Source organism: Sapajus apella, unplaced genomic scaffold (assembly GCF_009761245.1).
Source record: "Sapajus apella isolate SASKATOON/1434 unplaced genomic scaffold, GSC_monkey_1.0 scaffold44, whole genome shotgun sequence".
Classification (NCBI taxonomy): Eukaryota; Metazoa; Chordata; class Mammalia; order Primates; family Cebidae; genus Sapajus; species Sapajus apella.
In genome coordinates, this window is record NW_022436984.1 from 4,971,390 (window position 1) to 5,115,568 (window position 144,179).

Sequence of the window (144,179 nt, forward strand, 5' to 3'; positions counted from 1 at the left end):
ATTTCTGAAGCACTGAGCTCTCTGTGTTTAGAAGTCCTAGTTATCTCAAGGGGAAGTCCTTCCAGAGATCACAGAGAGTCCCATTGAATTCTAAGCTGCAGCTGCCATCAGGGCACTTGGGGTTTTTTGTGCTGAGGAGCCAGAAATCAAGAAGTGACTCACTGTTCTGGCATAGGTAAGTGACCCTGATCAGCAAAGAGGAGGTAGGGCTGCTGTCAGTCAGGGGCAGGGAGGACTACCTCTGGCACCGGGTAAATCACTTGGGTGTCCAATGGTACCCATTTAATGAATTTTGACAGCAAATAGAAAATGAAGCAGTCATGGAGAGGAGCTGATTCCAGAACCCATAAAAAGTGGATTTGAGAGGCACAAAAAGATGGGCCATTATAGATTCTGTGATGAGCTGCCCAGATCCCCTTCAGGACTGAAGGACTTATTCCCACAGCAATTGCAAGTGCTGCCAGAGGACAGCCCTCTTGTTTTTTTAAAAAAATTTGATTTACATAGGTTTTGGGGGACACGTGGTATTTGGTTACATGAGTAAGTTCTTTTATTTATTTATTTATTTATTTAGAGACGGAGTCTCACTCTGTTGCCAGGCCTGGAGTGCAGTGGCACAATCTCGGCTCACTGCAACCTCCGCCTCCCATGTTCAAGAGATTACCCTGCCTCAGCCTCCTGAGTAGCTGGGATTACAGGTGCGGGCCACACACCCGGCTAATTTGTTTTTTTTTTTTTTTTTGCATTTTAATAGAGACAGGGTTTCACCATGTTGGCCAGGATGGTCTTGATTTCCTGACCTCGTGATCCTCCTACCTCAAACTCCCAAAGCGGTGGGATTACAGTCGTGCACCACCATGCCCAGCGAGTAAATTCTTTAGTAGTAATTTGTCAGATTTTGGTGAACTCATCACCCAAGCAGTATATATTGATCCAAATTTGTAGCCTTTTATCCCTCACCCGCTTCCCACTTTTCCCCCTGAGTCCCCAAAGTCCGTTGCATCATTCTTCTGCCTTTGCATAGCAGCCTTGGATAATCTTTTGTATTTCTGTGGCATCAGTTGTAGTATCACCCCTCTTGAGTTTATTTGGATTTTCTCTCTTCTTTACTTAGTTCATCTTGCTAATGGTCTATCAATTTTATTTTGCGTTTCAAAGAATCAGCTATTTGTTTCATTTTTTGTGTGTAATTTTTTGTTTGTTTCAGTTTCATTTAGTTTTGCTCTGATCTTGGTTATTTCCTTTCTTCTGCTGGGTTTGGGTTTGGGTTTGGTTTGCTCTTGTTTCTCTAGTTCCTTGAGGTGTAATCTCAGATTGTCTATTTGTGCTCTTTCAGACTTTCTGAGTCTGAAACTTTTCTCTTAGCACTGCCTTTGCTGTATCCCAGAGGCTTCGATAGCTTGTGTCACTATTATTGTTCAGTTTGAAGAATTTTTAAATTTCCATCTTGATTTCATTGCTGACCCCATGATCATTCAGGAGGAGGTTATTTAATTTCCATGTATTTGCACAGTTTTGAATGTTCCTTTTGGAGTGGACTTACAGTTTTATTTCACTAAGAGAGTACTTGATATAATTTCAACTTTCTTAAATTTATTGAGACATGTTTTGTGGTTTATCATATAGTCTATCTTGAAGAAATTTCCCTGAGCTGGTGAATAGAATGTATAATCAGTGGGTGTTCACTAGAATATTCTGTAAATATTAAGTTCATTTATTCCATGGTATAGTTTAAATCCATTTTGTTGTTGTTGACTTTCTGTCTTGATGACCTGTCTAGTGCTGTCAGTGGAGTGTTGCAGTCCCCCACTATTATGTTGCTGTCTAGCTCATTTCTTAGGTCTAGTGGTAATTGTTTTATAAATTCCAGTGTTAAGTGCATGCATATTTAGGATTGTGATATCTTCCTGTTGAACAATATCACAATCCTAAATATATATCATTTGATAATTACATAATGTCCTTTTATCATTACATAATGTCCTTCTTCGGTTGTTGTTGTTGTTGTTGTTTTTTGACTGCTGTTCCTTTAAAGTTTGTTTTGTCTTATAAGAATAGCTACACCTGCTCACTTTTGGTGTCCATTTGCATGGAATGTCTTTTTCCATCCCTTTACCCTAGGTTTATGTGAGTCCTTGTGTGTTAGGTGAGTATTTTGAAGGCAGCAGATAGTTGATTGAGAATTCTTATCCATTCTGCAATTCTGTATCTTTTAAGTGGAGCATTTAGGCTATTTACATTCAGCATTAGAATTGAGATGTGAGGTACTAATCCATTCATCATGCTATATGTTGCCTGTATACCTTGTTTTTTTAATTGTTCTCTTTTTTTTTTTTTGTATTTTTGTTTTATAGGGCCTGTGTGATTTACTCTTTAAAGAAGTTCTGTTTTGATGTGTTTCTAGGATTTGTTTCAAGATTTAGAGCTCCTTTTAGTAGTTCTTGTAGTGCTGGCTTGGTAGTGGCGAATTCTCTTAGCATTTGTTTGTCTGAAAAAGGCTGTATCTCTCCTTCATTTATGAAGCTTAGTTTTTCTGGATACAAAATTCTTGGCTGATAATTGTTTTGTTTAAGGAGGCTGAAGACAGGGCTCCAATCCCTTCTAGCTTGTAGGCTTTCTGGTGAGAAATCTGCTATTAATCTGATAGATTTTCCTTTATAGTTTACCTTGTGCTTTTGCCTCACAGCTTTTAAGATTCTTTCCTTTGTCTTGACTTTAGATAACCTTTAGATGACAATGTTTCTAGGTGATAATCTTGTTGTAATAGATTTCCCAGGTATTATTTGATCTTCTTGTATTTGGATGTCTAGGTCTCTAGCAAGGCCAAATAAATTTTTCTGTTATTTCCCCAAAAATGTTTTCTAACCTTTTAGATTTCTCTTCTTCCTCAGGAACATCAGTTATTCTTAGGTTTGGTTATTTAACATAATCCCAAACATCTTGGAGGCTTTGTTCATTTTATCTTATTCTTTTTTCTTTGTCTGTGTTGGATTGGGTTAATTTGCAAACGTTGTCTTCAAGGCTCTGAAGTTCTTTCTTCTTGTTTGATTCCATTGCTGAGGCTTTCCAGAATATTTTGCGTTTCTCTAAGTGTGTCCTTTATTTCATGAAGTTGTGATTTTTTTTAAATTTATGCTATCTATTTCACTGAAGATTTTTCTTGTATCATTTTTTAAAATTTCCTTAAATCAGACTTCACCTTTCTCTGGTGCCTTTTTGATTAGCTTAATGACTGATCTTCTAAATTGTCTTTCAGGTAAATCAGGGATTTCTTCTTGGTTTGGATCCATTGCTGGTGAGTTAGTGTGATTTTGTGGGGGCGGTGGGGGGCATGTTAAAGAATTTTGTTTTGTCATATTACCTGAATTGCTTTTCTGGTTCCTTCTCATTTGGGTATGCTATGTCAGAGGGAAGATCCAGGGCTCAAGGCTGCTCTTCAGATTATTTTGTCCCACAGGGTGTTTACTTGATTTAGTACTCTCCCTCTTTTCCTAGGGATGTGGCTTTCTGGGAGCCAAACTGTAGAGATTGTTATCTCTCTTCTGGATCTAGCCACCCAGCAAGTCTACCAGGCTTCAGGCTGGTACTGCAGGTTGTCTGCAGAGTCCTGTGATGTGAATTGTCTTTGGGTCTCTCAGCTGCGGATACCAGCACATGCTCCAGTGGAGGTGGCAGGGACGTGAATTAAACCCTCTGTGAGGGCTATGAGGGCCCATAGTTTTGGTTGTTTAATGCGCTGTTTTTGTGCTGGTTGGCCTTCTGCCAGGAGGTGGTACTTTCAAGAGAGCATCAGCTGTGGTAGTATAGGAAGGATCAGGTGGTGGGTAGGTGGGGCCCTAGAACACCCAAGAGTGCATGCCCTTCATCTTCAGCTACCAGGTTGAATAAGGAAGGACCATCAGGTGGGGGCAGGGTTAGGTATGCCTGAGCTCAGACTCTTCTTGAGTGGGTCATGCTGTGGCTGCTGTGGGGGTTGGGGGTATGGTTCCCAGGTCAATGGAGTTCTGTTCCCAGGAGGATTATAGCTGCCTCTGGTGAGTCATGCAGGTTTTCAGGGAAGTGGGGGAAATCTAGAAGTCACAGGCCTCACCCAGCTCCGACACAACCCAAAAGGCAGGTCTCACTCCCATTGTGCCCCACTCAGCTCCATCAATAGCACCGAGTCTGTTTCCAGGCAGTGGGTGAGCAGGGCTGAGAACTTATCCAGGCTATAAGCCTCCCAGCTGCTAAAGCAAGTGGGGCTTTCATGCATGGATTCTGCACATCAGATTCATGCTCTCCCCTGAGTTCTGGCCAGGAAACTTTGTATTTGGTTAGAAATTTTACAAGGTTCAGCTGGAGATTTCCTTTTCCTTGTGGTCTTTTCCCAGTTCCACACCTCCCCAAGGAGTCCTGTGAGACAAGTCTGAAATAGCTTTTCAGGGGACCCAGAGAGCGCACAGGCTTTCCCCGCTATATTTTGTTCAGCTCTCTATATTGACTCAGCTCCAGGTAAGGTCAGAATGTTCTCCCATAATCTAGACTTTCAGGTTTTCCAGTGAGGTTGTGTGTTTGGGGGCAGATGATCCCCCTTTCCCACTTCCACAGTTTGGGCACTCACAGAATTTGGGCTGACTCCAAGGTTCTGCAGGAGCAATCCACTTCCTTCAGAGAGTCTGTAGGTTATCTCGGCTTTCCTGGTTTATTCCTGAAGTAGTTCTGGAGTGGTTGGTTAACACTGGGGTATAAAACCCTACACCCTTGCCAAAACTCAAGGAAAACATGGGCAGCTCCCTCCATCACCTCCTTTCCTAAGAGAGAATAAGGAAGGGCATGTGGCCCAGAAGAAAAGGGAAGAAAGAGGACCAGGAGGAGAGATGAGACGAGCATGTGCTCAGGATTAAAATCAGGCAAATTCCCCACTCACAAGGGAAAGAATGACATTGTCAAATTGCCTCTAGAAAAAGGACAGAGAGCGAAGGGAAGTTTTTGTTGTTGTTGTTTTGTGTGTGTGTGTGTGTGTGTGTGTGTGTGTGTGTGTGTGTGTGTGTTTCTGAGAAACAGTCTCACTCTGTTGCCAGGCTGGAGTGCAGTGGCATGATCTCAGCTCACTGTAACCTCCGCCTCATGGGATCAAGTGATTCTCCTGCCTCAGCCTCCCAAGTAGCTGGGATTACAGGAGTGCACCACCATGCCCAGCTAAGTTTTGTGTTTTCAGTAGAGACGGGATTTCACCATGTTGGCCAGGATGGTCTCGATCTCTTGGCCTTATGATCTACCTGCCTTGGTATCCCAAAGTGCTGGGATTACAGGCATGAGCCACCACACTCAGCTGAGAGAAGGGAGTTTTAAGTGTTCTTCAGTGTTTCCAAAGGGCCTTCTCCATGACCACTGCTGCTATAACCTTTCCCCTATAACCAGGAGGTCTGGCTACCATGGGCCCCAAATCCCAAGTCCCAGTGGGTAGAAAAGCTGAGACTTCTCTGGTGAGAAGTGAGGTGCTGGGCTTGCATCTCAGTTTCTCAGCACCCTGACCCAGTTACTTCCCTCTTTCCTTCTCCCTCCACTTGTCACACACCCCTGTGTTCTAGGTGTGAACCATTGACAAAGCATTTTTCATGCACCTTGCTTTGGTGGCGATGTGGCCCACATCTACACATAGGCTCCATCTACTGCCAGCACCTAGTGGGATGACTTAAGGTCTAGCGGAAGTCATATGAATAGACTATATGGTTGAGTCATATCATTATCCCTGGCAGGTACAGCAATCAGCCCAGACAGCACTCTGTGTGTTCTTAGTCAGATGAGTGTCTGGATGATATGTGTTATTTGAGAAGAGCACAGAGATTTGAGTAGTTTCGCCTAGATTCAAGCTCTGATTCAGCTACTCACTCACCCAATACATGACGTGAGTGAATTCGTTAATCTCTCTGAGCCTATTTCCTTATCTGGAAAATAGAATTATGCTGACATCTTGGGATCACTGTAAATTAAAGTGGTTAATTAAAAACAAAAGCCTTCGTGAGGTATGAAAGCCTGCAGTCATATGGGATACCATAAAGGCAAAGAAGGTAGTATCTGAAGTTGAAGAGCCCTGCACTTAGGTCCCAGCTACACTGATCACTAGTGTGGGGACCTTGAACAGATGCTGACACTTTTATTTTTAATATAGACTTTTTATTTTTGAGACAGGTTCTCATTCTGTCACCCAGACTGGAGTGCAGTGACGTGAACATGGCTCACTGCAGCTTTGACCTCTTGGGATCAAGCAGTTCTCCTACCTTACCCTCCTGCGAAGCTGGGACCACAGGCATGTGCCACTACACCTGGTTAACCTTTCAATTTTGTAGAGACAGGATCTTGCTGTGTTGCCCAGGCCAGTCTTAAACTCCTGGGCTCAAGCAATCCTCCAGCCTCAGCTCCACAAAGTGCTGGGATTACAGGCCTGAGTCACTGTGCCCAGCTAGACTTTAATTTTTAGAGCAGTATTAGGTTCACAAAAAAATTGGGTTAGAAGTACAGAGGTTTCCCATACACTACCCCCAGCCCCAGCTTCCTCCACTGTCAACATCCCACACTGAAGTGGTGCATTAATTACAATTGATGAACCTACACTGACCCGTCATTATCATCCAAAGTTCATACTTTGCATTAGAGTTCACTCCTGGTGTACATTCTACAGGTTTAGACAAATGTGTAAGGATATGCACCCACCATTATAGTATAATGCTGAGTAGCTCCAGTGCCCTAAAAATCCTCTGCTCTTCACCTGTTCATCCTTTGCTGCCCCCAGACCTCTGACAACCACTGATTCTTCTACTGTCTCCATAGTTTTGCCTTTTTCATAATGCCATGTAGTCGGAATCATACAGTATGTAGCCTTTTCAGATTGGCTCTTTCACTTAGCAACATGCATTTCAGCTTCCTCCATGTTTTTTCATGGTTTGATAGCTCATTTTCTTTTTTTTTTTTTTTTTTTTCCATTTATTTATTTTATTGCATTTTACATTTTGGGGTACATGTGAAGAACATGCAAAATTGTTGCATAGGAACACACGTGGCAGTGTGATTTGCTGCCTTCCTCCCCATCACCTACATCTGGCATTTCTCCCCTTGCTATCTCTCCCCAGCTTCCCACCCCCCACCCTCCCTCCCCTATTTCCCCCCAACTGACCCCAGTGTGTAGTGCTCCCCTCCCTGTGTCCATGTGTTCTCATTGTTCAACACCCGCCTATGAGTGAGAACATGCGGTGTTTGATCTTCTGCTCTTCTGTCAGTTTGCTGAGAATGATGGTTTCCAGGTTCATCCATGTCCCTACAAAGGACCCAAACTCATCGTTTCTGATGGCTGCATAATATTCCATGGTGTATATGTGCCACATTTTCCCTATCCAGTCTATCGTCGATGGGCATTTGGGTTGGTTCCAGGTCTTTGCTATTGTAAACAGTGATAGCTCATTTTCTTTTAGTCATGAATAAAACTCCATTGTCTGGATGTACCAGTTTATCCATTCACCTACTGTGGGACGTCTTGGTTGCTTCCACGTTTTGGCAATTACAAATACAGCTGCTGTAAACAATCACGTGCAGGTTTTCGCATGGACATAAGTCCTCAACTCGGTTGGGCAAATACCAAAGAGCATGATCGCTGGATCATATTCACTTTTCTGAGCCTCATTTTCTTCATTGGTAAAGTGGAAATAACAATAATCCCATAGGGTTATTGTGAAGTTTAATTGAGATAATGCACATGAAACCCTTAGCAATGCACCCAGCACATAGGCAGTCCTCAATTAATGGTAGCCATCCTTGTTATCCTATTCAAGAGTAATGACAATACAAACGTGAGAGATGTAAATTCAAGTACTGACCAAGGGATATGACATATGGAAGCGTCATAGTCACGCATCATCTGTCCATACTCCAACAAGGCACAGGGCAACAAGAAATACTAGAAGACAGTTGGGGCACCATTGCTGTCATTGAGGTGAGATCTGGTCATCTCCTAGGGCCTATGACCCTGAGTCCTATAGTCCTGAGCAGCCTGAGCCAGGGTAGGGGAGGTGGAGATAAACCCATTGTCCCACAGTGAAGTTTGTCACAGGCTTAGCACTGTATCCTCCCACTGTGCATTCCTCTCCTCCCCAAGCCTGCTCCTCCGGCAGCTCCCAGCTCCCCTCCTCCTTTTGACTCATCTGAGCCAAGCCCTGCCCATAACTAGAAGCTCAGAGGTGAGGAAAACAAAGTTTTTCCTCTCTTCACTTACTTCCTGTGAACTTGCTTCATTGTTCCCAGAATTACTAGGTCACCAGGAGGCTTTAGTACCTTGTTTTTTTTTTCCTTCTTCTTCCTTATGCTTCTCTGGAGACCACAAGGGTCACCTGGGGTCCAGCCTTGTGTGGCAAAGGTATGCTGATGGGATTTCTCTGGAATCCATTTCTGTGGTGTTTCTTGAGTGAGGGGATGGACTGAATGGTCTGGGTGGTGTGTGGCTTTCAGAAAGCAATGCATTCTTTTCTGCAGAAGGAGCTAAAGACACATTCTCTGAGCTTCCAGTGACAGGCCATGTTCGCTGGAAATAATGATGGTGTTTCATTTGTTTCTGTCTTAGCCTTTCTTTTTCAGGTTGCTGTGGAATTGCTAAATGGTCTAAGAATCAGGCCTGAGCCTTCCAGAAGCCTTTCCTTAGACAGACACTGCTAGCAATGCTTTAGTTTAGCCTCTGACAAGTGTGCCTCATTACTCCATTTATGTGCCCTTGGCCTCTGCTCCCATCCTCCTCTCTTGGACAAAAGCTTGGGGAGGAGTGAGAGCTGCTTTGCCCTTTACCCTTGGAGCAGGGCCTTTCTCTCAGGATGCAAAGCTCCCGGGAAGCAGGCATTTCTGCCCATGACACTTCTGATGTGTTGGGTGGAAAGCTGCCGTCCGAGAGCCTGGTGTAGGCACCACTCCAGCAACATCAGCTGAGTGTCCCCCAGAATGTCACCTCTACAGTGAGGGTGTTGAACCTGATGACCTCTTGATCTCTTCTAGATCCATTTTTAAACATTTCTCCAAGTCACTTTAGCATTGTCCAGTAGAGGTTTCTATGATGATGGGAATGTTTAGTAAAAGTGATCCTGTCCAATCAATAATGGCAGCCACTGGCCACATGTCACCTTTGAGCACTTGAAATGTGGATGGTACAGTAGCAACATGTTTATTTCATTTAATTTTAATTCATTTAAATTTCAGGAGCCGCAAGGGGCTAAAGGCTACCATTTTAGACAACACAGGCCTAGGCTACTGGATTCTGCATGTTTAAAACTGTATGTTCTGCTGATATCTAAATTTATAGCACACATCCACCCATGTATCTTCATTTCCAGTTTCCACCCTAAGCTGAGCCACCACCATCTCTTTCCTAGGAAATGATAATATTTACCCCTTTGTTTCCTTTCTCTAACTTTAGCTCCCTCTGATCGTTTTACTATAGGGCAAAGTGATCTTAAAACAAAAATTGACCAAGTTACTCTTCTCAAAATCCTTCAACAACTTCCTCACTGCAGTAAAACTGAAAACCCCTCATGAGGCCTAAAAGGGCTTGCACACTCTGAGACTTGTTCCCTCAAGTATCTGCATAGTCTGAAGCCCCGTTCTCTCAAGTGACTGCACACTCTGAGCCCTGTTCCCTTCAGACCTCACCCTGTCTCAGTCTCCCTGCTGTACCCACCACGCAATAGGCATCTGGAAGCCACCAAAGCCTTTTTCAGTTCAGGTCCTTTGCCTAAACTTTTTATTTGTTCTAGAGCTGTGCTGTCCAATAGAGTGGCCACTAGCCACATGTGATTTTTAAGAAATATATATTTTTTATTAATTAAAATTAAGTAAAATTTAAGCTTTATGTGTCAGTCACACTAGACACATTTTAAATGCTTGCCAATCACATGTGGCTGACAGTTACTATATTGGACAGCACAACACAGAACATTTCCATTACCACCAAAAGTTCTTTTGGACAGCACAGTTCTGGGACATTTTTCCCCACACTTAAGCTCAGCTAATTCCTACCCATCCTTCAAGTCTCACATTCCATAGAGGGCTTTTCTGACCCTCCAGTTTAAATTAAGGGTCCCGCTTCATTTCTCACAGAACCTGCAATTTTCCCTTTCAGTTTTTACAACTATTTGCAAAGTTATAGGTACGTGCCTGACCGTTTAATATTCATATTTCCACTTAAGATCTAAGGCAGAGTCTCTTTTGTTCACCTGTCTATCCTCAGCCCCTGTCTCAGTGCCTGGCACTTAGCAGGAGCTCATTTATGTTGAGTGAATGAATGAAATAATGAATACATGTATAGATGGGTATATGACTGCATGTAGTTTACTTGCCTTAAGCAGCACAAAATAAGAGTGATCCCTTAGGGACCACATAGTCCTGAAATAAAATCCTGACTTCCATTCTCTTTCTAACCTTTGGGAGCTACTGTCTCCTCACATGTAAAAAGGGAATGTTATTGCCCTCTTAGAGTGCTGTGCTGAGGAGTGAATGGGCGAACACAGGCAAAGCCCTCGGGATATAGTAATAGGTGTCAGCTGCACGTGCCTTTCTTCCCCTTTATCCCCTCTGCCATGTCCTTCCATCCTTCTCCATGTTTCCCTCCCTTTCATGCTGCATCTCTGGCCTGGCCTCTGAGTCTCTCATGCCTCAGGCCCATCCCTCTCTAAGAGGTCTTTAGTTCCTGCCAAGCTGTCACAACCCAAAGATTAAACTAAAAATTTCTCCAACGTAGAGCACCCTCTATGTTTGGGCATTCTTCACTACCTTCCCTGTATGTGACTATAAACCAGCTTGACCTGCCTTCTCACCCAGAACTTACAAAGGCAGACTCCAGTCCTGGAAATGCTCTCAGAATAGCAGGTGCTCTTAACACCTGGCAGAGAGTGGCCCCATTCTCCTTGGGCATTTTCCATCAATTTGTATCTGTGGACCACATGCATCAGAATCCCCTCCAGGGCTTATTTAAAATGCAGATTTGTGGGTCTCACTCTAGACTTATTTAACCAGAATCTCTGCAAGGGGGGCCCTGAAGCTGCATTTTCAATAACCAGCTCAGGTGATTCAGAGCTCCTGTTAAGGCTTCTCAGGGTTTAACATTTAACGCTGTGGAACACTGGGAGGACGCTTCTGATAAGCCACTCACTGATCCTCCTTTAATGTGTATATAATTTCATTTTTACATCAAAAAAGCATTTACCAAACACCTACCTAGTGAATTATTGAGTTTATTACTATTATTTGGAACTCATAAACTCACATGATGAATTCTGTCAGCTTTAAAGGGGATGCCAGCCTACTCTTCTGCCCAGAGGTACCTGCAAAACCAAACCATCCTGCAGATTTCCATGGGGCTAGTGTCCACAAAAGTTGCTGGAAGTCCCCACTGGAAGTTGTTTAGAAAAACTCAGGGTAATCAGAGGACCATCACTGTTGTCTTGAATGGGTCATGATTTTAAAGTGCTGTTTTGTTCCTTAATGATAATTTATATTTGGTTCATCACTATCGATTTGTTTTCTATGGGTTATATGGCTCACCCTACAATATGTAGGCATACAGGTTGGCATCAATACAAACCGTGGCCTACATGTTCCCAATAACTAGAACTTAAGGCATGCAGCTTGCTGTTCAAATATAAATAACCTCAAAGCTAAAGCAGATGCGTGTATATGTAATCCCTCCAAAATCTGTGTGAGATTGATATTTCATCATAGGAAGCATGTTCTTTTCCGACATGAAGTTGTAAAGGCAGTGGGTAGGATAGTGGTGCCGGCAGAGACATTGAAGTAGCCCTGAGCCAGGCTCTGAGCAGAGCTATTGTCATTTCCCCTTTTTTTTTGCTTTTGGAAGAAAAGAATATCTTCCCTTGGTACGCTAGGCCCACCTCCTTCAGACAGAATTGCTCATTCCTCTGCCCCTGCCTCACCCCCTTCCAGAGTTCTCTCCACTTAACTCCACCCTCATCCACCCTGGGAGGGGACAGCCCAGCTGCACTGAGTTGAGGTTTTTCTGACCTTCAGAAATACGCAGTTAGCAGCATCCCCAGCGCCCAGCTTCTTTCTGCTCTCCCCTGGGGCCCCTTGACTCACCACCAACCCACGGGAGAAACTAAAGACCATAGCAGCCCAGTGCCAGCAGCACCTACCTGGAAAAGTTCCTGGAGGTTCAAAAATGGCTCCTGTATGTTGACTCCCTGTCTCATTTCAGGTGCCATGCTGGACTTTTATAACCCACACCACAGCGCAAGCCAGCAATGTGGGGCTTCATGCACGTGGGGGGCTGCAGGTTAGGGCAGTGTGGTGGCCACCCCCACCAAACTGAGCCTGCTCCCAGGAACTGCTCCCTTCACCGTCCCATGCCGGAGGGCAGTGCCCAGCCAGCTCCTCTCTGTGCCTCTTTTTTGTTTGTTTTGGTTTTTATTCCACCCAATCCCATTTATACTAACATGGACAAAAACAGCAAGAAGTTGCTGGTTTGCAACTAGGACATATTTAGTTTTAAAAACTATCGAGGATTATTTACACATAGTGAAATGCATAGCTCTTAAGTCAACCATTCAATGAGCTCTCGGGTGCAGCTGGGCCAGGTTAATGACAAAGCAGTACACAGGGGTTCAGCTAGGAGGCTGGGATGAAGACACGAGGAAAGGGGCCACTCACCCTCACAGCTGTACCACCCCAAGTTCCCCTTCGCTTTCCCGCTGAGGGACTGCTGACATCCTGTTTAACATGACTGTCAAAACAACTCTTGTTATGCTGTCTCAGCCATGTTTATGATAGTAAAACAACTTGGGAGCAAGCCAAAGTTTCATTAAATAAAGTACAGTGCCACTCATATAATAGAAAATGCCATTGAGAAAGAACATGAATAGACATGGAAAACTGTCTATTAAAGGCACCTTGCAAAACACCAGTATTAACAGTTGTTCTCAGTGTCTGAATTACGGGCGATTATTATATTCTTCCTCTGATTTGCAAGTACTTTGTGCAACAAATATGTAATGGTAAATAAACTGTATTTGTTGAAGGTGGTTGGCTCTACATTGTCATATCTGGAGGAACAGGGTGTACACAGGAAGTGCAGAAACGCTACAAGAGCAATCTCCCTGGCAGAACTGAGGTGAGCAGCAGGGAATTCCTACATGCCCTAGGGCAGGAATCTGTGGCTGCCTTTCTCTGGTTCAGAAGGTCTTACACTGTGCAAGAGCTTGCACACATATCTTACCATTTGGAGGAAACTGGCTGGTTGGCACCCCAGGGAAGGCTGGCTGTTCTCACTGCCCCTTCCATGTGGTTCACTGCCTTCATGGTTTTGTTCTTCCCACTCCCTCTTGCTGAAGATCCCTTTGGCATGGCTCCTTGGATGTAAAGTCTACTCATCCTTGGGAGGTAGGATAATGGCCCCTCCAAGTTGCCCTAATCCCTGCATCTTATAAATATATCACGTTGCATTGCAAAAGAGACTGTAGATGTTGGCAGATGTAATTAAGGTTACAGAATTTAAAATAGCCAGAGTACAGCCTGGCATGGTGGCTCATGCCTGTAATCCTGGCACTTTGGGAGGCCAGGCAGGCGGATCATTTGAGGTCAGGAGTTCAAGACCAGCCCGGACAACATGGTGAAATGCTGTCTCTACTGAAAATACAAAAATTAGCCAGGCGTGGTGGTGCACACCTGTAATCCCAGCTACTTGGGAGGCTGAGGCACGAGAATTGTTTGAATCCAGGAGATGAAGGTTACAGTGAGCTGAGATTGTGCCACTGCACTCCAGCCTGGGTGACAGAGCGACACTCTGTCTCAAAAAAAAAAAAAAAAAAAAAAAGCCAGTATAGCCCAGATCATTCAAGCACACCCAATCTAATCACATGAGCCCTTAAAAGCACGAACTTTCTCCAGCTGGAGTCAGAAGAGAAGTGGCAGAAATCAATAGAAAGATTGGAAGCATGAGAGGGGCTTGGTCCCCATTGCTGAAGGCTACATGGAAAGCATGAGGAGAAGGTGGGCAGCCGAGCTAACAGCCCGCAAGGAAGTGGGGATCTTAGACCTACAACTGTAAGGAACTGAATCCGGCCAACAACGTCGATGAGCTTAGAAGCAGATTCATCCCCAGAATCTCCCAAAAGGAACACAGCCCTGCCAAAACCTTAATTTTGACCTGGTGAATCTCTAAGCAGAGGACCGAGTAGAGCCACATGGACCCACACTTCTGACCTACAGAATTGTGGAATCATAAACACAGGTGTGATGTTAATCCATTAAATTTGTGGTAATTTGTTATGGCGGCAGTGGAAAACAATACATCATCCTTCAGAACCAATGCAAATGCCACTTCCATGAAACCTCCTCCAGTTCCTCCCTCCAAATACGTGAGCGTTCCTTTCTCTGAACTCTCCAACCACTCCACCCCAAGGCTTTTCAGCCCCACCAGGGTCCAGCTGGTCTTAGGGTTATTTGTGTACATGTTGTATTTCTCCTGCCAGATAGACTGTGAGCTACTTGGGGCAGTATCTTAGGCTGGTTCATCTTTATTTTTCCTTTAGGGCATAGCACGGCACTTCATATGTAACCAGAGCTAAATTTTTCTTGGAAGGATGTCTTTCTACCTGGATGTTTGTCTATCGTTTAATAAAATGAATCTCTGTGGCAATTAAAAACTAAAACAGGGACCCCAGATATAGAAAAGAATAACTGCTGATGGATACTGACAGCATAAGAAAAACTAGAATGTGCGAAAGTAGGACATCTAAATCTTTTTGATGCTTGGAATCTGACTGCTCTGACAGTTGGTCCTAAGATGTACATTAATACAAAAAATAAATAGGATTACAAGAAGGAGTCTAAAAAATAACTCCTTAAAAGATTCAACTTCTGGCAACTTGGAGGTTTCAGGAAATGAATGTTCCTCTTCTGCTTCAAATAGATAGAGATGTGGTAGAAACTGTAATATAATTTTTTAACACCCAGCTGAGCTCAAAAGAAAGAAAAGGAAACTCAGGTTCCAGAGAAGAGAAAACTCAAAATCATGCTGTCAAGAGCAACAGCTGAGCAGCCCAGTGGGCCTTGAACCAGGACATCAATCCTCATGGCTTGGCTTAGGGATTTAACACCCACAAGTAAAGAGGAGGTGTTATCAGGCTAATGGAGGTAGAAAGCTGAATTCCTATATAAAATAGTACCTATGGCATGATAAGAAACTTATATTCAGTCTTCATCCCTGGCTCCTGATAGAGAGTTCCTAAATCACTTAGAACTTCCTAGGTGATAGGAGTATCTTTTGTTCTTATGAGGTGACTCTTGGTGGGCTTCTAGACAGCTTCAGAATGGGGCTGGTTACCAAAAGGACCAAGCCTTGATGAGAAGCCTAGAACTTTCAGCATCAATCTATCCTCCAACACCATCCCATCCTCCCCAGGAAGGAAGAGGGGCTGGAGATTGAGTTAATAATAGAGCATGCCTATGTGATGCAACCTCCATAAAAAAAAAAAAAAAACCTCTAAACGATGGGGTTCAGGGAGGTTCCGGGTTGAACTCATTCATGTGCCAGGCAATGGAGGCACCTCAACTCCATGGAATAGAAGCTCCTGCACTTAGAACCTTTCAGGTCTTTCCCTATGTGCCTCTTCATCTGGTTGCTCATTTGCAACCTTTACATTAAGCTGGTAAATGTAAGTAAAGTGCGTTCCTGAGTTCTGTGAGCTGTTCTGGCAAATTACCAAACATGAAGAGAAATTCATGGGTACCCCTATTTATAGCCAGTTGACTGTAGTACAGGAGGCCTGGCACTGAAGCAGGGGCAGTCTTATGAGGCTGAGGCATTAGGCTGTGAGGTTTGTGCTAACTCCAGGTAGCTAGTGTCAGAATTGATCTGAATTGTTGGATGCTCTGGTGTCCAGGGAATCAGAGAACTGGTTGTAGTGTTGGAAAGTACCGTAGAATACTCAGGAAGAAGGGAGAGAAAAAAACTGTTCATTAGCCTATGGAAGCAGCCAGAAAGCATTGTATCTACTCAGAGTTCTTGGGAAAAAAAGAAGACAAAAAGTTTATATGAAAAATCAAAACTCCAGGTGTGGGGTCTGTACTTACCCAGCACACATGGTAGAAGCTCGCCTATAAACTGATAAAAAGGCAGTGAAAGCACAGAAGCCACATTTGCTCTATAGGGAATAGTTCCCTAACCCACGGAGCACAAGTTCCCTGCAGGAAACAGAACACCCATTGAGAATAAGTTTATAATGAAAAAAACATGAACTATGCAAAGAAATATTCCACATTGAAGGAAATAATTAGACTATGAGAACCTGTAAAATCTGAGAAAAATAAATTGTGCTTAAAATGTTGGAAAGCAATTTTGCAAAGTTCTTACTACATCGCAAGCATTGTTCTAGGCATTTCACTTGCATTAAAGAGATAGAAGGAGCAGAACATAATGATAAAATATAATAAATAGAAAAGGAAATAGTGTTGCTCATCGCATACTAAACACTACCACAATTCCCCATGCACTGGCACTTGGAAGAGACACATGACTTTATCTGGCCAGTGATCTTCGGCAGGTGGTGCTAGGTGTTAATTCCAAGCTTGGCCATAGGATAGCTAATGTGACATCTTCCAGATGTCCTTTTCCCTGTCACAGACCCCTAGTAAGCCTTATATTCCAGTTAGTTCAACTGCTAGATGATGGAACCCCTGTCGTCTTTGGTCTCTGAGTGACCATGTGAAACAGACCTCACCAAAATCCACTGGGTACAAAGGAGTGAGAAATAAACTATTGTTGTATTAGATCATGGAGATTTGAAGATCTGCCTTTACAAGAATAACAACAATGACTAATCAGAGTGTTAAAACAAGGTGAAATGAAAACACTGGATTATAACCACATGGAGAAAGAGAGGGGAAAATCATTTAATGCATTCTAAGCTTCTCAGCCTCTCACACCGTTTGGTAAGAACATAGAAATGTTAATTGAACACAGGCTTTGCTGAATCAAGTGTGCATGCTAAAAATATAGAGATTATCTCTGAAAGAACAGAAATAGGGTGTAGAACCATCAAACTATTATAAAGAATGGAGTGGGGAGAATGGTGGAGCAGGAGAAGAGCGGGGGGACAGGGATGTTTGATTAAGCCAATGGCAGACAATGAGAAAAAAAGAAAGACAGAACATAGTCAGTAGTGATACACCAAATGAGACAATAGAAATAAGTCAAAGTACATAATTAATCACAATTAATGTAAACACCATTGTTTTGCCAGTTAAAAGAGAAATATCCTTCGACTGCGTTTAAACACACACACCCATCATACATGCTATTCATAAGAGACCAAATCACACACAAACGGCGTGTACTATTTATAAGAGACTTGATAAAACATGACACAAACAGTTGAAAATAAAGAAATGGAGAAGGGATGCTCAGAAACCCAGGTGTGGACTATGTGCTTTGGAGGAAAACTCTCATGCACTGCAGAAAGAAGCATGTTCAAAAGTGTTGGCTACAACATTGTTCATCAAAAGGGAAGACGAGAAACAGCATAAACATCCAGTAGAAAGGGAATAAAAACTTAATGTTGGCATACACGTGTAATAAAGCACCACGTAACAGGTAAATGGCTACGTCAGACCAAATGGGCCACGATGAATAAATATTAGAAGCATAATATTGAACAGAAAAAAGCAGTTGCAGAGGGCTATCAAAATATGGTATTATGAATGTAGGTTCTTTCTAAAGGAAACTTTTTATTGAAGAATGATATACATACATACATAAAATGTACAAACATAATGTACAGTTTAATGAATTCTTAAAAAGTGACATGGCCTGGTAACCTGCACTTAGATAAATAGCACGTGACCAAGACCACCAGAGGCTCTCCCCCAGTGCTACTTCCCTCTAAAGGGATCAGACTTCTAATCCTAGAGGTTGGTTTTGCCTGTTTTTGAAATGTATGTATACGTGATCCTCCAGTGTGAACTCTTTGTGTCTGGGTTTTTGGTTTTGGTTTTGTTTTAAGATGGATCTCCCTCTGTCTGTCACCCAGGCCCAGGCTAGAGTGAAGTGACATGAGCATGGCTCACTACAGCTTCTACCTCCTGGGCTCAAGCAATCTTCCCACTTCAGCCTCCCAAGTAATTGTGACCACAAGTGTGAGACACCATGCCTGGCTAATTTAAAAAAATAAAAAAATGGTTTTTAGCCAGGTGTGGTGGCTCACACCTATAATCCCACTACTTTGAAAGGCCAAGGCCAGGGGTTCAACACCAGCCCCGCAACATGGCAAAACTCTGTCTCTACTAAAAATACAAAAATTAGCCAGTCTTGGTGGCACACACCTGTAATTCCAGCTACTGGGGAGGCTGAGGCATGAGAATCGCTTAAACCCAGGAGGCAGGGGTTGCAGTTAGCTGAGGTCTTGCCATTGCACTTCCACCTGGGCAACAGACTGAGACCTTGTCTCAAAATAATACTAATAATATATAAAAATAATCATATTTCTAGAAATGGGGTCGCTCTCTATTGGCCAGTCTGGTCTCAAACTCCTGGGGTTAAGCAATCCTCTCACATCAGCCTCCCAAAGTGCTATTGCTGCAGGTGTAAGCCCCTATGCCCAGCTATATCTGACTTCTTTAATTCCATATTATGTTTGTGAGATGCATCCTTAAGGAAGTATGAAGCTGTATTTTATTTATTTTCTTTGGTATGCTGATATTCTATTGTATGCTGCAATTAATTTATGAACTCCATGGGTGATCTACATTTGGGAATTTTGTTGTTTGGGGCTATTACAAGCAGTGTTTCTATGATCAGTTTGGACTTTTCTCCTGGTGCATGTGGGCAAGAATTTCTTTTGGGTATACACTCAGTGATTGCTGGGTTAGAAGGTATGCATACTTTCAGCTTTAGTAGAGACTCAGTCTTTCAAATTGGGCATACCATTTTACTACCTTAGCAGTGTGTAAGAGTTCCAGTTCCATCACATCTTATTCACACTTGATATTTTTAGTCTTTTTAATGTTAGTCATTGTGGTGGTTAATGGGTATGAATTTTAAAACACACACACTGTGCACTCCTTGGATATGTACACATGCATTAAAAATATAAGAACATGAATGGGGACGTTTTACCTCAAACTAAGGACAATGATTACTTCAAGGCAGAAGGAAAGATCTCAGATTGGGGGCATAAAATGGGAGGCTTCAACTGTACTTATAACATGAATCTTTTAACATGGGAAAAAAGGTAGGCAAACAAACATTTTTTAAGAACCAGGTAGGAAGTATACATGTGGATTTTATATTTCTCTATATTACTTACATTTGATCCATCCAGAAATCTTTGTTTTTATTTAAGAAAAAAGTTTTTAAAGACAAAAAATAGACTCTCCATAAGGAAGAAACAGATTCACAAGTGTCTCTTCGTTGTAAACACATTTGAAACATGACTAACAAACCAGATAGTCCACTCCTAGGTATAATTTTCCCAATACACAGAAAGATTTTAAGGAACTATAGTTCAAATAAAACACATAATTATGTGGTCTGATAAGGGATTAGAAGCAAATATCAAAGTTAAGTATCATCATTTATAATTCTTTTGCAGGGAGGTTAATTCACTATGCTGGAATGGATATCATATGAGTGTTCATTTAGAAATAAGAATTTCGTGGTGTATTCTTGCACTAGGAAATTTCTACTTTGTAGTGAGATTGCTATCACACACTTACTACAAAAGACTGATGTTATCGTAATGAAAAACAAGATCAGCAGAAAGGATAGCTCAGGATTCTCGGTTTTTAATTCAGCCACAGCCGCCTCCAGAATCCTCAGTTACCTCCTCCGCACCATCCAGGTGGTATCATGGTAACCTGCACTTAGATAAACAGAGCTTTCTCCACCTCAGTTCTACTGACATTTTGGGCTGAATAATTCATTTTTGCAGTGGGCTGCCCTGTGCAACCTAAGATGTTTCACAGCCTCCCTGCACTCTAGCTGCCTGATTCCAGGATCCACCACCCCTCCCTGGGTTGTGGCAACCAAAGAGGTTTCCAGATATTGAACGATCCCTAAAGGCAAAATCATCCCCAGTTGAGGACCGCTGGGCTATTCCCCCTTGGGATTGCCCCTTCCAGCTCTAAAATGTTATGCTTTAGTTGTATCATTTGAGCAATACACATAGTTTTCTCAGAGCTTTGAAGAGCCAACAATGGCCAGGCAGACAGCTCAGGTCACGTGTGTGGCTACTCAATTGCTATTTCAAGAAAAGAGAAGCATTCAATGGAGCAATAGAGGAAATTTACAATGCTTTGGCCAGGGGATTATTTTATCTGTTGTAAGAATGGGACAAGTGGCTATGGAAAATGATTGAGGCTCAGGAGAAACTGAAGGTGTTGTCAAGGTCAACCAAGCACACACACTTGACCTCACTACACTGGGTCTCAGCTCCCAATAGATTGGGAATTCCCGGCCACATATTACATTACAGCAGAGTGAGGATTCCCAGTTATACAACACCCAGAAATTAGGGAGGCAAGAATATGATGTGTTTGTAAATTATGCAAGTAGAAAATGCTATCTATCCTGTCATAGGGTGGTTCCCATGAAGCGAAGCCTTAAAAGGTGGCATAAACTCCCAGGTGAGGGGGCTTCTGTTTTAGTTGAAGGTGATTCTCAACATAATAAGCAGATGTGTAATGTCAGCAGCCAACATTTAGAGGAACTAGTCACTCCTAGCCAAAGAAAAGGATTTGCAATAGTGTCTACTACAAGTACACGGTATAAACATGTTTGGATGCTAAATTTACAAAATATTTATTGTACATAGGCTTAGAGAATCTTGGAACAGCAGGAGACTGACATTTATTGAGCACCTAACAACAGGTGTCAGATGCTGTGCTGAGTGTCTTCATTTTCTTTTCTTTTCTTTCTTCCTTTTGAGACAGTCTCTCTCTGTTACCCAAGCTGAAGTGAAGTGGTGCTGTTTGAGGTGCACTGCAGCCTCAAACACGTGGGCTCAAGAAGTCCTCCCGCCTAAGCCTCCCAAGTAGCTAGAACTACAGGTGCACACCACCAAATGTGGCTAATTAAAAAAAATTTTTTTAAAGATGAGGTGTTGCTCTGTTGCCCAGGCTGTGCGGGGTGTCTTTCACTATCTCATTTAACCTCACAACACTAACAATAGGTCTTACACTTCTCCACTTATAAATGAGGAAACTGAGGCTAAGAGATTGAGTAATGTTCCCAAGGGAAGAGAACTTTTTAAAATACTGAAGCTGAGTGGAGTGTTTGCTGGCAGCCCTTGCTGTTTCCACTTGAGCCCCTAGCTTAGCCCAGCATCTGGCCTTTTCTTTGAGATGGAGTTTTGCTTCTTGTCACCCAGGCTGGAGTGCAATGGCATGATCTTATCTCACTGCAACCTTCTTCTCCTGGGTTCAAGAGATTCTCCTGCCTCAACCTCCTGAGTAGCTGGGGTTATAGGCACCTGCCACCAGGCCCAACCAATTTTTGCATTTTTAGTAGAGACAGGTTTCATCATGTTAGCCAGGCTGGTCTCGAACTCCTGACCTCAGGTAATCCACCTGCATCTGTCTCCCAAAGTGCTGGGACTACAGGCATGAGCCACCACCTGGCCTCATCTGGCCTTTCTAAAGAAGCACATGGCAGATGTAGTTGAGGAAGGAGAAAACCTGATTTTGGGACTTAGGAACACGAATACCAAGTGCTTTGCAAGCCAATCTCCTCATTTGCTAAAGGCCACAAATTACCAACGGCCACATCTCCCAGTGTTGCCAGATTAAAGTAGTGCATAGGAGAGCCAAGAGCTCCACACTACTCCAGAATCACCACGGGACTATTGTCACCAATCCACAAGGTCCTATAAAGTACATAGGGTCCTGGCAGGAAGCCCTTGGCCCACCTCCAAGAGGACAAATAATACTTCCACTTGATTTTTCCTAAGACTGATGGCTCTCAGGAAGATGGAGAAAGGGTCCAAGACCCCATACATTCTGTACCCTGGAAAAGGCTTATCATTAAGGAACCATCAGGACTCTCCGGGGTGTGGAGGAAATGACCTTTGGGCCATTATCAACAATGCCTCCCAACCCCCTACCCTTCTGGAGTTGCCTCCCACTCTGAAGTGGCTGTTCTGGGTTTGGAAAGAGATGCAGGGGGTCTGATTCCTAAGGCAGGTACTTTCCTACTGACAGTGAGCCAGATATGTCCTTTCTCCTGGATTCTGAGACCGAGATGGAGGGATGGAAGAGAGTGAACAGGTAGAAAGATGGGTGTGACAGGTGTGTGTGTGTGTGTGTGTGTGTGTGTTTTCTCCAGAGCTAGAAGCCAACTGAAGTGTGTAATGCAAACAATTAAGAGCCAGCACCACCCCATTCAAAGAGCTGTAACTTTGGCATCTGGAGGCTTAGGTTTAAGTCACTGCTGTCAGAAAGAAAATCCAAATGGAGATGGTTATGTCAGAAGTATCAAGAGCCAGGAAAGTGTGAGGAGTTTGACCCCAGTCACGTACATGCCCAGATGGAATCTGACCTATTAAATTGGGCCAAATTGTAACACCAGCTGTATTTGATCTAAACTGTTTCTGTTGGACCTGATCATTAACCTCCTGGAGAAACAGCTATGCCAAACTGGATCGATCATCAGAGACATCCTAAGCTGTGAACAGCCATCAGCAATTAAAGACTCTGCTAAAATCTTTCAGATACATAAGCTTATAGTAACCTTTATAAGCCCCTGCCCAGCCTCACCTGGATGGTGCACAATTTAGCTGGTTGCTCACCACAATTCCGGAGACCCCAATTAAAACACCTTCTCTTTTGTTTGCTGCTGTTCAGTGTTGGTTTTCTTATTAGTTGACACTGCTCAGGCACTCACTCTATAAGAGAAGCTTCTTGCCAGGCACTGGGTTTTGTGCCTTACCTGCGTTTTCTTATGCCATCCTCTCCACAACCCTATGAAGGAACCACTAGTATCTCATCCACAGACAAGGAAGTAGAAGTATAAAGATTTAAACAATTTGCCCAAGATCACACAGTAGCTAAGTGGGAGACAAAGACTGAAACACATCAGTTGATTTCACAGCTAGTGCTCTGGTCTGCACCATCAACTTCTACCCTGAGCCTCAGTTTCCCTGTTTGTAAAGTGGATATGATTATAATACATACCTCGTAGGTTTACTGAAAGAATTGCAGAAAGCATTGCAAGGGGGAGCGCCTTTCAAATTGCTATACAAATGCTGGCTGTTGTCATTGTCAGAAAAACTAAACAGCATGAATAACAAAAGAGAGTGACTTCTCCTTCCGCACTTCTGATAAAGGCTTGTGAAGATAGCTGGGCAAGGATGTTTGGGTGCTCCTCATGGGCCACGCTGGAGCCAGCCAGCCTGAGGCTATTTTGACCCTGGGGCATCAGATAGTCCCTTACTTCGTTGGAGTTCCATCACACCCTCCAGGAAGTCCTCCTGGGTGATGGCTCCCTCCAGTGCGGCCATACTAGTAACCCTGGCCTGTGGCCCTCATCCCCTTCCTCTCACTGCCTTAATGCCTCAGTCTAATCCAACCACAGCTTTCCAAGCAGATGTCATTTACCATGAGACCTCCCCTTTTCTTGCACACGCGCACACACACACACACACACACACACACAACACACACACAAACACACACACACTCTCCTGTTTGGCAGGGAGAATACATGGCTTGCTAGCTCCAAAGAAAACTTCTCTTCCCAGTCTCTCAAACTCTGTACTTCAATCTTTTATACTCTTGAGGTAGATGATGAGTTAATGGTGGCAAAATCAGTTTCCAGCCATCTCTTTGCAAGGCTTGCATAGATTATTTAGATTCAGCATCTCTCTTTGAAATGAGGGGATGATTTGCACTCACTGTTTTGTTTCCCATCTGTGGGGCTGAGGAAGGAATCCCATTTTAGCACCCTGTCACAGGAGCACTGGCAGATAGGTATATATAGGCATACAGGCATATCTTGGGCTCAAGCTCGCTATGTCTTCTTCCCATGCGGTATAAATAGATTTTTATCATATACCTCAGCTCCCTGACCCACAGGTTTCCTAATAGAAGGCTCAGTTGACTAATGGATGTATGGTTTAGTTTTAAAAAGCCTGGACTGGGAAACAGGCAGGCTTGCTGTAAGTCTGACTGTGCCACTAAAGAGCCGCAGGACCCTGGATAAGTCAGTTTCTCTCTGTGAGCTTATGTTTCCGCTCTCTAAAATACAGAGCCTGATGGACTTTCCAGCTCTGGGATGCTGGTGAGGGGGTGGGGAGGGTTGTACACGCCAGAGCAGGGCAGTTCAAGGACAGAGATGACGCCAGAATCCCTTTGGGCAGTGCCTGACATTTCCACTTCCACCAATGGGTTGCTTTGTTTCAGGTGACAAGATTGTCACAGGATTTGTCTCCTGCCTTAGGAACATGTACTCCCCCACTTCAGGATAGAAACAAAACAAAAGGGCAGGCTCCTGGGCCTGGGGGGCACCAGGGTGACCTCATGCTTCACCAATTTAAGGAAGCTGCATGTCATGAATCGTCTTGTCCCACAATCCAAAACAGGCAGCAAATGGACAGGTTTCCAGGCTCCCCCTCCACAAAAGATAAAAATATCATGGGTTCAGGGATGTTCCCAGGCATAAATCAATCAGCTGAGACTATTTCTGTCCTTATCCCCTGCTCAGAGTTCCTTCTACAACCTCTGTCCTGCCTCCTGTCCCGGCCTCCAGGCCACCTAGCTCTGGAGTAGAGGGAGGCTCATCAGCTGTCCTGATGATAGCTCAGCAGCTTGGCTGTGCCAACAGGATAATCCTCACCGTGCCTATAAATGAAACGGTGGGCATTCTGGTGCCTCCATCCGTCTCCATGAGCCTGGCTAGCAAGTGTCCACTCTGACAGGCAGACGACTCCCAATACACACCAGGCTTCCTGGCCTACCAGGGAACTGCCCACTGGTTGTGGTGGGCACTTAGGAGTAAATGTCTCTGAGTAAGCCCTCAGCATGGCAGAGGTAGGACCACTCCTTCATGTGGTTATAGGGATTAAAGGACCTACCTTGTAAAACCACTGGGAGGAGAAAGATTAAATGAGATCCTGTAGGTAAAGCATTTACCTTCTCCCCTGGCAAGTTGCAGATATTCCAAAAATAAGAATTGCCTTCCTCCCTGCTAGCCATTCATCTGGAGCTCAGACTCCCTCCCACAGCTGACCCATGTCTTTGGAGAGCTCCTCTGAGACTTTTGTCAGTCTAAAACCCTAAGGCAGCTTTGAATTCAGCTCTTGGAGAAGCCTCGGAGGATGTCTGGTCTACGCAGAGATCCTAAATCAGTACCTAGTAGTTAACAGATGCAACCCTGCTGGGTCATCTGGAGAATATGCCTCTTGTTCGATCTTCTGCTGCCCTCTGCAGGTTTCCGGCCATACTGCAGGCAGTGTTGACTGCGTTCCTTGTGCAACACCAAAAAGACCTAGGCGTCTCACAGTAGAGACTCAAGGAACCTTAAGACTAAGACAATAGGGCAAGGCAAAGTGTCTGAGGCGGACGATGCCTCTGAAGAGCACAATGATTTCTAGTTCACAAAGCACTTGCTTGTTGGATTTTCATGACCTCTCTACTCTCACCTTGGTACCTAAGCACAGAAGGGAATTCTGAGTCATTGCTTAGCCCCAACAGTTTCACTAATAATAAGTGACAGGTCTCAGGCCCTGCCCCAGAACATCCCCGAAAATCATCTGAAATTGACCTGGAGACCTGGATCTCAGTGTAAATACTCTTAGTTTGTAAAGCTCTTCTACATTGACTGTGTTATAAAACAGTAAGCATATCTGGGATACTCTGGAGAAGGGAATTTTGTAAGAAAGTGTGTGTGTGTGTGTGTGTGTGTGTGAGAGAGAGAGAGAGTGTGTGTGTGTGTGTGTGTGTGTGTGTGTGTTTTCAAGAAATGAAGTTTGGCCAAGATACTGAAGATACTAGCATTTGGTGTGATGATAATTAATAATCATTTTTCACATGCCAACCAGCTGACAGTTTCATTTATTAGTGGCATCAAGTGCCAGTCCAACTATATCATTTCCATTATTCTCCCTCCATAGCCAGAGCCACAGATTCTGTCTGGCTGAAGGTTGGATTTATTTAGCGAAGGCATGCGATGGTGACACATCGTCCACCCAGCACTATGTAGGGATTAAATCACCTGTCAGAGTAATGAAAGAGACGTTTGTTCTTCTCCTGTTCTCTTTGCCAACCTCAGAAACTTGAGGGGATCTAAGCAGAGTTCATTAGACCAGGTTTCATATGATAGTAGGAAAACCAAGCCTTAGATAACTGCAGATCGCTTATGTAACTGGAGTTTTCAGGTCACATATTTATAGGCTTTTAGAGCAGAAGATGTGAGACAACACTTTACTGCAACCCCTATGTTTGCAGTCAAATGGATCACAGGAAGGGGAAATGACAGTCCAAGATCACAAAGTAGAGACAGAAGAGACAGAGCTGGAATGAGGACCCAGGCTTCTTGGCTCTTCTACCTCTGGTTGATCTTGATTTTGATAGCAGCATTTCTTTTTTTCTTTTTTTTTTTTTTTTTTTTTTTCTTCAGAGGCAAGATATTGCCAGTCACTCAGGCAGGAGTGCAGTGGTGGAATCATAGCTCTTGGCAGCCTCCACCTCCTGAGCTCAAATGATCTCTCCACCTCAGCCTCCCAAGTAGTTGGGGCTACTAGGTACGCACTACCAAGATCAACTAATTAAAAAAAACTTTTAAGACATGATCTCTCTGTGTTGCTCAGGTTGGTCTCAAACTGCTGGGCTCAAGCAATTCTCCTGTCTCAGCCTCCCAAATTGCTGCGATTACAGGTGTGAGCCACCATGCCAGGCCTGATAGCATCATTTTCAAGTGGAAATTACTTTGGCTTCACATGTAAAGAATAAACATTATCTTTTTTTGTAAATACTCAAAGAGGAAGGGAAAAAAATCTAGAACATTGTAGGTGCTCAATAATTGAGTTGGTTGGATTTTTGTGTTATAGAGTAATCTTGCTTTATGCAGATTAACAAAGCTAGATATAATTAACCTTGAATTTGTTTCATTCTTTATTTTAATGATTCAAAGATGGTTAGAGGTTTTAATCTTGCCCCACTGCCTCATTGCAAAATTTGAGTATAGATTCAAGGTTATGCTTTGCTGTTCACTGATTTGAAGGCAAGGCTTTCAGAGGAAGGCACACGATTTAAAGTAACTTTGGTTTAAGCTACTGGAGGTTTGTGGGAATCCTCTTCAAAGGACACACACCATCAGAACTTGAGGTATACAGGCTGTCCACTAAATGGGGAATAGGACAAACCCTTTCTGACCCTATTCCAAGTACATGATTTAAAAAGACAGAAAATGATCCTAATTGCATATTCACCATCTAGGCCTAAGAGTTTTGAATTTGCTTCTCATTATGTTTGCAAATTACATTTTTGATCAAAATCTTCCAATGCATTCACTTGTCTTCCAAATTCCATCCTGATGAATCACAGCTCTTTCTTTCTGTGACTTTTATAGATCCATATTCTGTGGTATGTTTCTCCTGCTCCATGGAAGCCCAAATGCAGCACAAGAAGACTCTGCTGGGGACTCTGTCTTCAGACCCTCACAGACCAGGGTTTGCAGTTTTCTGGTACACCAGTGACACACTAGGAAGAAATGACAGTGTTCTCATTACCAGGGTCTGCTGATCATGCTCCTCCACTTTCCTGCCTACATCACCTCCCACCACTGCCAACCACCATCCCAAGGCCAAGCACCACTCTGCAGGCCCAGCCGTGGAGAATGCCCCAGGGCAGGACTCCTTAATTTCCTAGTCACTCATTTATTATCATTGAGCACTTTCCATGTGGCAGGTATTCTAGAAGGCTTTGGAAGTATGGTGATGAACAATACAGATGTGATCCCTTTTGAAAACTACGGTCCTTAAAAAGTTCATAGAATCAGCTGCTCATGCAAACGCATAGCAAGAGTTTTTAAATTGCTGGTATATTGTAATATAGAAAAGCATCTTTGTTTTAGGTCTGGGGCCACAGAGAGGTTACTAAAATGATGGAGATCTGCATCAGGCTGTTTGCAAAGAGCTCACCTTATAACCTGTGGGAGCTTACTGGGAGTCATGCAGCCTCAGTCCGCTCAAGGAAATGGTGTTTGGGTGATTGTCAGCATTGGGAGCCATGGTGGGAAGGATCTGAACTGTGGGTAGGTTGCTGCACAGCTGTGGGCATCTTCACTGCCTGGGAGTGCCACACAGTCTGTGTAGTTCTCAATCCATAGCTAAAGCTCTTGGGGACCCACATGCCTCCTTCATCTGCTGTGCTGAAGTCTGGAGATTTGCCTGCCCCTGGGGCTTTCCTGTGCCCTCCCTACTCGGGGCCATGTGTACCCACTTTACATCTAAATCCAAAAGGCTTTTTGAATTTTAAAAAGAGGAAGCCCAACCTGAGTATCAGGAATAATCCAGTCCTGCTAACCACAGAGGTTGCAGTTGCAAAGCAATTAAAGCCATGGTGTAGAGCCCACTTCAGCACCACTCAGAGGGCAAGCCAGCTCTGAGATCCCCACGGTGGAAGCAATCATCCTAGTAAAGTCTTCTTTTGCCAGGCATTGCTAACTACAAGCATCACATAGACGCTTCTTAAAGTGATTCCAATGACTATGGAATTCTACTACTTTCTGCCACATACACCTTCCAGACAGTAATCAATCACCCTATAATGCAATCATCTGGTTTCCCAACGTTGCAAAGTCCTCAAGGACACCTGTGTGTCTCCAGTATCAGAATGGTACACAATAATCACAGGACAAATGTGGTTGGTCTAATTAATTGTTTCCCCTTTTTCCCTCCACCCCCCCAATATTCATACAGTGTCCTTAACATCAATTTTTAAAATGCTAGCAACTGACACTAAAGATTAGGCTCTCTGGAGTTTTGTCCATCACCCTTATCTAGATGGAAAATAATAAAATCTGTGATTTATGACTGTGCACCACGCATTCCTCCCATCTCTAAGGAGGAGGCCCAGCTACAAGCTACAGCTTTAAGGAGGTTTCTCATAATTCTCTCTCAAGTTCAAGTGTGTGCTTCGTACTGCGCACAGTGAAGGGTGGCCATTGATGCAAGGCTGCCCAGTTAAGAGAGAGCCCACCACCTGTCCTCTGTGCAGGACCTTCCCTGTGGTTTGCCAGCCTATCCCTGGACTGAGTGGAAGCTTGAGGGGCATCATACCAGGGTGGTGAACTTGTCCACGCAGGCATTGCGGATCTTCTCCGGGGTGGCAGGGCTGTCTAGCCGGAAGAGTTCCTTCATGTTATTACCTGCGTGCTGTGCTCGAGCTGCACGGATGGCGTCTTTGATGGCAAAGAAGATGGAAGCAGCCAGGAATAGGGGCGGCTCTCCAACAGCCTGAACACAGACAGGGCACAGGGCTGGGGCTCAGGCAGGCAGCCCAGCCTCCACATCATCACCATGTGGACCTAGGAGGCTAGGCAGTGAGCTCTGCACCAGGAGGGCTGGTGGCACCAGGAAAGCACTGACAGGGCCACACTAAATATGGCAGGAAGGCACAGTCAGAATTGATCAGGGGCTGAGAACAATCTAGCTAGTACATGGTTGAACCTCACGGGCAAATTTCTTTGAACACTCATTGTGTAATTTTCTCTGATGACACCATGCAAATATAATGTACCATGTAAAGTTATACTCAATAATTGTATTTTACAGACCCCAAAATCTGACATAAGTTTTAACCTTTTCCTCACAGTCACTAGCCGAGGGGGTATAGTCTACCTGCAACTCTAATGCCAACATTTACTGGCACCCATAGTCATATTTACAGCATCCGCAGGAATTATGGGCATAATAACAAACAAGAATTAAAACACCTTCTAGCATAGGTTGGTTTTTCTCCCCCCAAAGTATAGATCAGAAACCACCTATATCAGAATCACTGAAGGTAGTTGCTAAAAATGCATGTTCTAGGGCCCTAAGCCACACCTATTGGAGCAAAATGTCTGGGCGTGGGGCTAAGAAGTGCATTTTTATCATGAGCCCCAGTAATTCCCAAGCATGGTAAAGTATGACAGTCAATGGCAAGGGTCACAATACGTCCCAGCTTCCCCTGCCCCCTACAGTAAAGTCAACCACAAGAGGAGCAAATGGCTGTTTCTTTGGTTACCAGGGATTAGCTGCCCTCCTTCTTCAACCTAGGACTGTATCCATCAGCTAAGCCAATTTTCAACCATTTATTCGTACTTATTGGAGATAGGAAAGAAATAGAGGACACTTATTCACAATCCTCCAGGTATCGGACCAAGTCTTTTTTTTTTTTTTTTTTTTTTTTTGAGACAGAGTCCCACTCTGTTGCCCAGGCTAGGGTGGGTGCAGTGGTGTGATCTCAGCTCTGCAACTTCTGCCTCCCAGGTTCAAAAGATTCTTGTGCCTCAGCCTCCTGAGTAGCTGAGATTACAGGCACGACCCACCATGCCCAGCTAATTTTTTAAATTTTTAGTAGAGATGGGGTTTTGTCACATTGCCCAGGCTGATCTCGAGCTCCTGAGATCAGGCAATCCACCCACCTTGGCCTCCCAAAGTGTGTGAGCCACTGCAACCACCCTGATTGTCTTAAGGTTGAATATTGGCAACTGAAGGAGGTTAAAGGGTGTGTATAAAGCTGCTACCCCATCTGCAGTGAATGTGCTGATTTTCCTTGGACTACAGCAATGCCGTACCTGTAAAATCATCTCTTAGGATCAAGCACCAGTGATGTGCGCCTGAGATAGGGGTGTGGCCCAGGATTTGAATGACAAGGTTTGATGAAGGAATCCCTCTAAATTCACCCAAAGAAGCAGGCTTCAGACCACACTAAGGCTCTGTCCTCAACCCAATTCAACTGTTCTCAAGCAGGACTGCCCAACTTTCCCACTGCCCCTACCCAGGTCAGTGTCAAACCATCTTCCCTCCTCAAGTTATGCCCTTTGAAGGCCCACCAGGTGGGTCACTGAGGCCTCTCCTCACCCGCTGGGGCCTCCCCCAGGGCAGATCAGAAGAAAACAACACAGAGCCAGAGCAATGGTACCTTGGATGCATAGATGGCCTTTTTGTTGGGGCAGTTGCGGAGCAGGGACACCCTGAACTCAATGGGGATGCTGCCAAATGCAGGGATCTTGTAGGTACCAGGGCCACGGGTATGCAGGCTCCCCTCGGGGGAGTAGTGTAGCTCCTCTAGGGTGAAGAGGCCAAGGCCCTGGACAAATGCCCCTTCCACCTGCAGGATGGATGGAGAACATGGTTACCCTGCCTCCCTCTTCCCTAAGGACAAATACCACTTGCCACAAAGGACAGACACAAAGCCCCACCTGTAGTGCAGCCTGGAATGTAGCTAAAACAGCCCTCTATTTCTTACCTGGCTCCTGCCCCAGCCCTGGGATAACCTATCTGGACTTCTGCCAGGCTTTGGCTCAGGCAGAGCAAAGACATTAACACTGAAGGTCACCTGCTGCAGTGCAGATGGAGATGTTCCTTCCACGTTGCTGCTACTAGGGAAATGGTGAGCCTAAGCTAAGAAGCAAGCTCACAGGAGGATGTATTTGATAGTAGATTCTTTGAGGCTTCCCTCCATTGTGAACTCCCACCCCTGCCTGTCTCTGGGAGAAAGTGCCCCCACTGCAGCTCAGCTTACAGGTCTCTTCTAGGATAACTGCCATGCTAGACTGGCCCACACATCAGCTCTCCCAGCCCCCTGCTCAGAAGAGTGACATGGGGCACTATTGTACCTCAGTGAGCATTCAGAAAAGAAACCGGCTGGCAATCACCTTTGGGTCTGTGGTGCCTGGCTCGGTGTCTAGCCACAGTAGGGGACCATAAGTGTTTGTTCAATGAATTAATGAACAGATTGACTAATAGCCAGATTTTTGTATATTCGGTAATTGTCCGTTTGTGAGAAGTACAATTTGTATTTTCTACCAGATGCTCAGTCTTAAATTCTTGATTTCTCCTCTGTTTTCTCCCATTTCACCTGTTCTTTATTTTATTTTATTTTTTGAGACTGAGTCTTGCTCTATCACCCCAGGCTGGAGTGCAGTGGTGCGATCTCTGCTCACTGCAACCTCTGCCTCCCTGGTTCAAGCAATTCTCTTACCTCAGCCTCCCAAGTAGCTGGGATTACAGGCGCCCACCACCACACCAGCTAATTTTTTTTTATTTTTGGTAGAGATGGAGTTTCGCCATGTTGTGTCCAGGCTGGTCTTGAACTCCTGACCTCAGATGATCATCCACCCGCCTCAGCCTCCCAAAGTGCTAGGATTGCAGGTGTGAGCCACAGCACCCAGCCTTATTTCACCTATTATTCCCAATAATTCCATTTTCTCCTAAAGTGATTTTCTCTGGGACCTCCCTTTACTACTTCTGCTTAAGCCTTATGTGTTTTGCTCCCAGGACCTTTCACCACTCCATGTTCAGCAGCATCTACTTCCTGGGGTACAAAAGCTGTCCTGGGTAGAAGAGGAATGAGAAGACAAAAAACTCTTCTGACCTCAGGCCCCACTGTCTGGGCATTGATCCCAAACTCAGTCTCCATTCTACAATGTGCTTGCTCTCAAATTGGGAGTGTGCACATGTCCGCATGTGCATGCCATGTTTTCCCATTCCTCAGCTTGTTCTTTGTTAACTCATAGGAATCTGCTTCCCAGGTTAACTCATATGAATCTGCTTTCTGCCTTGAGAGTTGGTTGAATCTAAATTCTACTTTTGGGGCTACTCCCTAGTTTCCACGTTTTAGCCTATTTGCAGACAACCTTGGACAACATGGAGGGGACGGGGGTGCATTTGTCTGAGTCTGTCACCACCCTGGTCCCCTGAGCCTCACCTGTCCAATATCAATGGCAGGGTTTAGACTGGAGCCAACATCCATGACAATATCTGTGCGGAGGTTCTAGAGTAGACAGCAAAACACAAGCAGTTAGAGAAGAAAAAGATGTTTGGAATATGACAGGTGAGTCATGGTTACCCTCAGACTACAAGTGCCAACCAGAGTACATTTCCAAGCAGAAAGCCCTGGGTATGCTCAGGCAGAAGCGCTAATGTTCCTACCAGATCTCTGCTGCCACCATCACTGCTGAAGTCTGAGTTTGTAGCAGCTGGGCAGGGGATGGGGAGCAGCAACGATCTCTCAGTAACTGCACACACATTCATATGTGAGTCGTCAGACAGTGTCCCAGAAACCTGGGGCTTTGAATCTGAGTCTGGGTAGATCATGTACAAAAGAGTCAATATACTATGTTCCGAGCCGGGCGCGGTGGCTCAAGCCTGTAATCCCAGCACTTTGGGAGGCCGAGGCGGGGGGATCACGAGGTCAAGAGATCGAGACCATCCTGGTCAACATGGTGAAACCCCGTCTCTACTAAAACTACAAAAAGTTAGCTGGGCATGGTGGCGCGTGCCTGTAATCCCAGCTACTCAGGAGGCTGAGGCAGGAGAATTGCCTGAACCCAGGAGGCGGAGGTTGCGGTGAGCCGAGATCGCGCCATTGCACTCCAACCTGGGTACCAAGAGCAAAACTCCTTCTCAAAAAAAAAAAAAAAAAAAAAGTATATATATATATATATACTATGTTCCATGGGCAAAATCCAACTCGCCCCTATTTTTCTATGGCCTGTAGGCTAATAACTAAATTATTAAATAACTATAAAAATAAAGGGAGGAATATTTTGTGACAAGTAAAAATTATATGAAATTCAATTCAAATTCAAATTTCAGTGTCTATAGATCATATTTTACTGGAACACGGTCACACTTACCTGTTTACAAACCGTCTATGGCTGCTGTCACACTTCAGTGGTAGAGTTCAGTAGCTGAGGCAGAGACTGTATGGCCCACAAAACCTAAAATACTCTGTCGCCCTTTATAGGATGTTTTCCTGTCCTTAACATAAGGCATTATTTTTCTAACCAGAAAGTTCCTCTCTATCAGGTCTTGGTATTACAACTTAGTTGTTTCTCTTCTCTTTCCCACTAAGTATGAAAGTTTTGCAGACTTCTTACCTTATGGTCTCCTGTTAAGCAGTCAATTTCTACTTCAGAGCAAGCCACCCCATAGGTGAAGTAGTGGAAGGGGTTCCCTGAGTTAGTCTCAAAGCTGTAGCCCAGATTGGGTGTCCTGGGAGAGAAAAGAGAAGATACTGCGTGTGTATTAACATGAACACACTCCCTTCTCTATGCACACACAGCTTGACCCACAAAATCTTTAAACCCTACAAGTTTTTTCATTCAGCTGTTTTCCAAAAAAGTCCATGTGTTTTGAGCCATTTGAACCTGTTAATGAAACGCAGGTGATCCAGAGCATTTTGTCTCTGGGCTCTCTCCCATTTTGCCAATAGCCATTCTGTCCTCATTCTGTACAGCCTAGTAGTGTTTAGTACCATGTTGGCCTCCGCACAGCATAAACAGAGGTGACAGATCTGTCTGGGCTCACAAAAGAAATGAAAGTCACACTTCAAAGATGTACTGAATTAGAATCCAAGGTCTTCAGGACAGAAGGTTCTGCCTGTGGTGGCTCTTAGACTATTCACACAAGTCCACCTGCTCACCTTCTCAAGGTGAAAGCTAACAAGATCAGTATCTCATGCTAACCTGGGTGCACCTTTAAGCAGCCACTCCCCACCTGCGGGTCCCTTTGAAAGATCAACAAACGATTTGAGGGAAATGATACTAATAGAAACAAATGCTCCCTTATATATTTTTAAAATTTTCAATCTGAAGTACCTTATACAACTCCACTTTTGCATAAGTCATACAAATGTAAGTGTGTATCTATGCATTTGTGCATGTGTATTCACACACCTACAGTTTATGGTACACTGACTCTATGTTATTCTATACACTACACAGGAATAACATGAGCTGATACAACCATATCTGCACAAAAACAAAATCAATATGGGGCTGAGGGAAAAGTCTTCTCCCAGAAGAAACCACCACCAATGTCTTTGACCTCTGCCTTCACCATGCTCATCTGGGTTCACCTTTATAAAACCCTAGTTTCATGAACTCCAGAAATATAACAGAAATTTTTAAGAAAATGTGTTTATGTATGTGCAGGCCAGATATCAATAGCCTAGAAAGCATTATATAACTAATATATGGCTAATATATATGTATGGATATTACACTGAATATATGTGTATTATACATATATATGGCAAAGAAATGTTTTATACATATATATGTCTAAGGCATATATATGTATAAACATATATATTCAGTGTAATATCTATACACATATATATATTAGCCATATGTATGTTCATATATATGGCATAGAAATGTTTTGTGGGTATATATGTTTACACATATATATACCTTATATATGTATATGTATGCCTTATAGATGTATAAACATATATATGCCTAATATATATGAACATATGAACATGTTCATATGAGCATACATATGTTCATATATATTCATATACATATGGCAAATAAATGTTTTATACAAAGAAATGTTTATACATATATATTTTGCACATATATATTCATACATTCAGACAAGATATTTTAAAGAAACATTGAATTATTTTCCAAATATATTGATCTGTGAAAGAAAAGGTCCTAAACTTCCCAGAGATGGCTAAAACATGATGACTGACAGTAAATACTATCATATCGTTTTACAACTGCTAAGTCAGATGGGCAGGGTCTCTAGCTATTCATGCTGCTACTGAATTTAAAGTTGCAGAAGACATATACTCTCTTGAAAAATCTCCCTGTATTAATAAGTTTCCACTGTATGCTGCATTTTGTAACAAGACCACGTGCTCTAAATCCTCCTCTCATTGTATAAAAAGTATCCCACACACAGTACAAAGAAGCATTCATGGCTAACAGCAATGCCTAACTCATAACACCAGACAACCTCGTTTCTGCAGGAGAACACTGAAGGAGGAAAGGTTAGGTGACTGGCCCCAGTACGTCATAAATGAGGAAACAGGGGAACAGGTTCAGCAGGACCACTGACTTCCTCAGGCGAAATGGTGCACCCTGAGACCAGAACTAGAAGTCAGGTCTTCTGACACACAGCTGGTGCTTTTACTTCTCAGCACACGGCATGGCCATTCCACATATTTTGGAGCATCTTTAGACTGAAATTGCTGGAAGTCCGTTGAAGAGATAAGAGTTTCAGTGGAGCTGCTCTCTCCTGACCACAGCCTGGCAGGATTCGGTGCTGGAGGGGACCAGTGGGCTTAGGATGACATCACACCATGAGCTGGGCAAGGACAGCACCATACTTACTTATAAAACCCAGTGGCAGACAAGCTCACTGTGTCCATATAGGCAGCTGTGACCTGAGGAGAGGAGATGGCTATCAGGCAGGGGAAGTGAGGTTTTCAGAAACCCTGATCCGCCCCTAAGCTTTCAGGAGCTCACCTCCACTGGAAGCCAATCAACTCATTTTACAAGTGACTCCTACCTCTATAACTTACCTCACATTCTCCCTGGCACCGTCTGCACCAGGTCCTCATTATCTGAAGCCCGGAACACTGCAGTCACCTCTTAACTGATCTTCCTGTCTCAAGTCGTCTCCCCAAGCCCAGCCGAGTGGCCATCTTAACATACCACACTGTGCATGTCACTCCCCTACTCTAGAGCTTTCCATGGCCCCTATTGCCTACAGAGCAAATGCCTGACATTAAGAAGCACAGTCTCTTTGGCCGTTTGTAGCACACCATGGCCACCCAGCCACATTCAAGAGCTAAATCTCTCTCAGTTATTCCATGTCCCACGCCTCTGCACCTTTATTAATGTGGTTCCTCTTCTATAAATGAGCAAATCCTTTTCTTCCCTCAACAACTACTCGAACTTGCCTCTCCAGACTCCCCTCCTTGGTGATTTCTCCCTACTTGGCCATCGTAAAAGCATCTTGCTATAATGCTCATGTGATCCTTAACATGTTCACCTCATGCTTTTACAAACACTTTCCTGTTGATAAAACCATCCCTCCATCCTATTCCTTTGACTATATAATGTGCTTTTTTTGTTATCCCCAAACACTAGCACACACTCAGATTTAAGCTGTGCCTGATATAATTTATGTCCTCATCATTAGCAGCCACCAAGCTCTTTTCCATGTCACTCACACTATTTAGCACTTTGCCTACATTATCTTACTTATATTCACTACAACCCTAGAAAACCTATGCTATTATTGGCTTCATTTTACAGATAACACTAAGGCTTAGAGATAAAGACTTGGGCCTAAAATCTGCACTAGTCATTTAACATAATGTGTGCGTGCATGTGGGTGAGTGTGCATGCATGCTTGTGTGTGTGTGTGTGTGCGTGCATGAATGTGTATGTGTTGTTGACTGTGGCTCATTTATTGGGGTTATCTATTTACAAGGCACACTGGTCTACATGGCTGGTGGTTGAAGACAAAGCTCAGATCCACAGGTCAGATGCTAGAACATTGTTGTCAGGACTGTCGTTAAAAACATTTTGTCTGCCTGATAAATCCATGCTAAAACCCAACTACCAAAATCAAGCTACATTCATGTGCTATCGGTACATGCGGTATGAAGAGGTCACAGGAGGCATAGTAAGATGAGTGAGTCTGAGAAAAACACTGTGTTTTCTGTGAATGTACTGAGGAAGGTTTGTAGTGAGCTGGTTTATGTGTGGTCACATTTGATGTGTTACTCTTCTGCCCAGTTCTAGCACTCCAATACTGAGGAAGGGTGCGGAGCTGCCACTGATATTTCCACCTACTGGAGGGGCCACAGCCTCCCCCTGCGAGAGACTCCCTTGCAGCTTCCCTCTGAGGTTTCTGACATTCAGGCCACTGCTCTAGAAGTCAGAGAATTGGGCTCATTCGTATTATAGGTGCTGGTTCTGTCATTCCCCAAATCACAGGAATGATAGAAGTCCTTGGGTGATATTTTCTCCCCACGCTCTCACAGAGGGAATCTCAGTGGACCCAGACTCAAGAGTTGGAGATTTGAGGAAAACCAGGCTCATCTGGGACAAGCAGGGCGTGGAAGCCGCTCCAGTGAACCAAGACAACCCAATAAGTCATGTTCAGCCGGCACCCATCCTCTCAGTTTCAGGCAGTGAAAACCCTGATCCCACAAGGCTGTCAAGATCCTGGATCAAAAACCTCCTTCAAATGACCTCCCTCAGCGATGAAAGCTATGAAGAAAGGAGCCCGGCCAGCAGGAGCATTTACTTGTCCTCTAAAATCACACAAATCACCTCAACTTCTCTCTGCTGTTCTGACTAGATCATTGTCTCCTATTGCTTATTTGGGGTCAGAACGGAGGCCCTGCTGTCAGTTTCCCTCTCCTTTGCAAAAGTGACTTGGATCAGCTCAGACTTACCCAGTCTTCCCAAGAGCCATTGGGATTCTTCTGCTTGTAGGGTTCCAGCCTTTTCAGGATGGTCTGACAAGCTGCCTAAAATAAACACCCCCCATACCCCAGACACATCACTCCTCTGTATTCTGTACCCAGGCAAAACAGAAGGGCCCCAGAAAGGTTACCTCCAAGTAATGCTGTGCTCAGGGTGCTACTCGAACAGCCTTGCCACCCACTCCAGAATGATGGAGGCCCAGGGTGGAATCCACAGGACCTGGCCAACAGGGCCACCACTAGTCGCTGCTGGCAGAGTGCTTCCTGACCCAATTCTTAGGCTGATAGAGGGTAAAATGTTCGAGGGATCCCCAGGGAGGTGTCTTCTTCCCTCAAACTCCTTGTTCAAGTACATCCCCCAGATGGGAGAGGAGCAAGTGGGGCCAACCTGACTCTATAACCAAATTTTAGCTTCAATCCATTGTCCTGTGGCCAGTTCCGACCCCAGGGAGAATTTCCAGAAGCCTCTGTGTTCCCTCAGCATCTTCATCTCCCCATCCTGTACTCATCCTTCCTGGCTTTGAGGGCAGTGATTATGATTCTTGGGCCTCTCTTTTAGCTTGAGACTTGGAGAAACAGCATCCTTCTGGATAAGGGAGCCAGAGGCCTGGCCAGAGCCAAAGAGCCTGCAAGGAACCCTTCTAGCTCCCACCCAGTGAGACTCTCTCTAGGCCCACAGCCCTAGCCTGGCCCTCTGCTCTGCGGGCTCCTAAAGGCTCCTTACGTAGATGGCCTGTCCATTGAGGTCAGCACTGGCAGAGGCAGCTGTGGGAGAGGTGTTGGGCACAGTGTTAGTGCTTGTCTCGCTGATATAAATCTTAGAGGTGGGGATTTTCAGAGCTCTGCTGGCCACCTGCAAAAAGAGAAGACATTGCCCTCTAGGGAAGGGGATATCATGGGGCTTGGCTGCCTTCTCCCCATGACAGGATTCACTTTCTCTGTTACAGGCAAGAAAACAATTTTGTAAGCTCTAATCCCATTGACTGGGATGTCCTCACACCTGGCTGAATTTGAAGGAGCACTTGATGGAGTGGTTTGGTTGGATAAAAAATTATAAACTGACGAACAGTGCCTTTTTAAACTAACACCGGCTTTTCACAAGATCCAATCTGGCCAGTCTCCATGCACCAAGCAGATGTGCTGAGTCTAATCCAGCTCATCGTCCTCGCTCCACTCTGAGGAGTCTTTGGAGTATGGGAAACTCATGACCTTTACACACACAGTGTGCCCACCTCACATGCTGAGAATGTTGGTAATAGCAATGTCCTCAAGGGTTACCTGGGCAAATCCTTTGCACAGATGAGGAAACTGAGTTCAAGTGGGGGAAAAGACTTGCCCAAGGCTACATGGGCATCAGCGACAGGGCCACCCAGACCCCGGGCCTGCTTCTGCTCTGGTAGGTCCCACTGCTCAATTTCTCACATCACTTCCCCTCACAACAGACACCACGGTGCCAGAGAGGGCTGCTCACCTGGACCATTTTGGTGTGAAGACCTTGGCCCATCTCAGTCCCCCCATGGGTCAGCAGCACAGAGCCATCTGTGTACACATGAAGCAGGGCTCCTGCCTAGGGAAAGAGAAGGATGCCAGACACAAAATTCAGTAAATTCCAACTCAGTAAGATTTGGGACCAAAGGTATGGAGCCCGGGAACAAGAAAACCAGCAGCATTTTGGATGTAAATCTCAGACAAAAGTTACGGCAGTTAAATCTCATGATTTAATTATGTGACACTTCAGTGGTTTGCAGAAGGTTTTCATATGTTTCTCTCTGTGTGTTTCTTGTTCTCAAGGGAAGTAGGTCAAATATCTGTCCTCACTCTACAAGTGAAGAAATAGAACAAGAAAAACAGAGTATATCTCTCCAGTCCGATAGCAAGGAAAGGTAAGAACTAGAGGCTGATCCCAGATCTCTGAGTCTCACTGCCCATGACATACTGGACAAATAGGACTGTACAAGCTCAACTTTCATTTAAACAGCAAATAGTTCCTCCAGTAAGCCCTGCTGCCAGTGATAAGAAAATTTCCCTTGCAATACTGTAAACAAGGGGGAAATGGGGCCCCAGTCCAGGGAGATGGACACAATTCTATAAAGCAATTACCTGATTCAGAAAAGGAAGTGTGAAGCTTATTCCAAACTTGGTGGGAATTATGCACAATCCTCTCTTTTTCCAACAATTCTCCCTGAAGAAAAAGGAACATTCTGATAGAACCTTCTCTACCGTATTGAGGTCAACAATATCTTTGGATCAAATCAAAACAGGACATCCTTGGGGTTACCCAGATAGTCCCATAATAATGGAACTATGCCTCAATAATGTAGACAAAAATGAGAGCGGTCAGCTGGTGCACAGCCCATCCCGGGAGCCTTGACTTTAAAGTGTCAACACTCCTCTTTCCTGAGTACCACTTGTACTGGATCAGAGTGCCCTTGTGGTCTTGGACTGTCATCATCTCCAGGAGGCACTGCACCTCATTGACAAGAAGAAAGCTTCTCTGTGCTTTATATTTAATTATCTGAGTAACTCTGTGAGGAAGACAGAGCCAGCACAATTATGCCCCCTTTTCAGATGAGAAAACTGAGGCCCAGGGAGATGTGGAGTGACTCCCAAATTCATATTTATAGATTAGTGTCAGAGGCAGGTGCATAACTGTGGTGTGTCAGTCCTGGGTCAGCGTTCTTTATAATATGGTGTGCCCAGAAGGTATACAAATGTGTAAAGATGAACCACAAGTGACAGGCTATGACTCCGATTGCAGGCTGTGAGCCCACCTGCCCTGGGCTGGAGATGATTATAAGATCTTAAAGAGATGGCTATGAATGAGTTGGCAAACTCAGCAGTCTCATAAGTTATCCATAACATTATTAGCTTCCTATTTTGGGGTCAGCAGAAAGGCTGTAGGATATGAAACCCAGGAGAGCAACTGGACTCCTACTCCCAATGCTTACTTGTTGAACTTGTCAACCCCACTCTTCCGAGCATGATACTGAGAGCTTGCTAGGCATTCTTCCCAGCACCTGGACAAGTTGAAACCCTCAAGCTTCTGGTTGAAGTGTGTCAGGTCCCCTTCTTTGTACAGGTTTTTCCTCCGCACCTTCCCAAGGAGAGAGACACAGAGGCCTTGTTGGTGGCAAGAGACTGGGGGTGGGGCACAAGCTAAAGTTAAGCTTTCAGCCCCCTCAGCAGCCCCTGCCTGTCATCTGCCCCCATGGGAGTTGCCCAACATACAAAGCCGCTCTCCCCACAAGTAGGCTAACCCACTCTGGCTTGTGCTACCAAATTCGCAGCTTACCTCCTCTGCAGGCAACCCACAGGTCACTGCGACTTCACTCATCCAATATTCAGCAATGAACATCCCTTGGGGCCCCCCAAAGCCCCGGAAAGCCGTGTTGGAAGGCAGGTTGGTCTTGCACAGCCGCCCAGTGCCCCGGATATTGGGGATTTTATAGCAGTTGTCCATGTGGAATAGAGCTCGTTCCATAATCTGAAGCAGAGGAAACAAGAGTGGGAGAGATCAGTGTGCTGATTTCACTGGCTCCTCAAAGTAGGAGCTTCGAGGACTGTATCCACTGCCTGCCTTTCCCTTCCACACTACAGCTGCTCGTCTTCAGCACAAGTTATTTCTCCCCTGGGAGATTGCAGCAGCAGCTTTTCTGTGTTGTTGTTGTTTGTTTGTTTTTTGAGACAGAGTCTCACTCTGTTGCCAGGCTGGAGTGCAGTGGCGAGATCTCGGCTCACTGTAACCTCCGCCTCCCGTGTTCAAGCGATTCTCCCACCTCGGCCTTCGGAGTAGCTGGGACTACAGGCACCAGCCACCACGCCCAGCTACTTTCTGTATTTTTAATAGAAACGGGGTTTCACCATGTTGGCCAGGATGGTCTCGATCTCTTTACCTTGTGATCCGCCCGCCTCGGCCTCTCAGAGTGCTGGGATTACAGGCGTGAGCCACCGCGCCAGCCTGCAGCAGCATCTTTATTGACCTAGTCCCCTCATTCAGGCCCTCTACGGAGAAGCCCTTCCCAGAGCCTCTAGTTGGAACTAATCACTTTTCTCTTTTTGAAAATAGTTAACTTTTTAAAATTCACTGTTAATTAGTTTTTATTCCCATGAAACTTGTACTGCAAATAGTTTGAAGTGTCACATAAGTCATGGTATGAAAAATAGTAGCCTCTTCCACTTTCCTTCCTTGCAGTCTCCAGAAGCAACTACTCACAATTCTCACATAGCTTATCCTTCATTAGCTATTTAACGTTCACATCTCTAGATAATGTGGCTACATTGCTATGTCTTGACTTTTTTAGTTTTAGACTTTTATGTTGTCTTCCTTCAATGAAAAAAGAGAATTTTGTTTTGGTTTAGCCCCCTCCCTCCAGCCCTCACCCTACCAGCTTCCTATTTCCCAGTATAGCTTTATTTTGATTGGATCAATAATCAATTTAATATTATAACTCTGCAAACGTTACTTACAATTGAACCATGCAGTTACATTATAATTTCTTCTCTCTTGATAATATTTTTTTTACCCCGGAGTTAATAATTGTCTTTATTTTGTATCTGCTTCATTGTCTATGTACTTATTACTAATCCAACTTAAAGTTTTCCTCAATTCTAAAAATCTGCTCCTAATATATTTTCTCTTTTCCTTCCTGAGTCCTGCTTCCAACATGTTCAAGTACATTTGATTTTCTATCCTAGAGCCATCTGGCCTACTCCAGTTTAAATTGGCTGCCCACTAGATCTGCTTCAGATGCTACCTAAGGATTTAAATATTAAATCTCACAGTATGATCCAAAGGGGTAGAGGGATTCATCCCAGGGATTTCCTTCAACCTCTCTCCATACTGAATCTCCTGTTCCTGGATTCCATGCCTTTCCCTTTTAAAATTTTACTCCCTCATTTTGTTGGAGTATATCCTTTAGTATCTTCATAAGAAAGGGGTACACAAAGAGGAACATCTTTGACACCTTGCATATCTGAAATGTCTTTATTCTACTTTCACCTTTAATTGATGATTCAGCGGTATATAGAATCCTAATTTGGAAGTAAGCTTTCCAGTTTTTCTCAGCAATTTGAAGGCATTTCACTAGTAAAGCCTAGTTTCCTACTATTGAGAAGTCCAGTCAACACCTTCCTAATTCTTGAAAAGAGTTCTGTTTTTTTCTTCCTGAAAATTGCAAAATCTTCTCTTTGTCCTCAAGTTTCTAAATTTCACAATGTTACAACTTGACATAGGTCCATTTTCTTTCATTGTGCTGGTTATTGAATGGGCTGTTTTAATCCTAAAATGTATGCCCACCAGTTTTGGAAAATTTTTTGAATTATTGATAGCTTCCCCCTCTCTGTTTTTTCCATTCTTTCTTTCTGAAATGTCTATAGTTTGGACCTCTTGAACTGATTCTCAATTTTTTTTGTATTTTCTCTCCTATTTTTTCATATTCTTTTCAATTTTTGGGAGATTTATCAAGTTTCTTTCAAGCTAATTTTTATCCTTTGACTGTTCCATTTTAATAACATTCTGTTCTTTCTTTAAGTTGTAATATCTCATCTTTCTGGAAAGATCAATGCAGCTTTCATTTTTCTGTTGTTTGTTTTATGTTGGTTTTAGCTTATTTCCCCTATGTGTACCCTCTCTCTCCCACAAGTTGCCCTATGTGTCTTTGATAATTTCAGTCTTAGTCATCCTAGATAATTTTTCTGTCTCAATTAATTCTACTTTTGCTTTCCCTTAGTACTTTATCAACTCGTATTTCTTTTTCTTTCATCATCTATTTCCCTTGCCATATTGTGAAGTTTTTGAGGGCAAAAACAATGTTATGTCCTTCTTTATGTAGCCCCATGGGCACTTAATAAATATTTGCTGGATTGAATTAAAAATCTTGTAAGATGTCTAAGGACAAAGACTGTACGTTTTTCAACATGATTTTTTCCATACCAAAAAGCATGTCTTATACGTGATGAGAACACGAAATAACAACACTTCTTGTTTTGAACAGTTTTAGCCCTAGATCTGAAGTGTGAAGTTTCCTCACTGAGCCAATTAGGCGATCTCTGGCAGAGAAAAGTGGGATCCAAAGGGGTAAAGGGGAATGTAGGCTTTTCCTGAAAAGTTTAACTTACTTTTTAATTATTTATTTATTTATTATTTTTTTAAGACAGAGTATAACTCTGTTGTCCAGGCTGGAGTGCAATGGTGTGATCTCAGATCACTGCAACCTCTGCCTCCCAGTTTCCATTGATTCTCCTGCCTCAGCCTCCTGAGTAGCTGGGACTACAGGTGTGCACCACTGTACTGAGCTTATTTTTGTATTTTTAGTAGAGATGTGGTTTCACCATGTTGGTCAGACTTGTTTCAAACTCCTGATCTCATGATCCACCCTCCTTGGCCTCCCAAAGTGCTGAGATTACAGGCGTGAGCCACCGCACCTGGCCTATTTATTTATTTACTTAAGAGACGGGTTTTTGCCATGTTGGCCAGGCTGGTCTTGAACTCATGACCTCAAGTGATCTGTCTATCTCGGCTCCCAAAGTACTGGGATTATAGGCATAAGCCACCGTGCCCAGCTACCTCTTTTTTTTTTTTAAACAAGAATCTATACATATGTAACTAGTATGGTTATAAAATTAAGATTTAAAAAACTGTAAAAAGTGGTATCACCAAGGTAAATTTGTTAATTCTCACAATTGACTTTATTTCACCCAAGTCTTCTAGTTATTTTTCTCAACAACTCAATATTCCAAAGTTCATCTGCCAAAGCTTCGACCACAATAATGAGGAGTGCATTAACTCCCACTTCTGGTCTTACCCTGGTCATTTATAATGTGACTGGAGGAGCAACAACTGAGACTAAATATGAAAGCACACCATAATTACTGTTGACATTACTCATGGTTGTATCTTGTGAAAAACTCAGCAATAGTGTACAGTATGGAGACTTTCACTTCCATATTCCCACTAAGTACCACCAAAACTCTGGAATTCTATACATTTATTTAAAATCAGCCACAACAACAAGGTAAGAATACTCTGAAAAGTGGAGGAAAAAAAAAAGGCAGTCCCAGTAGGGACTTTGCAACCCAAGGAATGACATGATGGTGAGTTCCAAGGGTTTCCTTTCTGCCTCATATATCCCAGACTTGGGGCAGGAGCTGGCAATCCAGAAATGCCATTGGTGACAGAGACCAAAAAGCTCACTCTATTTCCCAAATCCTTTTATCTCTAGCCAAAAGACCAGGAAAAGGGCAGCCTAGCAAAACTGAACACTTTTAGATAATAAGTATCCCAACCAAACATCACAGAAAGAACAAAACTATAGCCTCATCCCTACTCACACCTGCAAAAGCTCAGTGGCAGCCTAGACTTTCACATTCATGAGGCTGTTATGAGATACTCCAACACTCCTGATGGGGTGGTGCCAGAGGAGGCCAGGTAGGGAGTTGAGACTTTCATTGCTGACGGCCAGTCATAAGGCTGTACCTACAGCCTGTGGAGTCCTTGGAGAACACATTGACTTCCTCACCCACCTAACAAAGACACACCACTCTTTCCTTCCATTCTGGTGGTGTCAGAAGAGGTCTAGTGAAGAGTCAAGACTTTTAGCACAAGCCAGTGGTAAAGAGGTCACCCACACCATGCTGTCCATGGAGAACACGTGGAATGTAGATCTCCCACCTCTGCCCAGAAGTAAGAAGGAGTTGTTCCTACTCTGGGTATCAACAAAGGCCAAATGGAAGATCAAGATTTCTACCTCCACCTAGCAGTAATGAGGTGGCATCCACCACTGCTAGAGCAAGGTCAGAAAGAGCCAATTAAAATAGAAGGCTTAAATAAGATTCAAGGTCTCAGAACATCATCATCATCATCACCACCATCATCTGTACATTAATGATGGGTTTTTCCAAGTTTCAGTGAAAAATCACTTGTCATACCAAGTGACAGGAGGATCTCAAACTGAATAATAAAAGATAACCAATAGATGCCATCATTGAGGTGACAAAGATGTTAAAATTATCTGACAACAGTTTTAATGCAGCTGTGAAAAAAATGCCTCCAAGATCAATTATGACCACACTTGACACAAATAAAATGTACAAAGCTTCCAGAAATAAAAGACAGTCTCAGCAAAGACATAGAAGATATAAAGAAGAACCTAATGGGCCTTTAAGAATTGAAAATACAACCAAAATAAACAGTTTATTGCATGGATTCTGATTCAACAGCAGAAGAGCGATAGGACATAGTAGAGAATCAGTGAATGGGAGAATGGAATAAGATACATTATCTAGTCTGAACTGTATTGAGATTATGGAATGAAAAAAAATAACAGTTTCAAGGACCTTTGGGACTATAACAAAAGCCCTTACATTCATGCCATTGGAGACCTGGAAGGAAAAGAGAAAAAGAGAAGAGCTTCAAAGTACTCAAAGCAATAATAACTGAAAAATTTCCAAGGTTTCAAGATCTATAAACTTACAGATTCAAGATGCTTAGTGATCTTGAAACAATATAAGACTGAAGAAATCCATGATAAGTTGTATCATAATTAAACTTCTGAAAACTAAAGACAAAAAAAAAATTCTTGAAAGCAGCCAGAGAATATGACAACTTACCTATGGGATGGGGAGGGGGGTGGGGTTGGTGCTAATTAGAATGACAAAGGACTTCTCATCAGAAGCCATAGAGACCAGAACAAAGTGGCAGTTTTTCAGGTACTGAAAGAAATGAAATGTTAACTCAAAATTAATTGCCCAGTAAAATTATCCTTCAGGAACAAGGAAAAAAAATCAAGACATTCTCAGATGGAAAACTAAAAAAAATGTGTCCCCAGCAGACCCATAATAAAATAACGACTAAAAGAAGTTCTAAACAGAAAGAGAAAGATAAAAGAAGGAACCTTGGAAAATTAGAAGGAAGAAAAAACACTGCAAGCAAAAACGGGTACAAGCAGTAACATTTTCTTCTCCTGACTTTTTAAAATTGTCTGATAGTTTAAACAAAAATTAAAATACTGTCTTTATGTGGTTCTAAATGGAAGTAAAGAAAATATTTAAAATAAAAATAACATAAATGGGAAAGGGCAGAATCATAAAGGGAGATAAGTTTTTTATACTTCACAAAAACCAGTAAAATGAGAACTTCAGTAGACTGTGATAAGTTGTGTGTATATAACATAATACCTTGAGCAATGACTATAAAATTGTATAAGAGATACTTTTAAAAAGCACTGTAAATAAATCAAAATGGAATTCTAAAAAAATGTCGAAGTAACCCACAGCAAGGCATACAAAAGAATACAGAGAAATGAAAAGCTGATAGAACAAACAGAAAACAAAAAATAAAGTGGCAGACTTATGCCTCAACACATCAATAATTGTATTACATGTACACAGTATAAATACAATTAAAAGAGATTAGCTTAATGTATTTAAAAACGTGACCTAACTACATACTATCTTCTAGAAAAATCACTTCAAATATTATAATGTAGGCAAGTTGAACGTAGAAGGATGGAAAAAGATATAACATGCAAACATTAATCAAAAGAAAGCAAGCAAGGTTTTATTAACATCAGATAAAGTAGACTTCAGAGCAAATACAATTATCAGATTCAGAGAGAGGGAGATTATATAATGATAAAAGTGTCAATCCTTCCAAAAGACAGCAATACTAACTAACTGTGTCTGCCCCAAACAACGGAGCTGAAAAATACAGGAAGTAAAGACTGGTACAACTAAAAGGAGAAATAGAAAAATCCACAATTACAGTTGGAGATTTCATTGCTCCTCTTTCAAAATTGATAGAAAAAAAAATAGGCAGAAAATCAGGAAAGGTATAGAAGAACTCAATACCACCATCATGATCTAGTGGATATTTATAGAACATTATACCAGTATTAAGAAAAAGAAATGCCTCCCCAAAGATATATTCGCTTTCTTTCTTTTTTGGGGGCGGTGGGGACAGTCTCACTCTGTCACCAGGGCTGGGTGCAGTGGCTCCACTGCACTCGGCTTCTGGTTCAAGCGATTCTCCTGTCTCAGCCTCTCCGGTAGCTGGAATTACAGGTGCCCGCCACTACACTCAGCTAATTTTTTGTATTTTTAGTAGAGACTGGGGATATATTCACTTTCCAATCATGGAACCTATAAATACCACCTTATATGGCAAAATATGTGATAAAGTTAAGGATCTGGAGAGAAGTAGCTTATCCTTAACTATTGGAGAGGGCCCTAAATGCAATCACATGTCGTTCAGGTAGACAAGAACAGACACACAGAGGAGAAGGGGATGGGAAGACAAAGACAGAGATTGGAACGATGCAACCACAAGTCAAGGAGTGCCCCCAGCCACCAGAAGCTGGAAAAGGCCAGGAATGGATCCTTCCCTAGAGCTTCCAGAGGGAGTGTAGTCCTCCCAACGCCTTGATTTCAGATTTCTGGCCTCCAGAACTGTGAGAAAATACATGTTGATTATTTTAAGCCACCCAATTTGTGGTGATTTGTTGTAACAGCCACAGGAAACTAATACACAGCCCATCAACAGTAAAATACACATTCTGTTTAGGTATCCATGGAACTTCTATTGAAACAGACCATGTCCTGGGCCATGATATGAACCTCAACACATTTCAAAGAATTGAAATCATAAATAATGTGTTCTTTAACTAAAATCGAATGAAACTCGAAATCAATAGAAAGCCTCAGGACAGAAAGATAACAGGAAAATCTCTAAACTCTTGGAAACCAAACAGCATGTTTCTAAGTAATCAGGGATCAAAGAGAAAGTGTCGGGGAAATAAACAAGCAGGCCAAAAATACAAGAAAAAAATGAAATACAACATACCAAAACTTATGGGACCTGTCTAAAATAGTGCTGAGGGGAAACTTTATAGCACTAAACTGAATGCATTAAAAAAGAGGAAAACATTCTCAGATAGTTATTTTAAACTTTAAGCTTTCAACTCAAGAACCTAGAAAAAAAGAAGCAAAATAAATCCAAAGCAAACAGAGTGAAGAAAGTAATGATAAGAGCCGAAATCAGAGAAATTGAAAACAAAAACAACAAAGAAAATCAATGAAACAAAAACCTCATTTTTTAAAAAAAGGAATAAAATTGGCAAACCTCTGGCAAGACAGAAAAACAAAGTGAAGCCACAAATTACCAATATCAGGATTGAAACAGGGGCTATCACTATGGACCCTGAAGACATCAGAAAAGAAATAAGAACACACTATCAGTGATTCTACACACAAATATTTTTTGATAATTTAGACAAAATTAAATTGAACGCATGGAGATAAAGAGGGGAATGATGTTTACCAGAGGCTGGGTGGGGGTAGCAGGGACAGGGGATTAAAGTGGGGATGGTTAATGCATACAAAAATACAGTTAGAGAGAATGAGTAATATCTAGTATACGGTAGCACCACATGGTGACAATATGGTGTAATATTTTAAAATATATCATAATTTATTGCATATTTAAAAATAAACAAGAGTAAAATTGAAATGTTTCCTAACACAGAAAAATGATAAATTCTTGAGGTGATGGATACTTACACTACCCTGATTTGTTTATCCTGATAACATTGTATGCCTATATCAAAACATCATATATACCCTATAAATATATACAACTATTATGTACTCATAATAATTAAAAACATTTTTAAATGAACATCTCAAAATACAAAACTACCACTTCATTATAAGATAGATAATTTGAATAGTCTTAGAACTATTAAGGAAATTTAATCAGTAGTTTTAAGGCTATCAGAAAAGAAGTCTCCAGGTCCAAACGATTTCACTGGAAAATTCTAACAAACATTTAAAGAAGAATTAACACCAATTCTACACAATCTGTTCTAGAATTAGAAGAGGAATTCTAACTCATGAAACTAGTGTTATCCTGACACCAAGCCCTAACCATGAGGGTATAATTTTAAAAGAAAAAACTACAGAGCAATATTTCTTATGAATATGGATGCAAGAATCCTTAACAAATTTTAGCAAATAAAATCCCACGATATATTAATTATACCATGACCAAGCTGGATTTATTTCAAGAACAGTGGTTGGTTCAGTCTTTAAAAAAATTGATGAATACAATCCACCATATTAACAAGCTAAAGAAAAAAATCACATGATCATATCAATCAATGCAGAAAAAGCATTTGACAAAATTCAACACCCGTTCATTACAAAGATGCTCAGTAATGGAAGGAAATTTCCATCAGATACACTAATGGAAGGAAAATTCCTTAATCTGATTATGATTAACTAAAAAAAAAAAAAAAAAAAGAAAAAGAAAACACCTACCAATAACATATTTAATGATGAAAAACTGAATGCTTTCCCCCTAAGAATGAAAACAAGGCAAGGATATATGACCTAATAGTTCTGGAAAGTCTGGCTAGCCATCACAGTATGTAATGAAAAGGAGATTAAAACATGCAGACTGGAAAAAAAGAAAAAAAAATACTGCCCCTATTTGCAGATGATAATCATTATCTGCAGAGAAAATCCCAAGGAATCTGCAGAAGAAATCCTAGAACGAATAAATGAGTTCTGCAAGGCCACAGGATATAAGAAACACGAAATCACAACGAGCTATCACTTCACACCCACTAATTTTAGTGGGTAAAGACAGACAATACCAAGTGTTACTGAGGATGTGGAAGCCCGAAGATTGTTGACGGGAATATAAACTGTTATAGCCAATCTGGAATATAATTTGATCATTTCTTAAAATATTAAGCTCACCGCAGATGCAGCAATTCTATTCCTAGGAATCTACTCAGGAGAAACTTCCATTAATGTTTTCAGAGCAGTATTATGCATAAAAGCTAAAAACTGGAAACAACACAAGAATCCATCAAGTGGTGAATGGGAACAACATATGGTAGGTCCATATGATGGAATATCATTCATCAAGGAACAGGAATGAAGCACTGATACATGCTATAACATAGATGGGCTGGGCACGGTGGCTCATGCCTGTAATCCCAGCGCTTTGGGAGGCTGAGGTGGGCTGATCGCTTGAAGTCAGGAGTTCGAGACCAGCCTAATCAACATGGCGAAACCCTGCCTCTACTAAAAATACAAAAATTAGTCAGGCGTGGTGGTGCATGCCTGTAATCCCAGCTACTTGGGAGGCTGAGGCAAGAGAATCACTTGAACCCAGAGGCAGAGGTTGCAGTAAGCTGCCATCGTGCCACTGTACTCCAGCCTGGGTGACAGAGCAAGAGTCTGTCTCAAACAATAGTAATAATATTATTAAATAGATGAACCTACAAAACATTCTGAGAGAAAGACATCAAACAGAAAAAAGAAACACATAGTGTATGGTTCTATTTAAATGACTTGACATAAAGTAGACTAATGATGACCTGGGCCTGTGGAATGGTAATGCAAGTGACTACAAAGGATGCAAGAACTCATTCTGTGGTGATGGAAGCTCAAACACTGGATTGTGACAGTGGTCTAACAACTCTTGAAATTTACTAACAACCTTTCAATTATATACTTCAAGTGGATTAACTTTATGTAAATTATACTTCAATGTAAACTATAATGCAAATTATACTTCAATGAAACCATTTTTAAAAAAGCAATTTGACTTATTTAAAGTTAAAACATCACAGAAATGTGTAGCATAGAAAATGACAGTGTGTATCCCTCTCAATACCATTCCAATCATTGTTAATAATTTGATCACTGTTAACAGTTTGGTATATGTTCCTTCAGACACTTTTCCACGCATGCTATAGATAGCAATATATATTAGTATTAGTTTATATGTTAGTGTATATATATTACTGTTGCATGCATATACACACACACACAATATCACACACTATCCATAAAGCATAGTAACTGACTTTGCTAGCTTGGCAAAATATCTTGAACAAGAAGGATGTGTTTTTAACCAGGTAAATAATATGATCATCATGGTGCTTTAGAGATTAATCGAGGATGGGAAGCCTGAAGGTGAGGACCCATTAGGAGACTGCTGCAACAGTGACAGACAGGGCCTGGGGAGGCCTGCGCCTTGTGGGAACAGGCTGTGGGGCCCACCCTTGGCCTCGAAGTCAGCTCTGGGTGCAGGGGCGGTGGCACATCCTACTCACACTCTGAGAGAGATCCTGGGTGTTCCCCGCATTGCTGAAGTGATCCACCTCCAGAGCCACAACCTTCCCAGTCTTCATGAAGCCAACCTGATAAAACGGGAAAGAAGAGTGATTTATCAGAAGTCCCATTTCCACCACCTCTCTTTCTGTCTCTGATCCTCCCTCCCACTTATGCCACCTGGAGGAAATGAACAGAACACCACATCAACCCATGAGAAAAAGGTGACCTTCTGAAGTCACCAGAAGGTAGCAAGGGAAGAAAAGAGGAACTGCCCTCTCCCCAGTGGCACACAGTTGGCTCCCCACCCCTGGACACCCTTGTCCCCACACCCCTTCTTCCTGCTACCGGCTCCTGACTTCTAGTAAGGAGGTTGGAAAGAGAAAGCAGGTCATGATAGGGCAGGGAGGGGAGCACAGGGAAGAGAAACTAGGAAAGATACTGGACTCTGCCCGCACAGCTTTTGGTCAGCAGACAAAAAAGTTGCATTTCACAGGAGCACGCACCTCCTTGACCTATGTACTCTGTTAGAACACCCTCTATAGGCCATTTTACAGGCACAGAAACTGGGACTCGAAAAGATCAAGGAACTCTCTTCAGGCCCAGAAGAGTTTTGGGCTAAGAGAAATATAATTCCTTGCTGGGAGTGAAACCATGAAACAAACTCAGAATAGGTCAAAGGCCATATTTAAGGCCAGTTCATGAAGAGAGGGCTCCCAGGTTTCTAGAGCTGGGCTAAGCCTGGTAAAGCTATGCTGACGTATACAGGGAAAGGGTGTATTGATCATTACAGAAACCCAGAAAAGGGACTGTCCCAGAGAGAAGTGTGGGCTGTGCCCAACCGTGGTCTGAGAAAACAAGTACCCGTCCTAACATCTTGGGCCTGTCTAGGCCCCTGGGAAGTTTTACTTCTCACAATATATTACTAAGCTATCATTCTAGAATATTTTTACATCACACTACCCAGTGTGATGGGTTTATCCTGAGTATGCTGGTGGTGAATCATGTTTCTGAGCCTGACCAGACTCAGAACACAGCAAATTCACAGAAGTCATGAATGCCAGCCTTGAGAGATGGGGTGCCAGCCTCCCTCAGCACTGCCTTTCTGTGTTGCTGTTGGCCTATTTGAATTTTCCTTCTTGCTATTTCTTATTTGAACTTCTACGGATAGGCAAAAAGTCAGAGTGCAGCCCAGGACGCCTGGACATTCGGTCCCAGGTTTCCTTACAAAATGGCACTTCCCATCCCAGAACAGCCCCAACATCTAGAACCTTGTATCTGGCCAGGAAGGGATGTCTGCCACCAGTTATCAGCATGTCCTCATCACGGTCCAGCATGCAGCGCACAGGGCGGCCGGTCCTGGAGGTACCAAGAGGGTTAGAAGCCTGTGAGCCTTCAACAGCAGCTCAGCCCTCTGAGTCTCAGAATGAAAACAGCTGGGAAGCCACCTTTCCCATTTGCACACTGAGCAGACCTGTACTGGGCTGCTTTGCCATCTAGACACTGTGCTAGACAGGGTGAAAAATATAAGGACGCGAGGTATGTGCTCGCCTTTGGAGAGCTCACAGCCAAGTAGGGGAGATCAGATGTGGACACCTGTGCCAGATCACAAAAGAACAGGTAATGTTACCCTCCCCCTATGCCCACGGGTTCTAAAAACAGAGGGCTGTGAGAATTCAAAGTAGGGGGAAACTAATTCTAACAGGGGGAAATCCAGAAGGCCTTCCTGGCAGAGGCAGCCTTAATTCTTCTTCCCAGAGCCAGATGGGAGAAACAGGCTTTGCAACTCACTTATATGCAGCCAGGGCCACCGCTGTGGACACCACGGTGCTTCGGGTTTCTTTCCCTCCAAAGCCTCCTCCCATTCTCTTCACTCGAACCACAATCCGGTTTGCTGGAACTCCCAACATTTTTGCAACAAAGCTCTATGGGTGAACGACAGAACACTCACACCGAATGCATTATTTGAACATATTTCAGGCCTGGTGGACTTAATTGCTGCTGTGATTTCTGAAACTCCTTGATTCAAAATCCCCATGCAGCCTGCGGTTAGTGAGGCTGAGGCTGCCAGACTGAAATCGGGCACTGGTTTTTAGCCAGAGGCCAAGTAGTTGGTCACGGAATACTTTTAGAAACTTGTTCCATCTGACCAGGTGACCAGGGACTGGTAGGTCATGAGAGCAGGACCAGCTGCCAAAAACACTGGCCACCACCGTCACAGGCAGTAGAGAAACAAGGAATAATTGAGCTGCTGTAGATAATTTAGGGGTCTCTGTGGCTATGACTTAATCCGACACCTTCATTTTACATGTGAGGAAACTGAGGCAGGACATAACTTGACCAAGGCCATAGGTACTGAAATGATAACAGCCAACCTGTACTAGACTTCAGACTAAATATTAAAACTTGTCTAATAATTACAGCAACCCACCCAGGCCCCATTTTATAGATGAGAAAACTGAGGCTGAGAAAGGTTATGGAACAAGGTCAGTGACGCCAGCTTGTTGGTGAGAGTCTGGCTCCAGGACTGACACTCAAGAACCCTCTGGACCAGCCCACTTCTCCCTCTTCCCATTTCCCACATGGTCCTCCTGGTCTGCTAGGAGCTCCCCGCTATCCTGCGGGCCTCTTGAGCTGCCCCAAAAGCCATCTACCTGGGTCTTCATGGTGTTCTGTGTAGACACAAAGAGCTCCATCTCCCCTGCCTCGCCTTTTGGAACAGCAATGGTGCAATGAGTCTCCAGGTAGAAATGTTCTTGGCCGCCAATGTATAACTCCCCTGGGGAAACAGTGAGATCTGTCACAGTGAGCCTGATGCTACAGAAGGGGCCAGTTTGCCTAAGGAGAGAGTATACTTTGCCAAATGGCCTAGGCAGGAAGCAACTGGTCACAGGGTTACCTGGGGGGTAACCTCAAGGTTTCCCACTTGGGGTGGAAAAGGATCCCAAAGTCTTAGCTGTCTGGGAGCTGAGTGCTCCACCCTCATCCCCACCCCCACAACAAAGAAACCAGAATGACACTGAAATGCATCCAGTGCAAAGTTCTCTTCTCACTGCAGCTTGTGGAAATCAAGGATTTCGGAAATTGTCACTGTAAAATTTTGAAAAAGTAAAGCAGGGATTAATAGATGTGATTGAAATGCTGAAAACAAGAACATCTTCTGGAACCTAAGCTACCAGGCCTAGTAGAGATCTGGCTTCCTAGTAACTTCACAAAGCACAACAGCCAATGTAAAAAACATCTGAAAGGGGTAGTCAGGTGCGTTGTCTGGGGTGAGAACAATGGATTTGATTTCACAGTGTCAGAGACAGAGGTGGAGGGAGAGGAGGGTAGAAGGAAGAGGAAGGAGGATGCTAGTTAAAGATGGGTAAGGACTGCCTTCAGGTGGGGGGAGAAGGAGAGTCTATGTGGTTAGAGGCCTGGCAGACCTAAGGCCATCAGGCATCTATGGCCGTTATCTTCCCTAGATGGCCTTCCAGATCAGAATACTCTAGAATCTCTTTAGAATCATTAGGTCCAGCCTAGAGACAGGGGAGTAGAGATTAAGATGACTGAGGCTCTTCCCCAGCCAACTGTCTACTATTTTACTACAAACATAAGAGGGAATCTTCTGTTAGGAAATGCCTGGGAATCACTTCCCTGCTTCAGGGTTCAATGCATATCCCTTGAACTGTATTTGCAAACCAGGGCCGCCCCATTCCCACTGCTCTATGGAGCAGCTCTACCTGACACAACATTATCCGCTTCGGAAAACCCCTTCTTGAGGTCTCCTTTCTCAATCTTCAGCTCAGATCCATAAAAGGAGTTGTTCTTTATAGCATCCTGAGGATCACAAAGAAGTTTCAGACATGCGGCTTTTAGGAGGATGGGGAAGATGGGTTCTGGTTAGGGAAAGAGAAGCTCTCTGAATTGTTAACTCTCTCTTCTCATAAATAAATCTCTATATGCTTCACATACAGACTTGAAGTAAGCTCAGCTATAGCCCAGGGAATCATATTTCTCCATTCCCTCAGCTGCAGATGGATAATCCTGGACCTTGAAGAAAAGCAAAGAATACCACAAGGACCAGATGGAGGTGAAATTGTGAAAAGAAGGAACTCGGTTTGGCTGCTGTTAGTGAACTGAGCCTAAGACCAAAAAGGGGAAGGTTTCCTAGAGCCTAAAATCCCAGAGTTGAAAGGAATTTTAAAACCCATCTAGTCAAATCCCTAACTGCTGCTCAAATCCCTCCTCCGGGATCCTAATAAATGCACATCCAGGGACGGGGAGCCCACTCCTCTACACAGGCAGCCCATTCTCAGTTACCTCAATTGTGATAATGGCTGGTAGTTCTTCATAGGTGATTTTCACCCCTTGGGCAGCTCTCTGTGCGTGTTCCGGGGTGTCAGCCACCACAGCACCAATGATATGCCCAACACAAGTAACCTAGGAGCAGAGACAGACTGTTAAAGAATGCAACCAGGCAATCAGGCTACAGTGAAACGAATTATTTTTGGATTGTTCAAAAAGCCAAAAGAAGTCCCTGCCTTCATAATAAAAGCACATTTTAGGAATGCCCTGGGGCCTCTGAATTCCTTATCTTACTGATATAGGGTCACTAGGATCAAGATGGTCAACAGATTTCATCTCAAGGGCCAATTCTGATTATTTAGTACTGGCAGACTATTGAGTTTGCCATGAGCAGAAAGGGGGATATTGCAGCACAAGTGCATTTGTCAGTTAGGACTTACTCCAACACCATTGGTCTTCTTACGGAGACTCAGAAGACAAGGCCATGATGGGCTAGTTATTATTAATAGATTATGCCCAAATCTCAGGCCCTGACCCCCAGTTTTACTTTCTTTTCACCACACCACTGTCTTTTACGTTCTATTTCCCAGATTTATTCCAAAAGCTTCTCAAAGGCTGTAAAGGCTGTAAGCATCAGTATAAGACATGTAAGACATATATTTATAGAGAAGATATACTTCATCTAATACCCAAAAGCAGTTGCTCTCAAATGCTGGTTCTTAGACTTGATAATCCATAAAAAGATTTAAAAATTTATATGATAATGATTGCTGTTTTCTTTTCTTTAATAATTCAGTTTCATAAAAGCTTAATGGATCTCCTTCAGAGATAATTTTCATCCAACATCCCCCCAAAAGTAAACAACAAAAATTTTTGTCGAGCACATCACTTTAGAAGATGAGGTTTCTGACAACAGGAATGAACAGTTGGGATGCATGTCTCTGACAATTCTAATGGGAGATGTCCAGAAAGCCTTCCTGGCAGAGGCAGCCTTATTCTTCTTCCCAGAGCCAGATAGAAGAAACATTTCCCAAAGAAGTTATTAACTTATTTGATTAGCGTAATTGGCTAAATCTGGTTGACTCTCCCTAGCCATAATGCTAGCATTGCTCTGAGAAGCTCTTAAAATCCACAAAGAAATTTGTTCTTCTATGAAATGCTCTCCCCATGGAGTCCTTGTTCTCATATTTTTAGTTTTTTGTTCTCTCCTTCACTTTTACATCAATAATAAGATGAATTCGCTTTTCAGAAATACTCATGTCTAATTTGCAACATTTGATGTCTATTGGAATTAAAAAATGGCTGTCAAGAACTATCTTATGAAAAAAATATAAGGACTTATGTAGCAGCTGTCTTAAACATTTGAAAATTTTTGTTTGTTGTTGCAGAGTTTCATGTAGTCAAAATCAATAGATAAACTTTCGTATTTACCAATTACCAATACACATAGTGGTGGTATTGAGATTTCCAGTTAGTTTGTTAAATGTATTCTTATTTTATTTTAAATAAGGAGCTTACTGTTGTTTCTTAAGAACCCAATTTCCAGTTCAAATGCAATCACCAGCCTTGTTTTACTGTCACCTTGGCATAGAGACATCCTACTATGTACAAACAGCAGCCATCAATTAAATAAGCTAGTAACATATTCTATCCCTCTGTGGATTGTGGCCATCCAGTTGATGGCCACAATCCATGCAAATATACAACCTTTCCAGATCAGGGGTTTAGAGCAATGTACACAAATTAAAACTTCAATACTTATTCCATTTACTTCATATAAAAAGAATCCAAGACCTACCTTATCCTTTGCAAAGACTGTCTCATCATTGCAAATTCCAGTTATGTTACTCCCAGGAATATCACCAGCAGAAATGAAACAAACAAACCCTGGCACCTTCTTAGCTTCTGATGTTTCTATGGACCTGCAAGAATGAGCAGTGTAAGGGGCCAGGCCAGCAAGCTGGAGCAGGGGACCCATCACCTGGTTGGACAACTCTGTTCTTATTTTGATGGGCTTGGTTTCATCCTAATTCCTCACTTCTCTGCTTCTTTTCTATTAGATTCTAATTCAATTATATTCTATTCTGCAAATGTCGATTAAATGCTCACCATGTTCAGGCCACTGTCCTGAATGCTGCTGGAGATTCAAAGTGAACAAGCCAGCCAGGCTTACTTTGGCTCACACATGTAATCCCAATGCCTTGGCAGGTTGAAGTAGGAGGATCACTTGAGCTCAGGAGTTTGGGACCAGCCTGGGCAACATAACAAGATCCTATTTCCATTTAAAAATAAATAAAGTGAATAAGGCAGGCCAGGCCTCTTTGGACCTTACATGATGCCCTGTCTGGTCTCCAAGTACAAGTGAGCCAAATCAGAGTGAGCAGCACTTACTCTGGAGAGCTCTGGCTAATGCACATATCACACTAACTCCCTTCCAAAATCAGCACAGGGGCCCTGCTGTGCCTCGGCCCTGAACTGATCCAACGGCTCTGAACAGCTTCATACAGCTGGATTTCTCTCCCCACATTCATGGTGCTATTCCAGCATGACAGAGCATCCTACCATAATTAGGCAACATGAACCTCTAAGGGAGAATCACTGACTATAGCATCAAGGATAACAGTACCAACTATGTACTGATCACACTGGCACATGCTCCATGGGGAAATAGGGCGACGCATTTCATGCAAAGTTGTGGAAGCTGAAGTACTAACCACATTCCAAATGCTTAATCTTCCTGAGAAATCCTGAAAGCACTTATCCTAATTCCCATTTTATGTTTGTGGAAACTCAAACTCGAGGAACTCAGGTACTTTGTCCAAAGTCAGTAAGCCAGACAGCAGCGTGACTGGGATTATTAGAACTGAGGTTGTTAGGAGGGTTAAGCTTTGCCCTGCCACACTCACTTCCAAGAGTATGCAGCCCGGGAAGGCCCCGATTGTTGCAGTTATGACAATGTCAACCCCCTCATCCTCTTCCATCCATTCACATTGCTTGGATGGAGGTGGTTTGAGTGTAGACAATGTGGGTCATGGTATTGTCAACATGGGCTCAAGACAAGGAAGAAAAGGGAAAGAATGTGTCTTATAGCTGGCAATCACAGGAACTTAAACACTTTTTTTTTCGGGGACCTGGACAGGTTTATTCATCTGTTAGATTTCACCTGTGCCTGGTTCACCCTTCCTGGAGGGAGCCCATCACCAGGCTAGGAGCAGCAGCAGAAAAAAGACCAATGACAAGGGAACCTGATCCCTAGTCCACTCAGTGGACCCAAGGAAGGGCTTTTCCTAGCTGCTCAGCTCAGCAGGCTATGTGTCTAACGCCCAACAGGAAACGAAGTTCACACTCTCTGGCTTGAACATCCAGAGGCAGCACAACACAGGTGTTCAGGTTGCTCAGCTTCAAACTCCAACTCTGCCACTTACCAACTGTGTGCCTGGGGCAAGTTACATACCCTGCTTGTGCCTTAGCTTCCTCATCTGGAACAGAGAGGTGATAATAAGACCTGCCTATAAGGTTGTTGTGAGGAGTAAACAAACTAATATATTTAAAGTGCTTTAAACGAGGCTGTGGCACTTTTGCTTTTTTTTCCTTTCTTTTTTTTGAGATGGAATCTTGTGCTGTCACCCAGGATGAGGTGCAGTGGCATCATCTCGGCTCACTGCAACCTCTGCCTCCTGGGTTCAAGTAATTCTCCTGCCTCAGTCACCTAAGTAGCTGGGATTACAGGCATGCGCCACCATGCCAGGCTAATTTTTTAATTTTTTGTAGAGACAGGGTTCTGCTGTGTTGGCCAGGCTGGTCTCAAACTCCTGACCTCAGGTGATCTGCCTGCCTTGGCCTCTCAAAGTGCTGGGATTACAGGCATGAACCACCACACCTAGCCACTTTTGCTTTCTAATACCTATTTATGAGAGCAATATTTGGCCATCTCAGCTGAGTTCATTTTATAACTGAGTCAAAATCTTAACATATATCATTGCTTAGGTCAAAATAAAACCTTCAGTTATTATGAGCAAAAAAAAAAAACCTAGGTTGTAGCAAATATTAAGTGCTATATATGAGTATTAGGTGTTTTATTATTATTATTATAGAAGTGATAATTTTTGCTATCTGAGGTCTCAGAGTTCAGCAAACATCTGCAAGTGACTATTCTCTGCTAGGTGCTTTATAGACAATATTGCTAATCTTTGAAGAAACAGCTCTTTACAGACAAGGAAACTGAGAGTTTAAGTACATGGGCCAAGGTCTCAGTTGACAGGCACCAGAGTTGGAATGCAATCCCAGGACTGCTACACTCCAAGGCCATGTTCTTCCCATAAATGCTAACTCAAGTTCTAACGAAATTCTGCATTTTAACCAAGCCTAGTATCCAAAATGCAGATCTAACCGGGTCCTGTCCAAAGCCTATCCGCAGCTTCTCAGTGTTTTTTGGGACAAGTGTCATCTCTCTGTTTAGGGCTCCCAGGCTTTCCTGATCTGGCCCCTGCTGACCCCTCCCAGGAACAGAACTCCTCCAGGTGCCACCAGACCCCGAACCCTTCCTGCTCCTCTCCAGACTGTGGTTTTGAGGTGAGTTCCCATCTTCCCCTCTCTCTAGCTTAGGAGGTCCTGGAGGAACCTCATTATCTGTACATCTCCATGACCTGGCAGGGTGCGAGAAATCTTGTGGGTACTCCCAGTGGCCCCTCACAAAGTTCCACCAGCTCCTCCTGGCGGTGACACTCACTTGATCTTGGCGTGGGCCCGGGTGCTGGTGACTAGCCGGAGAGAGAGCTCATTCTCGTAGCGAGGGATGTCGTCACAGTACACGGCCTCACCAGAGGCCTGCATGTTTGCTGCCAGGTGGGGCAGGGGCCGGCCCACCATGTCCTCCTCAGACTGACCTTTGGGCACATCCTGGAATGACAGGGTCATGAGTCAGCCTGAGCTGCCGAGGACACTGCCCCTCTACAGGCCCAGGGGACACTGGAGAGCTTCAGGCTACATGGCAAAGCACACCAAGGTGTAGGAATAAAGGTTGCAGAGGTGCATGGGGCAAAGGGAACAGGAAGGTGCATACGTAATGGCAAGGGTGGTCCTAGTGTTGTTATATAAAAGAACAACAAGAAAATGAGGGACCTAAATGTCCATTAATTGGGGATTGGCTAAATAAGCTATGCAGCCCTCATACAACACAACAGTATGCAACCATTAAAACATACTTTTGAAGAATTTTAATCAGAAGGATTGTTCATGCAAGCATAAAAACAGGACATGTGTTTGTGTTTGACAATAATTTAAATTCTGTAGGAAAGATAATATATGTGACAAATACAGCACACACATGTCCACATATGCATAAGAAATAATGAAAAGAATTTAACAAAAATGTAATAATAATTTGCTCTTGGAGGTGGAATTTTTGGTGAATTTTATTTTCTTTATATTTTTCTGTATTTTCTAAAATGTTTTACATTATTGATTTGATAATAAAGTTCTGTTTTTGTTTTGCAAAGTAACTATAACAGTGGGTCATATTTATTGAGTGTTTCACCACATGCCAGGGACTATCTAAACAATTTACTTTTATTAACACATTTCATCCTCAAAACCATCTTATGAAACAGGCAGGCCATTATACACACTTGCAGGTGAATATAATTAACTTGCTTAAGAGGCACACAAGAGGATAAATAAGTTGTTCAAAGTTGCACAACTATGAAATGGCAGAGTTTAGATACAAATTCAGGCAGTCAGGCCCCAGAGCTCATGCTTGGGACAACTACCCTCCAGTGCACAGGGGGCAGTAAATTGTGGCCCGGGTCCACTGCCTGTTTTTGTAAATAAAGTTTTATTGGAAGACAACACACTCATTCATTCATGTATTGTTGGTGGCTGCTTTTATGCTACAATGACAGAGTTGAGAAGTTGCGATAGAAACCATCTGGCCCACAAAACCTAAGATGTTTTCAGGAAAAGTTTGCTGACCCTTTACCTAGCACCTCTCAAAAAGCTGGGGTAGATAGATGGTTGGTTTGTTTGTTTGTTTGTTTGTTTGTTTGTTTTAACATGCTCAATAATACTTCAGGCTTTGCACATTATTCTTCAAGTAAAAAAAAAAAAATCTGTAAGGAACAGGTGCAGCTGGGAGTCTAATCCCAAGAGAGAAATTTAGGTAAACAGGAGAAAAATGTGACATTAACATCTATATGATTCTCATTTTCTTCACTGGATATTTAAGCACAAGAGTAAAGAGCTTTATGCACCTACATACAATTCAAGTTCGTCACTAGCCGATAGTCACCCACTAGCCAACTGATGTGGCCTGCGCAGTCCCCTGATATTAGCCATATACTGATTGTACTCACTTGGAAGAGCTGGACGTTGGCTGGGGGGTCTTTCTGAAAGAGTAAAGTTGCACTGGTGAAGGTGGGGTCCAGTTTACCACACTTCTGTGGAGACAAGATAACAGAGGTGACCAGGATTATATTTCAATCATTGATCCCTTCCGTGGTTATCCCTAAATGACCACAGTGACAACTGATCCCCTCGTCTCGTCTCTTCATTTCAAGCCCCTTTGAGTGCTGGCTGGATCTCTCAGCATCCAAACATGGGCTCTGAGAGTTCAGCATTTACGGGCAGCCTCAGCTTCACTGCTGGCCCCACACTGTACCCTGTAGACTGAATGGTCTGTACCTCCTCCAACACTCCAAACTCTTTCCCTCCGTCTTACATTTATGACTGCTGCTGTCTCTGTTGGGAATATCATTCTCCTCCAGCCTTCCTGGAAAATTCTTCCTTGCCCTCCTCAATTCCATGGGAAGCATTTAATGATATGGAAAATGTTCACAATATAATCCCAATGGAAGCAAAGGAGGATTTAAAGCTTTATATGCAGTGTGGTCCCAAGTCTTTTGAAATATATCCACATTAAAAGATAGGAAGATGGCAGGTATTGATAGACAGATGGAAGGACAAATAGAGAGAAAGAGATGGGGCAGACAAACAGCCTGACAGATGAACAGATAAATGCAGGAAAAAGATCAGAGGAATTAACCAAAATACTTAGCAGTGGTTTTCTCTGGGATTTGAGAGTAAGAGTAATTTTAGGTTTCATTGATCCAATCCTATATATATATATATATTTTTTTTTCTTTTTGAGACGGAGTTTCGCTCTTGTTACCCAGGCTGGAGTGCAATGGCGCGATCTCGGCTCACCGCAACATCCGCCTCCTGGGTTCAGGCAATTCTCCTGCCTCAGCCTCTGAGTAGCTGGGATTACAGGCACGCGCCACCATGCCCAGCTCATTTTTTGTAGTTTTAGTAGAGACGGGGTTTCACCATGTTGACCAGGATGGTCTCGATCTCTTGACCTCGTGATCCCCCCGCCTCAGCCTCCCAAAGTGCTGGGATTACAGGCGTGAGCCACCGCGCCCGGCCCCCAATCCTATATTTTTAAAGTTTGTTTTAAAAGTTTGTTTTAAATCTGCTGTTCCTGCACCAGGGGCATCCTCTCTGCTTTGTGCTCCTCCACACCCATCTCTGCAACTGTCTCCCACGTGCAGCCTTCACCGTCCATGTTCTCCCCCACACTGGGCTGCCCCCTAGCACCTTGTGAAACTTGGCATAGGAGAGGGGCAAAACAAATTCTTGGTGAACATATTTCAGGAGCTGGGCCCCATCTCAGCCTGCACTCTCTCTTGAGGGCACATCCTGTGCATTCCACGGGCTCCTGGTTAGTGCAGCCCCACCTGACATTCCCATTCCACCCTACCTACTCATCACACTGCATTCCCTTTCTCTCTCTCTCTCTCTCTCTCTTTTTTATTCTGTATTTTTAGTAGAGATAGGGTTTCACTACATTGGCCAGGCTGGTCTTTAACTTCTGACTTCAGGTGATCCACCTGCCTCAGCCTCCCAAAGTGCTGGGATTACTAGTGTGAGCCACCACGCCTGGCCTTCTGCATTTCCTATCTAACCTATGAAACCACAGTTGTATCAGCGATACTGCTAGAAGGATTATCTGATCCACCTGCCCCTTTTGCAGATTTTACAGCTGAGACATAGGGAAAGTTGTGACTATTCAGGTTCTCATGGTGAGACACTGTCAGGGCAAGAACTTGTGTCCCCAGCACCCAGCCCAGTACTTTGCCTCCAAGCCAGCTGGTCACTCCCATTTCCATGGTTCCTGTGTTGTGACCCCAGTCCCTGCCATTCTGCCCTGAGATGTCCAGAGGAGAGAAGCAAATTTACTACCCAGACCAACAACCCCAGAAATGCTACAGAGAGCCTGTGCCTGGCCAAACCACACTCACGTCTTCCGGGTTCTCTTGGCCCAGCTTCTGGAGCACTGTCAGGTAGAACTTGAAGAAGAAGCTGAGGGTGAGGGTGCGCCGGAAGTCCACCATGCCGCCAGGGGCGTTGGGGGGCAAGTACAGCTCCTCGGCCAGGCCTGCACACACGTCCTGTAGCAGCTCCTCCTTCCATAGCCTGCCAGAGAGCAGGGCATGGGACAGTGCTCCTGCCTAGCCCTCCGTGTCCCTTTGTATAGAGCTGTGTGCCCAGGGCCATGGAGCTGTATAAAGCTTGGTTCAAAATTCAGCTTGGATACTTAGAGTTAGGTGACTTTAGGCACCATGCTTAAACTAACCTCATTGAGCCACTGTTTCCTCATGTTTAAAAATAGATACAATTTTTAAAGACCACCAAAGTAATAACAGTTAAATCTATCAAGCCCTCACAATGTGCCAGGCAACATCTTAAGTGTTTTAGATGAATCGTCACTTTTAATTTAAATTTTAAAATGTAGTAGGGAAAATTCCTATACCTATTTACCAATGAAAAAACTGAGGCATCGGGAGGGTCAATAACTTGACTTATGTTACCTATTTGGTAAATGACAGAGCCAGGAATTTTGGAACCAAGGAATCAAACTCCAAGTTAAGCTTTATAGATTCTATGTGGGTGCTATAAGGATTACACAGTGTGATGCTAGCAAAGTGCTTGGTACAATTTCTGTTATATAATAACCATAGTAATAGTAATAGTAGCAGTAGTAATAATCACAGCCATAGTGGTAGCAATAGTAGTAGTAGCAGAGAAGTAGTAGCATCAGCATCAATACTACTAGTAATTATACTAGCAACAGCAATAATGGTTGCAGTAGTGGTAACAATATAGATAGTAGTAGCAGAAGTAGTAATAGTCATAAAAGCAGTAGTAATAGAAGCAACAGCAATAGTAGTAATCACAGTAGTAACAGAAGCAATGCCAGAAAGTAGTAGTCATAGCAGCAGCAGCATCAATAACAGCAGTAATACTACTGTTAGTAGTAACAGTAGCAGCAGCAATACTAGTAGCAACAGTGATAGTAGTAGTAGCAGTAACAGTAGTAGCAGTAATTTCAGTAGCAATAATAGTAGCAGCAGTAATGCTATTAGGAAAATACTAGTATAGCAGTAGTAATAGTAGTAGCAGTACTAATAGAATAAGTAATAGAAGAGGCAACAATAGTAGTAGTAGCAATGATAATAGTAATAACAGCAATAATACTAATCATAATAGTGATAGGAATTGCAGCAGTGATCATAAGTGTAGTGATAGTAGTAGCAACAGTAGTAATAGTAATAGCAATAATGAGTAACAGTTGTAATTGTAAAGTAGAAGTAGCTAGAGTAGTAGCAATCATAATATTAATTACAGCTGCAGTAATAGTAGCAATAGTATAGTAGTAGTAGCAATGGTAATAGTATAGCAGTGGCAATACTCCTAGTAGTAATACTGGTAGTAGCATTAGTAATAGTTGTAGTAGCAACTGTGGTTATAGTGGAAGTAGAAGTGGTAGCAATAGTAGCAGCAGTAGCAGTAGTTATAGTAGTAGTAGCAGCAATAGTAATACTACTGGTAGTCATAGTAGCAGCAACAGTAGCAGTGATACTATTAGTGGCAGCAACAGCAGCAGCAGTCTCATTCTGCTGTTAGCTCTTACTTGGAAAGTTGCCTCTGAGTAGTCTTGAGGGCCGAGATGGTTCTGTTGGCCATTCCACCATAGCAAAGGGCCAGCTCCTCTACCTCTGTGGTTCCTGGCTTGAATAAAACTCTCATTCCACTGGTTACCTTGGCAATGTCATCTTCTCTCCGGGAGGCCTGCTTGAATGCTGAGAAATACTCACCCTAAAAGAGAACAGAAAGGCACCTGTGTTCCACCTTGCCCTGCAAGGGCTGCAAATGGCAGACTCAAATCGCAGGGCTATGAAGTGAGGGGATAACACTATCGCACAATAGTGGGGTGGCTGGCCCCAAGAATCAAAGGTCAAATGTAACTGATTACCACCTTTAGGAGAGGTTCCACATAACATTCCCAGAAGCTGGAAAAAAACCTGGATGTCTCCCTGCTAGTCAGAAAAGCCGAGGGTCAGGGACAAAGCGGAACTGCGTGGTCTCCATTGAACAACAGCTGCAGGGCAGGAAGGGTGCTTTCGCAAAGGATCCTCAGAGACACCTCAGCCCTCTTACTTTCCCCACCCTGGTGCCCACTATCAGCACCCACCCACCCGGCTTCTCTGGGGACTGAGGCTGTTTGGCCCTTGGCATCCTCTGCTTGTGGCCTCCACAGTGCTCTCTCCAACTTGTCCCTCCCACCAGTCTTTGGCATCGTTCAGACATCTTGGTGAAAGAGGCTGGGCACAGTGGCTTATGTCTATAATCCCAGAGGCCTAGGTGGAAGGAGTGCTTGAAGCCAAGTGCTCAAGACCAGCCTGGACAATATAGTGAGGACTTATCTTTAAAAAAAAAAAAATTAGCCAGGTGTGGTTGTGCACACCTGTGGTCCCAGCTATTTGGGAGGGTGAGGTGGGAGGATCACTTGAGCCTGGGACATTGAGGCTGCAGTGAGCTGAGATCATGCCATTGCACTTCAGCCTGGGCCAGCAGGAAGAGTGAGATTCTGTCACAAAACAAAAAAAATAAAGAAAAGAAAAGAAAGAAAGAAATCTTGCTAAAAGGAAGTATCGCTACTGCACTATGCAACAATCACTGCCCTTGTGCTTTAAACGCATTTTCCTTCATGAGTTTGAGTCAGGATCTGTCTTTAAGGATGGGAGAACAGCATGAGCCACTTTTCAGGTAAGAGCCACCTGACTTCAAGCCCTTTCTGTGTCAGGTTCCTTTTGAGATCTGTGCTTACTCTGGCATCACAAATGGTGTTGAACACCAAAGGTAGCAGGTTTAGGGAGAGGCCAGCTATTGGAAAAAGCACCATGAGGCCTACAGTGGAGGCCACCAAATGGCTACAGGCTTTTCTCCGAAGAAGCCGTGGAGCCCCCTCCTGATGGTAAAGCAGGTCAGGCTGGATGTCAAGCATGGCTCTGGGACACTGAGCCCAGAGTTTGACCTTTCTTCTGGAACAGAGGTCCCAGATGCTCACTCCCAGGACTGTGCCCGTCCATGGGGACGTTCTCACTGGGGTACGGTGAACTGTCAGTGTCAGATTGACAGTATCTTTTCTTGAGAGTCTTCTCATTCTGGGTATTAAAATCTCCTTTCTTAATGGCAAAGTGTGTTTTGTTAATGATCATACCTGGCTAATAAAAACTGAATAGAGCTATGCCTGTTTCCCCTCCTTTTATCGCTCATAATTTAAAAAAAAATTACTGAACTGTGAAATTCAAAACCCTGGGAATCACTGCACAAAATGGTCTATACAGACAAGCTAGAAAACCATTAAGAAACCACCTCAGAGATATAATTGCTTTAATTTAATTAGCATTCTCATTAAGGAAGTCAAAATTACCAAGGGCGAAACATGCCTCAGAACACTCGCTAAAGCGCCGGCTGTGGGAAACCTTCACACTCTCCCTGACAGCGGCTCCCCGCGCCTCTCCAGATGCCTTTTCTGAAAAGCCCTTTTGGAATGTGTTCTGAGCTGGTAGCTGCTACCAAAGGAGAGACCCACACCAGCTCAAGACATCACAGGCCCCAGGGAACAAATAGTACGGCAGCCAGTGGTGCCCAGACCTGCCCCAACAGGCCAGAAGAGCCACCCATGAAGCAGGAATCCATCCACACCAACACACAGCAAGCTCAGTGAAGCAACATCTTGTCAAGCCTCAGGTCAGCGTATGAGGGTCCGAGCCACAGGCAGCTTCTTCATGCAGCATGTGAGCCCCACATTCTTCACCACAGGAAAGCAAATTTCCTCTGACGTGGGCAGGAATCCTCGACAGCTACATGCGTTCTTGGAATTCTGTTGTTAGCTACTGGTCATCTCCACTGGCTTCTGGGCGTCACCAGGAACCTTATGAATTATTTATTTTCAGTCCTCACAATAACCCGTGTGGTAAGTAACATGGTGCCCATTTTACATATGAGGAAGTTAGGGCTCAGAAAGGTGAAATGACTCTCAGGACCAAGTATCTAGCTATCTGGTTCCACAGTCCCTACCATGTGGACTCCTATCCTGCAACTTCTCATTGTCCAGAAAGGAATATGTTTGGTTGAATAGCGGCAATGTTTGGAGAGAAAAACCAGTGTAAAAGTTGACAGATGCTCAGGCTGGTGGAGGCAGACCCTGGTCTCTTTGTCTAGAGCCTGGCAGTAGGACTCATTTGAGCAGAGCCTGGAACCAACACCCTCAAACATCTCACCTCCCTGCTGTAGGGGATCTCTATGGAGAGGAGTATTTCCTCGGGGCTCAGCAGGGTCTTTCTGTAGCCGGGGAAGAAGGTGTGGTCCATCCGAACAGTTCTCCTCGTGCCTGTACAGAAGCAAGATGAAGAGGAGCCAACGTGAGGGAAAGGCTGGGAACCCCATGGGGAGCAAAGGACAACCATCAGTGGGATTCCTCATGCTGGTCTCCAGTGCCCACAGTCAGAGTGAATGACTGGCACAATTGGGGCCAAATCCTCCATCTGAAATCCTTAAGCATCCTTAAGCAATGGTGTGCTGGTGAATCTTTAACAACCAGTTTCACGTAGGGGGGAAAAGCCCTAGTTTATAGCATTTGCCAATTTCTGTGGTGTAAATACTTCCAATAGCCAATTTCAGGATACCAAAGTTGCGTCACTGAATCTGAAGCTGGGAAGAAAGCAGAAATGTTAGCATAGCAACCCTGACCACTGTCCTCTGTAGGGCCTGCTTGCAAGGCTGGCCCTTGAGAACTTGTACTTCAGAAGGGTTCCCAGCACTCCATGATAGAGCAGCCCACTGTGCCTACACTATTTGTACAAACAATTGTTTATGCTGAACCCCTGCTTTCCTTCTGGGAGTCTAGACTTTGGGCACATGCCAGTAGAGGCTGCCTGTGTGACCAGCTCCCAAGAAAACTCCAGGTGCTGAGCCTCTAATAAGCTTCCTTGGTAGGCAAGACCTCACTTGTGTTGTCACAATTCATTGCTGGAGGAATTAAACATGCACTGTGTGACTGTGCTGGGAGAAGTCTCTGGAAGGTTGTGCCTGGTTCCCCCAGACTTTGTTCCCATGTATCTTTTCCCTTTGCTGATTTTGTGTCCTCCGCTATAATAAGTCACAGCCAAGAGTATGACTGAATGCTGAATCCTCCCAGTGAATATCAGAGCCGAGGTGGTCTTGGGGACCCTCTGACAAAGCAAAGATGTACAGGAGCACATAATTGTAGAGCATGCCCACTGTACAGACAGAACAGATGCAAATAACTCCAAGAGGGCTTATAACAGCAAAATGAAGTAATTAGGAAGTAATTCATTTTGAGTATTTATTTCTTTTGTTTTGAATATAATTTATTTCATTGTAAATTTACACACACCTCTTATTTTATTTTAATTTTTGAAACTGGGTGTCTCTCGGTCACCCTGGAGTGACAGTGGTGCAATCTTGGCTTACTGCCTCTGATTCCCAGGTTCAAGTGGTTCTCCTGACTCAGCCCCCTGAGTAGCTGGGACTAAAGGTGCACACCACCATGCCCGGTTAATTTTTGTGTTTTTAGTAGAGATGGGGTTTCACCACATTTGCCAGGCTGGTCTTGAACTCCTGAGCTCAAGTAATTCTCCTGCCTCGGCCTCCCAAAGTGCTGGGATTTCAGGCATAAGCCACCACCATTCCTGGCCTGATTTTTATTAATAACTCTATTTCACAAATGACTCACAGAATTCCTGATGGTCTAACAGCAGGCTGTGGTAAGCCAGTGCATCCCAACCCCATCACCCCGCTAGGTAAGGCATACAGGTAGCAGTTCCTGCTGTGAAGTCTCTACAAAGAAAAGGCCCAGCTCTCCTGTCGCCCTAACCACATACATTATCCTGTTTCCCTGGACCCAAACCTTAGGGACAGCTGGGTCACTGAACTTTGAGCTCTGTTTCTCCAGACAGTGACTTGTCTGGTGAGACTTTTCTCCCCCAAGTCCTTCTTTCTGGACCTCTGCTTCAGGCAGCTTACCTTTGGACACAAGTGTCAGCTTAGCCCCACTGGCCATGAACACAGGGTTGAGATCGGAGATGGGGCTGGCCGTGATGATGTTTCCTCCAATGGACTAAAACAAGCAGAGAGTATGCAGTGAGAGAGCATTCCAAGAAACCCTTGCTCATGCAGCAGGCTCCTGAATGCAGGGCAGCGGGGTGACACCTGCTGTAGGGAGACCCCTGAGGACCTGTGCCTACTGTGGTCACAATACCAGCACTGTGAGAACATGGGCATTCCGAAAAACGTGCAAAACTTGAAATCAGAACTCTTGGAACTGGATCCCAACTCTGAAATTTAGCAGGCAAGCCCCTTTAAGTGTGTTTGTTTTTTGATTGATGATTTCACCCAAGCTTTTCCTGAAAGGATAGAGGTGATTTATCACAGAGGCCATGTAGAGTTAGTAAAATGAAGATAAAGATCAAGGAAAAGAGGAGGAAGACTTCAGATTGAACAATTTGCTCTATTTGGATCTGAATTTCCTGGTAACGTGGCAAAAAAAATATAAGAATCAGATATTCTAATCATTATTAGAAAACAGGAAGAAAATCAGTGGCGCAATGAAAATAAAATTCTTCCTGGAAGTAGATTGTAGCAGAACTAGGGAACTCAGCAGAGTTTCTGAGTTTATGTCTCCTTATCTATAATCAGAAGTGACAGGTACTTGGGGTGGGGCCTGAGAGGAATAGCAGTAGGCTGTTTGTTTTAATTTAAAAAATAATAATTTAAAAATGGAAGGGATAGCTTTTCTTCCAACACCATAAACTGTTGTGAAGAGCTCCCATTGGCACAGGATGTGTGAATGCCACCTGCAAACGGGGGATGTGGGGATTCGTCTGAAGGCTGCCTGTGAACAATCACAGGTGGATTCCTCCCTCCTGTCAGAGGGCTCTGTCTCTGAAAGGAAATTCTCCTCCCAATTTTGGCTTCTCCCTAGCATATCTCTTATTCACCTACTGCTAGGCTCTGCCAAGCTCAGGAAGAGGGAGGGAGGTAGGAAGCTGCATCTCTGCAACCACAGCATGAAGCCTACGAGTCGCGGAGTGCATTTCCCAGGGTGCCCCACCGACCACCGTCAGAAGCACCTGAAGAGCTGGGCTACATCCCAGACCCATGTGTCAGAATCTCTGAGGGTGGGCCCAGGAATCTGCATTTTAACAAGCATTGCTCCTCCCACCCCCAGGCAACTCTAAGCACTAAAGTTTGATGCCCACTGCGCTGACGCAAGTGAGAGTCTGGCTACCCTGCTTTGGGATGAAAACTCCGTCCTGCGGGCCTCACTTGCCTCTGACAGCGACTCACCGCCACAGACTTGACCTGCTTCCCAGCAAACCAGCGCAGCTGCTCCAGGACCCCTCTGAACACCTCTGTCTTTTGGGCAGGAAGCTTAGCAACGGCATCAACCAGGGTCTTTTCCACAATGCTCAGGGGGCAAGCAGCTCCGAAGGAGATACCTGGGAACACACATTCGGAATAACAGCAATCCTTCCCACAGTTCAGAAGAGGATTGCATCCAAATCTCCGCTGAAGCTTTCCAACAACCCCAGCAATGTTGAATCGGGACTCCCAGCTTTACATGGATAATTATGACCCAGAGTGGCTGAATGACTTAACAAATGCCACACAGCTCATAAACGAACCAGTACTCAAGCTTAGGCCTCTTGATCCTGCAACCGATGCTCTTTCCTCTAAACCGGTAGCTCTCAACTCATTAAAATCAGAATCTCTGGGGTGAAGTCCTAGCATTCTTTTCAACAGCACTTAAGCACAGCCCCCGCCTCCCCACCCCCACATGAGTGATTCTAATGTGTAATCAGAAATGAGAAAAATGATTGAAGATTCCATAGCCTCTTGTTGACTGGCACCCTACCATAGATGCTTAGCAGATAAAAGGCAATGAATCAGTCCCCTCCCATCTTTCCCTGTGCAAGGTGGGCTCCAGGAGAAGCAGGGGCAGCCAGAGCCAGTGAGGAGGCCACCCTGACACCTACCACCAACGTTGTGACCCATCCCCAGCCTCACAGCCCCACCATGAGCTTGGAGTGAACCTCCCCTTACCCTCGGGTCCATGTTCTACTGAATTCAGCTCAGGGATCCAGGCTGGGCAGACAATCATAGGAAATAGCATATTCTTGAACTTCATCTCGATGCCTAGAGAGAAACAAGAAGCCCAAGTTGTAGGTGCATTGTTGTATCACCAGGGCAGGCCTTAGCAGCTTTTCCCACCATTACACATAGGATATATGACATAGCCACAATCACAATATGCTCCCTGGTGACTGTAGGTGTTTGGTAATAGGAAACTCAGTAGAACATGGGTGGGATTAGTCTTTGGACTATCAGCCTGAAAACTATCTCAAAAAACTATCTGAATTCAAATGAAATGAGTTTGAATTCACTGGAGAGAGAGAGAGAGAGAGAGTGTGTGTGTGTATGTGTGAACAACATTAGAAAACACAGGAGGCCAGACACGGTGGCTCACACCTGTAATCCCAGCACTCTGGGAGGCCGAGGTGGGCAGATCACGAGGTCAGGAGTTCAAAACCAGCCTAACCAACATGGTGAAACCCCGTCTCTACTAAAAATACAAAAATTAGCTGGGCATGCTGTTGTACGAACCTGGGAAACAGAGGTTGTTGCAGTGAGCCAAGATCGGGCCACTGCACTCCAGCCTGGGTGACAGAGCAAGACTCTGTCTCCAAAAAAAGAAAAGAAAAGAAAACACAGGAAATTAAGGTATGTCAGGAACCCTTCTAAGCACTTTCCCTATTTTAACTTATTTAATCCTCACAATAACCCTATGAGGAACTCTGATTTTTCCATTTACGGATGAAGACGCTGAGGCACAGAAAGATTAAGTTTCTCGCCCAAATCACACAGCTAAGAATAAGCAAATTTCACTACTGGAATGATTATTTGTGTTGGGGTATAATAGTAATAAAAACATGAAAGTTTAACATTAAAGCAGAAAAGGAAAATGGGTGGGAAAACTTCAAATCTGTCTTCCAGTTCCCACTATCTGCCTGAGTTCTTCAAGGTTTCTGGCTTGGAGGGGCCACACATCTGTGTGTGGTTTCTGGCCTTCCTGACTAATGAGTCAGAAGCCTCTGTTAAACAAATGTGCCTCTGTTCCTTAGGCCTAGTTGGCCCAGCACCTCGCCCAGCCTTGCCAACAGGATATAGATGGAAAAGGTTAAAAAAGAAATACCTGTGACCTCCTTGCCCCACCCCCAACCCCAGGTGCTGTTCAGGATTTCTGAAGGGAGCCCTAGGCTTTGAGGGTCCCCAGATTCCAGAAATCCTCAAAGTTCCCTTCAGAAATCCTAAACAGCACCTGAAGATCAGCCCCCTTTGAATATCAGCTTCCAGGACAAAGAATACAGATTGAGGCAGTAAGTCCTCTCGTGATAAGGTTTTCTCTGTGTCTGCCTTCCCCCAACACCCTGCGTTGACTGGAGCTGGCAATGCTCCTGGGGTATGCATAAGAGAGGAGGGAGTGGCACAGACAGAGGTGGTCTTAAGAAATCATTCCTAATTGTGGAGCTTATGTAATCTTTGTAAATTCCTTTCTCTTGGAATCCAACTGGGCCCAGGCCATTGGATGACTCAGAGCAAGGAGCATGCAATGATCCCCTCGAGGCTGAGGTGGGGGACCACTTGAGCCCATGAGTTTGAGGTGAGCTATGGTAGCATTGCACCACTGCATTTCAGCCTGGGCAACAGGGTGAGACCTTGCCTTTGAGAAAAAAAAGGAAGGGCCTCCTAAGATTCCCCCAGCCACCTTAAATCAAGCTACACCTGGGCTACCTGAACCGTGAGTCCTGTTGAGCCATGGCCATCAAGATCACATTTCTTGAAGTGTGTCTCAGCCCACCCTGCTGCCTCAGCGTGTCACTAAACCACAGCTGGGGACTCTACCGTGTGTATGTGCTCACGAGGGCAGCGCCCACTCTGACTCCATAAGCACTGACCCAAGCCAGGCTCTCCTCTTTGCGGCTGAGGAGTCAACCAGAACCCAGGGCTTGGCAGCTCCTTCAGGAACCAGGGCCAGGTGTCTCCCCCAAGCTGGACCTGACTGCTTAGAAGGATGGCATGCCCCTCCACAGCAGAGGTCCTCAGCTGGGCCGTGGTCTCCTCTTTAGATCCTCACTAGGCTTGGGACCCAGCAAAGTAGAAATAGACCATGCCAGGTTTAGAAATCGATAGAGATTAGCAGAGGCCTGGGAACCTCTGCCATCTCTCCCCATCTCTTAAAGCACTGGGGCTGAGAGCTGCATATTCCGAGTCTCCCAGTGTGTTCGAGTATTCTGGGCCTCACATCCTAGATGGTAGCACTGACAGGGCAGGTGGCCACAGTCACAGGCAGCACAAACTGCCTACGATGAATATTAGAGTCACGAGTGACGGTGATAAAGTGGGTGTAGGGTGGTTACTTAGATAGAGCTACAAGCTGCAGATCATGTTCTTTGAAGCGAGCGCTCTCTGCTTGTTTGTTTCTTAAATAAATGGATTGCTTAGAGAGGGAATAGGTTTCTTGGGATGCTTATATATTAGATATAGCCAGGAGGTCAGTGTAACTGCTATGCTACCGTCACACCTGGAGCTCTCCTCTTCTTTACCTTATCACATCATTCCCCAGAAGAAGTGGGATGGTGGGCTCAAAAGCATGACTTTTATGGAACCTCTAGTGTTCATCAGACACTAGCCTAGACACTATGCTTGAATTACTTCTTCTTCCCTTAGACTAGAAGTCTCTTGAGGGCAATGAACCATGTCCAATTGATCCTTGTCTCCCAAGCCCCTTTTTTGGGAAAAAACTCAACTACATGCAAGAATCTCATTTTACACCCAAAACAATCCTTTAAGGAGTTATTAGTAGCCCCATATAAAAAACAGAACATGAAGGTAGACAAGGACAAACAACTCTTTGGAGGTCACACATCCAGCAAGGAGCCAAGCCAGATCTGTGGGACTCCACAGCCAGAGGTCTTTGCAGGAACTGGAGTTTCCAGGGCTTTCTGGTGGGCTCCAGGTAGTCAGTGGGGCAGAGGGGTCGGGTGCAGAGGTAAGTAAGGACAGGGGGAGGTGAGGATGTGCAAGGGGAACTAGCAACACCCCCAGGCCTCAGGCAGCCCCAGGGAAGCCTCCCCAGTCCTTACCAATCTCCGTGTTCCCCACCACCAGCTTGGCACCGGGGTACTCAGCCTTGAGGTCCAGCAATTCCTTGAGGGTTGAGACCTGTATCCACGTCACACGCTCCCCTTCAAATCGCAGCTGCTTCCGAGGAGTGTCTTTCAGCCTCTGGGAAATGTAGTTTTCTTACTACACTGTCTCTTTCTTCCTACTGTCATTACCCTGACCAATTGCTTTAAGTCAGCAATGGGATGTTTTACTGACATTCAGAACGAAAATATCTATCAGGGAGAAGTAAGGGGAAGTAATATGTTCAGAGGCAGGAACTCAACTGGGACTGTTAAACATATGCTTAGTCTTTACAAGACCTCCATGAAGGAGGCATTATAGGCCTCATTTTCACCGCTGAAAGAAGATCCTGAGGGTCAAGGAGGTTATGGGATCTGCTGAAGGTCACATGCCATGAGGAGTCCCCAACAGACCTAGCTGAAAGCCCAGGCTCCTTGCAGTGCCCCATACTGTCTCCGGGGGGCACCAAGGACAAGGCATGAGAAGAGATGGAGGTCAGGAAGGTAGGAAGGGGTGTTTGTTACAAGGTGATGCCTAGGAAGGCTTGCTTTAGTGCTTGCAGGGTGACACTGGGCTGAACGAAGCCCTCAAATCAAACTGCTGGGTATTTTCAAAGTTTCACAGTCCAGAGAAAGATCTGCTGGTTGTTGGCTCCACAGCCATTCTCTCTGGCCTGTTGAAGCTACAAGCAAGTTTTCGTAAGCACAACATCCTGAGAAGTGTGCACTTGAAAAACTCCAAGTGGCTTGATTTTTTCATTCCCATAAATATTAGGGTGATGGTGATAAAGTGGGTGTGAGGGGGTGTCCTTAAGACAGAGCTGCAAGCCACAGGTCATGTCCTTTGAAGAGAGTTTTGTTTGTTTGTTTGTTTCTTAAATAAATGGATTGCTTATAGAGGGAATAAGTTTCTTGAGGTGCTTATAAATTAGATATAGCCAGGAGGTCAACAAATGGTTATAGTGCACCTGCTACACTACAGTGTGCCCAGAGAGCCAGTCCCTATCATCATGGGGCTTGCCATTTAGCAAGGAACGCAGACATCAAATCAGTAACTGTAAGTGTGACACACATGAGCAGATGTGCAGGGCTGTGAGCACACGTAGCAGAGACTCAACCTAGTAGGGTGTCAGGAAATGGAAGGGAAATTTAAGCTGAAACCTAAAGGACAGGAAAGACACAAGTTCCCAGTGGGTATGAAAATAAAGCAGGTTTCCAGGGACTCACAGTAGAGACTCTGCTAGACCTGTCCCTGAGGCATCACCTACCAGCAACTCGGGAGGAAAAATGGGCTCCTGGGTGGGATCCAGGGGCGTGAACTCCTCTGGTTTGAATAAAGATGGCGAGAGACTAACCTATGGGGAAAGAGAACAAGTAGGTGGTACAGTATCTCCTCCTTTCAAATGCCCAAGAGGACCAATCAGCCTTTCCTTCCAGCAAGCTCATTCCCAGCCCTACTGAAGGCTGCAAGAGGAGCAGGTAATATCTGGGAAGCAGGAATGAGAGGGTCTCAGTTAGAGGACCCGGGGCTAACGTGCACCATCACCATCCCCACAGTCTGCCATTACTGACTCACCATAGCATCCTTGTCCAGTCCCCACTGCCAGGGACATGAGCTTGTGCACCAACTCCTCTAAGTCTCAGATTACCCCCAGGCTTCCAGTGGGAGAATAACTCACTTACTGAGTGGTCTTTCTTCTGGTTCATACAGCAATTTGGATTGTTCACATCTCCTCCACAGCATCCACCATCCTAGAGAGATGATGAACATCTGCACAAGGGTATTTACAAAGAGTATTCACAGAAGCTAAGGAATCTGGATTATTAATATCTAGAACACTCCAGCTCTGATGCTTGTCCCAGCATCAACAGCAGGGGCAACCTACCTGACTATTGTGCAGAGTGGAGGCCTCAACTACATTCTCTCTTGCTTGGCTAACATAGATTAAACAACTCATGTATAAACAAACACAAGGAACAAGGTCGCTGAATTTCAGGAACTTGTCTCCATAAAAACTAGATCCTACTTTACCAAAACCTATCCTTTATGCCCATTTCTCTTCTTCAGTGCTGCTTCCTTAGGAAGCCTCTATGAGGAATATTCCCATTGGCTCTCTCAAGACTCAAGAGGCTTGACTTCCAGATCAGCAAGGTTCTAGGGGACTTCGCTGGTGTCTCCTAGTCTGGAGTCTCTGTGGGACTCTGCTGAGGATGTCCAAGATGGATGCTGGGCCCAGCGCTATGTCCAGCCAGTGTGCGCAATGGCCTCCCCGCTGCTTATTAGGCACTTCCTCCCAGAAAGGTAAACACTCTTCACTCCTCACTGTGGGCCTGTTCTGGAGGAAGTATGCAGGTCACACCACCCAGCAACTCTGGGAAAAGACTTGCTCAGGACCTCTTAGGATACCAGCGGCAGAGCACACACAGAGTCTAGAATCACTGCCTCCCAGCACCAAGGCATTGCAGGGTGGCAGAGGACGGTGCTCAGCTGACTGATCTGCAGCTCAGGGCTTCAGGAGACCGAGTGCTGGAGTTGTGCTGAGATGAAAAAGTAGAGAAAACTTATAGGCTCTGCCCCAGGCACTCTTATGGGGCAGTCAATTCCTGAAAAAGCAGGCTGGGAGCAGTCCTTCTGCATGTTGGCCACAGGAGACACCATGTCATGCTAGCATTTCCCAGAAACTGTGTCACAACCCATTGTCTTTCCCAAGAAAGTGCTCACAGGGCTGGGACGCTGGAGGTGTGACCTTGGACAACTTGTAAGCAGGCAGGTGATGGTAACAGGAGAGAAACCCTCCAACCCCCTCACCACCTGCACATGCATACTGCTCTGTGTGCAGACTCTTCCTGCATTCATGGCTCCAGCACTGGGTGCCAGACCTGCTCCATCCATTCTGAGCCTCCCTGCAGCCAGCCACCTTGCACTTCCCCTCTATATTTAGGCAGAAAGCAAGGAAAAAGGAGAGGTTTCTTACTGCCTCTTCTCATCTTTCTTCTTGGAGGAGTGAAACAGGGAAATGCCCCAGGCCTACCTGAAGTGGAAGGTCCTGCATCCCACTCACCTGGCCCTTCTGAGGAAGGACATATTTCACAGAAGGACCTTTTCCAGACAAAGTGCCGCCTCATTATCACCTAGACCTATTTTCTTGATAATTCTTTGGTGCGTTAATGACATAAATTACTGTGATGTGCAATCATGCGTCACTGCCCTCAAGACCTATTGAGGTTGGATAAGACTTAATTTTCTCCACCCTCCTGAGATTCCTACTTTACTAAATAGAAGACTTCTGGGCTGGTGCCTTAAAAAAAAAATTTTTTTTTTAAGAGTGGTTTAAGGTTCACAGAAAAAAGCTCAGTGGAACATGTAGAGAATTCCCAAATATCACCTATCCCAACACACACACACACACACACACAACCTTTCTCACTTCAACATCCTCAAAAGTGGACTCCACTGACACATCACTACCATCCAAAGTCCATAGTTTACATGAAGATTCACTCTTGGTGTTGTACATTCTACTGGTTTTGACAAATGCATAATGAAACATGTCCACTCATAGTATCTTACAGAATAGAGTTATACTGCACTAAAAAACTTCTGTGTCCTGCCTATTCATCCCTCTCTCCCCTAATTACTAGCAACCAATCTTTTTACTGCCTCCATAGTTTTGTTTTTTCTAGAATTTGATAGAATTCATATCATACAATATGTAGCTTTTTAAGATTGACTTCTCCCCTAGCCCCCCAATCCCCCAACAGACCCCAGTGTGTGATATTCCCTTCCCTGTGTCCATAGCGGGGGATGGGGAGGTTTGGGAGTGATAACATTGGGAGAAATGCCTGATGTAGGTGATCTTTGTGAAAGATCAGTTGATTATATTTATGTTGGTCTATTTCTGGTCTCTCTATTCTGTTCCACTGATCTCTTTCAATTCTTTTACAAATACTACACTGTCTTGATAACTGCAGCTTTGTAGTAAATCTTGACATTGGGTAGTGTGAGTCCTCTGACTTTGTTCTCCAGTCTCCATCAATATTGAGTTGGCTATTCTGTGTGTTTTTCTTCTCCATATAACTTTAGGATCAATTTTTGATGGCCACAGAATAATTTACTGGGATTTTGATTGGGATTGCATAGAGTCTACAGTTGGGAACAACTGGTATCTTGATATATTTGGTTTCCTATCCATGAAAAAGGTATGTCTCTTCTTTATTTAGTTCTTTGGTTTTGTTTATCAGAGTTTTGTAGTTTTTCTCACATAAATTTTGTATACACTTTTTAGATTTTTACCTAAGTATTTCATTTATTGGGGAGTGCTAATGTAAAACGTAAATGATAATGTGTTTTGAATTTCAAGTTCTACTTATTCATTGCTGTTATGTAGGAAAGTGATTAACTTTTGTATTACCTCTGATTTTATCTTCTGGAAGAGATGGTAGACAATTGGCATAATCTCTTTTTTAAATGTTTGGTAGGATTTACCAAACATGAATCTATCTGGGCTTGGTACTTTCTGTGTTAAAGCTATTAATTACTGATTGAATTTTTTCAATAGTTATAGGCATATTCAGATTATCTATTTCTTTTATGTGAATTTTAGTAGCTTACATCTTTCAAGGAATTGGTTTATGTCATCTAGGTTTATCAAGTGTGTGAGCATAGAGCTGTTGTTAATATTCCTTTATTATCCATTTAATGTATGTGAGATCTATACTGAGATCCTTTTATTTTGATATTAGTAATTTGTATCTTCTCTTTTTTCCTTAGTTAGCCTGGCCAGAGGCTTATTAATTTTATTGATCTTTTTGAGGAACCAACTTTCAGTTATGTTGATTTTCTCCACTGATTACATGTTTTCAATGAAATTGATTTCTGCTCCAAATTTTATTTTTCTTCAGCTTATTTTGATTTGCCTTTTTTTTTCTAGTTTTATAAAGTGTGAGGCCAGATTACTGATTTTATTTTATATAGTGTTTTATTTTTATTTATTTATTTTTTTGGGGGTGATGGAGCCTCACTCTGTCACTCAGGCTGGAGTGCAATAATACATTCTGGGCTCACTGCAACCTCTGCCTCCCAGGTTCAAGCAATTCCCCTGCCTCAGCTTCCTGAGTAGCTGGGATTACAGGTGCATGCCACCACGCCTGACTAATTTTTGTATTTTTAGTAGAGATTGGGTTTCACCATGTTGGCCAGGCTGGTCTCAAGCTCCTGACCTTGTGATCTGCCTGCCATGGTCCCCCAAAGTGCTGGGATTACAGGCATGACCCACTGCCCTCAGTGGATTATAGATTTTAAATCTTCCTTTCTAATGTATGCGCTCAGTACTATACTTTCCCTCTAAGCATTGTTTTCACTTCATCTTACAAATTTTGATAAGTTGTTTTTTCAATTTCATTGAATTCAAAATATTTTAAAATTTCCCTCAAGATTTTCTCTTTGATCCTTGTGTTATTTTGAATCGTGTTGTTTAATCTTCAAGCATTTGGGGATTTTCCAGCTATCTTTCTGTTATTGATGTCTAGTTTAATTTCATTTTCATTTGAAAGCAAACAGTATATGATTTCTATTCATGCAATTTAAATTTGTAAATGTGTGTTTCATAGCACAGAACGTGGCCCATCCGGGTGAATGTTCCACATGAGCTTGAGAAAAATGTCTTTTATGCTGTTGTTGGCTAAACTAGTCTATAAATGTCAATTATATCTAATTAATTGATGGTGCCATTGAGTCCAATTATGTCCCTACCGATTTTTGACCTAGTGCATCTGTCCATTTCTGATATAAGGGTGTTGAAATCTTCACATATAATAATGGATGCATCTGTTTGTCTCTGCAGTTCTATCAGATTTGTCTTATGTATTCTGAAGCTCTGTTGTTAGGTGCATACACATTAAGGATTGTTATGTCTTCTTGGAGTATTGATTCCTTTATTATTTTTAATGCCCCTCTTTTTCTCTGATAGCTATTCTTGATCTGCAGTTTGCTCTGTCCAAAATTAATATGCTACTTCCACTTTCTTTTGATTAGTATATCATGATCTACCTTTCTTCATCTACTTAGTTTTAGTCTGTTTGTGTCTTTTCATTTAAAGTAGGTTTCTTGTAGACAACATATAGTTGAGTCTTGTCATTTTCATCTACTCTAACAATCTGTCTTTTAAAGGGTATATTTAGATCATTGACCTTTAAGGTGATCATTGATACAGCTGGATTAGGATCTATCATAGTTGTTATTGTTTTCTATTTGTTGCCCTTGTTCTTTGTTCCTAGTTTTGTCTTTCACACATTTTCTGTCTTCTGTGGTTTTAACTGAGCATTGTTTATAATTCCATCTCCTCTCTTTTCATAAAATATCAATTATACTTCATTTTCAACTTTTTTTTCTGGTAGTTGCCTTAGAGTTTGCAGAATACATTTATACTAATCCAAGTCCACTTTTAAATAACACTATGCCACTTCACAGATAGTGATAGTATCTTAACAATAACAAAGTATTTCTAATTTTCCTCTTGTTTATTTTATCATTGCTGTTTTTCATTTTACTTATACACAAGCACATATACCTACGCATGAACACATAAACAAATACATTGTTGCTATGAATGTCTTGAACAAATTTCTATCTGCTAGACCAATTAAGAGTACAGAAAATAAAAGATTTTATTTTACCTTTACTTATTCATTCTCTGATGCTCTTCCTTTCTTTACGTAGATCTGAGTTTCTGGCCTACATCATTTTCCTTCCCTTTGAAGAACTTTTTAACATTTCTTGCAAGACAGGTCTACTGGCAACAAATTCTCTCAAGTTTTGTTTTTCTGAGAAAATATTTCTCACTGGCTTTTGAGGATACTTTTGGGGGCAATAGAATTGTAGGTACTTTGGTTTTTTTCTTTCAATACATTAAGTATTTCACTCCATGCTTCTTGCTTGCATGGTTTCTGGGAAAAGTCAGATATAATTTTATGTTTGCTTTTCTATAGGTAAGGGATGTTTTCCTCTGGCTTCTTTTAAGTCATTTTCTTTACCTTTGATTTTTTGAAGTTTGAGCCCCACCTGGCCTGGGGCTCAGTTAACTGCATGTACAAGCATGCAGGCCTGGGGCTCAGTCAGCTCCTGCATGTTGAAAACCTTGGTCTCTGTCCCTCTCAGGTGTGATTCTGCCTGCAGAAACTAAAAACTTTACCTTCTTCTTCAAGTCTTTGACTCCTGGGATCTTCAGGGAAGTTTGGGAGTTTGGAACCCAACCGACTCTATTAGGGGGTGCTATGCTGCAGGTCTACCTTCAGGCAGTCTCCCTGACCCAGGACGTTTTCGAGGATGAGAGAAAGGAAAGTTTTTGTTGGGTTTTGTTTTTTGGTATTTATCCTGATTGTTGTTCTCTGAATTTCCTGACTCTGTGGTTTAAAGTCTGACATTAATTTTGGGAAATTCTCAGTCATTATTGCTTCAAATATTGCTTCTTTTTCTTTTTCTTCTTCTTCCGATATTTCCATTACATATATGTTACATCTTTTGTAGTTATCACACAGTGCTTATTTGTTTCTGTTCTGTTTCTATTCACTCCCTTCTCTCTGTTTTTTTGGTTTTGAAAATTTGCATTGTCATATACTCAAGCTCAGAAATTCTTTTCTCAGCCATGTCCAGTCTTTTAATGAGCCCAACAAAGGTAGTCTTCAATTTGTTATAAGTATTTTCAATCTCTAGCATTTCTATTTAATTCTGTCTCAGAATTTCCATTCTCTGCTTACATTATGCATTTGTTCTAGTATGTTATCTATTTTTCCATTAAAGCTCTTAGAATACTAACCATAGCTTTATGAAATTCCTCATTTGTTAATTCCAATATCCCTGCCCTATCTGATTCTGGTCCTCCTGTTTGTTCAATCTCCCCAAATTTTGTTTGCCTTTGACTATGCCTTACAATTTTCGGTTGAAAGGTGGACATGATGTACTACCTAAAAGGACCTGATATAAATAGGCCTTTAGTTAATGTATTGTTAAGACATGAAGGAGAAGTATCCTGCAGTCCTAGGATTAGTCTCAGTCTTTTGGTGAGCTTGTGCCCCTGGCCTGTGAACTTCACAAGTGCTTCTCAGGTTGGTTTTTTTTCCCTCCATTTGGTGGGACAGGATGGCTGGAGGCTGCTGGACTTGTGTATTTCCCTTCCCACAGGTGAAAGACTAGAGGGTCCTGAAGCTGCATATTTCCCCTTCCCGAGGTAGGTTAGGCTCTAATATAACCTCAGAAGTTTAGGCTGTGGTAAAATAATTTCTCCTGAGGGCAGGCCTTCTCAAGAAGAACAGAATGCTCTGGCATATTTCAAAATGGTTCCTTTTCCCACTCCCCATCAGAAACACAAGAGGCTTTTTCTCCAACATTTACTGTGAGGACCTAGTAGAACTCCTGGAGGTAAAACTCACAAAAGTGCACAGCACCCCCTGCCTCCCCCTGGAGTTTATATCCCTGTTATGCCTCCAGCAATTCATCAGTTAGTATTTACATTTTCTACCCTGGTAAAGGTTTCTGCAGAAGTTTCTGATTTTGTGTTTCTGCTCTGATATGTTGTGTCTGTCTCTCCAATTTTTTGGACAATTAGTTGTCCTTGACCTCATTCCTCTGATGGATCTGAAGACAATTGTTGATTCTTCAGTTTGTTCACCTTTTTTCTTCTTGTTTAGATGAAATAAAGACTCCTAAGCTGCTTACATTTACATGCCAGACCAGAAACTGGAAGCCTTGCTTGTTCCTGTTTAATAGCTCCTCCATTTCTTTCCTTGCTGCCAGATAGACATGGTCACTTCTTGCTGTGAGCAGTGTGCCCACCGCTAGCTGACCCTCCACATGCTTTCTAGTGTGCTATGGACAGGAAAACTAGATAACCAAGTTTGTTAGAGCTGTGTGTAAAATAACAGTAAAAAGGTTCTAAAGAAGCATCTCGGGGACCTCTGACGAGTAACGTGCATTAGCTTCTGAGCACCTTTTGTGTGTCAGGCATTTTGGCTGCTCAGAGCTCTCAGCCTTGCTTTGCTCTACACTGCTGGGTAGCTGAATTGAGGGAGGTAAGGGCTGCATGATGAAATCAAGGAGCCATTTCAACTTCAGGGAGGGAAGGCAATTGCTATGCTCAAAAATCCTTCTGTTTTGAAAAACTAAGAGGACTGGTTACATTATATGACTTTTAGCAGGTTCTTATGAAGTAAATAGAGGCAAGATGAACAATCCTTGGTTCTCCGAAAACGCTGAGTAACTTGTGAAGGTTATATAGTGGCTAATGGAAGAAATGTATCAGCATTATAATTTAAGGTTGCCATTTATTGAATAACTGAAATGTCCCAGGCATTGTTCTAAAAGCTTTACAAGAAGTACTTAATTTTTATAAACACAGTGAGGTAGATATTCTAAGGTAATCACCTAATAAGATCACCATTTTATTAGGTTGGTACAAAACTAATTGCAGTTTTTCTTTTCATACTTTTAATGGAAAAACCACAGTTACTTTTGCACCAATCTAATAAAAACAAGCAGAGTTACCTAAGGTCATGCATCAATTAAGTAATGGAATGGAATTTGAACCCAGGTCTGCGGAATCTGAATTTGTGCTTTCAGTCATTTTCATTTAAGTCCACTCTTGCTAATACTTCATCAGCAGCAGCATTAATCAGAGTGTGGTGTTTTCTGTACTTATAAGGTCCTGTCTTCATTTCCACCCACCCCTTCTTGGATTATATGGACATAACACTCTTTTGCATGATGTTCCAACCCTAAAGGTGAGTGAAAAGCAAAGGAGTCTGTAACTCCCCTGGACCCAGGATCAAATTGAAATGAGATGGTTTGTTTGGAGTCAGTATTAACTTGACCCAATTAGGAAGTCAGGTATAACCTAGGGGGAGATTAAGCCAAGAAAGGAGGTGCCAGCTTTCTGCCTTCCTTGCCAGATGGCAGGTGAGCGTCTGTGTTTGTATAATCAATACCCACACACCCAGCTGTGGCTTCTAACTCAGAATTATAGGAACACTGCAGGGACTCACAAACTATCTGGAGATCTAATTACTAGTTTCATAAGCCCAAAAGAGTGTCAACCACAGAAAGCAGCCAGGAGAGGGAAGGAGGAGAAATGCAAGTGCTGAGCAAGGCTGGGTTGTTAGTAAATGCTACATTCAGCACCTGTGCCATGGGCTGAGCCTGCCTGTCTCCAAGGAAAGCTGCCAAGCCCAAAGGCACTGGAGGAAGCTAGTTCTCGGGCAATGGGCCTCTTCCAGGAAGCAGGTCTCCAGATCATTACTGGGAGAAAGTCCCATGCTATTCATAAGAACCCTTCCCTGAATAAGAATGGCAGACTCTACTCCCCATGCCAGATGTCCCCAGAGGGAAGACTTACTAACTGGCCGTCTTATCATCCTTGTTTGTAGACCAGAGGTCCATGGTCTCCCTCCCAACAGTGATTTCCGAGTGCTGCTGTTTTGGGAGCAGAGACACTGATGCTCTTGGATCTCCACTTACCCTGGCAAAGGTCCGGAAGCCCTGGAGGATGGCTCTGTAGCCTGTACAGCGGCACAGATTTCCTGTGGGCCAAGGAAAAAGCTGCAATGTCAGTGCAGGCCCGTGGGATGGGTGAGGGGTTTGTGACTTTGCTCCCAACCTAGTTGGGTGCTCACTTTACCAGGCTGCATTCTGTTACCTCTGTCTGGAAGGCCTCTTGACCTTCTCCTATCCTGACTTCAGAACATCTATCATGACTTCAGGGAGTCATTCCTAGAATGGATGCCTTCCTGGAATGCCCAGACTGAGTCAGGTGCCTCTCCCTAAGTGCTCCCACAGTGGCTGGTCATAGCTTTACCAGTTAGCCTATTGGACTACATTATAAACTCTCTTCTTCTTCAGACTGTGAACTTTTTGAGGGCAGAGATTGTGTCTTTCATCCCAAAATAACTGAACACCTGATGGAATGGTGAATAGATAGGGAGGCTTCTCTATTCAATTCAGAGAAACAGATACGTAGGTGGTCTTTGCCATGCAGAATCCTGTTTTGGTGAAAACTGAGAGGGAAGGAAGTCATATCATTAGCTCTGAGGAGTTTTCCAAAGGACGTCTTCCTGCACCAGCCATGCACTGCCAACCCCACTCCAATACTGGGGGAAGGCAGACAGACACCTTAGGAAGATGAACCCAAAGGCAGGAGACCCCAGGGGGTTCTCCACAGCAACCAGGAGTTCTCCCAACTAAGAGAGGGTTGGCTTTCTAGCAGATCTTAGCCACCACATTGCGGGGGTGGGGGGGAATGCTGAGTTCTTCCTACAAAGAGTCGTCCCTCATGCTCCTCTCCCTGGCACTTGTCCTGACCTCCGCAGGGCCTCGTTTGTCATTCCACCTCCTAGGCTGTGCCTGAAGACCCGTACCTTGGAAAGCATTCTCAATCTCCTCGATGGTGGGCTCAGGCTGATTCCGGAGCAGTGCATACATGCTCATGACGACGCCGGGGGTGCAGAACCCACACTGGGAGCCATGGCTTTTGGCAATTCTCTCCTAAAAGGAACAGATGACTTAGATACCTGGGATGTCAGAACCCTCCCAGGCTCCCCACAGGACTTGACTGAAGCCAGCCCATGTTGGAAACAATGGCAGGGGTGGGGGTTAGCAGTCACTGCCCAGAGTCAATCCCCAGTGTCATCATTTACCAATTGTGACCTTGGGTAGGTTCTCCCCCCATCTGTATGATGAGGATCCTCCTCGTACTTACCTCTAGAGCTGTGATGAGGACTAACTGAGATAATTCATGTAAAACCCTTAACACTGTACCTGCATATAGCAGGCAGTCAGCCAATGTTAGCTATGACTAGGAAGGTCCTTTCAAAGAACAATGACTATCAGAACCAGAAGGCAGCTTCCGAATGGATCGGGTGTGACATATGAGAGAAACACTCAAAGATGATGTGTAGATTTTTGTCTTGAGCAATTGGGTGGATGGCTTTGCCATTGACTCAGATGGAAGAAGACTGGGGAAGGAAGCCATTAGAAGAGTAGGGTTTTCTTAAGTTTGAGATTAGACATCCGTATTGAGATGTCAAGTAGGCAACTAGAAAAGTAAGTCCAACTTCTGAGGAGAGGTCAAAGCTGAAGTTGTAAATACAAGTGCCATTGGCATGTGAACAACATCAAACTCATGCAGGGAGAGTGTATGGATGAAGAAGGAGAGGAGCCCAGCTCAGGGCTCAGGACACTGCAGCGACTAGAGACTGAGCAGAGAAGGAGCCAGCTTGGAGAGAGAAGGAAAAGCCAGAACCACAGTGTCACAGAAACCAAGTAAAGCAAACAAATGGACAAGAAGTGGAAACTGGCTCTGCAGCCTGTTTGTAGCCAAAATAAGAGCATTAGGAATAAGAACCTGTACCATTGGACAGGGAGGATCTTAGGCTGATTACACAGATATGACCTGATATGGTTTGACTGTATTCTCACCCAAATATCATCTTGAATTGTCGCTCCCATAACTCTCACATGTTGGGAGAGGGACCCTGTGGGAGATAACTGAATCATGGGGGTGGTTTCCCCCATCCTGTTCTCATGGTAGTGAATAAGTCTTATGAGATCTGATGGGTTTCCATTTTTGCTTAGCTCTCATTTCTCTCTTGTTTAAGATGTGTAAGATGTGACTTTCAGCTTCTGCCATGTAAGATGTGACTTTCAGCTTCTGCCATGATTGTGAGGCCTCCCCAGCCACATGGAATTGAGTCCATTAAACCTCTTTTTCTTTATAAATTACCCAGTCTTGGGTATGTCTTTATCAATAGTGTGAGAATGGACTAATACCTGACTCCTGTGTTTAAACTATTTATTCTTTCTTTCATTTGTTTGTTTCAAAGAAAATAACAAGCCTTAATTAACCCTCTCACATCTCTTTCATGTTGGACAAGTTTGGTAATTTCCCCTCTTCCTGCCTAAGAAACAAATCTATAGATGCGAAGCATTGCCACCCACTCCTAGTTGACCTCACATGACTGGCCCAAGATGCCATTCCAAGGAATAGAATGAGCCACTCTGCAGGAGGATCTGGCTCCATGATGTCGTGAAAGATGCCCAAGGAAGACATGATTGCCTGAATGACATGTTTCCTCAAATAATCAAGGGAGAATTAAGACCTGGACCAAGGCCTGGTAACTGCTATTATAATCTCCCAAAGAGCCCAAGTTTCCTCAAACAAAATGCTTTGGGGACAATGGCTTTTCCTTCCAACAGGGCTCTACTCCTCTTTCTTTCCACTTGGCCTAAAAGCATCCTGATTCTGTCCCCAAACCCCCCAGATTATTACTGCTCACTCTTTCCAAAAGTGTTTCTGATTTCAATGCATTTTTAGGTGGTCTGATGCCATCAAGGAAAAAGCCTTGCTCCGGCATTTAATCTCTGTTATCTTATTTAGCACTTGTTAACCTCCATCTAATGAAGGTAAAGGCCTAGCAGTTCACATTTGTACTATCTGTGGGTGGGAGGTAAGGGATACAGAATTACCATTGCAGGGAGTAGGTGGGCTTTTAAATAAGGGCACAGATAATTAAAATTCAAATCTGGGAAGGCTGGCGGTTTTCTAAACACACTCTGGAACAAAGTGAGGAAGCTCCCCTGCATCTCTTCCTCCAAGTTCTAATGCAAATGGACTGGGCTAGCCACCAGATTCAGTTGACCTCTTGGGTCCCTTGAGACCATGCAATGTTATAACCAACCAGCTCACAGGAAGGAGCTTCAGGCTTGGGTGTTTCTCCTTTTCACCTCACAGTACCCAGAGGAGATAAGGAGGTGGCCAGGGTGCAAAGCCTCCTTAAATTAAGCAATGACACTCTGCCCAACAACCCAAAGCAAGTCTGCAGACTTGGGATAAGCCTCCCTGTAGAAGAAACAGCCAGGTCTTAAGAGCACAGCTCCCTTTCCTCTAGTTACCTGCACAGGATGCAGCCTTGTCTTGGTGCTTCCTATTCCTTCCACAGTCGTCACTGCCACATGGTGCAAGGAGCAGATGGGGGCCAGGCAGGCATTGGCAGGAAAGTGGCTAGAACCCCAGATTAAGGTCATTCCATTTATTGTCCACTCAGATCATTAGAATGGGCCTGACTGTGGGTTCTGGAGGACTTTGTGAGGCTTTATGTTATGTCTCCCTGCTCTCATTTATGTTCTTGTCTCTTCAACTGGTACCCTCACCTCTCCACTGAAGACTCTGGGCAAGGAACAAGGAAGCTCTCCTTGTAGATAAAGCTGAGCCTCTTCAGAGTCCTGTGGAATCAGGCATCAGAACACCCTCAGCCTTTTGCTGCAACGAGGGAGCCAAGGTCACTTTCAGCTGCCTCTTACTCAGCCTGACCCTGGGGGCTGAGTCAAGAGGAAGTTTCTCAGGCAGGCTGCAGTCTTGAAGCATGCTCCTGCTTACAGGGCTCTTCCTTAGTCTCAGTGTCAGAACCTCCAATCACTTTGCTTCCCTGCTTTTCCTCACCTCTATTGCTTTCATTCCTCTGTGCGGAAACAGAGAAGAAATCCCCAGACAACATGAGACACCAACCCCTTAGCTAGAACTTCCTTGCATTCTTCTCTTATTCATCACTCATTCGCTTACAATCAACATCAGCTACTGAGTGCCAACCATATGCCAGGCACTCTACTGAGGACTGGGGAAATGAAAATGAATAAGATGAAAGCTCTGCCCTTCAATAGCTTGCAGTCAACCGAGAAAATTGAAGCCCATGTGAAGGTGCAATTCAAATCATGTTAAAGTAAATTAAAATGGAGACCAGGTCTGAAGAATCTGTCAGCAGACAAAATCAGTTAGGCCTCATAAGTGACCTAAACTCCACTTGATTTTCAGGAGAAACTTAACTTGAGCTACTTCTTATAAATATCTTTATTAAAAAAAGAACTAAGCCTTAAGATATCAATCAATCAGAAGTAGTCAACAAACTTATAATTATAGAACTACGGACTTTCCAATGGGATAGACCAAATAAGGCAACTGTAGAATTGTAACCAATCAAATAATTTCTTTGCTTTATGCCTGTGTCTGTCCTACAAAAACCTCCTGCTTGCATTTCCCTGGTGGAGTTCCTGAACTGCTTCTAATTTGGAGCTGCTTGACTCATGAACTGTTGTTTTCACAAATAAACTGTCAAAAAAAAAATTGTATCATGCCTCAGTTTACCTTGGGAAGGTTGTGCATAGGGCACTATGGAACCAGCACAGACAAGGGGCACCTAACCCAGTCTTGAGAGATCAAGGATGGCTTCCTAGAGGTGGTGGTATTTTTGCCCAATTCTAACTAGCTAGTAAAAGTTAACTGGTGGAGAAACCCTAGGAGAACTTCAGGACTTGGGAAACAGCTTAAACAAAGACCAAGCAATTAATGGACCTGTATCATTGGTATTTCACAATGATCTCTGCTTAAGTGGCATGCTGGTCCCATGCTGAGAAAGAAAACTGGAGAAGATACCTGGGGCATACTGTGCAGGGCTTTACTACTAAGCAAAGAGACTTTGTCCTAGGGGCAATGAAGAACTATTGAAGGATTTTACGGAATGCGATATAAACCTGGACTTTAGAAAAGTCATTTTATCAGCAGTTTGGAGCCTGGTCAATATTTTAAGCCTAGCACATACTTGCTAAGAGATCATTCTACAATTTTTCTGTCCACAGATTCTCCTTAAAAACAGGGGCTCACACACATGTGCACATGCACACACATATACTCATGTACTCCCTCACAAGCTGGTCCTGCATTGCAACCCTCACATGGGCAGTCAGCCAGCAGGCAAAGGATACACAATCTTGTTCTGCATACGGTCATACTTGGAGAGCATCACTGTGCAGGCCCCGCAGCCCCCCTCTCCACAGCCGAGCTTGGTTCCACTCAGCCCCACTGGGGGGTCAACAGTTAAGGAGAATGAACTCAGGGAGAGGAGTCTGCTGAGCTGCTAAGAAATGCCTGGGAAGAGCAATGTGGGTAGAGCCATTCATTCCCACATGGGCTCAGGCCCCTCAACCCAGGAAGACAGCAGCCCCACAGGCCTCCTTATTCAGAGGGGCTACACTGCACCCCAGGGAGGTAGGAAACAGAGCCATATCCACTGCACAGAAGAGCAAAGGCATCAAGATCCCTCGACAAAACCCAAGTAGCATCTCTTGGGACATGAGTTCTAGGGTTGGTCAGTCCTAGAGCCTTCTCTTGGTGTTGAGGTCTTCTATGAGGGAGGATACGGCACAGCTGTCACATAGACATTGATCTGTTTTGTAACCTCTAAGTTCTTGCTTTTCACTCTGAACTTTTTGGGCTGATAAATCCCAAAGAATCAAAATTAGAGCTAGACCAGAGGCTTTCGAATATTTGACCCAGGAAATATGTGAATAAAAATAAAAATAGTGATTTTTTTTTTTAAGTCAGGGACCAATACTGGGCCACACTCTTACATATACTTGCAGAAAGATCATCTGCTACTTTGAGTTTTTAAAGTGCCTAACTAGTATGCTATTCTAGAGAAGAGCTATTGTGGAGGTCACTTTCCCTGAGTCACATGGGCTCCAATGCTGCTTCTCACTCAGACCTGCAGGCCTCTAAGCCACCCACCACCACTGAGGATGGAGGGAACTGAGGGTATTGTCACCTGGTCACTTCTCTTATTTTCAACACAAGATTTAAAGACAATGATATAACATCTTACATTTGAAAAGCACTTGTACCTAGATATCTGTTTGACATTCAGAATGATTTGGTTAGCAGGTAGGAAAGAAACTTCCTCACAGATTTAAAAAAGCAACAAACTGAGATCCAAGAGGTAACGTGGGCCACACAAGATGACACAGGAACTCATGTTTCCCTGCTGGTGTGGGCCCCATCACAGCCATCTGACGCCAGGTAGGGTGTGTTCCCTTCACCATGCTCCTTCCTTCCCAGCGCACCTGGGGAGGCTTTTTGTGTCCTAGTCAGGATATATGCAGCTATCAGCAGGTTAAACAACTCTGGGGGCACCTGAAGATAAATGGTGGCTGGCAGTCCAAAGTCTAGCAAGGTCCTCTTCCAGCCTGGAGATCTTTCTGGAAGCTAGGGTAAAAGTCAAGACTGGGGTTTCCTCCGACACCTGGAACTCCTATAAATTGACTCTGAGCACAGATAATAATAAGCTGCAAGGATATCTATTTATGTGCCAACTTCCAGTTTTGCTTTTCATTTGAGATGTGACACGCCCAATTGCTATGATAAGGAATTTCTGAGGCTTCTGGGCCTTCAAAACTACAATGGAAATGATTAAAAAGCTAAAATTAGTTGTATTATTAGAAAGCTAAAATTGATCTCAATAATCCTGAGAATGAGCTTCTCTTCCCAGACCTCCCAGGTAGGTAGGCTGGAAATGGAGTTCCATGCATTCACCTGATCCGATGCAGTGACACTTTCATTCCCCAACACCACCAGGTTTATCTTCTGTGAACCTCCAGACATACCCACTTAAGATCAAATATCTAGAACAAATCATAGCAAAGCCAACCACAGTACTGTCTGATAGGAGGGGAGCAAACCAGAGTGAAGGCCATGGGCTCCAGCTCACTTCTGTGGGTGCTGAAATAATCCTTGCTGTCCCCAAATATGTCACCGGAAAGACCCACCAGAAAAACCCCCCTGGGAGAAGGAGGGTTTTGTTGCAGAGGTCAGGATGAGCATAGGCCTGCCGACAGGTCCTCTGGAGAGTTTCCAGTGCAGGTCAGAGGTTAGAAATATGGCTCTAGGCTTCAGTGCAGGTTCTGTCACTATTTGCCCAGAACACACTAGCAAAAGGCAGGTTATGTCACACACCAAGGCTTCAGTTCCTCCTCTGTGAAAAGGGAGTGTCACGTTTCCATGGGATTCCTGCAGAGATTGAGGTGAGCTACACAAATCACTTTGAATACGGCCTGTATATAGGAAGTGCTCATTAAATGTTAACTCCAATTATTATTATTGTTTTAGTTCCAGGGTCTCAGAATACTTCCAATACTCAGAACTAATGGTATAGGGACTCTTCCAGAAGCCCTCCCACATTGAGTGAAGAGCAGCACCCTCTAGGGAGTTCCCCCACCCTCCATGGCTCCCCATTTGTTGTTTTTATGGTGAATGCTACCTCTAAGGTATTCCTATCTCAGGCATCCTTTTCCCAATAGACACACCTTCCCTTGCTTCCCTCCACCTAGACAGAGCTGGAAACATTCCCCAGGAACTCCATTTATGTATTAAGCAAACATCACCTTAGGAAGGCCCCCTCTTACCACAGACAAATGACCATAAAGCTCACCAAGGCTAATGAGGGCCTTTCTACAGGCCCTGGATTAAACCTTGGCATTACTAGAGTCTTAGCTGGGAGACACCTCAAAGATCATCACAAACAGTCCTCTCATTCAGTAGCTGAGAGTTTCAGATTACAGCTGCAAATAAAATGCAAGTATCCCACGTCCTAATCCAGCACTCTTCCCTGCACACCTCATGGGCACCCCACCGGTCACTAGGAAAGGTGAGGCCTAGAGAATCAGTCGCCATCGTGCCCCTCCTCCATCACTCCCACTCTAAAGTCAGGATACACTTTCTTCTCAGGTAGACCAAAAGGGTTGTTTCTGGATCTGCATTTCTCTCCACCACCTATTAAAAGAAATGAAAGAAAAATATGACATAGGTATACTTTGTCATCCTTCTGCAATAAATTTCTTCCTTCAGTGTCTCACTCAAAAATTTGTAGAGTTGGTGGGATGGGTGATATAGTCTGGATGGTGCCCCTCTAAATCTCATGTTTCATTGTAATCCCCAATGTTGAAGGTAGGGCCTAGTGGGAGATGATATGATCATGGGGGCAGATTTCTCATGAGTGGCTTAGTGCTATCCCCTTGGTAAGAATTAGTTCTCACAAGATCTTTGAAAGTGTGTGGCATCGCCCCCTTCACTCTCTCTTGCTCCTGCTCTGGCCATGCCATGTGCCTGCTCCCACTTTGCCTTCTGCCATGAGTATAAGCTCCCTGAGGCCTCCCCAGAAGCTGAGCACATGCTGCTGCCATGCTTGTACAGCCTTCAGAACTGCAAGCCAATTAAGTCTCTTTTATTATAAATTATCCAGCTTTGGGTGTTTACAGCACTGCATGAATGGCCTAATACAAAGTGCTGAATTGATCATGAAAAATAAGGTATTAAAAAAAAAAAAGAAAAATAAGGTATTTTTATCCTCAATTCCATAAGAATGAATCTATAAACTACAGCCAGGCTATGTGTATGCTCAAATCCTCAAATTCTAAAATTGTATCTCAGTGTTCAGCTTGGGACCCACCATAGAACACACAGGCATTGCACCTTCCATGCTGGGTTGACCAAGGCAAAGTCCCTTTCAAATCAAACCTGTCATCTCATTTCAACTGCTAGGTCACACCTGTGCATTCTTGGGACCTCAGAGAGCATGGCATATAAATCTCTGGCATTGCCTCTTTGAATATACACTCTCAGACCCTGCATATGACTGTGGAAAGCCAGTCTGTTGGCCTGTGCTCAGAGCAGTGTTACATGTGATGGGTATTAGTCAACACTAACACATGTCAGCAATGGAAGAGAAATCTTAAACTAAAGATCCATCACTAGGTTCAATAAGGTGGAAAGAGTGGTCTAGAAAGTGCTATGTCAGTTCCTACTGTGAATCGTCAAAGGAAATCTATGAAAACCCATTTCTGTACTCCTCACATATTACCAAAGCTTAAAAGGGTATGGATTATTGAAATAATAAAGGGAAAGAAATCATGATAAGGTTTTCTTTAGAGGGAACTATACTACCCACACCTTCCTAAAGGAGAAACGGAAGAGTATCTGCTTCCTACCTCAAACTTAGTGGGGGGCTTGCTTTGTGCTACATAGAAAGCTAACATGCCACCTTTGCAGCATAGAGGAAGATATAGACTTAACATGAAATTAATAACTGACAATGACAAGTTTAAACTCCTCTTTAAACCTAAGTTGGAGGAGCAGCTGTGCTAGGTTGGTGCATACCCCCAGAGCTTGGTAGAGCAAAGAATGTGGAAGTGTTGGCTGTGGATGTAATGCAGGCCATTCATGAGATACAAAGAGATGGTTTGGAGGTATTTCAATCATTTCCCAAAATATAGGAAGGAGCCTTCAGTAGAGAGAGACTCTATGAAGTGGACTTCCCAAAACTGGAGGCTGATGGAGAATAGCAGCCTAAGAAAAGTGCATCATTCATGTCATGAGACATGCATGCAAATATTCCCTGTGGTGGCCCTTGAAGATCCTTGAAAGCCATCACAGAAGGAACGAAAGAGTCATCTCTAAACACCTTAAAGGCTCAGAAAGTCAGAAGCTATCTTACAACAGTACCAATTAAAGGAGAGCTTCTTACTGTCCTCACCACACCATCCTGAATTCAGACTGTTTGGCAACTTAAAAATAACTGTAAGATTTTTTTATTGACTAAAAGTAACAAAAAGTTCATGAAACTGCTAGAATTTGCCATTTGAATAAGTTTAAAGGAAAGCAGATAAAATTAATTTTCTAACATGATTATACCCCATGAGTCCAGCTCCCTCAATATCCTGGTTACAAATCATAGAAGAAATCATATATATACGCACAAAATAGCAATCTTTATCACCTTTCTTATAGACCACAGTAAGAGGCTGTTAGCTTACTACCACATTGTTTGTTTCTCCTGTACTGCAGTTCTGTTTTTATCACATCACATCAGTTCCCAGCTAGCTCAATGCCTTTCATGACCACCCACAAAGTCAAGGTAACATCCAAGTTCCTTAGGCTGTCTTTCAAGGCACTTTTCAATATATTCCCAATCTTCATTTTCAGTCTTTTTCCCTTCTACTTCTCTGCCAAGCTGGTCATCTTACTGCACTGATAATACATTTTGTGTCTTCTAACTCCTGTGCCTTTGATCCTGCCATTCCTCTTCCACCTGTATCTTGACTTATCAGAAGACCTCAAACAATTTCTTAGTAAAGACTTTCCATATCACCTCAGCCACAGTGGATTGCTATAGAGAAGGTTGTGCTACTCTCAAGGTGTGGCAGCAGGATTACCAAGGTACACTCCATTGAACACTCTCAACAGGATACTAATGAGTATCCAGAGGAAAAAACATTTTGTAGGCAAGTGAATTTAGGAAATGTTGAGTTAAGCAGATTGCTCTAGTAAAAATCGAGCATCAAAAGAAATAACAGCCATAATGGGCTATATTACATTAAATATAATTAAAATCTATGAGTCCAAATTGATAGTCAACAAACAAACAAATGGAAGATACAGAAAAGCTCTTCCTGACAGAAGAATGTCATCAAATAAATATGATTGGCCATCTTGTAATCAGCACAATAATTGATCCAGTTAAGAATCATCAATAGAAATTAGTACAACCACTATGGAGAGCAGTTTGGAGGTTTCCCAAAAAACTAAGAGTAGAGTTACCACACAATCCAGCAATCCCACTGCTGGGTATATACACAGTAGAAAGGAAGTCAGTATATAAAAGGGATATCTGCACTCCTGTGTTTTTTGCAACACTATTCACAACAGCCAACATTTGGAAGCAACCTCGGTGTCCATGAACAGATGAATGGATTTTAAAAATGTGGTACATATACACACTGGAGTGCTATTCAGCCATAAAAAAGAATGAGATCCTGTCATTTGCAACAACATGGATGAATGGAACTGGAGGTCATTACGTTAACTGAAATAAGTAAGGCACAGAAAGACAAACTTCACCTGTTCTCACTTATTTATGGGAGCTAAAAATCAAACCAATTGAACTCATGGAGACAGAGTAGAAGGATGGTATCAGAGGCTGGGAAGAGTAGCAGGAGGCAGGAGGAAAGTAGGGATGGCCAAAGGGTACAAAAAATAGAAAGAATGAATAACACCTAGTGTTTGATACAACAGAGTAACTATAGTCAATAATAATTTAATTATGCATTTAAAAATAACAAGTATAATTGGATCATTTATAACAAAGTATAAGTGCTTCAGGAGATGAATATCACATTTTCTATCATGTAATTATTACACATTACATGCCAACATCAAAGTATCTCATGTACCCCATAAATAGGTAGATCTACTATGTACCCCCAAAAATTAAAAATTAAGGGGATTTCCATTTCCCCTTCTTTCTCTTTTCTTCTGGTTTTTATGTAAATGTTGCAGTGAGCCATCAATGACTGTGAGAACAAGTGTAATACAGAACTCTCAAAACTCAGCAACTACAAAACCCAAATCAAAAATGGGCAAAGGACTTGAATAGGCATTTCTCCAAAGAAGATATACAAATGGCCAACAAGTAAATGAAAAAATGCTGAACATCACTAATCAAAACTATAATGAGATTCCACCTCATACCTGTTAGGATGACTATGATCAACAAACAAACAGAAAATAAGTGTTGGTAAGGATGTGGAGAAACTAGAACACTTGTGCACTGTTGGTGGGAACGCCAAATGATACAGTCACTGTGGGAAAATAGTATGACGGTTCAAAAAAAAGGTAAAAATAGAACTAGCATATAATCCAGCAATTCCACTTCTGAATTTATACCCAAAATAATAGAAATCAGGGTCTCAGATATCTGTACACCCAAGTTCATGGCAACACTACTCACAGTAGCCAAAATGTGAAGGCAACCAAAGTGTCTGTCAACAGACGAATCAATAAGCAAAATGGGGTACATCCCATACAATGGAATATTATCCAGCCTCAGAAAGGAAGAAATTTTTAACACATGCTACAACAGAGATGAACATTATGCTAAATAAAATAAGCTGGTCACAAAAAGACATGCTGTATGATTCCACTTAAATGAGGTACTTTGTCAAATTCATAGACACAGAAAAAATGATGGTTTCCAGGGGCTGCAGAGAAGGTAGAATAGGAAGTTGTTATGAATGTATGTAATACCACTGAACTGTACACTTAAAAATGATTCAGATGGTAAATTTTATATATGTTACCACAATAAAAAATATTTTGAAAAGAATATCAATGGATACTCAAACTAGTGGGTAAAAATTTGATGAACAAGAATTTGTATCATCACAAAGTATCTTCTCACATAGTCTGTATTAATTATAAAGGTAAAGATAACTTTTCTTACAGTGAAGAAACTTGGTGAATAACACCTAGCCAAGTCATCAAAGTTTGCATCACAAAAAAGACCCAAAAATTGATGTTTAAAAAAATCCAAAAAACCTAATGATTGAATGCACTGAGAAAGACACATTACTTCTGTGGTATACCTGCCCTCCAAATGTAGACTCTCACTCTAATTATAAAAAAGCATAACACAACTCAATATGAAGAACATTCTAAAAAATAACTGACCTGTTCTTTACAGAAACACTTATGTCATGAAAGACAAGGGAAAGCTGAGGAGCTGTTCTAGATTAAAGGAGACTAAAGAGATATGACAACCAACTGCAAGGCATAAGGCTGGATTCCGGGCCGGGGCTGGAGAGTTATAAATGCCAGTGTTGGAAAAACTGAAATACATTTGCATAAAGCTAAGTTTCCTGATTTCTATAAATGGACTACGGTTTTGTTAGAATGTGTCTATTCTTAGGATAAGAGGTAAAGGAACATGATGTCTGAAACTTACTGTCAAATGGTTCAGAAAGAATATCTTATACTGTATATTCATTTATATCAATTATGTACATTAATACATAAAATTATTTATGTAATTATAATACATACATGTGTATCCGGGTGTCCAGAGTGAGAAAGAGAGAATAATAAAGCAAATGTGGCAAAATGTTAACAGCTGCTGAAATACATAAAAGGTATTTAATATTTCCTTGTATTCTTATAATTTTTTAAAATATAAAATAATTGTTAAACACAAAGTTAGAGAAGGAATTTACTTAGTACAGGATTTCTCAAAGTTTTTAAAATTCATTCACTTATTCCATCCACATTCGTTGGACACCTACTGTATACCAAGCACTGTGCTAAGTGGTTTAAGAATATCCAAGAAGAGCATCTCATCCCTCTAGTTTTCTGTGAAATACATTTCAGAATATATTACTTTGTCTAATTATAAATCATCTCTCCAACTAGCCTATAGGCTCCAAAATGGCAAAATGCCTGGTCTTAAAGATCATATTCCTCCAGTGTGTGTCCCATTGCCTGAGGCCTCAGAAGGAGCTTGATAAATGTTGGCTATCTGGAGAGTGGGCAAGTGAATGATGAGTCAGTGAGTGAAAGTCACTGTGAAGCTCTCTGTAGCTGACACTCACTTCTTGTGGGGATCACTCCTGGGCACCTTCAGTCACACCCTACCTGCCAAATCCTCCCAGATTCCTCCAGGTGCCACAATCTCCACTAGACAGAGAGTGACTACGCAGAAAAGATAGAATGCTGCCTTCGAAAAGGGCTGTCATTACAATAATAATAAAATAGTGGACAGCTCCATTCCTTTGACTCTGACTCCAGAACAAAGAAGATGTGAAAACAGTAGTCATCAAGGCCGATCACCACCACAGAAGGCCCTAGAGGTGTTTAACTTTTTGCATCTAACACCTTCTGCAGGATCCCAGTTAGTGAAGACAGAATCCTTGACAGTGGTACAAAACAAGGAAAGGAGGAGGCTCACATTTAAGAATGAGTCACTAAGTTCTTACGGCTTCTTTGATAACTACTTTGCACAATTCCTATAACAAAAGGTCTATAACATCTTGCGAATAAAAATGGGGAGAAACTTTCTCACAGCTGCCATTGCTTGCCCAGGAATTCTCTTGCTTGGTCTTGTTTTTATAGCATTGCTTTCACATGATTACTTTCTGCATTGCCCCTCCACCTTTCCTGCAGTTTCTGAAGATGCTATGTCTTTATAAATTATAAACATGGATATTCATCACAGAAACTGTCAGTAGTAGAAGCTTCTAAAAATAATAGGGTTTGATGTGATGGTGCCATCTAAAAATTTAAAATTATTTTCCTAAAGTGAAAGTAAAATGCAAGGGAAAATAATTTTCTCCAAGCCAGATTTACCGTGAAATGCCTCTTTCTAGATTTAACGCATAACAGCAAGCCATTCCTAAAGAGCAGAAACTTACACTTTCACACCTGAACCAATGGTTTGGTTTAATAAATAATAAAATCTTAGAGTAAGATATGACCTTGGAAGTAATTGAATCCAGCTGTTTACCCAATGTAAAAATTACAAATACAAATTCCAGAGATGTCTTTGTGTAAGTAGCTCTCCTAGAAAGCCAGTTGCACAATGGTTTCCTAAGTTTCTACAGTGTAATTGCTGAATCAAAGAAGTTCTTTGAAATGTTGGATGCAAAATCTTACTACCATCAACCTGAAAGCTTTGCCAGACTTCTTGGGTTGGTGCCAGGCTCCAACTCTGAAAAGGATGCAGCTCATAGAGGCAACTCTGAACCCAGAAGAATGTGGGTGATCCCGTTCCCCAGCACCTCCCAATGGCACCACTCAAACGGAACCCATCAATCTTTGGAGTACCGATGTTGAAACGGCTCATGAAATTTATTTTACAGTCACCGAAACACATCCTGGAAATTTCAGACCCGGGAGTCCTGTGGAGCATGTTATTGTTCTTGAAAATTACACCAAAAGTCACTCAAAATTACATCAAAAATTTCTCAACTAAATGCAAAAGTGCCAACATAGCAAGACAAATAAAATTGCCCTTCTTTGGAGGCACACTGGGCACATTCATCACACACTGTCCACCCAGCCAGTTACAATGTGCTGGGCAAACATACCCCCCCCACCCCATACACACATACAGAGGCCAGAATTCACTCTAGTCTACTCTTTCACCATCCTTTTCATTCCCAAGTGGGGAGTTGAACAGGTGTGAGCATCACAGTTGTAGGAAGGCAAATGGAGGCTGGAGACCATGTAATATGCTTGCTCCCTCTCTCCCTGCACCACATTATTTACAAAGATTCTCACTCTTGTCCAAGGGCTGGTACCTGTGTCACCTTCTCTAAGTCTCTGTGCATCAATAAATTCAAGTAGGTAAGAGATTTGCAACTTACATAAGTAGAACTAAGCGTGGGGGGATGGAGAGTGGGGGGAATGCGGGAGATGCCCTTTACGGAAAAAAAAAAAAAATTGTGGCTTGCCACAAGGTGTCAGTATACTTCCCCATACCCTGAATCAGAACTGGCTGCTATACCTGCTACACCACCGCCCCCACACCCCCACACACACACACACACGAGCGCGCGCACACACACATATAGTATATTAGATTCAAAGGCTGTGTACATCTTATATCCTGATATTAGCAAGAAAATACATTCCTGTTCCTTCTCTCTGTAACATAGAGCAGAGCAACATAAGTATTAGGATATATTTGATTAAACACAGGAATCAAAGTGTGGTGATGGCCTCAAATCTCACCTAGAACCCAACTCCCCTTTCTCATTCTGTGCCAGTCTCCACTACTGCAGAGAATTGGCAGCTAGCTCACAGATGCCTCTCTTCTTGCCTCTCTCTCCCTTATTCCTTTGCCCTCTGAGTATCTTGTCTATACTCTAGTCCTGAGAAAGTCTTCTTCCCCCACTGTTACCAAAATGCAGCAACACCCTTGAAGGGAGAGAGAGAAACACAGGAGAACAAGTAAAAGGGGACAGGAAAGAGAGAGAACCAGATACGGCTGTTTCAGAAGACACATGTCCCCTAGTGGGAGCAGGGACACCAGACCAAAGGTCAGATCCTACTTACCTTTCTGCCATTCACAAAGAAAATCAACTCATCCGCTGTCATTGTCACAGGTTGGGGTCCCTGAACTCCAGATACCTCACTCCTAAAAGACACTGGCAGGTAATTATCACTGCTCTGCAACCTGAACAATACGCCTCCCAATAAAATAAAATGAGGTCCAATGGGAGGGAACCAGCTTGGAGCTTCAGGGCACAAAGTTCTTGGCAAAAGCCACTGGCTTACGTAATAAAGGAAAGCACAAACAATCAGACACAGCAAATTATAATTTCCACACCTATGTCAAAGAGCACAGGAAAATACATCCATATATCAGCAGAGTCATTGTCTTGGCGCCAGGTGACCGTGGGCCTTGGACATTGCTCTTATGGAAACTGCTTCGTCCTCCCACTTGCAGTAAGACAGAGAGGGGGAAGACAGGGGAGGGGAAGGACCATTGTCAGAATCACTGCTAATAGGGCTGATTCACACCCTCCGGGTCTACACTTGTCATTTCACCATTCAGGTTTACAGCAACACAAACTGAGTGCATGAATGCAAGAGTCATTCTTTCACAGCCTGGTGGAATAGAGAGGTCACAAGATGTAGAGCGCAGCGACCCCGACTCAAATCCTGGTATCTGACCTCAGCATGTTACTTATTACCTTCAGAACTCAGTTGTTTTCATCCTGTACAGGATCATAGAAGGACAGAAAGAATAGGAGGCTGAGGGACAAATGACATTTTGAAAGTGCCTTGTAAATTTGCAAAGAACCAAACAAAACATTTATTACTGTTGCAAAGACATCTTCAACAACTCAACAAATATAATCCTAATAGCGAGCTACTTTTGAGGTTTGTCTTTTGTTTCTCTCAGGAAAATATCCTTGACAAGTTGTCAGAGTAACTCTTAAAAGTATTTCAAAACACCAAAGAAATTAAAATGCTTATACCACATAGTCAGAGGCTATAGTAACACATAGCTGAAAACCTTTCCTCATCCAATATTCATTAACTCCCAGTACAAACACAGATGTGCATGTCCACTGGAGCAGCACTAATAGGCTCTCTGCAGTCCAGCACCCTCCCAACTGCTCCTGCTAGCTCTTTAGTTCAACATACACCCACTCCCACACACATACACACACACAGAGGCCAGCATTCACTGTGGTCTTCTTCTGTCCTGTAATGACCCATATAGTCATTCAGTTACCCTTCCTTAACTAGAGCACCTCCCCTACAACCCTAGCAGCTACCTGAGGGGGAAGAAAGGAGTATTAGGCAGATGTACTTGGTACAGTAACAGCTTAGAGAAACTGAAGACTGCCAGGTTTACCATGCCTCCTCCCACCACAGCCTTAATTTAAGCAGGAGATAAAACCTTTACTTGCTGGTTGACCAAATATCTCAGTTTGCCCTGGACTATCCTAGTTTTAGCCTGGAATCCCTGACAAATGCCTCAGAGATTCTAGCAAATCCTTCAATCCAAGGCAAACTGAGATGACTGGTCACTATAAAACTGGTTGTTGGCAGGGTGCCGTGGCTCATGTCTGTAACCCAGCACTTTGGGAGGCCAAGGTGGATGGATCACCTGAGGTCAGGAGTTCATGACCAGCCTGGCCAACATGGTGAAACTCCATCTCTACTAAAAATACAAAAAATTAGCCAGGAGTAGTGGCCCGCCTCTACTCTGGAGACTGAGGCAGAAGAATTGCTTAAACCCAGGAGGTGGAAATTTGCAGTGAGTTGAGATGGCACCACTCCAGCCTGGACAACAGAATTTTGAAACTCCATCTCAAAAACATGACAAAAACAAAACTGATTGCTAAATCTGGGAGATTCCCTTCTCCAGAAGCCATTTGGCAATGTCTGGGGATATATTTTGTGACAATTGAAGAGGGGTGCTACTGGCATTTAATGGATGGAGGCCAGTAATACCACTAAACATCCTAAAAACCACAAGAAAACCCCACCCAAATAAAATGAACAACAATGAATTAGTCTTCCTAAAATGTCAATAGAACCAAGCTGGAGAAATTCTGCCCTAAAAGAAAGAAGGAAGGACTTGGGGAGAGAGATAGGGGCTGAGTCTGAGGCATGTTTTGTAATTAGTCAATTATTTCAAACCCTCACACCTTTTTGATTGAGAGGCTTTTCCTCTATGCACTAATATACCCAGTTTAACAAGCCCTCCCCTTCCTCCAAGGCAGTCCCCAGCCAACATCCCAGGAAAATCTAAACGGAAGGGCTGAGGAAAGAGCTCGGGCTTTGAATTCATGCCCTTGCCCTCTGTGCCCTGGCTGTGTCTCTAGCTCCCTTTAGAAGTCACTGCTGGCCTTTATTCTGCCTCTGCAGCAGCTTCTTCCCCAGTCTGCTCTGTCCACTTATTTATTTATTTGAGACAGAGTCCCACCCTGTTGCTCAGGCTGGAGTGAAGTGGTGCAGTCTCGGCTCACTGCAACCTCTGCCTCCTGGACTCCATGTTCTGTCCTTTTCATTTCAACCAGATGTACATTCTTGCCTGTAACCGAAGGGCATCCTTGTTCATTTTCTTTATTTACAACAAAGTTTACTTTAAGAGAAAGAAAAATATTTCAATATATTCCATTGTTCAGATTTTTTTTAACCAAGACTGTTTTTACTCCTACATATGCTCCACTCTGGATGAAAGATTTTTGCCATATTCTCAGAACATCACTACCCAACACCCAATACTCCTTTGTTCTCTCAGACATTCTAATAATATTAACTAATCCTAGGCTGTGTGCGGTGGCTCATGCCTGTAAGCCCAGCACTTTGGGAGGCCGAGGCTGGTGGATCACGAGATCAAGAGATCCAGACTATCCTGGCCAACATGGTGAAACCCCATCTCTACTAAAAATGCAAAAATTAGCTGGGCGTGGTGGCATGTGCCTGTAATCCCAGCTACTCTGGGGGCTGAGGCAGGAGAATTGCTTGAACCCAGGAGGCGGAGGTTGCAGTGAGCTAAGATAGTGCCACTGTACTCCAGCCTGGTACCTACAAAAAAAAAAAAAAAATAGTTAACTAATCCTAATAATAGTTCTTGACATATGAATAACATTTCCTTCACACAACTTGATTTCATTTGATCCTTGTAATGGCCCTGTGAGGTAAGTAAGGAAGTTATTATTATCTTCCCTTTTCAGACAAAGCAAGTGAGGGTCAGAGAGGTTGACTTGCCAACTGCTGCATGGCAAGCAAATGCCAGTTTCTACAACTGTCACCCATTTCCAGCAGAAAAAGTATCTCTTTGATGGTTCTTCACTAGTAAAACCAGGATTGTTAGCATAGCACTTATGGCCCTTCTTAGTCTGGCTTAAATCCAGCCTTCTGGTTGATAAAGTGTCTTTCTCTCATGCCTAGATAGTGGGTCCCTGAGATTAGGAGCAGAGTTGTGTTTACCACTGTTTCACTGGTGCGTAGAATAGAGCCAGGTCTATAGAAGTATCAAAAAAAAAAAAAATGCTTGTTGAATTGTGTTCACAATGCAAGGGATAAGCTATGTTTTCACAAATATCTAAGCACCTGCCTTTTACTAAGCACAGCAGTTTCTTCCATCATTTCATATATTCTTAGCATCATTTAACTTCCTTTATCAGTTCCTTTCTAACTAAACTTTTATTAGTTAACTAGTTAGTATTCCTTAAGATAAAGGCCACATTACTTTATTAGTATTGAGGAAATCGATCAATCATATACACATCTGGGAGAATCCTCTTATAATCAGGAAGACAGGATTATCAAAAAATGGACACAGAGGTCTTTTATAGGGACATAGATGAATCTGGAAACCATCATTCTCAGCAAATTGACACAAGAACAGAAAATCAAACACCGCATGTTCTCATTCATAGGTGGGTATTGAACAAATGAGAACATGTGGACACAGGTAGCGGAGCATCATACACTGGGGTCTCTTGAGGGGCTACAGGATGGACAGTTGGGGGGTGAGGGAGGGATAATGGGGGGAGAAATGTCAGGTATAGGTGATGAAAGGATGGAGGCAGCAAACCAGCTTGCCATGTATGCACCTATGCAACAATCCTGCATGATCTGATAATGTACCCCAGAGCCTAAAGTACAATAAATAAATTTAAAAAAAAGAAATAAAAGAAAAAGAAAGGGTTGTGGTGGGAGTGATTGCTGGTTATTTTCTGGTACTCATCTTCCTCTTCTTCTCTAATATAAGAATTTTTAGCAGAAAAAAAAATGGACACAGACTCAAAACTGAAAGCATATAAACTTCAGTCTGGGTCTTCACTGTAAATACACAAAGGCCCAGGGAATAGAAAAGGCCCAGAAGCAAATGTAAACTCACTTTAATCTGTCTGCATCATCCTTATGATTTTTATATATTTTTTTCACCCAATAAACTCTGTCACCCCAGAGTTGTGTGTGGCAATGACCATGTGGGTTTGGTGGCTAGCTGGACACAAAGTTAAGTTTCTCTTTCCAATCTGAGCTGCGCTTGTGCATTTTGAAAGAAAGTCCTTACCTCTTCACTTATTCAAGGATCAGCTCACATGTGATCTGTAGACAATATAAACCAATGAATAGCCACTGGGGGAAAATTATTACCACAACTATTTGCACCCTTAATTCCCTCCCCTGATTCATTTCTCCTATTATTATCTGAAATGCTACATAGTATACTCACTTATATATGTATTGTCTGTCTTCCTGCACCCAATAAAATGTAAATGTGGCAGGAATGTCAATCTTCCAACCACATATTCATGCTCTTCTTCTCTAATGAAGAGTTTCTGCTGGGAAGTCATTACCCAGCCAGGAGCTACATTTGCAGCTCTCTTATATATGGCTAAAGCCACATGATTGTATATTGACAAATGCAATATGGGTAAAAGTGATGTGTACAATGTCCAGGCTCCCATTCTCTCTTTTCTACTGTTTGACAACTGATGTCGATGACCAGGGTGACTTTGAAAGTCATAAATTGAAGACAGCAGAGTTTTCAATAAATTCAAGTGCTTAAATGAATACAATGAGCTGAACATTTCCCCTTACCCTTGTTGCTTATTAACTTGACAGGAAAAAAATTAATTTCTCTTGTGCTTGCTCACTGAGATTTCTGGGTTTATCTATTACAGCCTTTAGTATTACATTCACTAATACAATAAATTCCACAAAGGCAGAGATATAATCTGTTTTATTCAGTGCTAAACTCTGCCTGGACATGCTTGGCATACTATTATACTCCAGAAGTATTTGTTGAATAACAAATAATGAATGAAAACGATAACGGAACCAGGTTTTAGTTAAAGGCAAGAGATCATAGCTTGACTGTCTGGCTTGGCTGACATGCAAAGCTGTGTGTGCAAATGGTATCGCTGGGGTTTGTAGGTTCCTCAGAAGAATTTGTTTTCATCCCCAGGTCTTCAACCTTAAGTGTCCTCCTTCCCATACTGTGTTTTAAGAATGGATTCCAGAGCAACTTCTACACTAGGCAACATTTACACATCCATTTATTGATCAACTGTAATGAGATTCTGCCATATGTCAGGCACTATGCTGAGAGTTGAGTAAACTCTAGGGGCAAAGAGGCTTAAAGAGTATATCCTTACTGTAGCTTATAAGTAAACATTGGCTCATGATCACCCGAGCCAGCACTGCAAAATATGCAAATATTGGCTCATGATCACCTGAGCCAACATTGCAAAAACTGAACCCAAGCTCTTTACTTGTCCTCCTAAACAATATGTTTTAGATAATTGTCACACCCAAATCTCATGTTGAAATGCAGTCTTCAGTGTTGAAGGTGGGACCTGGTAGGAGTTATTTAGGTCATTGGGGCAGATCCCTCATGGCTTGGTGCTGTCCTGATAATAGCTAGTGAGTTCTCATGAGATCCAGCTTTTTAAAAACATGTAGAGCCTACCTCTCTCTCTCTCTCTCTCTCTCTGTTGCTCCTGCTCTCACTATGTGTCCTGCCTGCTCTCCTTATCCTTCTGCCATGATTAGAAGCTTCCTGAGTCCTCTCTAGAAGCTGAGCGCATGCTGGCACCATGCTTCTGTACAGCCTGCAGAAACACGAGCCAATTAAGCTTCTTTTCTTTATCAATTAGCCAATCTTGGGTATTTCTTTGTAGTAATGCAAGAATTGCCTAACACTGATGCAAAATGCAGGCTGATATATTGATATATTTGAAATAGGCATAATATGAAAACTTGAGTACTTCCTCCAGGTCTCTTAAGCCAACTTCCTAGTTTTATTACAATGGCCTCTAAGAAGTCAATTCAGAGCACAAAAGGCTACAGGAAGATCACCTGCTGTTCCTGTTCTAAACCTGCTCTTGTACTGGAACTCTCCACAAGAATTCAGTATTGCTAACGCTGTTATTTTCTTTGTTTTTTCTTTTAAAAAGAAAATAACCCCTTTTCTCCTGCAAAAAGTTCATTAAACTACTGTTTGCATCCCTAGGCATATAAACCCCCAAAGGAGCATAGTCCCCAAAGCAATCAGGGACAGAGAGCAACCTGGACACCTCAGATCTCTTCTCTAGAGTAAGTTTAGTTTTTCCAACGCTCAAGGAGAGGAAATGGAAACTGGACTGACATTCTCCGTAAAGTCTTCCCTACTGCAGGAATCACTTGCTGGTGGTTTTATCCATGCTTGGACAATATTGTCTTCTACTAATGGGACCTTTCCTTTCATCCTTTTTCACACTCTTGGAAAATGTCTGCCCCTCTCTCCAGAGCTTTGAAAGTAAGTTGATGTTTGGCATTTATGGGTTAATATTTGAGATTGTGGCTATTCATGAGTAATTCTGAAAGTTCATGACATGATATTTAGCATTTTATGAAACATAAATTTTATCTAACAAGCTACAATAATACAGTTGCCTCTCAGCATGTTGAGTAAGCCTTGCTGAGAATTTTAAGGGGATTTCTTGTGTCATTAGCTTTATTTTAGTGCATTTTATGAGGACTGAGTAAATGAAGATATTCATATCTCTTTATTGATCTAGCAAGTTACTTAAAGCTCTTTTAGGAGACTACAAATTCTTGCTTTCAATGCTTCCCCAGGAGGCCTCCAGCCTGCTGGTCAAGCCAAAATCACCTCCATAGTGAGAGACAGTTTGAGGAAGGCAAAAGTTTGTGACGATGGTAATATGTGCCAGGCATTCCATACTTATCTCATTTACTTTTCAGAAAATTCCTGTGAGATAGATTTATTTTTTAATAAATGAGGAAACTGGCTGGTCTCAGAGAAATTAAGTCACGAAAAGTCACATGGCTGGCAAGGTATAATCAAGCTTTGAACCCAAGTCCTTGTGATTCTAGAATCTTCTGACAGTAATAGAGAGCAGAGGCTAGGCTTTCCTAGCTGAACACCACCCAGGATGGCCCCTTTACACTTTATAGGAGTGGAAGGCAGAAGAAAAGCTATCTTCTTGAGTCTCACTAACACAGGGTTGGTAGCAGCAGTGAGAAAGTTTGGTCTTAAAAGAATCAGAGTGAGTAGGATGGAGGATGAAACAGCATGTAGTGTGACACAGCAGGCTCCAAGACTTTCAGGCCTGTCTTAAAAAAACACATGGACTTGGTTTGTTTCTCTGCTTTTAATGTTATGATCACAATAAAGTGCTTTGAGGAAGGAAATCACCCAATGAACAAGAATCTTGTGAAATTCTGCAAACCCAAACTAAAATGCAGAATGTAAAACTGTCACAGGGAAAGAGAAGAACCAGACAGTAGGAAGTTAATAGAATCTTAGCTGCCACCCATTTGATAGTTTGGCTTCAGGGGACCTAGAGTTCCAGGTCCACTCTGCCAGAAGGAGTGGATGAAACAGAACTTGTTAGCCATTGCCAACTCCCCCGGGTTCCCCGGACCCAGGATGTGCAGAGAAGCGTGAAGGTGTGACACTCTTGCTGGATCTGCCCAGTGCTTGAATTTGCCCCTCATTCTTTCGGGAGGACCAGAGACTTCTGGAAATCAGTGACCCCTGGTGGCTTAGAAGCCCCCTAGAACATGGAAGAAGCATGGAGCTGGATGGGGAGGGTTTTGACCCTCCATATGTCATGTCTGTGGATCTGAGCAGAGGAATCGATAGACTTAGCACATAAGGAGAGGAATAGGAAGGCAGAAGACCCAAATGAGGAGCAGCAGAGGAGGGGTGGGCACAAAGAATGGAAAACATGGAACGGTAACCATAGTCACCTCAGGGATCAGTTCATTGCCTCCTGGTCAAGCTTCCTCTTCCTGTGACTCTTGGCTGTCTCCCATCTGCAGCCGAGTAGCCGGACCGAAAGAGTCAATAATTCTAGTGATCTGGCAACTATAATTTTCTGGTCTTGATCACTATCAGTACTTTCACTGTATCAAACTTCCTCTATTCATCATCTCTATCTAATCATCATTATTATTCTGAGAATCCCATGTGGAAGTAGGAACTGGGGTGATAAAAATCTTGGTGCTGGCTGACCCCTGAATGCATCCCATGGCCCCATAGCTGTGACTCTGCTGCCAATGAAGCAGCAGCTCCCTGGAAATACATGAAGTGACTTGCCTGGGGCTAAATGGGAGTCCTTCAATGGTGGGTTTGTGAACAAAGACTGTGAACGTGTTCAGGAACAAAAAAAAAAAAAAAAGTAGTTTTTCCTAAGAAAAATCTCATCAGCCTCCCCATGCCTTTGTTATAAACAGACAGAGGCACCATTTAACTGGTCTAGAGAATTTTGGAATCAAACATGAGGTTGTGATGAAACCGTGGAAAGAGTCCCAGTCTAGGAAAAGAGAGACTCAGGTGAAAGCCAAGGATCCTCTCTTTGTCAGTTTTGGCAAGCCCCTTTCCCATCTGTAAAACTTTAAGGACCCTTCCAGCTCTGACACTTATGGGTATTATGGCATGAGATAACAGGTGTGTGTGTGTGTGTGTGTGTGTGTGTGTGTGTGTGTGTGTGTGTGTGTGTTTGCATCTTTCTTTCTGGTGACCTTTTTATTCACACCCTCTGGGCCTCACCCATTTCTGAGCAGGTTGTGTTCATGCTAGTGGATATTCCCAATTCTTGTCCAGCATTGGTATAGCTGGAATGTTAAGGAAAAGAGTATAATACTGAGAGAGGAGGTTCTTGGAGGCCCCCCTTTCTTTGTCTTGCACCCTCCTAATAGAAGGGAGGGAAAGAGAAATAAAATACCAAGAGGTCGAAATCAGCAGTCAGGCCACTCACTGACACCACTGGCTAGGCCACAGTGAGACCCAGGGGTTAGGAATGTAACTGCCTCTTGGGGTGACTAGGGTTTAAGTTATCTATAAACCTTGAAAATGTTGCAAAGGATGCTATCCCTGCTGCCCAGAGCCCAGCACTGAGTCACGTACTCCACATTTACACAGCCCAGACCCCTTCCTGGAAATGCCTCTGCCAAATGATGATTTAGGCCTTTGTCCAGTCCTTGTAAGCCTCCCCCCTTGACCCTTCCCACGCATGCTAAATATGAACTAGCAAATCAGTGAAGCCAAAGACTGTGAGGTCAAATGCCCAGGCAATGGGCAATGACACAATTTCACCTCAGTTTCTCCTTTAGAGTTGTAGGCCTATAAAATAGGGAAAGGAACTACTTTTGGGGGAGCTCAGTTCTTGAGATTTAAGTCTGCTGAGGCTCCACGGCCGATTAAAGGTCCCTTCCTTCCTCACTCCGGTGTCTGAGTGGCTTTGTTTGCAGGTTGTCCTGCTACAATACCAGATCATGAAAGTGCTGTGGTCCGTTTTGTGCTTTTAATTTTTTTTTTTTTTTTTTTTTTTTTGAGATGGAGTCTCATTCTGTCACCCAGGCTGGAGTGCAGTGGCACAATCTCAGCTAACTGCCACCTCCACCTCCCAGGTTCAAATGATTCTCCTACCTCAGCCTCCCGAGTAGCTGGGGTTACAGACATGTGCCACTATACCCAGCTAATTTTTGTATTTTTGGTAGAGACGGGGTTTCACCATGTTGGGCAGGCTGGTCTCAAACTCCTGACCTCAAGTGATGCGCCCGCCTTAGCCTCCCAAAGTGATGAGATTACAGGCGTGAGCCACCACACCCGGCCTGTGCTTGTCATTTTCAGGTAACCATTTGAACCAGTATTTCCTAATATAGAATATCCTTTAGTAATCCACCTTTTTGTAACCCTCTGAAATTTTCTTGGCATTCTTGTAGCATGACAAAATACACTGTCATCCTGAGACTTGTCCACCAAGGGACAGAGTGCATTCTCTATCCACTGGGAAATGGAGGTGATAGAACATTTCCTTCTGACAAAGTCTGATGCTTCTACCAACTCAGCCCCATACTTCTGAGAGTTAACTCACCAAAGATAGAAGTGGCTCATCACAGCCCCAACCTGAGGCCCAGACAAGAGTGGCTCTGCCCTGGGTCTGCTCTTTAGCGAGCTCTACTCTGGCATGCCTGTGGCTATGCCTCTCCCCACTGGGTGAGAAGTTCATTGGGCCTAAGGAATGCGACCATTCAGAGCATTCAGAGTCTACGTCACTTTATTTTCACAACATGCCCATGGACCACGGCCCCTGCCCAGTGACCTCCAGCTCACTCCCAAGGCCCAGTCTGGCCATTTCCCTTGGTCTCTCCCCGCTGAAGAGACCTGTGATCCTAGTATGTCCACCATTTGGCTCCTAAGATGTGCATCTCTAGGCACTCTGGGGGTGATGACTGGGGCAGTGGGCATAGCTTAGATATGTGGACTGTGTTATCCACCCATGTGCTTGAGAGAAGATTGTCACAGAATGGGGCAAAACTAGGGACAGGAAATCAAAATAGGGAGAGGAGACAGTATGGTGGGGACAGAGGAAAGCAGGTTTCTGAAGAGTCTGAAAATGATCAATTATAACCTGATCTTCGGGGTGATTATGAAGGTATACTTGTCAAGTGAGGAGCATAGAACATTCTGATTTAACATTTTTTTTCTTTTTTCTTTTTATTATACTTTAAGTTTTGGGGTACATGTACAGGTTTGTTACATAGGTATACACATGCCATGGTGGGTGGTGGTTTGCTGCATCCATCGCCCCATCATCTACATTAGGTATTTCTCCTAATGCTATCCCTCCCCAATCCCCCCATGCCCTGCTATTCCTCCCCTAGTCCCCAACCCCCAAACTCCAGTGTGTGATGTTCCCTTCTCTGTGTCCATGTGTTCTCATTATTCAACATCCACTCTTGAGTGAGAACATGTGGTGTTCTGTTTTCTGTTCTTGTGTCAGTTTGCTAAGAATGATGGTTTCCAGTTTCATCCATGTCCCTGCAAAGGACATGAACTCATCCTTTTTTATGGCTGCATAGTATTCCATGGTGCATATGTGCCACATCTTCTTTATCCAGTCTGTCATTGATGGGCATTTGGGTTGGTTCCAAGTCTGATTTAAAATTTTTTAAAGTTAGTGTACAACTGTTAAGAATGGAAACATCTAGTAGGCAAGCCTCCATTTGTACCCTTGCCTTGAGCCCTGCAGCTGTGGGATTGGCCTGGAAAGTGGTGATATTCCAACAGCTTGAATATGTAATAATCAAGGAGGAGGGAAAGTGGTTGAACAGTTGCAAAGATGCACAGTTTAGTGGAGAAATCCCTCCTAAGACTCAAAGCATTGCAAACAGAAAGACTCCAGGGGCACTGAGGACTCACAGAGCCCAGCAAAGCCCCCCTGGCCTCAGCATGCATGCTTGTGCTCTCTGAACCCATCTGAACCTAGCCTACCTTCCAGCCTCATTTCCCACTACCTCAGCCACATAAATCATCTTTGTCCACAATAGACTACTCTGCTCCCTGAACTGTAAACTCTGCCAGTTGTATACCTCAATGCTTTTGCCCAGAACTTCCTTTCCCTTAATAAAACCCTTTAAAGTTCAGGTTAAATGCAACCAGCTCTTGAAAGCCTATGGCCTTGGTCTCCCCCACACAACCACACCTAGGGAAACTCATTAGTCTCTCATTCATGTCCATTGTTACTTTACACCTATGTCTATTATGTATATTACACAGAAACCCGATCTTACTTCTTTTTGAATCCACAGTAACATGGAGTAGTGGTCAGTAAATATTTGCTCAATGACTTCTGCTCAAATAAAGAAAAGCCACTGATTCTTCTCTACCCTGGGTATACCTAAGGTTGCTTCCCTCCCACCCGGAAGAATAAGTCATCTTGTGCTTATTCTCCTCATCACTCTTCTTTTTTCTTCTTCTTTGCCGCTATGATGATCATGCCCTATGGTTTAGATTGTATTCTGGTTTATTTATAGACATCAATTCATGGCAGCTTCATATATATATGATAAGTCCCATTTTCTCCTGAAGAAATAGGTGCTGAGAGTGAACAAGCAGCAGAACTTGCACTTGAAACCCACTTTTTAGTCCTCGAATCGGGGCTCCTTCCACTCCACTAGATCCCTGAGGTTCAGACCTGAGCCCCCAGCTGGGTCTCATGACTGAGCAGCTCACACAGGACCTGGTGCATCACCCACACAGAGATTTAATCAGCAGTGGATTGGCGCCAAGAAGGAAGAGTCATGAAGGAAACATCCAATGTTTAAAAAACAAAAGCACAACCAACAATGAAGAGCCAGGGACAGGGAAGTGAGTTTCACCTAAATAAACCCCAATCATTGGACACGCTGGCTTAAATGAACTATGACTTTCCAGAAAACGGGAGGTCACATGGGAGTAACTCAAGGTTTGGACGTCTGTCTTAGGTAATGATTGCTGGAAACTGTCTCACAAGGAACACTTCTTGAAGGGATTTGGAAAGAATGCTTGCTAAAGGAAGGAAGTAGTCCAGAAATGGACAAATGAATCCATAAGGAAAGTATGAGAAAGGGACAGTTGGGGAAAATGGGCTGGATAAGGATGAAAGAGGAAGTCAGAAAATAGTTTTAAAAAGCCAATCTCAGGCAGAGGGAGGGTGAGCCAGGCACTCCTGCCCACCTCTGTGGCCTTGTGGTCTCCTGTGGCGTGATGCCAACTTAATTCTACACCAAGTCAGGTTAGTCAGCTCTGGCAAGAAGTCACTAAGAATGGGCCAGACCATGGGCTTGTCTTCCCCAACTCCACCAAAAGCCTTGGAAAGTGAGATACTCTCTCTCACATCCCTGCCAAGAAAGGAAGAATCCCCTCTGCTTGATGCTGAAGCAGTGTCCCTTTCCCCTGCAAAGCTCTTCCCAGGTTTCCTCTCTGCCCCTTCAGAAAGTAAAGGCCTGACACCCAAGTCCCTTGCTGCTTAGACGTGTGGTAGGGCAGCTGTGATTCACTTTTACGTTGTGTTGGAAGCATGGTGCTGCATCAGCATTTGTAGAACCAGAGAAGGAATACCTACATTAATACCAACTTGTGTCCATGAAGCCCAGTTTTCCAGAGCTAAAGAATAAGGCATGAGAATCAGATATCAACTGCAAAAATCAGTCATTTGTCTGACCTAAATTAAAGACGCATCTTCATATGCACAGAACCTGTCTTCTCCTTCAGTTAGGGCCTGGAGTTCCATTCCTTTCCTGCCAGCACCCACTAGAAAGGGAGGAAACAGCAAGGAAGAGGTGGGAAGACACAACTTCTGTACAAAGCTTAACAGAACTCAGATGTGCCATTCAAATTCCCACCAGGAACTTCCTCAAGGCCCAACTATGAGAGGCCCTGAAATGCCCAGAAGAACTACAAGCTGATAATTAGTCACCATCAAGAGCCAGTAGATCAGCTTGACAAGAGACATCGCAGCAGCCAGCAGGCACAGTGGGTGGCACCGTCTAAGATGCGGGTGCCGGTGACTGCCCAAGCATGTCCCCCTAATTATGGTGTGCTCTTTGACTCAGGAGACATCATCCACAGTTAGTTTTGGGACATGCTCTGGAGAAAGGGGCCTGCAGCAGGCTTTTTCTCTCTTGCAGCACCTATGGTACACAGATGGACACTAGGTGATACCTATGAAGGTCTCAGGCCAGGAGCTCCAACCAAGCCCTATGTGTCCCTGGTTTCTTATGTGGGCCTGAAGCTTGTTTTTGCTTGTACAACCTGTGCCCGAAGTAACCAACAGGATTTGGGAAAGAAGGTTCTGCTGTTTTGACTCCCAAAGCTTGCCCCTCAGAGGTCTTCCATTACACTTGTAAGAACTAATTTTTGTCACAAAGGAACTATTTTCAAGAGACTGAGAAATATCCTTTAATATCAGACCAGAAGATAGAGCTTTCAAAGAAAAAGATCCTAGGGATGAGATTTAGAGAAGGAGATATTAGAGATTAGTAGTGGTCTCTTCGTTGTCAGTAACATACAAAATGGAAGGGAGAGAGAGAAGCAGCAAGAATTCAAATATATGTAAACTCCAGGTTCCCAACTCACTACCGTTGTATCCATTGGCAAGGTCCTTATGCTCTCTGAACCTATGTCCCCAGCTATATAATGGAGACAGTAATAGTTTCCTTACCTGGTGGTTGTAAGACAATGTTTGTTAATGCCAGGATTAGAGCAGGTATCAAGAAGTGTTTCTGAAAGTGGAAGTTGGAGCTTGACAGTATTTTATACCATATTTTATGCCACTCTCCTAAAGATTTCTTGGCCATGTGCACATACCAATAAAGTAATGATGTTCTCTCAGCACTTTCTGAAGAAAAGGTTCTGAATCCCACATTGAGACATACCAATGGCCACCAGTAGGGAAAGAGAGAGAGAGAGAGAGAGACAGAGACAGAGAGAGATAGAGACAGAGAAAGAGTATGAATTCCTCCTGTGAGGCCTGTCTTGGGCCAAACTGTGGAAGTAAGTACTTCTTCATATCACTTGTGAACTTAGTGGTCTCAGATATCCAGGGGTTTAGGACCCTTACAGATCAGGTCCTATCCAAAAAAATACTGGCCCAAAGGCCAGCAGTAAGGATTTGGGTTAGAGCATCAAAGCATAGCTGTATTCTCATTTTCTCTCTCTTTCCTAAGACAACCATATCTAATATGCTTAATGTTTTGTTTCAGATTCTTTACCGTCTCACTACATTTGGGCCCAGAGGCCCTGACTTCTCAAGCCTGGAGAGACTCAACCAAGCTAAACCTGCCTGCAAGTGATCTCACATTTTGTTGGCAAAACGAGTCTCAGATAACTTTAAGGAGGTAAGTCAATCAGTCAGCTTAGATTGTGTTAAACTGTGGGAATCATCAACCCCTAAGTCTCAAGGGTTTACAGAAACTGATTTTTTTTTTCCTCTCTCATACATCCTGTGGTCACCTAAAGCCCTGGGATCCACGCTGAAGGAGCAGCCTCTATATGGGAAAATGTCATTCTCCTTATAGGCTGAAAAGAAAGTCTGTAGACTGATGCAATGGCTCTAATGCTTCTGCTCAGAAGTGGCATACTTCACTTCTACTTATAGGCCAAAATGAGTCTCATGGCCAATATCTGATTCAGAGAAGCATAATCGTCCTATGCAGAGAGGCACCACCTCCCAAGTAGCCAAGACTGATGGCAAAGATAGGGAAGTAGAATAATCTTATAACACAGAGGGGCAGCAGTTACAGGGGCAAAACTTACTCTAACTCAGCAAGAAAGTATAATCTTATCTGTAACTCAAAGTAGAGGGGCATGGGATATTAGGGACACTATCATTAGAAGCACTGTCAATATAAACACAGAGGGTATTGAATAGAACTTTCTGGGGATAAACCATATATCCCGCCTGAAGGGGATTTGGAACAGTTACTCAGAAAAGCAGACAACTGATTCAGGCCTGAGGTTGGAGAATTTATCATCTGTCTCATACTCAACAATAAATTCATTCAACAAATAATTACTGAGCATTTACTAGGGGCCAGGAAGTATATCCACTGATATACAATGGTAAACAAAACAGGCCTTGTGGAGATTAAATATCTCTAGAGAAAGCTAACTTTAAATGAATATATATTTATTGTAATAAACACATATTTATTTGTAATCAACACACAAATGAATGTATATTTATTAATGCAAACTGGTCTACAGGTTACAGTTGGAAAGACTGGGCTCTCAGAACTCTTTCAGAGACAGAATAGCAGAGAGGAGGCCTGTTTGAGAAAGTATGGTTGGAACTGAGTGCTGACTCAGAGTTAGCCAGGCAAAGGGTGGTGGAAAGAATGTTCCAGGGCAGAGTGAACAGGTTGTACCAACTCCCTGAGATGAAAAACGTTTGGCGTACCTGAGGGATCAGTGAGAAGAGGGACGTTACTGAAGCGAGTGAGTAGAAAAGCAGTTCAAGGGGAGGTTGGTTGAAAGCCAAAGCATGCCTGATACCATGTTAAGAGTTTTAGATTGTGTTTTACATGAAATAAGACACTGATAGTGTTCAGTGGTTGGGGGAGTTTGTGTGTGAGCATGAGACATTATCCTACATCCATTTTTTAAATTACTCTTCAATTACTCATAAAATTACAATATTTTATGCCAGGAAGAGAGGCAGGAGTTGTTCAGGCATCAGTCAGACAAAAGATGATATGGCTTGGGTTAGATCTGTGGAGGTGGACATGGACATGTGCATAATAATTTTAAGACATGTTGTAGGGGCAGAATTGATAGTAATTTGTAATGAATTAGAATATTTCAGGAAGAGCAATGAGTCAGAAGAAGGTAGCAAAAAAGATGGGGTTGGTTCTTCCTAAGTCCAATTCACCCAGAAGAGAAAGAATGATGAAGGGGTGGGGATAAGGGAATCAGAAGTGTTCTTGGGATATGTTTACTTTGAGATTTCTGTGAGCCCTCCAAGTTAGAAATGTGGAATAAGTCATTGAAACTGAGACTCTGGGGCCCAGAATAAAGATCTGGGCTACAAATATTTGTTTAAGGGCCAGAGTATATAGTAAAATCCAAAGTCATGGGAATGGGTGGAATGAGATTTTAAAGTGAGAATAGAAGAGCATCGTGGACTGCTTGCTCCTTAAATAACTCAAATATTAGAGTTCAGATGGGATATGGGGGGAGAGGACTGCTGGCAAAAGAGTCTGAGAATACCAGAAAGCGGGGAGAAAACTTGGGGGTCTGGTGTCATAGAAGCCAAGAGATGAAGCATGTTTCAGGAAATAAGTGGTTAACAGCCTAGACTACCACAGAAAAGTCCAGTAAAATGAGGGCAGAGAAACTACCACTGGCTTTGGCAGCACAAAGTGCTCTTTGCAAAATCTGTTTCTATGAAATGGAAGGGGCAGAAACTAAAATTTAATACAGTGAAGAATAAATGAGAGGTGAGGATGAGATTGCAGACAACCCTTGCAAGAAGCACAGTTAAGGGAGGCGGAACATTGGGGCAACAGCTGGGGATGATTAGGATAATGAGGGTGGTGTACAAATGTCTGAATATTTATTGGATAAATCCAATAGAGAGTAAAGATGGAAATGCTAACAACGGCAAATAGGGGGTGGGATCAGAGCACAAATGGGGAGCCTGGCTTTGCAGAGGAAATGAAACCTCTTCCCAGAAACAGAGAAGGAGAACAATTGGGTGGTGATGCCACCAGGTGTTTAAATTTGGTAGTGGAGAAAAACAGGTAGAGCTTCTATTTGTACACTGGGATTTGGGGTGAGGGTGGGGTGGTGTTTTGTTTTTAATTAATATGAGACAAGATTGTTAGCTGAGAGTAATATATGGTCGGATGAATGCAGCTGGAAAACTGGAGAATGTACAAATATTCCTTGAGGAGAGTCAAAGAATGGGCTTATCTCAGCTGTGTGGTGACTGGTAGTGCCAATTTCCCATTTGAGATTGGAAATCATGAGCGTAGAGTAAGATTTGTAATCATGGAAGTGAAAAGTCACATCAATCTACCCATGTGTGGGATTTTTGCCCAGTTTTAACTGCATGCAGGCAGGCATGAGAAAGGCAGCAATAGGTGGATGCAGAATTGAGTTGCAACAGGTACATGTAATCAAAGGAAAGAAGTCAGAGAGCTGAGGGCATCTGCAAGGAAGGGCCTATAGTAATGGTCCATGGACCTGTACCTGAATAAGAGGGAAGTGAGGGCAAAATGAGGTGGTAGATACAGAAAAAGTGGCAGGTCATCAAAGTGGAGCGCTTCATGAGGCCAAGGAGAATGTAATTGGAGAGTAAGATATTTGAGTTTGTGATTTAAGCATTGGTGCAATTATAAATGACCACCTCATAATAGAGTTCTTTCTTTTTAAATTCATATACCATTAAATGCATATATTTTAAGGATACAGTTCAATGATTTTTGACAAATGCGTACACTCATTTTACGCCCACCATTTGTGTCATTCTAGGGAATTCTTTCATATCCTTTCCCTGTCCCCAACAGTAGCAGCTGCTGTTCTTATTTCTATCACTATAAATTACTTTTTTCTGTTTTAGAATTTCATATAAATGAAATCATACAGTATTTATTCTTTTGTATTTGGCTTCTTTCACTCAGCATGTTTTTGAGGTTCATTCATTTAGTAATTCATTCTTTTTTATTGCCGAATGGTATTGCATTGTAAAAATACACCATAATTTATTTATCCATTCTTCTATAATGCTGGGCAACAGAATAGGTGTGTGTTTGACTTCATAAGAAATTTCTAGCTAGTCTTTCAAAGTGGACATAACATTTTATACTCTCACTGTCAATGTATATGAATTTTAGCTACTCCACATCCTGTCTAATATTTATTGTCATCAATCTCTCCTTTTAACCATTTGAGTAGGTGTCAAGTAGTGTCTTGTGGTTTTTATCACTTCCCTGATTTTGAACATGTTTTCATGTGCTTATTAACCATTTCGGTATCTACTTCTGTGCACTGTTTTTAACTGAGATTTTTGTCTTTGCATTATTGAGCTGTAACAATTCTATATATATTCTGAATTCAAGTAGCTGCTTGAAGTATACATACATCTTAAGCATCTTTTCCCAGTCTGCCACTTGCTTATTCTCTTCCTTAAAGGCATTTCTTGATGAGATATTTTCAATTTTGTTTTAGCACGACTTATCAATTATTTTATGGTTAATGGTTATTATATTTAAGAAATTTTTTTCTGCACTAAGATAACAAAAATATTGTTTTCTTATAGAAGTCTTATAGTCTTAGCTTTTATGTTTTGATATATGTATATAATCTATAACAAATTAATTTTTGTGTATGGTATGAGGAAAAGCTGAGGTTCATTTTTCCCATACAGTAATCTATTTGTTTCAGCACCATTTCTTAAAATAATTTTCATAACTTTCCTATTCCTTTGAATACCTTTGACAACTAGTTAAAAATCAATTGAGTCTAAATGTGGATCTATTTATGGACTCTCTATTCTACTCCATTTGTCTGTTTGTCATTTTTATGCCCAGGCTACATTATTTTAATTACTTATTTTATAAGACTTGAAGTTAGAAAGTAAAGGTTCTCCAACCCTGTTCTTTTTCAAGATTGTTTCGGATATTCTAGGTCTTTTGAATTTTTATGTCAGTGTTAAAATCAGCTTATAAATTTCAACTGGGATTTTGTTTGAGATTATATTTCTATAGACCAATTTGGGGAGAACTGACATCTTAACAATATTGAGCCTTCTAACTCATGGACATGGTATAGCTTCTCATTTACTTAGGTCTTTAATATCTCCACAATGCTATGTAATCTTCATGTAAAGGACTTAAACATCTTCAGTTAAATTTATTCTTAAGTACTTTATATTTTAGTGTTATTATAAGTGACATTGCTTTGAAAATTTTATTTCTCAATGCTTCATTGCTAATATATAGAAATACAATTGATTTTTGCATACCCTCATACCCTATAACACTGGCAAATTCATTTGTTTGAGAATAAAGAGTTTTAACTATCTCCAATATTTATGCCTTCTATTTCTTTGTGATGTCCACCATATTACACTGGTTAGAATCTGTGAAACAATGTTGAGAAGAAGTGGTGAGAGTAGACATCCTTGCCTTGTTATTGCTCTTATTTTTTATACCTGTCTGATTTCTCCCCCTAAACAGTAAGATTCTCCAGAGTAAAAATCACAACTTAATTCATAGTTGTATTCTTCACCATTTCTGAAATAGAAAAGAGTGTGACATTTCAGAAGCATTTAGTAAATATTTATTGATATATTAAAGGAATTACACACGACATAAGTTTTGATTTCTGGTCATATTTGGTGCTGATCCCTTAAAATGAAGTAGGAGCTCATAACCAGGTAGCCACTGATAAAAGAATTTTTTTTAAGTTAGTAGTTTCAAATTCTGAGTTTTAGGCAAACATAATGTTAGAACATCTAGACATGTGGAGCGGGGTGGGAAGTGGCCATTTTGACCAGGATGCTAAGTAAGCCACATGCATAATTTGATTCTTAGGTTATGAGAATACAAAAAACTGTTAAAAGCAACCATAGGCTGGGTGTGGTGGCTCATGCCTGTATTCTTAGCCCTTGGGGAGGCCAAGGCAGCAGATCACTTGAGGTCAGGATTTCGAAACCAGCCTGGCCAACATGGTGAAGCCCCATCTCTGCAAAAGCTATAAGAAATTTAGCCGGGCATGGTGGCAGGTGCCTGTAATCCCAGCTACTCAGAAGGCTGAGGCAAGAGTATCACTTGAATCCAGGAGGCAGAGTTTGCAGTGAGCTGAGATCATGCCACTGCACTCCAGTGTGGGTGACAGAGTGAGATTCCATCTTAAAAAAATAAAAAAAAAAAAAAGAGTAATCATAGCATTTAGATTCACCAACCACAAGTCCCAAATATGCAAAACTATGAAATTGGCTAAAAAGAATCAAAAACTGGAAAACTAGGATTTATGGGAAAATAGATTGATTCATTCAATACTCATCCACAAAGTACCATTACTTATCAATCAGAGTGTTATTAAAGCTTGATCATCTGGTTCAGCAGCAACTATTGATTCAAAGCTTTTAGCAAAATGACAGGTAATGATAAGTGTGGTCAATTATTGAGAGATTATGCCAAGCATTGTGCTAAGAGCTTTAAATACCCTATATCGTATTGTTCACCAATACATGGATATAGACATTGCATCTGCTTTATAGATGAGTAGACGGAGACTGTCCAAACCATGCAATTTCTATGTGCTAGAAACAAGGCCCAACAAGAATTCCATCCAAAGTATGCAAACTTAACCACTAATCTATACCTCCAAATTCCATGTCATGGTGAGGAGGTGTCATGAACATCTTTCTCCATCAGCCCTAAGACCTGGACTGTAGTCCCATGAGATCAAGGACCGAATCTGTATGTCACCACTCTGACCCAAAGTCTGGAATAGTGCCTAGCACTAAATAGGCATTCAATCAAATTAAAAAGCTAACTGACACACTTTATCAGTTAATCCTAAGCACATCCTAACATTTGTCTGTTTCACTTCTCAAAAATTGTACTTTTTAAAATTGAAATCCGGCCAAGGTGGGTGGATCACGAGGTCAAGAGATCGAGACCATCCCGGCCAACATGGTGAAACCCTGTCTCTACTAAAAATACAAAAATTAGCTGGATGTGGTGGTGCACGCCTGTAGTCCCAGCTACTCGGGAGGCTGAGATCTGAACCCGGGAGGCGGAGGTTGCAGCGAGCCGAGATTGTGCCACTGCATTCCAGCCTGGCGCCTGGCAACAGAGTGAGACTGTCTCAAAAAATAAATAAATAAATAAATAAAACAATAAAATAAAAATAATAAAATTAAAATCCTCCATTCTGATGCTGAATTTGGTCCTTTCTCATGGTAATTCTAGATACCTTATTAATTTTTGCTTTATATTTTTGAATATGTTAATGTATCTTTTAGGTATTTAAGTTTTTTAAACATTATATAGAGACCTACTTACACCTAAAGATGCTTTATGTCTTAAAGTCTATTTTACCTGAGATTAATATCTTGCTGTCAGCTTTCTTTTGATTAGAATTTAGATATTTTATCTTTTTCTGTCCTTTTTACTCTTAACCTTTTCAGGTATGTTTTTTAAAAAGTACAGGGCAGAATTTTGTATTACCGTTTTCAAATCCAGCCTAAGTTTATTTTAACTGGCATGTTTAACTGATTTTCATTTTACTGATTACTAAAATATGTGGCCTTGTTTCTACCATTCTACTTTGTTTTTTCTGTGATTTTTCTTTTCTTATTTTTAAAAATATTCCATTTGTGGAATGTTTGGTCTGGAAGTTTTACACTCTACTTGAATTTTTTTATTGATTGTCTTTTAATGTTACCACTTCTAGGTGTTTTTGAAATTTTACTTTGTTTTATTTAAATGTTCTGTTCACTTCTGAAATAGCTGAACTTTTAAAACTTTCACCTTGTCCAAGATCAATCTATCAAAAACCCAGCAACAAAAGTATGGTAAAAGAACAACGTAACTGTTGTTATGTTAAGAAAAGTATTCTGTGAATATGAGAGATATAATTGTATGCAACTATATAATAAGAAAAGGGTCAATTCATCAAGACGATGTAACAGCTTTAAGTATATATGCGGTCAACACTGGAGTAATCAGCTAAAGAGAGAGGTAGGCCTTTTTAATACCATAGTAGCTGGAAACAACAACACCCCACTTTAAGCATTGGAAAAATCTTCCAAGCAGAAAATCAACAAAGAAATATCAGACTTAATCTGCACTACAGATAAAATAGACCTAGTAGGTATTTACAGAACATTTCATCCAAGAACTGCAGAATACACATTTTTTTTTTCCTCAGGAGATGGATAAACCACATGTTATGTCACAAAACAAATCTTCTTAAAACATTCAACAAAATTGAAATAATATCAGGCACAGTCCCTGACTACAATGGAATAAAACTAGAAATTAGTAACGAGGAATTTTGGAAACTATACTAGCACATGGAAATTAAATAATATGTTCCTGAATGACCAGTGGTTCAATGGAGAAATTAAGAATGAAATTGAAAATTGTCTTGAAACAAATGATAATGGAAACACATTATACAAAAACCTATCAGATATAACAAAAGCAGTACCAAACTTCAAATGAACGATCTAATCATGCATCTTAAAGAACTAGAACAGCAAGAGCGAACCAAACTGAAAACTAGAAAAAGAAAAATAATAATAAAGATTGGAGCAAAAATAAATGTTATCAAAATGAAAAAACAATACAAAAGATCAACAAAACAAAAAATTGTGTTTCATTTTTTTTTAATGAAGAAAAGAGGTTTAACTGGTGCATGGTTCTGCGGCTTTATAGGAAGCATGGTGCCATTATCTGCTCCACTTCTTGAGGGGCCTCAGGAAGCTTACAGTCATGGTGGAAGGCAAACAGGGAGTAGGCGTATCATATGGTGAAAGCAAAAGCAAGAGAAGGCTGTACAGGGGTGGGTGCCATATACTTTTAAACCACCAGATCTTGTGAGAAATCACACACTATTGTGAAGACGGCACCAAGTCATGAGGGAGCCACCCCCCTGGCCAAAATACCTCAATCAGCCCCACCTCTTGCCTTGGGGGTTACAATTCCATGTGAGATTTGGACAGGGACAAATATCCAAACTATATCTCATGGTGCCTGGGATATGATTCAATAAGAGAATTAATCAATAAATATTCAAACTTTGTCTTTCTTATCTGAGATGTCTATCTTTAAAATCTACTTTATCAACTTTATAGTATCCTTGAGGATGCAACAAAAGAGTTAATGAATTTGAGTATGTTTTATACAATCTACATTCCTCAATAAGATAGGGTATGTAAGCACTTGGATGAACTAAATCTTATTCATCTGTTTATTTTATTTTATTTTTTATTTTTATTTTTTAACTTTTATTTTAGATTTGGATGTACACATGAAGGTTTGTTATGTAGGCAAACTCATGTCACCGAGATCTGTTGTACATATTATTTCATCACCCATGTGTCAAGCTCAAAACCCAATAGTTTTCTTTTCTGCTTGTTTCCCTCCTCCTCCCACCATCCACTCTCAAGCAGAACCCAATGCCTGTTGTTCCCTTCTTTGCAGTCATGAGTTCTCATAATTTAGCTCTCATTTATAAGTGAGAACATGTAGTATTTGGTTTTCTGTTCTTGCATTAGTTTGTTAAGGATAATAGCCTCCAGCTCCATCCATGTTCCCTCAAAAGACAAGATCTCATTCTTTTTAATGCCGGCGCAGTTTTCCATGGTGTATATGTACATTATCCAACTGGTCATTAATGAACATTTAGGTTGATTCCATGTCTTTGTTGTTGTGAATAGTGCTGCAATTGGCATTCACTTTCAAGTGTCTTTATGGCAGAATGATTTATATTCCTAGTAATGGGATTGCTGGATCAAATGGTAGTTCTGCTTTTAGCTCTTTGAGGAATCACCATACTGCTTTCCACATGATTAAACTAAACTCTCACCAACAGTATCACACCAAAAGTAAAAAATCACAGATGTTGGCAAGGTTGCAGAGAAAAGGAAACACCCACAACTTTTTGACTCTGGGTAGACAGAGACCAGTTTCCTGATATCCAAAAGACAGGCAATAACAAATGCTGGCGAGGATGTGAAGAAAAGGGACCCCTTGTACACTGTTGGTGGGAATATAAATTATTACAACCACTATGGAGAACAGTTTGGAGGTTTCTAAACTAAAAATTGTGCTACCATATGATCCAGCATCCTATGCAAGGCATAAACCCAAAAGAAAGGAAATCAGTGTATTGAAGAGATATACTGATCTGTGTTTGTTGCAGCACTGTTACAATGGTTAAGATTTGGAAGCAACCTAAGTGTCCATCAACAGATGAATGGATAAAGAAAATGTGGTAACACATATACAACAGAGTAGTATTCAGCCATAAAAAAGAATGAGAACCTGTCATTTGCAACAACATGGATGGAACTGGAGATCATCATATTAAGTGAAATAAGCCAGACATAGAAAGACAAACATCGCATGTTCTTACATATTTGTGGGATCTAAAAATCAAAACAATTGAATTTATGAACATATCGAGTAGAAAATGGTTACCAGAGGCTAGGAAGTGTAGTGGTGTGGTCGGGGGAGGTAGAGATGGTTAATGGGTACAAAAAAATAGAAAGAATGAATAAGTTCTACTATTTGACCGCACAATGAGGTGGCTATAGTCAATAATAACCTAATTGTACAATAATAACCTAATTGTAAATACTAGTTACAGTTATAAATTGTATTTATTCTAAAATAACTTAAACAGTATAATTAGATTGTTTGTAACTCAAAGGATAATGTTTGAGGCAATGGATATTATATTCCCCACAATGTGTTTATTTCATACCACGTGCCTGTATCATAACATGTCATTTACACCATAATCCTACTATGTATCCACAAAAAAAATAAATTTTTAAAAAATTCTATAAATAAATATAACACAGTATTGTTGTAAACATTAAATGATAGTGGTTTTTGTTTTTTTGTTTTTTTGTTTTTTTTTTTTTGATACGGAGTTTCGCTCTTGTTATCCAGGCTGGAGTGCAATGGCGTGATCTCGGCTCACCGCAACCTCCGCCTCCTGGGTTCAGGCAATTCTCCTGCCTCAGCCTCCTGAGTAGCTGGGATTACAGGCACGCGCCACCATGCCCAGCTAATTTTTTGTATTTTTAGTAGAGACGGGGTTTCACTATGTTGACCAGGATGGTCTCAATCTCTAGACCTTGTGATCCACCCGCCTTGGCCTCCCAAAGTGCTGGGATTACAGGCTTGAGCCACTGCGCCTGGCCTGATAGTGATTTTTTAAACTTGAAAAAAAAGACACTGTATTCAAAATACAAATTCTTACAAAACAAGAAATATCTAGGCCTTGAAATTTCACAAGTTAAAGAAATAAATACTGATTTGCCAAGAAGAAGGAAAATTACGCTATTATCTGAAAAAAAATGATTTTTTAAAAGGTAATAGGGACTTCTGTAATCTAGTCCAAGTTCTTATTTCCAAGTAAAAGCGATTTGTTAAAGCTATTGATTAGCGAATATGAGATACACTGTGAGATAATTTCTTTTCTGCAACTATTCACGATTGGAGATGTAGGGAAAAATCTAAGCATAAGATAATAACTATGAGAATGAGACTGTTTCTTACATAACCCTCTCCATCCAACTGGTACCTATAGACACCTCACAACAGGCAACTCGAAGGGAAGCCCTGGCATATAAGGTAAGGAAAGCCAGTTGTGTGATGGTTACTATCAATTGGCTGTTTTTTATTTGCAAGTCACATGGCTGAAATCCATGTAGTTGCCACTAGGGTGACAGCGGTGCCTCCATTATCAGCAAAATTCAAACAACTGTTAATTAATGGTTGAATTTTGAATAGCCATTTGAATTAACAACTAAAAATTTTCAAGTAGGTAGTCAAAGGACCTTTCACCATGAAAAGTTTTTACTTGTGCTCTCTTTTCTGAAACAACAAAACACAACAAAATAATCTGTAATTGCCATCACAAAGTTTATGAAGTATTTCTATAAAGAATTGCACTTCCGAAGTTCATGAAGAAAACCTCCCATTACTTTCTAGACATAGTTAACTATACAGATAGGAGGATGGTTTAAAATGATGCTTTCCAAACTGATATTTTGCAGAATACCAGTTCTGATGGGTGTTTAAGAAAGCTTTGGGTGCTCTCTTCAGCAGCACATATACTAAAATTGGAAAGATACAGAGATTAGCATGGCCCCTGCACAAGGATGACACTCAAATTTGTGAAGCATTCCATTTTTTTTTTTTTTGAGACAGAGTTTTGCTCTTATTACCCAGTGCAATGGCACAATCTCGGCTCACCGCAACCTCCGCCTCCTGGGTTCAAGCAATTCTCCTGCCTCAGCCTCCTGAGTAGCTGGGACTACAGGCGCACACCACCATGGCCAGCTAATTTTTGTATTTTTAGTAGAGACGGGGTTTCACCATGTTGACCAGGATGGTCGCGATCTCTTGACCTCATGATCCACCCGCCTCAGCCTCCCAAAGTGCTGGGATTATACGTGTGCACCACCACGCCTGGCCCCATATTTTTTTATAAATAGTTCTATTGTGAAGACACATGCACATGTATGTTCATTGCGGCACTGTTTACAATAGCAAAGACCTGGAACCAACCCAAATGTCCATTGATGATAGACTGAACAAGGAAAATGTGGCACATATACACCGTGGAATACTATGCAGCCATAAAAAATGATGAGTTTGTGTCCTCTGTAGGGACATGGATGAATCTGGAAACCATCATTCTCAGCAGACTGACACAAGAACAGAAAATCAAACACCACATGTTATCACTCATAGACGGGTGTTGAAGCATGAGAACACATGGACACAGGGAGGGCAGTATCACACACTCGAGTCTGTTGGGGGGGACTAGGGTAGGGACAGCGGGGGTAGGGAGGTTGTGGAGGGATAACATGAGGAGAAATGCCAGATATAAGTGATGGGGGGGATGGAGGCAGCAAACCACATTGCCATGTATGTACCTATGCAACAATCCTGCATGTTCTGCACATGTACCCCAGAACCTAAAGCGCAATTATATATATATATATATATATATAGAAAATGAAGAAAACAATTTTTTTTTTGAGATGGAGTCCTGCTCTGTCACCAGGTTAGAGTGCAGTGGTGCAATCTCATCTCACTGCAGCCTCTCCCTCTCGGGTTCAATTGATTCTCCTGCCTCAGCCTCCTTGGTAGCTGGTGCATGCCACCATGCCCAGCTAATTTCTGTATTTTTAGTAGAGATGGGGTTTCACCATGTTGGCCGGGATGGTCTTGATCTCTTGACCTTGTGATCCACCTGCCTCAGCCTCCCTAAGTTCTGGGATTACAGGCATTAGTCACCACGCCCATCCAGAAAACAATTTTTTTACACAGATCTAGGTGGTCAGATCCTTTAAGGTCTCCAGGAAGATTATTTACAGTGAAGGATACTTTTTGAAAAGATGGAAGGGGCCTGAGTTAGAAGAGGGAATATCTTATCAGTTGCAAGTAAATCCCAAGCTCAGCAGGGTCATACAGTCTCATGATTAAGGCCCTGATGCACATGCAGTATGGAGTTAAACTGTTGGAGTTACAGTCTGTGCTCCTCCACTTTCTCGGTGAGCAAGTGAGTTAACCTCTTGATGTCTCTCTGTCCTAGGCAGTAAAATGGGGATCATCATATCTTCACACTTCAAAGTTTGTGGTAAAGATAAAATGAAATAATATACATGGAAGTACTTTGTACATTGTCAAATCCAATGCAGATGACTGTAGTTGTGAAGACAGTATAATTGTATCTGATGAATTTTGTAATGCAGGCCCAAGTCATTCAAAACGGCCAGGAATTAAACTTTTTATTTGTACAATTCAGATTTTATGAGAATAGCATACAGACTCCCAGACGCATAGATATATTGTAAATAAAATATGTATATGTAAAACAGTAAAAAAAAAAAAAAAAAAGAAATCTTTGCAAAGAAGTGTCCTAGAGTCAAATATGCTTAAGAAATGCTGGTTAAACAATGTTGGATAATTGCAATGCAGGTCTTCTGGGAGACTCTTCTGTGATGAATGTGCTTTGTGTGAAGGGTTTCCTAGTTGATTCAAACAACAGAATCCTTTTCTCATGAGGGCTTCCCCCAAAAATGTGATTTTTTAAAATGCAAACTTTTACAAAGTAACACTATTATTTCCACTAAGCTTTTTTTCATTGTGGGAAAATATATATGACATAAAATTTACCATTTTAATCATTTTTAAGTGGACAGTTCAGTGGCATTAAGTACATTCACATCGTTGTGCAACCATCACCATCATCTATCTCTAGAGCTTTTTTCATCTTTCCAAATTTATACTCTGTACCCATTAAATAAAAACTTCCTATTCCCTCCTCCCCCTACCCGCTGGCAACCATCATTCTACTTTCTATCTATATGAATTTGACCACTCTATAGAGTCATGCAGTGTTTGTCCTTTTTTGTGACTGACTTCTTTCAGTTAGCGTAATGTCCTCAAGGTTCATTCACATTGTAGCACGTGTTAGAACTTTCTTTCTTTTTAGGATTGAATAATGTCTCATTGTATATATCATATTCTGTTCAGCCATGCTTCTGTTATGGGCACATTGGTTGCTTCCACTTTTGACTGTTGTGGAACATGCTGGTATGAGTCACTAAACTTTATTTACTATATATTTCACTCTGGCCCTATTCAAGAAGTTTAAAAAGACTTAGTCCAAAACTTTCCTTTCACCACAAAATCCTTTCTGATGAATAAGAATTTCTGGCTCTGACTAAAGCACTTAAAAGCTTTAGACAGCCTGGTGTCATGATTTCCCATAGGCACTCTCCTTCACTCTTTCAGGAGAAGAATTTGGCAGCCCCATAGAACTGTCTAAAGCACGCATAGCTGTCTGATAATTCCCATTACTCCTGCTCAGCTTTGTCCTCTTCTGTAGCAAGAAATCATTTATACCACAGGTCTTCACTCACATGAGGAGTCCATAGAAGCTCTCATGTGGGCACCAGGCAGGAAGCTATATGACTTAACCTTAAGAATCTGTTTGTTTGCCTTTTTTTTTCTTTTTCCTAATTGGAAGAAGATATTCTCCTCTCAAAGGAAAGGGCCTTTCATCAAGTATTTAAAACCCCGCAATTAGCATCTTTACTGGGCTGAAATTTTATTGCTCTCCATCAGAATTCTTTTAAGAATTAAAGAACAAAGAGGAGGTACCGTGCTTTCTTTTAAGTCAGAGAAGCATGAATTGATGTGACCTCGTGTACAGTGAGAAGAATGTGCAGAGATACTTTTAGAAATTAGAAGGCAACCACATTGGCCAGTCAGACAACATGGGGTGGATGAAAAGAGTCTAAGAAACGCCAGAGGAAAAGTTTTTCCTCTGGCTTCTGGAAAGTCAATTATGGACCATCTTCAAGTGGACAATAGGAATATTGAGAAGTTGAAATGTCCATTCTACATGCAAGACACAAGGCTCTACATTACATTGCCTTCTACTTAACTCCCCTTTTCTCCCTTAACTGCATTGATTCTGGCCCAAGTTTTCCAGGCCAATCCAATCACCCTATCCTTTGAGATTTAAACTTAAAAAGATTTAATTAAAAGTGGATTAAATGACTCTGCCCTGCATATGACAAGCTCTCTGCATCCTTCCTCCACTATGATTGCTGTGAATTCTTAGAGACTTATATTAACATTTCTCCCGATCATCACTTGGCCCAACTTTCTCCTTTCACAGAATTTTTGTTCTCTGCTATATCTTCCCTCTTTCAGCTCTTTTCTTCTCTACCTTGCATAAATCCAAAACTGGATCTCAGTGCTTTTTTAAAAAAAAATTTTCCCAAGCATCATTCATACAGGGAGATATGAAGAGTAGGGCTGTATTGAAGATCTTGGCTAGCAAAGAAGTCACAGTCCTGACAAACTCCCCAAGATTGAATATAGGACTTCTCATCTGTCTTCTCTTCTCTGTTTTGTGCATCTTGCTAGGACCTCTTTCCAACACACCCTCTCTCTTTTCCTTAGGTTATTCCTTGTGTCTTTGGTGAGGGGAGGAAGATGGGAGGAATCATGAGGCAGGGTGGGGGTGGGGACGGGCGCTGTCTTCACCCTGTGGCTCCAAAGTTGCCCTTGGACACTCAAAATTTTGCTTTTATTATTTGTGAAGAATGACTTAGTCTTCTTTGACTAATGCCAACCAATCTAGGAAATTCTCTGAGGGTTACCCTTTCATGTCAAAAAAATAGCATAGCCAGATGTTTTGTTAAATATAGCCTCTTCTTAAAGACATAGAGTTTATTTTTTGTTTATCAATATTAAGCCTAGTCTTCCTGACCAAAGCTGACCTTATCTCAGGTGTTACACACTTATCTGAAGATAATTAGGGTTAAACAAAAATTAGGATGAGGTCCTGTTTGAGGAGTAAACTTCATATTGAGTCTCTTGTTGGCAGATTACATAGGCAGCCACAATCAGTGTTCACGTTACAATTTACCCCCTTGCCTGCCTGCACCTCCATGTTTAGGATCAGAAGGAAAATTGATCTGCCCTGAGAGCACAGAAAAAGAGGAGGCCAGAGACACCATTTTGGAAAATTCATTCAAGCACTGTCCAGGGGAGAGGGTGCCCAGGACCCTTGGTAAGTCTGGTCTAGGGGGCAAGTTCTTTCCTATGGTGGCTCTTCTTTTGCTTCCATTGCCTGCTGATATGATTAAGCTGTGTCCCCACCCAAATCTCAATTTTAATTGTATCTCTCAGAATTCCTATGTTGTGGGAGGGACCCAGGGGGAGGTAATTGAATAATGGAGGCCAGTCTTTCCCATGCTATTCTTGTGATAGTGAATAAGTCTCATGAGATCTGATGGGTTTCCACTTTTGCTTCCTCCTCATTTTCTCTTGCCACCACCATGTAAGAAGTGTTTTTTACCTCCTGCCATGATTCTGAGGTCTTCTCAGCCATGTGGAACTATAAGTCCAATTAAACTTTTTTTCCTTCGTAGTCTCAGATATGACTTTATCAGCATTGTGAAAACAAACTAATAACCTACTCAATGAGACTCCCTTGAAAATTTGAGTTCTTGTGTTTTGATCACAATCAATAAAAGTGCTGGTCAGGCCAGTATGCTTCTAGTCTTCCTCATAGCGCATTCCTCATTGTAAATAACTAAATCAGCATTTGGGTTTATAAATTCTCTTTTCAATAGCTTTGTTAGCATTACTCCGCAGCTAACCCCCATCAACTCTAGTATGTTGGGTCTTCAGATGGCAAGCCAAGGGCCTTACCTGGACCTCAGTATATTCACCAAGATAAATCCCACTTGGCAACATGAGGCTTCTTCATGATGGGTCAATTGGCCTTTCCCAGGCAACACCTCTCATGTCTTTCTATGGGCTCCATTCTTTAGTTCAGAAAGTAAAAACTGCTTTGAGAATTTTAAGAAGGAAGGGACTTAATTCAGAGAATTAGATATTTTCAAAATCATTGGAGGGGCTTAAGGATCAGGTTCTAGACTGGCCCTCCTGGAATAATCCCCAGGAATATAGAACTGATCCATCATGGAAACTACCCCTTTGAGACTGTCACTGTAGCTACGGATAAAAAAAGTCACTGCCTTGCTTGCTGCCTCTCATGGCCAGGAAATTGAACAGTGGACACCCCAGGCTGTAATTAGGATTAGAAGTCAGATCAAGAGGAGGTAGCATGGGGTGTGTTGTCAAAATAGAAGGCTCCATCAATCACGCCCACAAGAAGGACTACAATTTCACAACTATCTACACACCAAAAAAAAGTACCTTCATGAGAATCAAAATGCAGGTGAGCACTCACAGTACCTGGTTTTAACTTTGTATCACTGAAAGAGGTACCAAAGAGGTAGGAAAAGCAGTACTGAATCACCAAAGCCACCTCTTCTCCATATCCAGCAGTGACAGCATAATTCAGAGAGCGATTCTATGTTGGGGAGAAGGAGAGCACAGCATTTTTGAGTCATTGAACTCAGTTCGGCCCTGTTATAGCAGAAAGCAAAATTGGTTCAAACTCAGCTGACAGCCACCCGTGGAGTGAGCATTTAAACAAGCCCTAGCCAGAGAGGAATCATTGATCCCAGTGTTCAGGACTTGAGTTCCCACAAGCCTCTCCATCATGGGCTAAAGTGTTCTGGGGCCCTAAATTAACTTGAATGGCAATCTAGGCCACAAAGCCTGGAACTGCTAGGTAAGTCCTGGTGCTGAACTAGGCCCAGTGCCCATGTACTGGGTAGGGGAGAGGTAGGAACATGACCTACTGAGACACCAGCCAGAGTGGCTAAGGGAGTGCTGGCATCACCCCTTTCCTAACCTCAGTCTGCACAGCTTATGGCTCAAAAAAGATCCTTTCCTTCTGCTTGAAGAGAGGAGAGGTAAAAGTAGGGAGGACTTTGTTTTGCATGTTGGATACCAGCTCAGCCACAGCAGGATAGGTCATTGGTCAGAGTTGTGAGACACCCTTTCCAGGTCCTAGCTCTCAGACATTTCGACACATACCCTGCACCAGAAAGGGGCCTACTGCCTTGAACAGAACGACCTACCTCTGGCAGGATTCATCACTTGCTAACTGAAGAGCCCTTGGGCCCGGAATAATCAGCAACAATACCCAGATAGTACATCATGTGTCTTGGGTGAGACTCTGAGACTAGCTGGCTTCAGGTGAAACTCAGCACATTCTGAGCTGTAGTGGCCATGGGGCAAGACTCCTACTTGAGAAAAGTGAAGGGAAAAATAAAGCGGACTCTGTCTTTCACCTTAGGTCCCAGCTAGGTCATAAATGGATAGAGCACCACGTGGGTGCTTGGAGCCCCCAATTCTAAGACCTGGAACTTGGATGGCATTTCTGGACATACTCCGGGAGCCCACTACCCTGAAGGGTGAGTCCCTGGTGAGGTATCATTCGCCACAAGCTGACCAAAGAGCCACAGGATCTTAAAGGAACATAGGTGGTAGTCTGGCAGCACTTCCAGTGTGTCTGTGGTGGTGGTGGCCATGGAATGAGACTCCTCTGCCTTTGGAAAAGGGAGGGAAGAGTGGGAAGAATTATATGTTGTAGTTTGGGTGCCAGCTCAGCCACAGTACAACAGAGCACTAAATAGACTTCCAAAGTTGTTGACTCTAGTCCCAGATGGCACCTCTGGACTGCCTGAAACCTGGGGGAACACACCATCCTGAAGGGAAGGACACGGGCCTGGATGACTTTGCCATCTACTGATCACAGAGCCCTAGGGCCTTGAGCAAGCATAGGCAGTAATGAGGTAATGATTACAATAGGCCTTGGGTGAAACCTAGTGCTGTATTGGCTCCTATGGGAAACATCGCACACCAGGTGTGCCAGGGTGGGGGACAGGGGGAGGGAAAGCATTAGGACAAATGCCTAATGCATTCATGGCTTAAAACCTAGATGATGGTTTGAAGGGTGCAGCAAACCACCATGGCACATGTATACCTATGTAACAAACCTGCACATTCAGCACATGTATCCTAGAACTTAAAGTAAAATTAAAAAAAAAAAAAAGGAATAGAAACAATAATCAATATTAACTGCTTCTTGCTGACAGGGGGTGCTGTTTGGGGAAAATGGCAGTTAGATCTCTTTCAGAGGCTATCTAAGTGTTTCTGGTAAAGGGAGGTAATCATCTAAGGTTCCAGTTGCATGATTGTTTGGTGTTTGATGGCCTTAAGGCAAGAGACAAAGCAGGTTATTAAAAGACATGTATGAAAACAAAATGAGGGGGTAAAGACAGCTTAAAAATCCTGAGGTTGCCCACATACCCAGATAACTAGTGGCCACAGTTATGCCTACTAAGATTTGTTTGCATGGGGCTTGGCCTTGATTAGCTTCTTTCTTCTTATTTTCTCAAACAAGGAAACTTCCAGGTATGGGTACCTTATTTCCTACTATTACCTGGCAGGATTTGCAGGTTAATTGCTCAAAAATAGAATACTGATTCAGATGTTTACATTTCCTATCCTTTTTGTTTCTTCTGAGCTGCAGCCAAAGATCACTAGTTGGTTCACAGGAATAAGCAGAGTTAGTCTAAAATGCAGGCAAAAACTTAAAAACAGGTAATAAAACTAGAATTTAATTACAAGTATATAATACGTTTTGAAACATACATTTTCTCTCTTCAGTTGTCATTTATGTTAAAAACAAATCATGATAGAACTGAGTTGTTTGCAAAATAAATGTCAGTTTTACCTTTGGCCCGATTAGTTGCATACAGTGCAGCCAAATTTTTATTTTCACAGAGGCTTTTTAAATTGGCTTTAATGGACTCTGTTCCACAAGGAATCTCAAGTAAGACTTTTTAAAGCCAAATCCAGCCATGGGTTTTTATCCTCAAATACTTATGAGTTTGGTAAATTCCTCTTTCCTTGAGGTCCCAAGATCACATGGGGCTCCTGGACCTGTTAGAAAGTGACATTCTTTACTCACCATAGATTAGAAACCCTGCACAGGAACTGTGTAGACAAGATATGAGGCCAGTTTTCCCAAAGGGCTTTTATTGGCTCTGCAAGTCAAGCTTTACTCCTTAAAGGGAAGCACATGCTTCCAGTCAAAGCCTTGGTAAAAAGAAAAAAAAAAAGAAAAATCAGTTTCTCCTTATGTCCTGTTGCAAAAGAAAATGGGTTCTTATTACACTATTGCAAATAACTATATTGTCGTAAGTTAAGAATACACACAAATGGTTTCCAAGTTCTAGAGAAACCAGATAGAGAGAAACAAATATGCTCCAAATTTTGTTCACAGGAGTATACTTTACTTAATTGTTAAAAGCTGTAGATAGCTCAAAAGACAAGTTTCCTTGACTATGAAAAACAAAACAAGGATCAGCAATGTTTTAAGCAAAAAGTAAAAAAAGGATTACTTCAGTTTTCTATTAGTTCTGTCCATTCCATTAACTCTTGTTCTGCTTGACATTCGTGAACATTTCAGCTCTTGATGAATCCTGTATGTTTTTTTCCTATTCCAATGTCACAATCTCCAAAGTTGTTAGAAACCTGTATTTGAGAGCACCTCTCAAAGTCTTATATCTGAATACAAACCATCTTTTGAAAAGGATCAAAACAAGACAATTGTCCATGAATGACAAAATGTTTTCAGGTAGTCACAGTCAAAACATGATTGACACAGAAAGTTGGTTATTTCTGTGATTTATAATAACTTAATAACTTTCATTATTATTATTGATAGCATATACTCAAACATTAAAATGTTTTAGAAATCCCATACAATTTTGGAACATATATTAATATTTTTCACTGAAATATGACCTGAAAAAGATTAAACATTTTTATTTTGGTAATCCCACATAACTAAATATGTCAAATGATGCTGTTTACCTTTCTTTTGGATGATCCCGGGGCCCTCTGTGGTAACCCAAAGTTAAGGGTCAGAGAAGACTGCCTTGAAACTGAAGTTTGATTTTGGGAAGCCTGTGAAATATGTTAGAAGCTTAAAACACTTGATATTATGAAATAGAATTCCAGATTTCTGTAAGTCATTTATTTAGCAAAAATAATGACTCAAAAAAAATTTAAAGGTGAAAACCTTTACTCATTAAGAGGAAAGACTTAGCTTTCCAAACAATCTGTCTCCTGTCTTTTCCTTTTTTTCAGTAGTTGATTCACGAGCAAATAAAAATTTTTCATTATCCTTTACTATTACATGAAAATCTTTTCAAAGGTTTCTCTTTCATGAGAGAAAGCCAAATTTCACTCTTTCATTCATCTACTATTTATGTCAGCCCCATTTTCTAATGAAACTTTATAGATAATTTTATCCAATCTTAACCAGTTTGATCATGAGGTGAGATTCTTGTAAACCTTTTATAACCTATACAAATTTTTGTTAAAGGACAGATAAGTTCCCTAAGAATCTTGTTTTATTCTTTTATTTTAATGCTTAATGTATGGAAAAACCATATAATACTCTTTTGAATTTAGTCAATATAGTCAACATTTTCACATACAAAATTTCATTTGCAGAATTAATTTTTTGCAAACCTTTCACAACAACCTTCAGCTTTATCTTTATCCAGTTTAAAAAAATCATTTAACCCTCTGAACTAGGCAAAAATTTACATTCCCATGCCTTCTTATAACCTTGTACTAAAAATACGTTTTACCTTCCTCAAACACCTTGCATGTAAATCTATGTTCAGTAGTCTCAATTACATGTTATAGTGGTAACACTTAGCAATTGTTAATTTCAATGCAAAACATGGTAAGTTATTTTAATTATGTACTAGACACAGATAGGGTCTGATACAGTTAGGGGCATTTTTAATTCCATTTGTCCCCAGGCCTTTCCAAACCATAAAGCAGACAAATTAAATAATTTTCAAAATCCAAAGAAGCAGTTTATAACCTTAAAGCATTTAACAAACCTATTATCTGACCTACATAATTTAGAACACATATTTACATTTTGAAGACATTTGTATTTTACTAATAATCTTTAAAACTGTTTTTATTTCTCAAAAATTAAAGTCACACGAACTACAAGGCATTACAGCTTTTCTTTTTCCTTCAAAAAAAATTTGATCTAAGCACTTTTTTTCTAAGCCAATATTAATTAGAGCTCTTTTTAGTATTTTTTATATTTCTTTACTCACCACAGATTAGAAACCCTATACAGGAACTGCATAGATAAGACATGAGGCCAGTTTAGAGTGCATTGAGAGTGGCAAGATATCACCCACATAACACACATGTAACTACGCAGCCAGACAGAAGTTCCAGTAGTTGTAAGATTTTTCATTTGCCAATCTCCTAATTAGATTACTGGCCTCTGGGTGGAATGCTTCAACAAACAGGGTTAAGAAAACATGCAGTTTCTAGGGCCTAATAAGCAGATATACCAGCTCTATCAGACAAAAACAGATTTTGAGAGGGATTTAGCCCCTTTTAATTCCTGGGGATCCATGAGGAAAAGAGAAGTTTTTTTCCAAAACAGGGTCAATGCTGCCTCCTCTGTTTTTCCCTGGGAATCCCAGATCATCAGACACTATCTTAGGGCCTCTTATATGTGCATTAAGAGTGGCAAGACAAAATGGAGAAAAATAATTCAGTTGGCTAAGAAGAACAAAACTCCTTTTTTAGTGAAACAAGACCCAAGAAGAGAAAAACATAAAAGCCTTTTAAATATACTTATACCTTTGATATCTACTTTTAATTAAGCTGATTCTTAAACATAGCACTTTTTAAGAAAATTCTTTTAAATACCTTATTACCTGACTTTAGCCACACCAAGTGGCCAATATTTCTGGCTTTTGAACATTACCAAAAGTAATCTGTCAGGTGAAGCCAACAAGCCTTAACTAAGGTTATGACTTAACTGTGAGTGTACAAGGTATCGTTAAAGAACTGATAAGCAGTTTTTGCAAAATCTAGAATCTTTAAAGGTAGCTCAGAGAAAGGAAGATTTAAGAAAGGAAACTAGAAGCTAAGGGAGAGGAAAAGAATCAACAAATTGTAAAAATCACACAGATATTTTCCAGAAAGTACTCATTTTCTAAGTCAGGATTGAACCTGAGCCACGATTGTAAAATGGCAGACACAAAAGGAAAGTACTGCCATAGGGTTACAAGGTCAAGCTCCCAAGGACATAAAACAAGATGGAGACCTTATTCAATTTTTTCCCTTCAGAAACCTGTAGCAAAGTTTGTTACTGACTAGTTTGCTGGAATGGTTTGAAAAGTAGGCTTAGGGGGTCCTAAACTTGCATTCTCTCCTAAGGCACCCCTCTTTCCGACAGAAAGACACAGAAGGGTAAATTCTTAGCACAAAGTACAACAGATTTGCTACAGCTTAAGATTAGCCTCACAAATTCTTTTTCCCATTAATCAAAAATTTACAGAGGATATAAACAGTGATTTTGATCATTCATTCCACCAGTTTGCACAGGGAGAGGAAGCCAGAAGTCTGACTGGTGAAAAAAAAAAAAAAAAAAAAAACCTTTTACCTTTTTGCCAGTATGTCTCGGACTCCCTTCCCCTGAGCTATGGAGCCCTTTTGACTTTGGAATCTTATAAAGGGAGAGCAGACAAAGAGATTATTTGCATACTATAAAAGTTGTCCATCCTCAAGATATTTGCTCAGTTAGAACAATATTTTTTTTTCCTGATTCATTTTTAAGCCAAAAGTTTAAGGTTTTGGAAAATTAACTTTTCCGAGTATGGGGGATGCACCTGAGGGAAGTGTCCTGTGGTATGAAGAGTAGCTGAAGATGGTTGGTTACCCATCTGGAAAGAGGGGAAAGGGTGTCCTTCAGTGCCTTTTCATTACAAGAAAATACCCAAGGCATGTAAGAGAAAGAAAAGATGTGTCCTTTCTTCCATCTTTGTATCCGTGAGTCCCAGTGACCTCAGCAGGGTACCACCTATGGGTGCTAGTGTGACTTCCACCCATGTGGAATAGGGCAGACTGCCGAATCAAGATTATCTGCACTCACCTATACATTGCCTATACATACATATTCTCCCTACTGTCGGTATCCTCATCTATGCTGTGGATGCTAGTATGATCTACACCCATGAAAGGATGTGGGGCCTCATTGGCAAGAATTAGTCATGCTCACCTGTGCTATGTCCCTTGAATTCTATTGCCATCTGCCTCTGTATCCCTCGGATCCAGTTTTCCTTTCTAGAGCTTTAACCTGAAGTTTGGAATTGAGTTTGAGACAAAGAACTACTTCAGGAGGGTGCACGAACTCATTAAATTAAGTCCCAGATGACCCTTGCCAGACTGCAGCCAGCAGCCAGCGGGGCTGCTCCTTTGCTGCCTCCTTATCATAAGCTGAATGCTAGGGTAAAGCTATGGAACTGGGTCCTCCTCAAACAAGGGAGGGAAAGGGAGACTTGGGGACCTGACCCTTCAAGCTGAAAAACAAACAAACAAACAAAAAACCAAAAAACAAACAAAAAAAAAACTATAACGTAGGAAAACTCCCTGTATTTGCAGGGCTATGTTAATTTCTGACATGGTAGAAAACAGAAAAAGACAATTTAAGTGTGGGGGGTGGGGTAGGTACCTGGGGTAAAAAGCCTCTTGCTCTATGCAAATGAGTTTTTTCTACAGGAAAAAAAACTCTTAATCACTGTACCCTTCTTGCCTCTAAGACCAGATGGAAACCATGTTGTTTGAATCGCATTTTTGAAGACTGGGCCAAGCACCCATTCTACTCAGTAATATCTCTTTAGTTTGCAGCAACACTCTTAACATTGTAAAAGATGAGATAGGTGCCATGACAGCCCCAAAACAAGAAGGAAAATGTCATAGAAAAGACTGGATTGGAATGAGGCTGACATTTCCAACTCCCAAAAGTAGCAAAAGGGCCCTTGCCATCTTCCTATCCCATGTAGTTGTCCTATTCACTCTTAACTAGCTATTCAGAAGTTCAATGCTTCACCTGCCTTCAGAAAAAAAGTCTGAGGACAAGAAGCCTCAGAAAAAAAGTGAAGCATCTAGGTCCTCATTTACTCACCCTTCAGGGATCCTGGACAAGCCCCAAAAATGATACAGGTGGGAATGTAAATTAGTACAACCACTATGGAGAACAATTTGGAGGCTTTTCAAACAACTAAAAATTCAGCTACCATGTCATTCAGCAATCCCATTGCTGGGTATAAACTCAAAAGAAAGGAAATCAGTCTATCAAACAGATAGCTGGACTTTTATGTTTGTTGCAGCACTGTTTACAATAGTCAAGATTTGGAAGCAACCTTGGTGTGTATCAAAAGATGAATGAATAAAGAAAATGTGGTAAATATATACAATGGGGTACTCACTATTCAGCCATAAGAAGAATGAGATTCTGTCATTTGCAACAACATGGGTAGAACAGGAAGTCATTATGTTAAGGAAAATAAGCCATGCACAGAAAGACAAACATTACATGTTCGTACTTACTTCTGGGATCTAAAAGTTGAAACAATTGAACTTATGGAGATAAAGAATAGAAAGATGGTTACCAGCAGCTGGAAAAAGTAGTGGGCTATTGGGTGGGGTGGGGGGAGGTAGGGATATTTAATGGCTATAAAAATTAGAAATAATAAATAAAAATTAGTATTTGATAACACAACAGGGTGACTATAGTCAATAACAATTTCATTGTACATTTTTAAATAACTAAAAGAGTATAAATATATTGTTTGTAATACAAATAATTAATGTGTGAGGGGATGGATACCCTAATTTCCATGATTATTACACATTGTGTGCCTATATCAAAACATCACATTTACCCCATAAATATATACACCTACTATGTAGCCACAAAAACTAAAAATAAAAAAAATTGTAAAAATGAGAACAAGCAGTGTGGACACTACCACTTCTTCTACCTCCAGGAAGCTGGGAACTGGTACCCTAGAACTATCTGTAGGAGTGCCATATGTTTCTACAAACTTCTTGCAGGAAAATTTCACCTACATTTTACTTCTAACATTCTAAAAAAGTATGTAAGTGCCAAATTGTATGATTGATATAACTGAATTCACAT

The 144,179-nt window shown here is 42.4% G+C and overlaps 1 protein-coding gene, 1 long non-coding RNA gene and 1 other non-coding gene across 5 annotated transcripts; 2 read left to right on the forward strand and 1 right to left on the reverse strand.

Annotated features, from left to right (window-relative positions):
• Nucleotides 1–2,043: 2,043 nt before the first annotated feature.
• LOC116524306 lies at nucleotides 2,044–7,945 on the forward strand. Its single transcript, XR_004257268.1, has 3 exons — nucleotides 2,044–2,150; nucleotides 5,038–5,042; nucleotides 7,935–7,945. It is a non-coding gene; the product is annotated as an uncharacterized LOC116524306 (long non-coding RNA).
• An 18,105-nt stretch (nucleotides 7,946–26,050) lies between these two features.
• XDH (xanthine dehydrogenase) lies at nucleotides 26,051–103,751 on the reverse strand. Of its 3 annotated transcripts, XM_032239224.1 has the most exons (37): nucleotides 103,512–103,748; nucleotides 103,238–103,358; nucleotides 95,071–95,128; nucleotides 92,290–92,386; nucleotides 90,427–90,535; nucleotides 87,894–88,020; nucleotides 86,998–87,059; nucleotides 78,174–78,242; nucleotides 77,759–77,845; nucleotides 76,449–76,590; nucleotides 73,348–73,440; nucleotides 72,592–72,743; nucleotides 71,269–71,362; nucleotides 69,504–69,613; nucleotides 66,848–67,032; nucleotides 65,175–65,349; nucleotides 63,228–63,311; nucleotides 61,607–61,776; nucleotides 58,676–58,799; nucleotides 56,893–57,012; nucleotides 56,313–56,409; nucleotides 55,242–55,366; nucleotides 54,379–54,512; nucleotides 53,859–53,946; nucleotides 52,590–52,676; nucleotides 41,759–41,950; nucleotides 41,415–41,560; nucleotides 40,567–40,648; nucleotides 39,938–40,033; nucleotides 39,191–39,319; nucleotides 38,437–38,511; nucleotides 36,356–36,408; nucleotides 34,106–34,220; nucleotides 32,932–32,997; nucleotides 31,144–31,332; nucleotides 29,295–29,471; nucleotides 26,051–27,714 (listed from the first exon to the last, which is right to left on the reverse strand). In XM_032239224.1, exons 2-37 carry the CDS (start codon nucleotides 103,277–103,279, stop codon nucleotides 27,664–27,666), a joined length of 4,002 nt encoding a protein of 1,333 aa, XP_032095115.1. In that variant the 5' UTR covers nucleotides 103,280–103,358; nucleotides 103,512–103,748; the 3' UTR covers nucleotides 26,051–27,663. The 3 variants fall into 3 exon arrangements, with proteins under 3 accessions (XP_032095115.1, XP_032095117.1, XP_032095116.1); XM_032239225.1 differs by lacking the exons at nucleotides 26,051–27,714; nucleotides 29,295–29,471 and adding an exon at nucleotides 30,616–30,894 and having other exon boundaries at nucleotides 103,238–103,751; XM_032239226.1 differs by lacking the exons at nucleotides 86,998–87,059; nucleotides 87,894–88,020; nucleotides 90,427–90,535; ... (2 more) ...; nucleotides 103,238–103,358; nucleotides 103,512–103,748 and adding an exon at nucleotides 79,523–80,211.
• Nucleotides 103,752–129,777: 26,026 nt separating this feature from the next.
• LOC116524331 lies at nucleotides 129,778–129,881 on the forward strand. The gene has a single exon (XR_004257280.1). It is a non-coding gene; the product is annotated as a U6 spliceosomal RNA (small nuclear RNA).
• Nucleotides 129,882–144,179: the final 14,298 nt, after the last annotated feature.

Excerpts from the sequence above, each read along its gene's own strand:
- XDH (XM_032239224.1), bottom strand. The coding sequence starts at position 103,279 with ATGACAGCGGATGAGTTGATTTTCTTTGTGAATGGCAGAAAG. Across the intron at positions 53,947-54,378 it reads GTGGCCCTGGCTGCATATAA|GACCGGCCGCCCTGTGCGCT; the intron begins GTGAGTTGCAAA and ends TGGTACCTCCAG. Across the intron at positions 31,333-32,931 it reads CTGCCATTGATATTGGACAG|GTGGAAGGGGCATTTGTCCA; the intron begins GTGAGGCTCAGG and ends TCCATCCTGCAG.